Source organism: Notamacropus eugenii, chromosome 3 (assembly GCF_028372415.1).
Source record: "Notamacropus eugenii isolate mMacEug1 chromosome 3, mMacEug1.pri_v2, whole genome shotgun sequence".
Taxonomy (NCBI): Eukaryota; Metazoa; Chordata; class Mammalia; order Diprotodontia; family Macropodidae; genus Notamacropus; species Notamacropus eugenii.
In genome coordinates, this window is record NC_092874.1 from 143,764,157 (window position 1) to 143,908,335 (window position 144,179).

A 144,179-nucleotide genomic window follows, 5' to 3' on the forward strand; every position below is an offset into this window, starting at 1 on the left:
ATTTCAGATTTATTTTTTCTAAAATTATAATTTTGTTGTTAAACTGGCATGCATTATTTCTCACTTGCGTAAGGATCTATTTCAAACAAATGCTTTATGATTCTCTTATTTATGAGCTAACTCTTTGCCAGAGCCATTCCTGGAGGGGGGAGGCATTATTGTACATCAAATACTAGCTACTGTAACTTCAAATTTCACAGATTGTCCAGTCTGCTGTTGATCAGGGCTCCATGAAGCCAGATCACTATTAGGTAATGATATTTAGAGAGGGGAGATGGTACTGCCAAGGTGCCATGTTCACTGGGTTTCCAAGGGGGCACATTAAGAGGCTAATGTTCTTGTTGGAGGAATATACAGGGCAATAAACAGTTTTGTGGGTGATTAAACTGTGAAGTATGCTGAGGCTTCCAATTACTGGCAAACAGCCTTTATTGCCAAGATGTTTCAGTGCCATGATCGTTTCTGTTTGTGTATTAGTTTTTATGATATATAATTTTCAAGCTTTATTGTTATTATTATTAGCTTTATAATGACCAATAAGCAAATGACTACCCAGGACCTTTAAAAGACATCATCCCAAGTTGAATTTGAAATGTGATATACGAAATTACAGTCAATATCATCTGAACCCCAAAATAACTTTTCCATTTCTTCAAGCCAGTTCCTTACTCCTAGAAAACTAGGTGAAACAGAATAGTGCCATTTAATTCACGATAAATATACCTTTGGGTAGACATAGCTGCTGAGGATAGCTGACAGTTTTCCACAGAGTTCATGTCATAGAGAGAAGAGCTGTACTCTCTACATTTACCAGTTATTCAATGCAGGCTTTCAATACAAAGATGGCCCAGTCAACCCCAGTGACTTCTGAAATAAGGTACTTTACAATCTTCCAGTAACATCAAAATTAGTTGATCATATCGTACGGAATACTATTGCACAAGAAAAGGAACTGCGAAAATAAAACCTTTTTACCCCTTCTCTGGCTGTGTGCTATGAGTGTTCTATGCTTGTCCAAAATATTACCCCAATTTGAGAAATATTTCTTCAAAGAGAGGGGAAAAATCATTTGATGGTAATTTTTATAATTAGAGAGAAGATTAGAATTAGATATATTTGCAACAATAAGATTCTTTTCATAACCGTGCTCCTCATGAAGAAAATGTAGTGGTGTTTTTTTCTTAAGTACTGTGTTCAGTTTTTAGGGAGGAACCCATAACTAGGGAAGAGGTCATAGGAGATGACCCATAATAGTGAGAAGACTTGTTCACCTCTGCTTATCCTTCCAACTTCTCTAATCCTTTGCAATAACTGTAAGAAGAGTGCAAGATATCAGACTCTCCTTTGTTTCTCTTCTGGGATAGGGGTATATAAGTAAAGAATTGAAGAATTTTAGCATTCCACTACTCCAACATCTCACGGTTAAGGAGTTACTCTTTAATAATGAGATGTGCCAAATATTTTCCTCCTTAGTTTCTGCATTCCCACAGCATTCCAAGAAGTGGGTCTGGGAGAGTGGTTATTGGAAGGGACCACCTAAAATCAATTTCTTACCTCTTTGGTTATGTTTGAGATGCCATTTTGGATATTTGTCTTTAGAAACCAAAAATCAATATGCCACTACAGTGGCATACATCCAAGTCCCCATTTAGCTTTATTCTTTAAATTGTATCAATGCCTTTTAAAAAATAATACTATTAGTTCTTCATATATGGCCCAGTTTAATTTGTAACATTGAAAATAAAACCAGTGGACAATGTTCCTTAATATGAAAGCATTTGTAAATAATTTGTTTTTATATCCTCCTTTTCTTAAGAGGTGGGAAGGATATCACCTCACCTGTTACCCAGGATCATATTAAATAAGTAATATGCTTGTCTTTTCATTTTTTACACCCTTGTAGCATAGAGAAGAGAGGTTGTAGGTGTAGTGGAGAGAGAAAGTGTGGAAGACCTGGGTTCAAGTCTTGTCTCTGACAACGCTGATAGTTTTTTAGCACTGGGAAAGTCCATGAAACTGTCAGTACTCCAAGAAAACTAAGAGTATGAGTTGTAGAAAATCAATTGACAAACATTTATTAAGTACTGAGTATGTACGAGGACTATGATAATGACTGCAAATACAATGAAAGACAAAAGCACGGTCTTTGTCTTCAACGAGTTTATGTTATCAGAAGGGAGACAAGTTGCTAAGTCTGCATCATTATAGGGAATTGCCTGAAGAAATTGTAGGTTTACATACACACACGTGTATGTATCTTTGTATACAAACATATACATATATGTGTGTATATGTGTATGTATGTGTGTATATATATATATATATATGTCTGAACTTCCATTTATGTCACACACCTATCATATGCCAGATCCAGTACTGTTACTTTTCATCTTTATAAACTATTCATAGCAATCTTCTCTAATCTTGTATCAAATACATGATTGAGTTGTGATATTTTTCCATATCTCAACTTGACTGTGGTAATTAGCGACTGCCACTTGATGTCATTAATATCCTTGACCTGAAGCATTTTGGACAGAGGCAGTATAGAAATTATCTTCCTTATTGTATCTCCACAAAAGTGGTATTCTTTTGATTCTGAAAATTTATGTTGTACACTATACTAGATATCTGTTTCTGCTTTAACGTCATTAGTTTGGAATCATTACTAAAAAAATATGCTTCCATTTGCATTCAGACTCCATTAGTTCTCTCCCTGGAAATAGATAGTATTTTCTTCATGGCTACTTTGGTAATCTCTTAGATGATTTTCTTGATTAGTCACTCAGCAAACATTTATTAAACACTTTAACAAAAATCTGGGCACTATGCTAATAACTGAAGATACAAAATAAAAATAAAAACAACAATCCTTTCAATAAAGGAGTTTACATTCTAATGAAGGAGTCAATGGTGTATTACAAGGAGTTAAGATTAATCAGAAAAGACTAATATTCCTAGCCAGGGGAACTACAAGAAGGTTTCTACAGTAGTAGGATTGGATTTGAGTCTTGAAGGAGGTCAGAAAAATTAAGAAGCTGAGGTAAGGATCCAGAGCGATCCAGAAAAGGGACACAAACACATGAGATACCAGATACAGTGATTTACCAACTGAGCAAATTAAATGAATTACAAATAGCATATACAGAAATTTTGGATTCCAAGATCACAGCTTTATTATTATATTGGCTGGTATTATTGAATGAATGTACCATAATAATCATTATTCTTATTAACATGTGTGAAATTTGCCATCTTATATTTTCATTTTATTTCAATTTAACTCCTTGAACATATTTCCACAGGTCTTTGTGAAGGCCCAGGCACCTTATACATATTTCATGTCTCTCATTTTGGTTACCGCTGTCACTGTGACCTGGCTCTTCAAATGCATGGCCTTGAAGGCCTACACCCTTCTCCACGTGGGTTGTTTGTTTAATTGATTTATGTAAACTCACCATTTATTATTGATAAGTAGCTAAGGGTGACTTTGAGAGGAAATCCCTTTTTGGAGCAAGGTACTAAAGACAAGATGTCTTTGTCCAGCTGGCACTTCTAATGATTCTTACTCTTCAAATAATACTCTATAATCAAATACTGCTGATTCCTCTACATAAAATAACAATCGAGGGTATTGCTATTAAAGATGACAGTACTGTGTGTTCTTAGTACTGATGCAGCCATCTGATTGTTAATTTTTCTCTGGGAAAGAAAAAGTAGGGAGATCATCCCTGGAATATTACTAGTTAGTCCTAATTCATTAAAGCTTCTGTGCACAGAACAAGAAGCAGATTAGAGAGTAGACAGGGAATACACAGGTTGGGATACCTGGGTTCAAATCCTGCCTTTGACAACCATGAGAGAATCATCAAACCTCTTGTTACCTTTCAACCATTTTCTAAGACAACCCGTTTGCAGAAGAGCTGTCAGGCTGCATTGGTAGTTTCTTCAGCAGGAAAATCACAGATCTGCATGTTTCACATGCAACTCTTACCTCTATCTCACTCAAAACCACACATACTCACACACACACATACACACACACACACACTTTCATTACTTATGGGGAAGCAAAGTCTTTGGGGAATTTACACTCTCCATGTATTTTATTAATTAAAAAAAAGAGAGAACCAGTTGTGCTATAATGGAAAGAACATTAATCTTTCAAATGATTTTCATTTATATTCCAGATCTGGGGACTAGCCCTGTGATACCACTACAGTGTAGCCTTGAAAAAAATCACTTAACTTGTCTGTACCTTAATTTTCTCATCTGTAAAATTAGGGTGCTTGACTAGATCTCTTAGGTTCTTGCTATGTCTGTCAGTCTACAAATCTGTATGTAGATGGCTCTGCATATATATATATATATATGTACACACGTATATACACACACATATATGTATGTATATATATATACATATATGTGTGTGTATTTATATATTTATATATCTGGCCTCAGAAACTTAGTAGCTGTGTGAGACCCTGGGCAAGTCAATTAACCCTATCTGCTTCAGTGTTCTTACCTTTAAAATGAGCTGGCAAAGGAAATGGCAAAACACTTCAAATGAAAACTTCAAATGAGATCACAAAGAATCAGACATAAGTGAAATCATCTAAACAACAACAAAAATGAGTATGCTTATAAAATGAGTATGCTTATATGCATTTATAGGGCTCTTTATGATCTGTAAAGTGCTTTATATACCTTATGTCATTGGAGCTTTACATTAACCCATTAAGTTGGAACTATAGTTATTATTATCCCATTTTAAAGATGAGGAAACTGAGGCAAAGAGAGATGTTAACTCATCCATGATCATATAGGTACTTAGTGTCATATTTGATATTTAAGGTAGTCTTCTCCTTAGTCTCATAATGTTTATACTGTGTCATGCTCTTATTACCCATTGCCATGCTGTTGAGTACTATGAACTTCATTATGCAGATGAAGAAATTAACACAGAAAGATGTTATTGTCACATAAGTGATTAAGTTCAGAGGTAAGATTGAAGCTCAGGTCTTTTTGAATTCCAGAGGTAGCATATTTTTCACTATACTTCATGTTATTAAAAGGACATGAGCAAAGAAATGTAATTTCAGTTCTATATTGAAATTCAGTGACCAATTTGCAATTTTCCATCTGTTGTTTAATGTTTATTGAATGTTAAACATATGGTATGTGCAAATAAGTTCCTTTTTCTATAGGTCTCCATAATGATACCTCCCATACATATTCCTATTTAAACAACAGCTAAAAACCCCTCCTTCTAGGATACCAGCACATTCCTCTTTTCCTGATATCTATTTCTTTGAGATACTTGAAATAACATTTCTTCAGTGAATTAAAACAATAATCCATGTTTGATAACATCTTCATGCCTAATGAGAAAGATATTAGGTATTAGTATTAAAATTAGATGAAATGGAGGAACTGTTTCTTGGAAATTAGGATGAAACTGACAATGATAAGTTGAATTGTGTAATCCTATTCTGTAGGAATTGCTGGAAGCCAGACAATTTGTGATGTTTCAAATAAGTTTGTAAAAGTTTTGCAAAAATATATCTTAGCTCACCTTTGAAGAATGGAAAAGCATCACCTAGAATATTTTTTCCTCTCTCACTTTTGTGTTACAATGAAGAAACCTACAAATTAGCTAAATTATATCATTGGTCATCCTTTGAGAGAAATAATGTTCCAGTACATGCATCTCTAATTTCATACATATTAGTAAGCACACAAAAATTAGTAAACTTCTAAGACACCATCTGTGGATTTGTATATTTATATCATTATAGATGATTATAAGAATTCTATCTTGTCTCTAATCAATCAGGCCTTGTATCAAGCAGATAATAGAGTTGTGCTGTTTTCTGTATTTAAACTTGACTGTAGTAATTAATGAATGCCATTTGATCTCATTAACAACCGTTACCTGAAGCATTTTGGACAGAAATCAATTTCCTTATTGCCTCTGCCCAAAAGTGGTGTTCTTAATTCTTAAAATGTATGTTTCATATTAAAATGAATATTTCTACTATAATCTGAGCAGTTTGGAATTATTAGGAGAATAAAGAGATCAGGATTGTTTATAGTATATCCCACTAAGCTAGATAATGTCCTATTTGACTGTGGAATAGTTGACACAAATACACGCAGTCTTTGACTATATAATGTTTATATTTAGGTGAGTCCTTGAAAACTTAATGACTATAGTTAGATTACAATTGTTTTACAAATGATCTAGGGATTTTAGAGAAAGTACAGCTCAATGTGGTTCAACAGGGTAACATGGCAGCAAAAAAAGCTAATACAACCTTGTGTTGCATGAAGAGGGGCCTAAGTTCCGGGAATATGGATGTAATAACACTATTGTAATTTGTCTTCATCATATCTCAACCCACAGGTGCCAAATGAAGCTTCAAAGATGAGTGAAAGTGTTTTTCACCTCTGTCACAAGGGAACCAGGTCCTGCCCTGACCCTGGCCCCAGGCAGCAGCAGCAGCAGCAGCAGCAGCAGCTGAAGACTGTGGTGGCTACAGTGGCCAGGCAGGCAGCAGTCAGCATCCATTGCTGGATAAAGCCCCTGGAGGAATTGTGCAGCTGAACTGAACTTCAACCTTGAGCCTGGCCAGGGAGTAAACTCCTCTCTCTTGATTGGAGGAACTGAGATCTTACAAGTCTCGAGAATATATCTTACTCTTTACAAAGGACCCAAAAGTCAAGTAAGTGGTTGGAAAAATGCCCCCCAAAAGGGAAGAAAATAAGACTATAGAAGGTTACTTTCTTGGTGAACAGGTATTCTCTCCCATCTCTTCAGATGAGGAAGAACAATGTTTAACATCAGGGGAAGACATAAAAGTCAAGGCTTCTGCATCCAAAACTTCCAAGATAAATATGCAATGGTCCCAGGCTATGGAAGAGCTCAAAAAGGATTTTGAAATTCAAGTAAGAGAGGTGGAGGAAAAATTGGGAAGAGAAATAAGAGTGATACAAGAAAATCATGAGAAGCAAGTCAACGGTTTGCTTAAGGAGACCCCAAAAATGCTGAAAAAAATAACATCTTAAAAAATAGGCTAACTCAATTGGCAAAAAAGGTCCAAAAAGCCAATGAGGAGAAGAATACTTTAAAAAGCAGAATTAACCAAATGGAAAAGGAGGTTCAAAAACTCACTGAAGAAAATAGTTCTTTAAAAATTAGAATGGAAAAGATGGAAGCTAATGATTTTATGAGAAACTAAGAAATTACAAAACAAAACCAAAAGAATGAAAAAATTGAAGATAATGTGAAATATCTTGGAATTGGAAAAACAACTGATCTAGAAAATAGATCCAGGAGAGACAATTTAAAAATTATAGGACTACCTGAAAACTATGATAAAAAAAAAAAAAGCCGAGACATCATCTTTCATGAAATTATCAAGGAAAACTGCCCTAATATTCTAGAACCAGAGGACAAAATAAATATTGAAAGAACCTATCGATCACCTCCTGAAAGAGATTCAAAAAGAGAAACTTCTAGAAAGATTGTAGCCAAATTCCAGAGTTTCCAGGTGAAGGAGAAAATATTGCAAGCAGCCAGAAAGAAACAATTCAAGTATTGTGGAAATACAATCAGGACAACACAAGATCTAACAGCTTCTACATTAGGGGGATGAAGAGCTTGGAATATGATATTCCAGAAGTCAAAGGAACTAAGACTAAAACCAAGAATCACCTACCCAGCAAAACTGAATAAAATACTTCAGGGGAAAAATGGTCATTAAATGAAATAGAGGACTTTCAAGCATTCTTGATGAAAAGACCAGAGATGAAAAGATAATTTGACTTTCAAATGCAAGAATCAAGAGAAACATTAAAAGGTAAACAGGAAAGAAATCACATGGAAAAATAATATTTGTAACTCTTGAAACTTTTCTCAATATCTGGGTAGTTGGAAGGATTATCCACATATACACACACAGAGACAGAGAGACAGAGACAGAGAGAGAGACAGAGACAGAGAGACAGTGAGCACAGGGTGAGTGGAATAGCAAGGGATCATATCTAAAAAAATAAAATTAAGGTATGAGAGAGGAATATAATGGGAGGAGAAAGGGAGAAATGGAATGGGGAAAATGATGTCTCATAGAAGAAGTAAGAAAATCACTTTTCCAATAGAGGGGAAAAGGGGGGAGGTGAGAGGGAAAACGTGAAGCTTACTCTCATCACATTTGGTTCAAGGAAGGAATAGCATGCACACTCAATTTGATGTGACAATCTATCTTCCAAGACAAAGGGATAAGAAAGGTGGGGGATATGGAGAAAGGGAGGGCAAATGGAAGGAGGAAGCAATTAGAAGTAAACACTCTTGGGGAGGAACAAGGTCAAAAGAGAGAATAGAAGAAATGAGAGACAGGATAGGATGGAAGAAAATATAGTTAGTCTTTCACAACATGACTATTATGAAAGTCATTTGAAAAACTACACATATATAGCCTTTTTTGAATTGTTTACCTTCTCAGTGGGAGTTGGTGGGAAGGAAGAAGGAAAAGGAGTTGGAACGCAAAGATTTAGGAACATATGCTGAGAGTTGTTTTTGGATATAACTTGGAAATAGGAAATACAGGTAATGGGATATAGGAAATTTATTTTGCCCTATAGGACAAGAAAGAAGATGGGGATAAGGGAAGGGATGGCACATTGGTGGAAGAGGTAATCAGAATGCATGGTGTTTTGTGGGGGAGGAGAGAGATGGTGAGAAAATTTGGAACTCAAAATTTTGTGGAAATGAATATTGAAAACTTAAAATTAATTAATTAATGAAAAACAAAACAAAAAAAGGATTAGTAGAAGAAACTTAAGAATTATAGCTGGAAAATTAAAAAAAAAAAACTTAAGAAATCCTGATTTTTTTTCCAAATATTTGAAGATCTGTGATGTGAAGCAGTGATTAGATTTCTTCTGTGTGGCCTCAGAGGGCAGACAGGAACAGTGACTGAAATTGCTAATATTCCTTCTAAGTTCTCTTTGAACTCTCAAATTCTAGTTTTCTGTGAAAAATGAAAACAAAAGAGCTCAATGGAGAGATGAAGTAGCCTGTAACTCTGTTACTTCCCAAATAATTTAGTTTTTCATTTTAGAAAGTGAAGAAGTGAATTAAAACACATATTTAGAGGGAAAGGCTTAATTAGCTAAATCTCACATCAGCAGAAAACATGATGGAGTAAATACAAAGCTGGACTTAGAGTCTAGAGAAAAGAGCTTTGTCATAGCTTTAATAGAATAAAAGATATAAATGAGATGATAAACATAGCCCCTTCTAACTTTAAATCAATGACCTTTGATCCTACGATATTTTCTTCCCCTGTCAAAATACTGATATTCCACTGATCCCTATGTTCCAATTCCTGCTTGATTTATTTTTAGACAAAATATGTCCATCTTATTATTATATAAAGTCAATTCATATGCAACATATAAAACATTTGATAGTAGGAGCATACTGAATAATATGTATTGATTTAGATGCTTAAAATAGTACAATTATATTTGTCATTATACAATGGACAATATTATCTATAAGAACAAATATTGGCCTGGAAGGCATTTTTCTTAGGTGTTAGTGTAGAGTCTGTGTTAAATGTATTCATTTCCCAAAAACATAACTGAGTTAAAAAAGAAGTCTTCTCTCACTAAACAAAATCAGCTGCACCATATGTACTTCTCTAACCTCGTTTATGTCACTTTAACTTTTGGCACTCAGAGAAGTTCATCTTCCTGATGCAGAATCATAAATTCTCCACTCTGTGAAACATCAATGCCAAGTTTTATTTTATAAATAAGGATAGTATAGTTAACTATTTTTATTTTAACCAAAAATCAATAGAATCAAATGCACTTAAATTAATGTCTAGTTTGACAAATTTATGCCCTTCTCATAGTAGGTACTTAATAAACATTTGTTGACTTGAGTTGGATTGTATTTAATATAATGTGATCTTCCTCCACTGAAATTTGTTAAAAGAAACAAGTTTTTATAAAAGAATATAATGAAATCTTCAATTAAATATTTTAAAAATATATGAGAAGACATTAATTTGTCTAATGTCATAGTGATTGTGTAGATTCCCATGCCATGCCCTTGAGCAGCTTAATATTGAGTTATTCTTTAAAAAAATATCTAATTTAAATTCCTCAGGGATGAAAAATTTGAGAACATATGATAAAAGTGCTTTTTTTTCCTAGAACAAACAAGCATAGATTGATCTGAATGTCTTAGGTTTTATGCTTTGTGCTTGTTTTATTTATTTGTATATGGTTGGTAATTAAGCGTCATAGACTTAGTTATTTAGTTATTAGTTATTAGTGTAATAACTAAATAGTAATTGGTTCTCTTTTATCCAGTCTTCCCCTCCTAGTTTGATTTTTTTTTTTAAAGGGGCCATCCCTTGAGTCATTTAAAAAATCCTATTCATTGAATGGATGTATCTCACTCAAAGTGAGAATGTGATAAGACCTTAGGCTAAAAGGACAAGAGTCTCACATTGCATCCTGGGCCATCTCCAGTTATCCTGATGAATATCAGGCCACTGAACCCAGATGGCTCAGGAGAAAAAAAGTAAAGTTGGTGACTTTGTACAGCCTTCCCTCACTCAAATCAAAGTCAACTGTAAGTCACGTCATCATCTTGATGCCATGGTCCTCTTTGAGAATGAAGGACAAAAACAACAATGACAACAACACAAGCTTCGTAGAAAAACCAAATCTATTATAAATTTGCTGCTTTATTCATTTGGAGATCTTTTTGTTTTATGAGCAAGTTTGGCCCATTGACATTAAATTTGATAAATGGTAAGTTTTTTCCCCTTCATTAGTTCTAGCATACATCTATTTAAAAACACATCACTAGGCACAAGTAATTTATTTTGATTAAAACAGCCTAACTAAAGTTTCCTCCTTCACATACAGCTGCCCTTGTGTAGACTAAAAAAAAAATTTCCAGATATTTTCTTTAAAAAAAAAAAGATCAACCACCTAGAACTCTGCTGTTTATTTTGCTTGACATTTCCACCCTAACTGCAAAAGTACAAATCCTTTATATCTTGTCTAGGCCACCCAAGTACCCATGGGACAACTTTTATTAATATAATCATTGTAATTTTTCCTTGTCCAGTACAAATTGGAGGGAAATTGAAGTGGCTCACTTAGTAGTGCTCTAGTTTCCACTTTTGAATTTGAATGACCTTTATGTTACCTTGATTTTAAGAACTATTACTTCATTTCATCCCTTTCTTTCTCTAAGACATTCATGTCAGATCATCATATAATAAGGCTATAGACATTTATTTCCTTCAGTAATTCAATGACATGAAGATAAAGTTGGGTTTTTTTTGGTTTCTTTAGTATTTTATTTTTCCCAAACTACACAAAGAAACAATTCTTTTGTATTCACTTTTAAAACTTTGAGTTCCAAATTCTCTCCCTTCACCCCTCCTAACCTTCTCACATTGATAAGGCAAGCAATTCAACATAGGTTATATATGTATAGCCACTCAAAACATTTCCACAATGTTGTAAAATAAAACTGACATAAAACCCCTCCAAAAATAAAATTAAAATGAAGAAGTATGATTCATTCTGTTTTCATACAATTCTTTCTCTGGAGATGGATAGCATTTTTCAAAATACGTGCATCACATTTGTCTTGGATCGTTGTCTTGCAGAGAATAGCTAAGTCATTCACATCTAATCATTGCATAATATTTTTTTACTTTGTTCACAGTGTGTTTCACTTTGCATCAGCTCATCAGGTTTTTCTGAGAGAAATCTGCTGATCAGTTCTTATAGAACAATAACATTACATCATAATCACATACCACAGTTTGTTCAGCCATTCCCCAATTGATGGGCATCACCTCAATTTCCAATTCCTTGCAATCAGACAAGAGCTGCTATAAACATGTGTATGTGTATGTATATATGTGTGTATATGTATATATATATATATATATATATATATATATATATATATATACACACACACACATATATATGCATATCCTTTTCCTTTTTATATCTCTTGGGATAGAGACCTAGTACTATTGCAAGATCAGAGTATCAGAGTATGAATGGTTTTATAGCCCTTTGGGCATAGTTCCAAACTGCTCTATACAATGGTTGAACCAGTTCACAATTCCTTCAATAGTGCATTAATGTCTCATTTTCTCCATGACCCCCTAACATTTGTCATTTTCCTTTTCTGTCCCATAGTCAATCTGTTAGGTAAGATGTAGTAACTCAGAATTTTTTAAATTTGCATTTCTCTAATGGATAGTGAGTAACAGTGTGTTTTCTTACATATATAGTTTTGATTACTTCATCTGAACAACTCTTCATATGTTTTGATCATTTGTCCATTGGGGATGGTTATTATTTTTATAAATTTGACTCAGTTCTCTATATGTTTAAGAAATGAGGCTGAGTGGAAGGAAATGAGCATTATTTGATGGGTACTCTCATCTGGTGGGATTCAAGGAGGATACAACAAACTCAGTTAAGTATAGAAATAAAATTAGGTCTATAGGCAGTAGGATGGAAAAGGATAAAGAAAAGGGAAAGGAGGCTAAAAGAGAGGTAAGAAATAATTAGGGAAAAGGGGATTAAAAGGGAGAGGGGCTAAAAGAAGGAAGGGAAGACTGAGGGAGGCTGTGGTAAAAAATTAAACTCTATTGTGGAGGAGAAGGGAGAAGGGAGGACTAAAAACATAAACAAGGGGAAAGGGAATGGAGGGAAAGACACAGACAGACATCATAATTGTGAATATGAATGGGATGAACTCTCCCATAAAATGGAGACAGATAGCAGAATGGATTAAAAACCATAATCCAATCATATGTTGTTTCAAAGAAATACATTTGAAACAGGGGCATACACACTGGATAAAGGTAAAATGTTGGAGCAGAATATTTTGTGCTTCAACTGATGTAAAAAAAAAAAAATAGCAGGGATATCAATCCTAATCTCAGACGAAGCAAAAACAGAAATAGATCTAATCAAAAGAGATAAGGACGGAAACTGTATCCTTCTACAAGACTCCATAGACAGCGAAGAAATATCATTATTAAACATTTATGCTCCAAGTCATATAGCATCCAAATTCTTAGTGAAGAAGTTAAGGGAGTTACAGAGAGAAATAGACAGCAAAATGATACTAGTGGGGGACCTCAAACTCCCCCTCTCTGAACTTGATAAATCTAACCTCAAAATAAAAAAGAAAGAAGTTTAGGAGGTGAATAGAACCCCCAATGAGGTAGATATAATAAATCTCTGGAGAAAATTGAATGAAAATGGAAAGGAATATACCTTTTTCTCAGTGGTACATGGTATATATACAAAAATTGATCATGTGCTAGGCCATAAAAACCTCACAATCCAGTGCAGAAAGGCCAGAGATAGCCAAAGCATCCATCTTAGATCATAATGCAATAAAACTTCAATGAAATCAAAGGCCATGAAAACATAAACCAAAAACTAATTGGAAACTGAATAATCTAATCCTAAAGAATCAGTGGGTTAAACAACAGATTATAGAAACAATCAACAACTTGATTCAAGAGAATGATAATAATGAGATAACCTACTAAATTTTATGGGACGCTGCAAAAGCAGGTCGTAGGGGAAGTTTTATATCATTGAATGCCTACATGAATAACATAGAGAAAGAGGAGATCAGTGAAATGGGAATGTAGCTACAAAAGCTCAACAAAAAGAAAACTGAAAATCCCCAAGCAAATGCCAAATTAGAAATACTGCAAACCAAAGGAGAGATTAATAAAATTGAAATTAAGAAAACTATTGAACTAATAAATAAAAAAGGAGTTGGTTTTATGAAAAACCAATAAAACTGATAAAATGTTGGTCAATTTGATTAACAAAAGGAAAGAAGAAAAATAAGATCAAAAATGAAAAGGGTAAACTCACCTCCAATGAGGAGGAAATTAATACAATAATAAGAAATTACTTTGCCCAACTGTAAGTCTATAAATTTGACAATCTAAATGTGATGGATGAATATTTTAAAAGGTGCAAATTGCCCAGACTAACGGAAGAGGAAGTTGAATACTTAAATAACCCCACCTTAGAAAAAGAAATTGAACAAGTCATCAGTGAACTCCCTAGGAAAAAATCTCCAGGGCCAGATGGATTCGCAAGTGAATTCTATCAAACATTTAAATAACAGTTAATTCCAATACTATACAGACGATTGGGGAAAATTGAGGAAGAAGGAGTCCTCCAAAATTCTTTTTATGATGCAAATATGGTTTTGATACCTAAACCAGGTAGAGTCAAAATAGAAAAAGGAAATTATAGACCAATTTCTGTAATGAATATAGATGCGAAAATATTAAATAATATTTTAGCAAAAGGAATATGGCAACTTATCATGATAACATCTTATGATCAGGTAGCATTTATACCAAAAATGCAGGGCTGGTTCAATATTAGTAAAAGTATTAACAATATTGATCATGTAAACAACAAAACTAACAGAAACCAAATGATTATCTGAATAGATGCAGAAAAAGCTTTTTTTTTAAATTATTTTTTAATGTTTAACAATCACTGCCATACAACTGAGATTTTATCCCCCCCACACCTACCCCCCACTACCCCCTTCCCTCCCCACGACTGCATACAATTCTGTATAGGTTCTACATATACTTTCCTATTGAGTACATTTTCACTATAGTCATGCTATGTAGTCGGACTAAAATAAATGGAAGAAATCATATAACAAATCAAAACATGATACACAAAAACATACACATACACAAACATGATTTGCTACATTCTGCGAATGACTTCGATATTTCTTTCTCTGAGTGTGGAAGGCATTTTGCCTCAGAGAACCACCATTGGGATTTTTTTTTTTTAAGAAGTTCTTGCATTATTACAAAATTCCAAATCTACCAGAAAAAACTCTCGCATACTGTGGTCGTTGCTGTGCACAAAGTTCTCCTGGTTCTGCTCCTTTCACTCAGCATCAGGTCATATAAGTCCTTCCAGGCCTCTCTGAAGTCTTCTTGTTCATCATTTCTTATGGCACAATAGTACTCCATTACATTCATATACCATAATTTATTCAGCCATTCCCCAATTGATGGACATCCCCTTGACTTCCAGTTTTTGCAACTACAAAGAGTGCTGCTATAAATATTTTTGTACATGTGGGACCCTTTCCCATTTTTATGATCTCTTGGGGATACAGTCCTAGTAGCAATATTGCTGGGTCAAAGGGTATGCACATTTATGTAGCCCTTTGGGCATAGTTCCAAATTGCTCCCCAGAATGGTTGGATGTGCTCACAGCTCCGCCAACAATGAATTAGTGTTCCAACTCTCCCACATCCTCTCCAGCATTTATCATTCAGAAAAAGCTTTTGACAAAATACAACACCCATTCTTATTCAAAACACTGGAGAACATAGGAATACATGGAACTTTCTATAAAATAATAAGCAGCATCTACCTAAAACCTTCAGCAAGCATTATATGCAATAGGAATAAGCTAGATGCATTTCCAGTAATATTAGAGGTGAAACAAGGATGTCCATTATCACCACGATTATTCAATATGCTACTAGAAATGTTAGTTTTGGCAATAAGAGAAGAAAAAGAAACTGAAGGAATTAGAATAGGCAAAAAGGAAACTAAGTCATCACTCTTTGCAGATGATATGATGATATACTTAAGCGAATTCCAGAGAATCAGGTAAAAAACTACTTCAAATAATAAAGAGCTTTGGCAAAGTTGCAGATTACAAAATAAACCCACACAAATTTTATGCATTTCAATATATTACTAACAAAACCCAACAGCAAGAGATGGAAAGAGAAATCCCATTTAAAGGTAGGGTAGACATTATAAAATATTTTGGAGTCTACCCAGCAAAACAAACCCAGGGACTATATGACCACAATTAGAAAACACTTTTTGCACAAAATAAAGCCAGTTCTCAGTAAGTGGAAAAACATCAGTTGCTCATGTGTGAGTTGAGCCAATATAATAAAAATGGCAATTATACCTAAATTAATTTACTTATTCAGTGCCATACCAATCAAACTATCAGATAAGTATTTTGTAGAGCTAGAAAAAATAATATCAAAATTCATCTGGAAGAACAATAGGTCCAGAATATCAAGGGAACTAATGAAAAGAAATGCTAGGGAAGGTGGCTTAGCTCTACCAGATCTCAAATTGTATCATAAAGCAGCAATTATCAAAACCACTTGATACTGGCTAAGAAACAGAAGGAATAGGTTAGTTATCTAACACACAGCAGTCAATGAATATAGCAATCTGCTGTTTGATAAACCCAAGGACCCCAGCTTCTGGGATAAGAATTTACTGTTCGACAAAAATTGCTGGAAAACTGGAAAATTGGTGGAAACTAGGCATAGACCAATACCTGACATCCTGCACAAGAATAGAGTCCAAATGGGTACACGATCTAGGTATAAAGATTGATACTATAAACAAATTAGTGGAGCAAGGATTAGTATATTTATCAGATTTATGGAGAAGGGAAGAATTTTTGACCAAAGAAGAGACAGAAAGCATTATGAAGTATAAAATGGGTTATTTTGACTACATTAAATTGAAAAGCTTTTGCACAAACAAACCCAATGCAACCAAGATTTTGAGGGAAGCAGAAAACTGGGAAGAATTTTTGCAACTATTGTCTGTGATAAATGCCTCATTTCTAAAATGTATAGAGAACTGAGTCAAATGTACAACAGTACAAGTCATTTCCAATTGATAAATGGTCAAAGCATATGAACAGACAGTTTTCAGAGAAAGAAATTAAAGTTGTCTATAGTCATATGAAAAAATGTTCTAAATCACTATTGATTAGGGAGATGCAAAACAAAGCCATTCTGAAATACCACATCACACCAATCAGATTAGCTAACATGATAAAACAGGACCATGATAAATGTTGGAGAATATGTGGGATATTTGGAACACTAATTAATTTTTAGTGGAGCTGTGAGGTGATCCAATTATTTTGCAGAGTAATTTGCAACTATGCTCAAAGGGCTACAAAAATGTATATATCCTTCATCTCAGCAATACCCCTTTGGTTTACCCCAAAGGGTCCCACATGTACAAAATATTTATAGAAGCACTCTTTGTGGTGGCCAAAACCTAGAAATCAGGGGGATGCCCATCAATTGGGAAATGTCTGAATAAACTGTGGTATATGAATGTAATGGAATATTATAGTGCTATAAGAAATGATGAACAGGAAGACTTCAGAGAGGCCTGGAAAGACATATATGAAGTGATGCTGAGTGAAAGGAGCAGAACCAGGAGAACTTTGTACACATCAACAACCACAGCTTGTGAGGAGTTTTTCTGGTAAACTTAGAACTTCGCTGCAATGCAAGGATTTAAACAATTCCTAATGGTCTCTTAAGGTAAAATGCCTTCCACAACCCTAGAAAGTCTATGGAATTCAATCACAGAATGTAGTAGATCATTTTGGTTTGTTATATGATTTCTTTTATTTTTTTGGAGGCTTTTGATGTAGGAACTTTGACTTTGTTGCCTTTTGAATGTGCTTTGATTTTCTTTATCATCATGATAGTTTTCTATGTTCAGAATATTTTTTCTGTTGTTTGCTCATTTTCCCAATTTATTACTTGACTTTTAACTGTTTGTTAAAGTAGGGCTCTGCTTTCAGGGTGGAGGGCACACTATCTCAAATTTCACGCATTTTGTGTAGCTGTTTATGGAAATATTTTTAGGGACCTGTAAGTTTTCAGTTCTTCCAAGGTAGTATGAGGTGTTTACTACTCTCCAGCCTATGTAGTGGTCTCTGAGTGATCACAAGCCCTCTTTTCTGTGCTTAAACTGTGAGGAGCATCCTTGATCCACTGTTGCTGCAAGTTCTGGTGTACTAGGTCTCTTTATCCTGGGACTACTACCCAGGACTGTGAATTGGATCCAATTATGGGCAAAGCAACAGAGTCCTGACTGAGTGCTAGCAAAGAGACCCCTGTAATCTCCTTGTGATTAGTTGTTCAACTCCTTTACCATCTGGGGGCCAACAGCTCTGGAAGCAGTTGCTGCTACTGTTTCAGTGTCTCCCAAGGCTTACTGATTTGCTGAGACCAGAGCTCTTCTAACTCAACCTGCACTGGGCCTGTGCTCCACTCTCACCCAGACGTGACAGACCCTTCCTGCTGAACTTTTAAGTTGTCTTTGGGGTATATTGGATGGAAAGTCTGGGAACCAATACTGCTGCCACAGATTCAGTTGCCCAGGGACCTGCTCTGGTTTTATTGGGGACTGGTGCAGCCTGCCCTGGACTGAGCTCCTCTCTCACCCTCATGCAACAGATCTTTTCTGCCAACCTTTTAGGTCACCTTGGCCCTGAAAACTGTTTCACTCAATCTTTTTGTGGGTTCTACTGCCCTAAAATTTGTTACTATTTAAAGACTCATTTAGATGTATTTGGAGGAGTTAGCAGGAGAGCTCAGAAAAGATCATGCCTTTACTCTGCTATTTTGGCTCTGTATCCTGAAATGGAATTTTTAATGAAAGAAATGATTTTTTTAGGGCTTATAAACATTGAATCATGAACTTATTGTCTAAATATTTTTGGATGTTTACTTTGGTTAATTTTGCTATTATTGCATTTTAAGGTTCTGCTTATTTCTATTTTTGTGATATGACAATTAAATATCTGGGCTCCTAATGAAGATTCATCTTTTTGGATATAAGTTTAGATTGGTAGGATCTGTAATTCTTGTATGCAAGTTGTTTCCTCATGCATTTAGAATATAATATTCAGGTATTTTTTGTTTATCTCTTGCTTTTCATAAATAATGCTATATAGATTACATTGACATTCCTTCATATTTGAACTGGCTGACAACCTTCTGACTGCTTGCAAGATTCTTTCTATGACACTTATATTTCAGCAAACATGTGAAACTTGGAATACATTTCTTGATGAGTTACAAGTTTGAGTGTTCTACAGATTTTTATCAATTTGTTCTTTGCCTGCTTTTTTTGTGGTATTCCCAAGAACATTTTTTCATATGATTTCATGAAATATGGTATTCAAGCTAATTTTCTTAATTTTTTTAAAATTGTTTTTGAAGATCAGGGACTCTCATGGTACATATGCTAGTCTTTCTTCACCATCATTTGTTTTGGTTTAAGTAGACTTTTGGTGTTCTTCCAATTTTCCTATATTTTGATTATTCTTAGATATTTTTCTTCTAATTTTAATTAATTCATTCTCTACTATTATAATTTTTCAGTGTCCAATGATTTATTAAAATCATCTTCTCCTCTAAACTACTCCTGCCCATTTCTTCTTTTAGCCCTATTTTTTTCTCTTATAGAAGCTCTGTCTTCTATTGAGTTTCTCGACCAGTCTTGAGTTTTTATTGTATTACTAGGGTATTTTTATTGTTCTTGTTGACATGTTGTTGCTTTTTCTGGGGTTCTACTGAGTCAGTTAAAAAAAAAAACAACAAACATTTATTAATCACTTAGTATATTCCAGGAACTATACTAAGTACTGGGGAAACTAAACAAAAATATAAAGGTACTCCCTCCAATCAAAGTGCTCACAATTTAATAAGAAAAATAAAATGCCTACAGCTATGTACAAACTCTCTTTACACAGGATGAATAGGAAAAAAATAGCAGAAAGAGGACAGTAAAATTATAGAGGATGGAGAAAAAAAACTTCTTGTAGAAGAAGAATTTTATTGAAGGAAATCAGGGAAGCCAGTAGGCAGCAATGAGGAAAGGGGAGATTTCCACTGGAGAACTGCCTGTGAACATGTGTAAAGTGAGGAGACTAAGTGTTTTGTTCAAGGAATGAGAAGATCAGTGTTGTTTGATTTCATTATATATGATTGGGTAATGTAAAATCTAAAAATAGAGTGGCATGGAGGGGGTCTAGTTTAGGAAGGGCTTTCAATGCCAAATAGAATATTTGAATAGAGGGCGTGATATAGTTAGACCTGTATTTTAGGAAGATCATTTTGACAGCTGAGCAGATGATGGATTGGAGAGGGGAAGGAACTGTGGTAAGGAATCCTACCAGCAGACTATTTAATCTTCCACAGTTAAAGTGATGAGGGCATGCACTAGAGTGGTGGCAATATCACAGCAGAGAAGTGTCTTATGCAAGAGATAGTATCAAAACAAAATTGCAAAGTCTTGGCAAAAGATTTTATATGAAGGTGAGAGAATTATTGGTATCATAATAGTTTTTTTCTAAAAATTTCTCCTCTCTTTCCCTAATAATTTTTATTCATTATATCAAGATCTTTATTTGCTTACTTATTTCTTCAACTTATATACTTGATTTTCTTTGAAGTTTTCCTTGTGAGGATGTTTTCTCTGTCTTCCCCTCACGTTTTATTTCTTATCTATCACTGTGATTTATTTTTACTCTTTACAAATAATGAGGGGGATCTAAGACTAGGTATAACCACTCACCCTGTCATTTTTGGGGCAAGTTCACCAATAAATCATTCAGAACAGGTATACCATAACAAATGATAAATATTTTTTTTTTAAATAGACTAAACATTGGAAATCATCTTGGTTGTTGTTCTTCATTCTCAAAGAGCATCAAAATGACATCACCATGATAAAGTCAAGTTTCAATGTGTCTTACTGTGGCTGATCAGACCAATATGAACTTGGAATGCTCTACCACAGATTGGGCACAGATAGTCAGTGTGAACATTTTGGATGGACACTCCAAATTTGCTCATCCTACATTTCCTTTGTGCTGTTTCAGTTCTGTTTTGCTCAGCACCCTTTCTTATGTGGGCATGCCATGCTGAGTGGTCCTGTGCCAGAGTCTCTCGTGTCGCGCAATCAAATCCAAAGTTCTTGAGACAGAACTTGAGTGTGTCCTTGTATCACTTCTTCTCCCTACCATATGATTGCCTGCCCCATGTGAGTTTTGAATAAAATAGTCTTTTTGGCCAGCCCATTGGAGTTGCACTCTCTGAAGCATTGTTTGAATGCTTGGCAGTTTAGTTCAAGCAAGGATCTCAGCGTCTGGTACATCATCCTGCCAGGTGATCTTCAGAATCTTCCTAAGTCAGTTCAAATGGAAGTGATTCAGTTTTCTGGCGTGGTGCAGGTAGATTGTCCATGTTTTAGATTTCTCCTCTCTTTCTTCCCCTAATAATTTTTATTCATTATACCAAGAACTTGCTTTGTTTTCTCTGTCTTCCTCTCATCTTTTATTTTTTATCTATCAGGAAATCATCTAGAAGATAATAAATGCTAGAACTGGAATGCACATTATGCTCACCCAGACCAACTACTCTTATAAATGAGGAAAGTGAAAACTTGAAAGAATAAGCTACTTACAAGAGGAAATATGATATAGTAAAAAGATTGCTGAACCTGGATCACAGACTCCAGGATTCAGATTTTTTTTTTTCTGATACTACTCAAGCAAGATTAGTGCCTGGGGTTGTTGATTTCTAGGCTATTGATCTTTGAATTATCCTTACATTTGTTTGACAAACATGTATCAGATTATGAGGTAGTTTAATTATTTCCACTTTGCATTTTTTCAAATGTACTAAAAAAAAGCAAATCAAGTTGATTGTGTCTGTACTATTTATTTCCCTCTTTTATACAACAGTTGGTTATTAAGCAAAGGAATAGATTAAAATATTGTATATATTTGGCACAAATGTGTAATGTTTTTTATTAAAAATTGTGACTCTCCTAGTTTTCTTGGAAGTGTCATCTCAAATGATAATATATATAGCAGAGCTATTTAAGCCTAATTCTTACTACTCCATCTTGAATCCAGTAGAGTAAATAAATGAAAAGAAAAAAAATTTCAACTCATAGTCATAAATTATGCATTGTTTAAATAGCCCAAACTTGACAAGACTCATGCATTTACTTCTCTGATTAACAGTCATTTATGGTACATTTTTGTGTTCCTTTATATTATTGTCTTTATTTTTTGCTTTTAAATTGCTAGTTTTCTTTTTCAGTGCTTGAGTGAATAAAGAGATAGTTGTAAGATTTTATGTATTTTTCATGTCTTTATACTTTAAAAATTAGCAAACTATGAAATTGAATATTATAAATATTAATTTCTGACCCTGAATCAAAAGTTGTCAAAGTTATCTGCTTTGAGATTATCTTTATGTGAGAACTCTCCCAGTAAGATCTCCCACAGTAAGCTCTGGATACAAGGAGATTATTTGGAAGTTAGGGTACATGTGGTTGATATGTTGAAGCTTTACTCAACTCATTTGTAAATTTCATTATGCCATGCCCATTATTATGAACTATGTAAAAATACACTTGGAAAACATTTAATTTGGAAGCAATCTTAGAAATCATCGAGTTGCTCCTTTTTTCTACTCCCTGACCCTGGCTTCTCTTTTTTCCCTTAGAGGTTAAGAAAATTTCATAAAGTTGGAAAGCAAGTTATCAGCTATGTCAAAATTAGAAATGGAGTCACCAGATTGATGATCAATAGGCTAATGTATTTGCATTCAAATTCCTGAAGTTTTTTTTTTTCTTTTTGAAATGTACCATACTTAGCATTTCACATAAAGTGACTTATATGTAAAAGAAAATTGTATTTGAAAGACTATGTGTAATTGGCTGCTATACTAAACCTTGTTAGTGGCTCCCTTCGGCATATATTTAAATTGCTCTTTCAATTGCTCTTTCACCCTAGATACCCATTAAAGAATGAACCCATATGGCACTATATTGTGTTAACATTTAATTGCATATGCATTGTGCATGTGCTTCAACATGGAAAACTTTTGCCTTGCAGATGAAAAAACAACTCTTTGGTCTAACTGTATAATGTTCAATATATTTTAAGGCACACATAAAATATGCCTTTTAGAGTACAGTTGACTGAGTGCTTGCTACTTCATAAAAGGTATTTTGCTCTTCTTTGAGTTGCCAATAAACTTGCTACTGGTAATTGCCTCTAGGTGAATGCCTGTGCAATGTAGCATCCTGAATATTTGACTCCAATATAAAATTTAGGTTTCTAGCATAAAATTTTGTTTATTTCCTCTGTGTTTATAGATGCATATAAATATAGGTATTTATAGCTGTATCTGTAACACTCAAAATATCACCTCACAAACTTAAAATCAGGAAACCAATTTATAATGTTTAAATTAAAAAATAGGAAATGTTTTAATGATCTTTCAAAATAGTAGTTCACTATATTATTTTGGCATTGGAGAATATAAATTTCCCCCAAGAAGAATATGCACCTAAAAGAAACAAAAACAATATATTTAAATTTTGAGTCTATTGGGAAATTAAAAAAAAATATTATTGGGAAGCATTCTCTCTCTTTCTCTTTTCTCCCTTCCTTTCTTCCTTCTTTCCTTACATCCTTCCTTTTTCCTTCTTTCCTTCTTTCTGGCTTTATTTTTTCTTTTCTTTCTTTCTTTTTCTCTTTCTCTGTGTATGTGGAAAAGGAAAGAAAAATGAAAAAAATACGTTCTTTTTAACTGTTTTTCAGTACCTATTTGGGTTTGATGATAGCTCTATCTAAACAGATACTAGTGGCTCTAATCCTCATATACAAATGCCTTTAGAGCAACTCTGATGAAATATACCCTGGCACTCATAAGTGTCAGTTTCTGAGCCAAAATTTTCAAAACACCACAACTAGATATAACAAATATGTTGTTTAGATAAGTTCTACCGCATTTTATCTGAATACCCCATGGAGGTTCTGTACCTCACTACTCTTCTCCCTCAGGCTCAAGCCTGTCATCTGGTATAACAGTATAGTGTAATGAATCATACTTGAGAAAGATTCTTATCTTACTCAAGGTCACCAAGACTTTAAAATACCACAAGCCAACCTTGAGAAGCTTTTTACCAGTATTATTATTAAACTTTAACTTTAAACTCTTTGTATCCCCAGAGTTTAGGACATTTCCTGGCACAAAATAAAAACTTGCTTAGGGTTTGCTGACTGATTGATTAAAAGGAAAAAGGAAGCCAGAAAATATGTGTGGCAGGAACTAATATATGATAGATGATATACAACAACTTTGTTGTGTTCCTATACTACAGCTTCATTGATGTGTGGAGATTTCTCTTGATTTTCTATGGCTCTGTTGGCAGAGTACAAATTCTGGAAGGGCTTACTAAGAGGAAAAAGATTTTAAAGACCACTAGCCTCACAAAACTCCCACTCATCTGATATTTTTCAGGGAGATGATTTTTTTCAAATTATATGATTCAAAAACCTATAAACTTAGGGAATCATTAGCATTATACTGTAAACGTCTCTCAAGTTGTGATTAAATCATTTTTTATAGTTGCATTCCTAGTGCCTAAAACAGTGCTTGGCATGTAAGAGACTGTAAGAAATACTTAAAAATACACTTGCTGGATTAACTGATAATATCATAATGGGTGGCATCCATACACCAATGAAGTCACATATGTTTGGAATATTATTTAAACTTTTTCTATTGACAATAAAGAAAAGCTTGAGAATAGGAATTGTTTCTCGTTTATATTTATCAGTGCCCAGCACATTGACAATCAATCAATCAACCATCAATAAGTGCCAAGCCCTGAGGGATGCAAAAAGAGGCAAAAGATAGTCTGCTATCATGAAGCTAACAGTCTAATTGGGAAGGGAACATGCAAACAAATATATGCAAAACTAACTATATACAGAATACAGAGGACAAAATTGAAAGAAAAGCTTCCAGTTGAGGAAGGAATTTTAATTGGGATTTATGGGGGGGGCGGGTAGAGAGGTCAGTAGGTACAGCAGCAGAGAGGGAACATTCCAACCATGAACAACAGTCATAGAAAATAGCTGGAGCCAAAAGATACACTTAGTAGTTGATTAATAAATTCTTGATGGTTATATTTTAATAGCTTCTTGAGGAGTATATTTACAAGGAGATACTTTTTAAATTTCTGAAATATATAGCCATGTTCCACTTTTAATTTCTTCACTATCATAAAGGATGGAGAGGGAATTCTCATGATCAACCTAGAAATTTAATTGCCAACAGTGATTTCTTTGTTGTTTCTTTACCTTCTTTGCAAGTTCAGTAATTGGCAAATTTTCAGAATTGTTTTTACTTTGCCTTCTAGATTATTTGGGATTTAGATTAGTATTTTAGCTGGTTTAGATAGTATGGATTTTAATTTTTATATATGCATCTATATATTTTGACGACCTATATACTGGGGAATAGTATTAACAATGTTTATCAGCTCATTATGAATTTCAGAGGTCAGATTTCTGAGAGATATTTTGTTCAAAAAATTCTAGAGTATATATGTATTTAATTGGTATTTTATTTGTATTTTTATTTGTGTAAAAGAGTTTTTATTTATTACAGACTGAACTGTATTCTTTGTGAAGTCATACTAGTCAAATTCATTTCTCTAATGAATTTTTCTTTATTTTGTACAATTTCAAATAGTTTTGATAATTACTGTTTTATAGTATAATTTCAAGTCTTGAAATTTCTTCTATAATTGTATTTCCTTTTCATATTTTCACTTTAATTTTTTATCTTTTGTTCCTTTATATGATATGTGTTAATATTTTATCTAATTCTTTAAAATATATTACTAATGGGATTGGTAGAACACCAAATTGATGGTAAATTTGAATAGCACTATCATTTCTTCTGACTATAGAGAAACAGCAGGAAAAAAACACTGAATATGTCACCAAGTATGTTGTTCTTCCTTTATTTTTTTGTGAAAAATGTTTTCAAGTTGTATTTATGTAAATCATATGAGTACATTGATAAGTTAACTACATTATTGAAATGATTTATATCTTTTAAAAAATAATCTCATTTTTATTAATAATATATTGTCATCATATAAAGAAATATAAAGTTGTATTGTGTGGTCAAAAATCACAAGACTGAGAATTTCAAGATGTGATCAAATCTTAAAATGATTTATTCTAGGAATGTGTCCCTGAACAATCTCCTTAAACTCCCTAAGTTTCAATTACTTCATTTGTCATATGAGGATAATAATAAAACTAGCCTGACAAGATTGTTGTGATGATAGAATGAAGTCATAGATGTAAAAACCTTAGTAAGCCTAAAGTGTGATATAAGTCCCAACTACAGTATTTGATGATTAAAAAATATTTTTATCCTACTGTTTCTCTGAAGCAATTATACAAATTTATTGTCTTTTTTCCATGATTTTTCTAGGATAATCTAAGTAAACTATTACATTCTTCATTTTCTTTGTCAATATTTAATTTCATTTCCTTTAATCATATATGATTTCTAGGTCTATGAAAAATAATAATGATGACAGAGAGCATCTTTGCTTCATTCCTGAAATTATTGAGAAAATCAGAATTTCTACATAAAATACTATTTCTTGGTTTTCAATAAAAGATTTTGATCATATTAATGGTCAATTCCTTCATTTCTATACATCTTACCATTTAAATTTAAGCGAGCTGAGGCATTGTCTCCTTTATTGTGTGCATTGTACTTGATTATAAATATTGTAGATATATTCATATATTCTTTTTACCAGTATGTGATAACTTTTTACACTAATATTTATTAGTTATATAGCTCTAAGATGATCCTTTTCTTCTTCACATTTATCAATTTTCCTAGTCCTCCAATTCCTTGATTGAGAAATTAGTGCCTTGTTTTTCTTAGAGTTTCATAGAATAGAAGGCTTATACCTCCGTTCTTTAAATCAAGCCTTCTATTCTATGAAACTCTAAGAGTTTTATTTTTCACTTAACATTTTCCCCAATTACATGTAAAGATAGTTTTTAGCATTCACTTTTATGATTTTGAGTTCCAAATTTTTTCTCCATCATTCCCATCCCTCACCCTTCCCCCAAATGGAAAGTAATCTGATATAGGTTAGACTTGTGCAATCATATTAAACATATTTCCACATTAGTCATGTTGTGAAAGAAGAATCAGAACAAAAGGGGAAAGCCATAAGAAATAAAAAAGAGAGAGAGAAAGAAAATAGGATGCTTTGATCTGCATTTGGACTCCATAGTTCTTTCTCTGGTTGTGGATAGCATTTCCCAACATGAGTCTTGGAATTATCTGAGATCATCATATTGCTGAGAATAGTTCTTGATAAAAGTTGGTCATCACGCAATATTTTTGGTGGTGTATACAATGTTCTCCCTGTTCTGCTTATTTTAATTAATAGCAGTTCAAGTAAATCTTTCTGGGTTTTTCTGAAACCCACCTACTCATCATTTCTTATAACACCATAGTGTTCTATTACATTCAAATACCATAATTTGTTCAGTCATTCACCAGTTAGTGGGTATCTCCTCAATTTCCAATTCTTGACCATCACACAAAGAGCTGTTATAAATATTTTTGCACATGTGGGTCATTTTCCCTTTTGTATGGACTCTTTGGGATATAGACTGAGTAGTAATATTTTCTGGGTCAAAAGGTATGCACATTTTTATAGTCCTTTGGACATAGTTCCAAACTTCTCTCCAGAATGGATGAATTAGTTTACAACTCCAGCAACAAAGCATTAATATTCCAAATTTCCAACATCTTCTTCAACACTTATTCTTTTCTTTTTCTGTCATATTAGCCAATGTGATAGGTATGATGTAATTTGCATTTCACAAATCAATGGTGATTCAAAGCATTTTATAGGACTACAGCTTGCTTTCATTTCTTCACCTGAAGACTGCCTATTCATATCCTTTGACCATTTATCATTTGGGGAAAGATTTGTCTTATAAGTTTTTTTTGAAATAAGGCCTTTATCAGAGATACTGCCTATAACAATTACATCCCAACTTTCTGATTTCTTTTTAATCTTGGTTGTATTGTCTTTATTTGTGAAAACATCTCTTAATTTAATGTAATCAAAATTATTCATTTTGAATTTTGTAATGTTCACTATCTTTTGTTTAATCATAAATTCTTCCGTTCTCCATAGATCTGACAGATAAACTATTCCTTGCTCTCTTAATTTGCTTATGGTGTCATGCTTTATGTCCAAATATTAAAATCATTTTGACCTTACCTTGGTATATATTATTAGATGTTGGTCTTTGCCTAGTTTATGTCATATTATTTTCCAGTTTTCCCAGCAATTTTTGTCAAATAGTGAATTCTTGGGGGGCAGAACCAAGTTGGTAGAGTAGAAGGACTGATCTGCTCTAGCTCTCAACCCAGAGCCCATAAAACACTTGCAAAAATAACTCTAAATGAATTTTAGAGCAGTAGAAGACACAAAATTACATAGTGAAACAGATTTTCAGTCCAAGACAGCCTAGAAGACTGACAGGTAACATCTATTGCACCAGCCTCAGAGCAGAGTGGAGCCCAGCCTGGGCCTTGGCACAGGCAGGACTAGAGAAGGCTTCAGGGTAAGGAATCACAGGTAGCACCTATGGTTCCCAGATTTCTCAACACACAAATGCCAAAGATGGCTTCAAAGGTCAGGAAGAAAGATCATTCACCTGGGTGAGAAGGGAGCTTAGTCATGCCCCAGTCCTGGCTACAGAGTGGCAACAGTCACTGCAGCAGTAATTAGCCCTTGGCCTAAAGACCCTAGGGGATCATGCAGCTGAAATGAGTATCAATTCTGAGTGGTGGTCCTGGGGTGAAGAGGAGCCCTGGTGTGGTGGAGGTGGTGTTGGCTGTGGAGAGGGAACCCTACCTGCAGTTCCAAGGCAGAAAAGAGTACTCATGGTTGCTCACAGATCAGAACACAGGCCATGAGAGGAGTAAAATCCTCTCCCTTGATTGTGGTACCTTGGAGGAAATGAGAACTCACAGGTCCCTAGAGATATCTCAGAGAATAGCTGCACAAAATCTCTGAAGCCTAGGATAGTATACTGTCCACTTGTTGAAGTACTGAAGTCAAGAAATGGGCTAGGAAAATGCCCTAAAAAGGGAGAAGAAAAAGACTACAGAAGGTTACTTTCTTGGTGAAAAGGTATTTTCTTCCATCTTTTCGAATGAGGAAGAACAAAGCATGCCATTGGAGGAAGACATAAAAGTCAAGGTTTCTACATTCAAAATCTCCAAAAAAATATGCAATGATCTCAGGCCATAGGAGAACTCAAAAAGGATTTTGCAAATCAAGAAAGAGAGGTGAAGGAAAAATTGAGAAGTGAAATGACAGTGATGCAAGAAAATCATGAAAAGCAAGTCAGTAGCTTGCCAAAGGAGCCCCAAAGAAATGCTGAGGAAAATAATATCTTTAAAAATAGACTAACCCAAATGGCAAAAGAGGTTCAAAAAACCAATGAGGAGAAGAATGCTTTAAAAAGCAGAATGGGCCAAATTGAAAAAGGAAATTCAAAAGGTAACTGAAGAAAATAGTTCTTTAAAGAGTAGAATGGAGCAGATAGAAGCTAATGACTTTATGAGAAACGAAGAAATTACAAAATAAAACCAAAAGAATGAAAAAATAGAAGACAATGTGAAATATCTCATTGGAAAAACAACTGATCTGGAAAATAGATCCAGGAGGGATAATATAAAAATTATTGGTCTACCTGAAAACCCATGATCAAAAAAAGAGCCTAGACTTCATCTTCCCAAAAAGAAAACTCCTAGGAATATTGTAGCCAAATTCCAGAGGTCTCTAGTCAAAGAGAAAATATTACAAGCAGCCAGAAAGAAATAATTCAAGTATTGTCTATATACAATCAGGATAATACAGGATTGCTATACTAAGTGATCGAAGGACTTGGAATGTGATATTCCCAAGGTCAAAGGAGATCGAATTAAAACCAAGAATCACATACCCAGGAAAACTGAGTAAAATACTTGAGGGGAAAAATTAAATTTCAATGAAATAGAAGACTTCCAAGCATTCTTGTTGAAAAGGCCAGAACTGAATTGAAAATCTGACTTTCAAATACAAGAATCAAGAGAAACATGTAACTCCCTTAACTTCTCCTGTAAGAATTTAGATGCTATACCACTTGGAGCATATATGTTTAGTAATGAAATTGCCTCGTTGTCTATGGTGCCTTTTAGCAGGATATAATTTTCTTCCTTATCTCTTTTGATTAGATCTATTTCCGCTTTTTCTTTATCTGAGATTAGGATTGCTACCCCTGCTTTTTTTGTATCGGATGAAGCACAGTGTATTCTGCTCCAACATTTTACCTTCACTCTGTGTGTATGCCCCTGTTTCAAAGGTATTTCTAGTAAACAACACATTGTTGGATTATGGTTTTTAATCCATTCTGCTATCCTTTTATGTTTTGTGACAGAGTTCATCTCATTCACATTCACAGTTATGATTACTATCTGTGTCTTTCCCTCCATCCCCTTTCTCCTCATTTGTGCTTTTAGTTCTCCCTTCTCCTCCACATTAGAGTTTTAATTTTTGACCACAGCCTCCCTCAGTCTTATTTCTCTTCTTTCAGGCCCCTTTTTCATCCTCTTTTCCCTTACTACTTCTTCCCTCCGTTTTAGCCTCTCCTCCTTTTTCTTTCCCCCTTCCGCTCCCACTGACTATACAGGTAGTTATATTTCTATACTTAACTCAGTTTGTAGTTCCCTCCTTGAACCCAATCAGAAGAGAGTAACTCTCAAACAATGCTCATCTCCCTCCCCTCTTTCCCTCTACTGTAATATATTTTTGTGCCTCTTTCTGTGATGTAATTTAACTTTTTTTACTCCTTTTCACATCTCCTATTGCAATCCCTTCACATTCTTAAATCACATTGCTATCATGATGTCATGTACTTTATACTGCTCCTTCCATTTATGTATATCCTTTTTATATATCAGAATAAACACACAATTCTCAAGATTAACAAGTATCATCTGCCCTCATAGGGATATAAACAGTTTGCCCATATTGAATAACAAGTTTTTCCCCCTGTTTACCTTTTTATGCCTTTCTGGAGACGTGCATTTGAAGACTGAATTTTCTATTGAGCTCTGACCTCTTAATCAAGAAGGTCTGGAAATTCCTTATTTTGCTGAATGCCCATCTCCTAGTCTGAAATACTGTGCTCAACTTTGCTGAGTAGTTGATCTTGGTTGTTGTCCCAGCTCCTTTGCCTTATAGAATATCAATTGAGTTATACATGGTTAATTTTTGTGTAAATTCTATGACACATGAAAAATGCATGCATTCTCTAATATTCTCAATTAGAACACTTCCCAGGCTTAGCAAATACAAGTTTCCAAAGGTTTTTGTAAGTCCATGGTTTTCTTTTTTCTTTATCTTTTTGGTGGAATTATAAGTACTGTCAGAGGAACATCAAAGTTGCCTATTATAGATGTGTACAATTAACATAAGGAACAATCCATCAAAATAAGCTACCAGAAGAATTTGTTAGATGGAATATGAAGTTGGCAATGATAGTTTTGATGCACTGAACTATATTAAGCTATTTAGCATTTGTAAATATTTCTGATAAATGTTTCCTGATATTTTATTAATTCCTTTCATGGTATGATAATTTTGACTGATCCCAAATAGTGATGATAAAATCAGGGAACTATTTGAAATCACATTTGAGGAAGTAGATATTACTTTAGATCCTCACTTTAATCCACTTTCATGAAAAGATTCATGATAAAAATTCAAGCAAGAATGTCTTCAAAGCTGTAGGTGTTACTGTGTGATTTTTATTATGGTTTTTATTAAGACATATGGTCAGACATATGGACTGTATCTTTTCTTCCATCAGTCACAGTTAAAAGTAATATAACTACTATTCAGAGAAGAGTCATTTAGACAATAATAACTCACATGTGACTTTACAATTGAACTAAGTACTGTTTTCAAAATAACCTTGTGAGGTAGATAGCCCTATTTACAGATAAGGAAACTGTGACTCCTAGAAACAGAGGCCCATTTACACATTAATAGTGAATCTGGGCCATGGACATTGATCTTCTGAGTTAGAATTCAGTGTAATTTCTACTGTATGTAACTACTCCCCAATATTTTACAGGGCATAAAAAGCATTAAAAGAAAGACTTTCAGGAAATGGATTATTTCTGATTTACTATAAGCACAATACACACACACACACACACATATCCATTGAAAAATCAAACAGAACAAGATAAAAAACAATTTGAAAGTGTTGAATATCAGAAAATATTTGGACTGCATATAAATTATCACTCAATTGAGGGCTTTATTATCTTATTGCAGAAATACTCAATTGCTAACTTCACTGGCAGATTAATAGACCTTTACACATCTTTCCATTAAGGAAATATGTATTTACATAGCACCTCCTATATGCCAGACTCTGTGATAAATATCTTTACAAATATTATCTCATTTGGCCTTCACAATAACCCTACACAGAAGATCCTTTGACCTATCAGCTTTTCATATATCAAATAGTAGATTGTTGCAATGATATCTTGTAGACATTTTTTTTCTTTCCTCACGCCACTGATGAATTGTAAATGACTATCCCTACATTAAAGCCTAGCAAATACACATTTCATCTTTCTTTTGTTCAATATACCAAGACTTCCAGGACAAGAATATAACTAGTGTATCTTAATAAGATTTCAGTTGTGTTTATTCTTCATATACCCAGAAAGTGAGGAATTACTTAGTAGGAGCTTAATAAATACTCATTTTTTTGATTGATGGTCCTGAGAGATCATCTAGTCTCGTTCAATTACTTTCTGATGAAAAAGCTGAGGCCCAGCTAGCTAGTAATAGACTTGGGTTCCATAATTATCAGTTTAATTATCTTTTCACTCTGTACAACTTACTGACTACAAAAGTCCCTATAGAGAAAAATTCAGAAGGAAATGAGAATTGGGCGATTCTTTTAAAATGTTGAACCTATTTTCTCTGTGAGCCTTTTGCTTTTGACATTTTCCATGAGAAGCTGAAATCTTTGAAAGTGAGTTTTAAATAGGGTGGTAAGTAAAGTTGGCAGGTTTCCATAGGTATGAGGATTTTCTTTCACAAATAATTATTCTATGTGTTTGCCAAGATTATCCAATTTACTTTCGTGAATTGTCTTTGATGAAAATGGCAGGTCTACAGCAATAATGTCTATCGTCTTGTATTTCTTTTCCTAATTGCTACAGCAGCCTTGAAGAAGAGATGCTTTCAACACAAATGCCTTGTAAGAGTAATTAACAGACTGGATACAGAGGACTGTACTGTTCACACAGTGGATAGTTAATAAATGTTGTTGACTGACTTTCTAGTTCAAGAAAAGCTCATGATACCTCATCACTCTACCAACAGGATGAAACATTCATTCCACCTTAATTCATCAAAGTATCTCTTTCATTGACTTTCATTGTTTGTGTATCAGTTGTTAGTTTAGATTCCACAGTAAATAACAATTTCAGGAGCTACTGATTCTTCCTTGAGTTTTACAACAATGTGCACTTCACTGAAATGTCTGTAAGAACAAAGAAAATGAACTCATACTGTTGCCCCTGCTTTCCAGTACTTCTTCTCAGATAATTTCCCAGACATCATGAGACTTCCAGGGTTTCAGTCAGTTCATACTGGGTCACCTAAAATTGTGATGTCAGACCCCAAACACTAAAATAAAATAGCTTGAATTTTGCAGCTGTCAGAAGCAAGTTCATATTGAATAGGTTTATGGGAATAAGCCAAAAATATATCATTTTCAATTGTATTTATAGGATATTTTGGCTAGAAGTGCAGAAATGTCATATATATTGGCTGGTGATTTACAATATATCTATGTAAAAGAGTGCTATGATTCATATCCATTCAGATCCATATGATGGAGAATGTGGCAAATCCAGGCTGTTACAATATGGACAAAATTGACAGTTCTTTACTTTTTTGGATTTTTCTTTCCACAATTATAAACTAAGATCATTCGTCTACCCAAATGACATTCCATTTTATTTTGCCATCTCTCTTGCTAAAATGGAATGTGGGGTCACATACTTAGGGAAACACAAAATTTACTTTTCTTCTGTATAAAATAGTATATAAAAAACGAGTACCATAATTTGAAAATTATAGAGCTGAGGCAAGCCACACAAAACACATGATCAAATAGACTTTTTATAATAAATTGCATTATTAATACTTTTAAGTAGAAACTTTAAGAAACAAAACCCATGGGTGGAGACCATCAGACAATGCACAATCACTGCTGTAGACATTAAGGAATATGACCTAGCCAGGGAAGAGTGCACTTGTGAAAGGAAAATCCTCCTTTTTGGGGTAGCTTCGTATTTTATTTTTGTTAAGTATGTGCTAAGCTTGGTATTTCTACTTGCTTAAGGAGTATAAGTCTGTCAGGACAACTCTCATAAACTGTAAGTGATAGAATAAATCTGGCTTCTATTTTGGAGGGAGTTCCCAAATAGACATTTGATGTGTCTGGCATAAATTTGTTAGTTTGATTCTAGTAGAATTATAATTAGGAGTTTTTCTGGTCAAAGAACTTATAAATCTAACTGTATCCCAGGTAAAGTTTATGATCATGTCCCAGTTATATCTACAACATAATATAAACTTCCTACCATCTTTGTTGATGCCTCTTCTTACTTGAAAACTTCAGGATGAATTTTGAGACAGATTTTGCATCTTTTAGCCATGTGTGCCACTTTGAGGCACCCGGGACTTTCATTTCTAAAAAAAGAAAAAAAAATTACTGTCATTTGTTTTTTCTTATCTGTTCAATGTCATTGTTGATTTATTTTGCATAGTCAGTAGCTATCACAGCATTAGTCACGTCTTCTTTTCTCTCAGAAGGAAACCAATTAAAATCAGTAAAAATAAGTATTTTGCTTTTAAAGTACCTGAATACACTGTCTGCTTTCACAGCTCTCACCAACCATGACACATTCCTTATGTTATACAGAGGAAACACACTCTGAGAATACTTAACTGTCCTGGAAAAAAAGAAAACCCATTTATTAGCTCTCTTAAGCCTTATGTATTCTTCATTGTGAGACATTTTGTAACTGCTTATCAAGTTGACAGTATTATTTAGCTAATGTGTAATACTCCCTCAGGAACTGACCAGGGAAGTTCATATCAAATAGTTGGATTTACCCTCTTAGTAATCAATGAAGGTAACATAGTATAAATTGAAAATATGGGATTATTTTTCATGCCTAGGATAGTGTTTTAAACATTTTTCTTCTGTCTCCCCTAAACTTTCTGTTAACATTCATTAGTGACATTTATCAGTCTTTTCCCTCTATCTATTGAAATTGGATGAGATGTGTGATGAGGTATTGCATCCCATTCTTGATAATCTTGATAAAAAATAACAAAGAAACAAAAGGAAAATTCATAGCTCATTTTAACCTTATTTTTATCCAAAAAATCTCTTATTATTTCATCAAGAAAATCTCTTATCAAAACTATTAATGTGTCAGAAAGGACAGGTATCATTTCATCTTCTATTTCTCCAAAGTGGTTTCTTATGGAAGTAATAATACTGTGAAACTCAGATATGAGAAAAAAACATAAAACAAAAAACCTTACAGACCTTTTATCAGGACATCGCAATTGCCCAGCTGGGCTTTATCGTATTGGTGATTCATGCTGATCTGCCTATACTATCAAAAAAAGTGCCTCCTAGCCACTAGCATCACATGATCATTAGAGAGTTTGCTATATGTGACTATGAGAAATAATGGTGAGTAGTGAAGAGGGAAAAGGCCTAAAATAATTAAGTATGTGAGGAAGAGAAGCAAAGAGCTAATCTTTGGTATCTCAACAAAGAGCTGGAGAGTTAAGCTGATTCTATTCAATAAATTACAATGTTGTTGTCTAGACCAGCATTTAAGAAATGCTACTAGGGGAAGAGGGGTTTCAGGGGCTCTTTCCTTTTCTTATTTGTACCCAGGTATATGGTTGGAAAAGGATAAATTTTGAAGGAGCCTACCTTTAATAAGAGGGTGCTTTTTTTTCTCACATACTTGTTGGCTAATGGCAAACCCAGTCCTTCAGGGATATTTTTACTTTTAGCTTTTGTCTACAGACTCTGCAAAGAAGGGGAACTAAAAGATACTTATTCTGCATTATGAAATAGGTATTACAAATACCTTTTGATTAACCATAAAATGAAGGCATAACATAAATGAACCACAAGCCTGCATTAACAAAAGAACTAAAGACAAGATTTAATAGCACAACTTATAATTATTATGACAATGTAGTGGAAGGCTAAATCTTAAACCTCATTAGAGCATAAATCAATTTGTGTGACTTCTAATTATTAATTTTAATTTTATTAAGGCAAATTAATTTGTAGGTTTTTTTAATCAATGAAAATCTGCCTTCTCTCCCTCCACTCACATTGAGAATGAAAGGAAAACAAAGCCAACATTAAAAGTATGTATAGTGAAGCAAAACAAATTTCCCAATTCCCAAGTCCAAAAACAAATGTCTCTACTTGTAGTCTAACTTCGTACCTCTCACTCTGGAGGTGAGTGGCATCATGAGTACTCTGGAATTATTGGCCATTGTGTTAATTAGAGTTCCAATTAGATTAGAGTTCTAAAGACTTTCAAAGTTGCGTATCCTTGTTATTGCATAAACCATTCTCTTGATTCTTCTCATTTCACACTAAATTAGTTTATACAAGTTTTCCCAGTTCTCTTTGAAACTATTCCATTAATCATCTCTTTCAGTACAATAATTTCTACCACTTTCATATAATTTAATGTGTATTATGTGTGTACATACATATATACATAGATATATGTATGTACACACATATATATGTATGTAGTATATGTATGTATATTGTATATGTATGTATATGTACTTATATATGGATACATGTATATATATATATATATATATATATATGTATGTAAATGTGTTTGGTACAGAGATTATCCAAAGAAAAATAAGAGAAAAAAGAGAGAAAGTAAAAGGAAGAGTAAAAGGAAGTACAGGTTAGGAAAGATATTAGCTCTAAGAAAATCCAGTTGTAAAGATATTCATATTTATAGCAGCATTTTTTAGGGTACTCGAGATTTGAAAAATGATGGAGTGACCATAAATTGGGGAATGATTGAACAAGTTAAAGTTTTTATTCCCTTAATTTATGTAGCCTCTTTCATGAATTTGGACTTTGCGTTAGGACTAAAGACTGCACAATTTGAGGGGAAATGTCTGAGCTGAGAATGTATCCAGGTGAATCTATCACTTTCTTGGAATTTTGAACTTTGCATTTTTTTTATTTAATATTTTATTTTCCCCAGTTACATGTAAAAACACTTTATAACACTCATTTCTAAAACTGAGTTCCAAATGTTCTCACTTTCATCCCAAACACCTCATTAAGAAGGCAATCAAGCCAACATAGGTTGTACATGTATAGTCATGCAAAACATATGAATAATAGGCATGTGGTGAAAGAAAACAGACAAATGGAACTCAAGAAAAATAAAGTAAAAAGTCTGCTTCAATAATACACCATCAGTTCTTTCTCTGGGAATGGATGTCATTTCGCTCCTACGTCCCTCAGAGTTGTCTTAAATTGTTTCATTGCTGAGAATGACTAAGGCATTCACAGGTGATCATCTTGCAATACTGTTATTAGTTTGTACACAGTACATTTCCTGTAAGGTAAGATAGATTTCTATAGCCAACTGGGATGAAAGTAAGGTTCTCTCACTTCTGCTGTCATGCCTTCTTTTTGCCTCTACTGTAAAAGCTGTTTTTTTTGTCCCTTTTTTGTGAAATAATTCACCTCGTTGGCCTATGCTCTGGTCTCTGAGTGACTACAAGCACTCTTTTCTGTCCTAGAGGTAGTTCTACCTCTCCCTTTTTCTTTCTCCCTGTACATTCTTCTCTCACCTCTTAAATTAATTTTTTTAGATATCATCCCTTCATATTCAACTCACATCTGTGACCTCTATCTATGTGTATTCCTTCCAAATACCCTAATAAAGAGAAAGTTCTTATGAGTTACAAATATCATCTGCCCATATAGAAATGGAAACAGTTTAATCATATTAAGTCCCTTATGATTTCCTTTTCCTATTTACTTTTCTATACTGTTTTTGAGTCTTACATTTGGAAGCCAAATTTTCTATTCAAGAATATTTGAACGTCTTCTATCTCATTGAAGATGCATTTTTTCCCCTGAAGGATTATACACAGTTTTGCTGGGTTCTTGATTGTAATCCTAGCTCTTTTGCCCTCTTGAATATCATATTTCAAGCCCTATTATTCTTTCATATAGAAACTGCTAAATCTTGTTTTATCCTGACTGTGGCTCCATGATATTTGAATTGTTTCATTTTGGATGCTTGCAGTATTTTCTCTTTGACCTGGGAACTCTACAACTTGACTATAATATTCCTGGGAGTTTTCATTTCAGAACCTCATTCAGGATTTGATTAGAGGATTTTTTAAATTTCTGTTTTACCCTCTGGCTCCTCAATATCAGTGGAGTTTTCTTGTATAATTTCCTTAAAGAAAAAGTCTAAGTACATTTTCTGATCATGGCTTGCAGGTAGTCCAATAATTTTTAAGTCATCTCTCCCGTATATATTTTCCAGGTCAGTTGTTTTTTCAATGACATTTCACATTTTCTTCTCCTTTTTCTCTTTTGTTTTTCTTTCTATTGTTTCTTGGTTTCTCATAAAATCATTTAGCTTCTATTTGCTCAATTCTATTTTTAAGTCAACATAATTAATTTATTTTCATTTTTCTACATTCACTTTCACAAGATTTTGAATTCTAAATTTTCACCCCATTTCTCCCCTCCCCCACTACCCAGAATAGGGTACACCCCAATCACCCCTTTCTCCAATCTGTCCTCCTTTCTATCACCTCCCTACTCCCATCTTGCCCCCACTATAGGATAGAATTCTATACCCTATTGCCAGTATGACATTTCCCAGTTGCATGCAAAAACAAATTTTAACTTTCATTTTCAAAATGGGTTGAAAATACTGTAAACAATTACAGTTGCTAGTGATTCAGTGCCCTGAAACTTTCTTTAGTCCTGTCTGTGCTAATGTGGTTCATGTTGGACTGTGCTCCACTCTGATCCTTCTTGTCACCCTTCCAGATTGTCTTGGGTTGAAAATCTGTTTCATTCTGTCATTTTGTGACTTCTTCTGCTCTAGAATTTGTTTAGAGTCATTTTTTAGTTATTTTGAGGGGTTTGGAGCAAGAGTTCAAGCACGTTCATGCTTCTACTCCACCATCTTGGTTCTACCCCACCTAAATTCTAATTTTTAAGGAATTGTTTTAAGTAAACTTTTGTACCTCCTTTTCCACATTGCCAGTTCTGCTTTTTAAGGCATTTCTCCTCATTGGCTTTTTGGATCTCTTTTACCATTTGTCCTAGTCTGTTTTGTTAAGATGTCATTTTCTTCACTATTTTTGTCTTCTTCCTTTATAAAGATGCTGATTATTTTTAATGAATTTCTTGCGCCACTCCCATTTATGTTCCCAATTTTTCCTCCATTACTCTTACTTGATTTTCAAAATCATTTCATGAGCTTTTCCCTGGCCTGAGATCAATTCATATTTTTTTTTCTTAGAAATCTTTGATATAGGAACTTTGACTTTGTTTTCTTCTGAGCGTATGTTTGATCTTCCTTGTCACTATAGTAACTTTGTATGGTCAGAATTTTTTTTCCATGGTTTGCTTATTTCCCTACCTATTACTTGAATTTTAATTCTTTGTTAAAGTTGGACTCTTTTTCCAGGGTGGAAGACACACTATCCCAAACTTTAGAGGTTGTAGGTGTTCCAGAGATACTTCTAGGGATGTATAAGTTTTCAATTCTTCCAAGGTGTTACCATCTAAGGAGAGGTGTTTACTACATTGGTCTGTGCTCTGGTCTCTGAGTGACCACAAGCACTCTTTTCTGTCCTAAATCTGGGAGGAGGGCCCCTCCTTCCCTGCTACCCACCAGCTCTGGTATTTTAGTGCTCCTCCTCACCCTGGAACTGCCTCCTAGCACTCTTACCTGGATCTCAGCATGGGCAAAGCAACAGAGTCTTGCTTCAGTGCTAGCAAAGAGACACCTGTAATCTCATTCTGACCAGTTGTCTTGACCCCTTTACTTTCTGTGCACTGAGAGTTCTAGAAGTAGCCATTCCCACTGCTGGTACTACCACTAATTCAGTCACCTCCAAAGCTTGCTCCCTGTTTGTTATGTCCCAGTTTGTGCTTGTGCAGGCTGTGCTGGACTGTGCTCCACTCTCACCCTGGTGCAGACCTTTCCTTCTGACCTTCCAAGCTGTCTTGGGCCAGAAATTTGCTTCACTCCATCTTGTTGTGGATTCTGCTGCTCTGGAATTGATTTAGAGTAATTATTTGATGGTGTTTAGAGGGATTTGGAGGAGACTTCAGGTGAGTCTTTGAATTTACTTCCCCATCTTGGCTGTGCCAGTTTTGTTATTTCAGTTTCCAAGGGACAGATCAGGCTGGGGACCTGTAAGATTTCAGTCCTTCCAAAGTTGTCATATCTAGGGCAAAGCATTATCACTGCTGTACTGGTCTAAGCTCTGCAAGATTTTGAAATGAGTTTACATCTGAGAAACACAGTTGTGGGTTTACCCCTGATTAGAGTTCAAGTAGCCTGTTGTTGAACTATGTAATTCTTAATTACCTGTGAAACTCTCTTTGTTCAGAGTGACAAAACTATAGAATCCTTTCTGTTCAGGGATTCCAGATTAGTTAATTACATTTTTATTGAGCTTCAGATGGAGCATATGGAACTGAAACACTGTTCTGTTCTTAAGGTCAGAGACACACAGATTTGGAACTTGATCTTTACTCAGTACTTAGCTTATGTTCAGTCCCCACTCCAGACCCTCTAATGTCATCCCTAAGTACAGGGTCTTCTCCTCAGCTACACTGAAACTGTGACCCAGAATTGGATAAAGAGCAGCATTGCTGCCAGTGGACAGATATTCCTTTGTCCTGTACCTGCTCAGATTTCTCTTTGGTCTAAGATTACTGCTTACCTTAGTGTAGATCCCCTCCATCCTGCATTAGAAGGCTCTATTTGGCCATCCCTTGTTAGATCCTGTCCCTGGTATCCACAAACAGCTATGTCTGTAACCCTTTGCTGAAATGGACGAGATCAAGTCCTGACTGGGAAATGTAAGAAAAATCACAGTGAGTCAAGAAAGCAGAAACCTGAACCTGATTATGTTTCTTCTTGCTTGATAAGTCAGCTAATTGAGTATTTCATATTTCTCCTTAACTCTATACTCTCTGAACAACTATATCCACATATATACATGCAAAATGGACAAGGTTGGGCCATATCTTCTTCTTTTCAATTGGTGTTCTTCCCAAGAGAGTTGGATTTCTTTGTATGGAAATCTACCCTTACCATCAAAAAAGTTCTTACTTCCAATGGGACTTTCTAAGCTCAAAACTGAAGGAAGTTTTTTCACTTATTCATATTCCTAAAATCAAGAAATAACAAAGAGAGAAGAGGTCTAGGAAGAAGCTTGCCTAGTTAAATTCTCTACACAGTTACCATGTGGGCAATGCCTTCATCTTGTCAAAATAGAGAAACCTGTTCTTTTCAACTTTTACTAGAATCACATCATTTCACTTGGAAAGGTGAAGGAGAAAACAAGAAGGAAGTTGTCCTTTATTTTAATAGATGCAGCACTTCAATTCTTCCTCTACTTCTCCAAACTCTACTGCTTTGGTGATAGGGGAGGTGGAAGAACCAAATGATTACTCCAGGTTTAACACATCATTCTGAAGCGCAAAATCCTTTCTGCACTGGACCCCCACATGGCTGTAAAAAAATGAGGTTTGCAATCTCCCAAACATCTAAGTAATGAGGTTCCATGTACTTGGAGTTCCTGGACTTCTACAAGGACATTAAGGGTACATGCTGTCTTGCCTAGCCTATATAGGCTTATTTAACTTTCACTTTACTAGGTTAATGTTTTTGGTTTGGCCCTAAGCACTATCCTCTGTGGAAAGTCAGAATAAAAAGGTATATAGCTGGAAATGTCGTAAAGATTTCAAGAAATTGAAGGATTTGGTCAAAATAGTTTTCCACCCTATCCACTTTCTGCCTCTGATATCAGTGTAAAGATTACAGCAGTACATAGTGATTGTCCTTTGTGATAACTGACTTTAAAATATACTAGAGAAACATAATAATTGATAAAGAGAATTCTCATATTAATTAAAACAGGAGAAATGGAACAAATGACTGTGAATAGTCTACTCACACACTGAGTTGCAAAATCGTACAGCTTAAGAGGTGCAAAATTATTCTGAAAAAAAAAAACAAAATTTTAAGAAGCAATAAAATTCTCAAGGGAAAGTATACATACTAAAGTGACTTAGTATTGATCTTTCTTATTTAGGAATCTGAAAATTGATGTTAACACATCTCATTGTAGTTTAACAAATGTAGAATTATTTTGTTTTCTTTTCCCTTCTTTTCTTTTCCTTTCTTTTCTTTTTTCCTTTTCTTTTCTTCTCTTCTCTTTTCTTTTCTTTCCTCATTTTTTTACTGATCATATTATTTTATCCATATGCAGAGCTGCCAGCAAGCAATGTTTTCTACTAATGCAAATCAACACCTTCTCTACTATTTAAGGTCTAAATGATTTTCCTGAGTGTACTGAGATATAAAGTGATTTGGTCAAATTCACAATGATTCAAATCAGTGTTTTCTGACTATAAATACCATAGCTTTTATTTTTTTCTCTAGAGTACATGGCAATAAAATATTTTTTAATTTTAAGACAAAATGCTTTTGCACATTGATATGTTTGACTCTAAACAAGTTATACGATGGGGACCCTAGAAGAAGTAGTGGAAGAATTAGCTTCCCAGATAAATCAAGGTAAGGGAAGTGGTAAAGGAAGGATATAAAAATTTGATGAATTCTCAAATTCACTGCACTTTTAAATATAGTATATGATAGAAATCAAAAATCACTTACATTTCTCCCAACTTAAGATGATTTTATTTTCCATTTAAATATAAAGAGATTTGACTTTTAAAAGATTTTCAGTTCCAAATTTTTCTCCTTCCCCACCATCTAATATAGGTTATACATGTAAAATCGTATTAAACAATTTTCCAATTTAGTCATGCTTTGAAAGAAGAATCAGAACTAAAGAGAAAAAAATATAAGAAAGAAAGAAATGAAAGTGAAAATAGTATGCTTTGATCTGCATTCAGACTTCATCAGTTCTTTCTCTAAAGGTGGATAGCATTTCTCCATCCTGAATTTTTGGAATTATCTGAGATCATTGTATTGCTGAGAAGAGCTAAGTCTATAAGAGTGGATCATTACACAGTGTTGCTGATATTGTGTGCTATGTTCTCCTGGTTCTGTTCACTTCACTCAGCATCAGTTCATCAAGTCTTTCTAATTTTTTTTTCTGAAATCTGGCCGTTCATCATTTCTTAAAGCACAATAATATTTCTTTACATCCAAATACCACAGCTACTCCCCAATTGATGGACAACTCTCAATTTACTATTCTTGGCCACCACACAAAGAGCTTCTGTAATTATTTTTGTACATGTGGGTCATTTTCCCTTTTCTAAGATCTCTTTGGCATACAGACCTGATATTGATATTTGCTGGATCAAAGGGTATGCATAGTTTTTTAAAATCCTTTTTGCATAGTTCCAAATTCAACCAGGATGGTTGAATTATTTCATAACTCTACCAACAGTACATTATTGTTTCAATTTTCTCATATCTCCAACATTTATCATTTTGTTTTTTTGTCACATTAGCCAATCTGATAGGTGCAATGTGGTACTTCAGAGTTGGTTTGAATTGCATTTCTCTAATCAATAGTGATTAATAACATTTTTTTAAAAGATTGCTTTAATTTCTTCATCAGAAAACTATCTGTTCACATCCTATGACCACTCATCAATTGGGGAGTGACTTGTCTCCATAAAAATTTGAATTAGTGCTATCTATAATTCTTTCAGTTTCTTAAAAATTATTTTATTTATTTTCAGTGTTCTACAATCACTTCCATCTCTGTCTTAGATTTTTCCCTTCCCTCCCCTTCTCCCCTCTCTCTCGCCACTCCCTCCCTGAGATGGTGTACAACTTTATATAGGCTCTACACTTACTACATGCCCTATGTACACTTATTAAATACATTTTCACCTTAGTCATGTTGCGTAGAAGAATTAAAATGAAGGGAAGAAACCATAAAACAAAAGAAAACATAATACAAAAGGAAATGGTCACCTTCATTCTGTGATCCAATTCCATAGTTCTTTCTCTGGATGGGGAAGGCATCTTGCTTCAAGAGTCCATTGGGAATTTTTTAAGTCCTTGCATTGCACTGAAATATTAAGTCTACCAGAAAAATTCCTGACACATTGTGGTTATTACTGGGCACAAATTTCTCCTGGTTCTGCTCCTTTCACTCAGCATCAGTACATATAAGTCTTTCCAGGCCTCCCTGAAGTCTTCTGATTCATCATTTCTTATAGCACAAAAGTATTCCATTGCATTCATATACCACAACTTGTTCAGCCATTCCCAAATTGATGGGCATCCCCTTAACTTCCAGTTTTGGCCATAACAAAGAGAGTTGCTATAAATATTTTTGTACATGTGGGACCCTTTCCCATTTCTATTTTCAGTCTGGGATAGAGTTCCAGAAGAGATATGGCTGAGTCAAAGGGTATGCACATTTTTGTGATCCTTTGGGCATAAATCCAAATTGCACTCCAGAATTGTTGGACCAGCTCACAGTTCCACCACCAATGAATTAATATTCCAACTCTCCCACATCTTCTCCAGCATTTATCATCTTCCTGTTTTGTCATGTTAGCCCATCTGATAGGTGTGATGTGGTATCTCAGAGTTGTTTTGATTTGCATCTTCTAATCACTAGTGATTTAGAGCATTTTTTCATGACTATAGGTAGCTTTCATTTCTTCCACTGAAAACTCCCTGTTCATATCTTTGACCATTTATCAATTGGGGAATGTCTTGTATTCTTCCAAATTTGATTTCAGTTATCTAAATATATTAGAAATGAAGACTTTTTCACAGGCACTAGTTGCAAAAATTCCTTCCCAGTTTTCTGCTTTCCTCCTAATCTTGGTTCTATTGAGTTTCTCTGTGCAAAAACTTTTCAGTTTAATGTAATCAAAATTATCCATTTTGCACTTCATAATGTTCTCTATCTCTTCTTTGGCCATAAATATCGCCATTTTCCATAAATCTGACAAATACATTATGCCTTGCTCCCCTAATTTTTTTATAGTATCAATTTTTATACCTAGATCATGCATCCATTTGGAATTTATTCTTGTGTATGGTGTTAGGCATTGGCCTATGCCAAGTTTCCCCCACACTGGTATCCAGTTTTCCCAGAAATTTTTGTCAGACAGTGAGTTTTTCTCCCAGAACCTGGGGTCCTTGGGTTGATCAAATAGTAGATTGCTATATACATTGATTACTGTGTCTTGAGTACCTATCCTATTACACTGGTCTACCCCTCTGTTTCTTAGCCAGTACCAAGTGATTTTGATGATTGCTGCTTTATAATACAATTTGAAATCTCGTAGGGTTAGGCTACCTTTCCTGTCATTTCTTTTCATTAGTTCCTTTGATATTCTGGACATTTTGTTCTTCCAGATGAATTTTGATATTATTTTTTTTCCAGTTCTAGTGAATAATTGTTTGATAGTTTGATTGGTGTGGCACTAAATCAGTAAATTAATTTAGGTAGAATTGTCATTTTTATTATATTAGCTCAGCCTAGTCATGAGCAATTGATGTTTTTCCTAGTTCTCTATACATTTTAGAAATGAGACCTTTATCAAAGACAGTGGCTGTAAAAACTATTTCCTAGCTTTCTGATTTCCTTCTAATGTTGATTCCTTTAGCTTTGTTTGTGCAAAAACATGTTACCTGTTTACCTTTTTTATATTTTCTTGATTCTTGTATTTGAGAATCAAATTTTCTATTCACTCCTGGTCTTTAAACAAGAATGCTTGGAAATCTTCTATTTCACTGAAATTCCATTTTTTCCCCTGAAGTATTATACTCAGTTTTGCTGGGGAGGTGATTCTTGGTTATAATCCTATCTGCTTTGACCTCTGGAATATGATATTCCAACCTCTTTGATCCCTTAATGTAGAAGCTGCTAAATCCTGTGTTGTCCTGATTGTATTTCCATAGTATTTAAATAGTTGCTTTCTAGCTGCTTGTAATATTTTCTCCTTGACCTGGGCATGCTGAAATTTGGTTAAAGTATTCTTAGCAGTTTTCCTTTTGGGATCTAGTTCAGAAGGTAATCAGTGAATTCTTTGCATTTCTATTTTGCCTTCTGGTTCTGGAATATCAGGGCAGTTTTCCTTGGTTATTTCTTTGAAGATGAAGTCTAGGCTCTTTTTTTGATCATGGCTTTAGGGTAGACCAATAATTTTTAAGGTATCTCTCCTGGCTCTATTTTCTAGGTCAGTTGTTTTTCCAATGAGATATTTCACATTGTCTTCTATTTGTTTTTATTCTTTTGGATTTGTTTTATAATTTCTTGGTTTCTCATAAAGTCATTACCATCTGCTCCATTCTAATTTTTAAAGAACTTTTTTCTTCAGTGAGATTTTGAACCTCCTTTTCCATTTCTCTAATTTTTCTTTTTGAACCATTCTTCTCCTCATTTGTTTTTTGGACTTCTTTTGTCATTTGGTTTGTATATTTTTAAATGTGTTATTTTTTTCTGCATTTTTTGGGGTCTCCTTTAGCAAGCTGTTATAATGTTATTCATGATTTTCTTGCATCACTCTCATTTCTCTTTCCTATTTTTCCTGCACTTCTCTTACTTGATTTTCAAAATACTTTTTGAGCTCTTCCATTTTCAGAGACCATTTCATGGTTTTCTTTGGAGGTTTTGAATGTAGAAGTCTTGATTTTTATGTCTTCCTCTGATGGCATGCTTTGTTCTTCCTCATCCAAAGGATGGAAAAAAATACCTTTCCAACAAGAAAGTAACTTTCTATAGTCTTATTTTTCCCCCTTTATGGGAATTTTCCCAGACAGTGACTTGAATTTTGAGTCCTTTGTCAAGTAGAGGTAATACCCCAGAGACCTGTAAGTTCTCAGTTCCTCCAAAGTAGCACAATCAAGGGAGAAGTGTTTATTGCTCTCCTGGCCTGTGCTCTGGTCTATGCACTCTTTTCTGCCCAAGATGAGCAAGTAGGATTCCCTCTCCAGGTCCTCCACCAGCTCCACTATGTCAGTGTTCTTCCTCACCCCAGGAGCAGCACTCAGGCCTGGGACCCATATTGGCTGCTTGATCCCCTCAGGATCTTTAGGCCAAGGGCTCCAAAAGTGAACGTTGCTGCTGCAGTAGCTGCTGCCACCCTGGGGCCAGGGCTAGGGCAGGACTGTACTCTCCTCTAACCCAGGTGAAAGAGTTTTCTCACTGACCTTTAAAGCTGTCTTTGGTGTTTGTAGATTGAGAAATCTAGGAACAGGAGCTGCTTCTGGTGATTCCAGACCCTGAAGCCTGCTGTAGTCTTGTCTGTGTTGCGTGGCCTAGGCTGCTCTTTGCTCTGCTCTGAGTCCAGTGTGATAAACCTTTTCTTGGGCTGTATATCTCTTTCATTCTGTCTTTTTCTGGCTTCTTCTGCTCTAGAATTTGTTTAAAGTCATTTTTTACAGGTATTTTATGTGCTATGAGGGGACAGCTAGAGTAGATCCAACTTTCTACTTTGCCATCTTGGTTCTGCTTCGCTGATTGGTGGATTCTTTTGATGACTATTTTGCCCTCTGGATCTAGGACCTCAGGGCAGTTTTCTTGGATGATTTCTTGGAGCATACTGTCTAGCCCCCTGTCCCCCATTTTTTCTTCATGACATTTTCTGGTAAAGCAATAGTTCTTTGATTTTCTCTCCTGGATCTATTTTCTATATCTTGTTTTTCCAATGTGGTATTTTACATTGTCTTCTATTTTTTTTTCATTCTTTAGGTTTTTATTTGACTGACTCCTGATGCCTCATAGAGTCATTAGATTCTACTTGCCCAATTCTCATTTTAAATGAATTGTTGTCTTCAGTTAATTTTTTGTACCTACCTTTTAAAAGAGTTATTTTCTCCACTTAGGTTTTCTATCTCCTTATCCACTGGGCCAGATTTTCAGTTTAAGGAGTTGATTATATTTATAAAATAATTGGTCAGTTTTTCTCCTACCTCCTTACTCTGGCTTTTGAAACCCTTTTAGAGCTCTTCCAAGAATGCTCTTTGGGCTTGAGATCAGTTCATATTCCGTTTTGAGATTACAGATGTGGGGTACAGTGTCAACATTGTCCTCTTCTGAATTCATATTTTGTTCTTCCCTGTCCCCGTATTAAGATTCTATGGTCTTTGGTTTTCCAGTTTACTTCTTGCTCATGGTATTTGCCTTTTTCCTGACTTTTAAGGTGGATTTTTATTTCTAGGGCCCAGGTGACTCTGTCTCATGTTTCTTATTCTGAGAGTTGTGATGACAATCAAATTAAGATCTTTTGCATTTTTTGTTTAGTAAAAGTGTCTCTGATTGAATAATGTGATTAAAAAAGATCTTTCCCACTCATTGAGGGCCGTGTCCATCCTGAGAAGTTTGATTAGGGGAATTGTTTTGTAAGAGGGTCTGAAATATCCTTTGCTTTTTTCTATTGAGCCACTGGGCCAGAGGGTTATTCCCTCTGGCTCTAGAAAGTGTATAAATACTTTGAGGGTGAGGTTTTATTTTAGGGCTTAGTTTTGTAAGAATGTTTGGCCAGAAGAGGACTCTGGGGAACTGCTAAAAGAGCCCCCCAACCACTGACTTTGAGAACCCACATATTGTGCTTTCCTCTCTGGTAACTATGATCAGACAGTTGGGTTCCAAATGTCTGTTGAATTCATGCAGAGGAAGTCATGTCTCTTGATCTTTAATTTCTTTGTATTTTCTTTGAAGTTCAGGGTGCTGACTCCCCTGAAATAAGTGAATGATATATGTACTTGGTTAAAGGATTGATACATGTGCTTGAATAAAGTGATTGTTAAACCCTCAAAAGTTTCCTTTCATTTTATGAATGCAGATGTAAGAATCTGTGAATAGCAAGCCCCTTTGTGTATATCCGGGTTACTTATGCTTACTGATACAGGAACTAGGGTCCTGGTTACTGGCTTTGTGTTCTGTGTCTTCTGGTTCTTTCAACTAGAAGCTATATAATACTTCAGCTTATCTGGTGTTGAGATGGATGGGGTCTGTCAAGGTGAAGGCCAGGTGAAGTTGGAGTTTCCCTGGTATGAGGTGTGGGGGAGGCGTAGTCTGGCCACTGGAGATCTCCTCCCTCTCTAGGGCTGCACTAACACTATCTGTGCTTGTGTCTGCCCAATTTTCCTGGCTGTGCTAAGGCATTCTTGAGGTCCTTTTGTTGGTGGTTACCAGCTCCACTCCCCCTTAGGCTCAGGATCTTCTGCTGGTCTACTCAGGTGGGGCTTGCTGGCACACTCCTGTCCTGCACTGGTCCCCTTCAACCACAACAAGCAGGATCCTTCCTGGTGGTCTCCCTGGATCCTGGAGCTAAAAGACTGTTTACAACTTCTGATGACTTCCTTATTCCAGGATTTTTCCTGGGGCAATATTCTTTGGACTTTTCAAGGTTAAACAAGGAGGGTGAGAGCACTTACAGTGCCATCTTCACTCTCAGAAGTTGAAGTAGGTAATTTTCAAACATTTAGTCTGTGGGCTGATAGCCCCAGGAGTAGCTGCTGCAGCTGCCTGAACTTCTCTCTCACCCAGTTTTGCTGTACTCTTGTCCTGTCCTGAGCGGTTTGGAAATCTGAACTGCTGCTGGTGATTCAGCCTACCCAGATGGGCTCCAGCTCTGCTATGGCCACACCAATTCTATTTTTTAAGGAATTGTTTTATTTAGTCAATTTTTGTCCTTCCTTTTGAAAGTTGTTGACTCTCTCTTGCAACCTCATTTCTTTTTCCCAGTCTTTCTTTTAACTTTCCTATTCAATTTTTCCAGTCTTGGAATTTCCAATCCAAACTCCAATTCTGAGTTCTTCCAAGATTTTTTGCCTTGAGAACAATTTATATTCACCTTTGAGGATTCACATGTAGACATTCTGTCAAGGTTGTCCTCTTTTGAGTTTGTGTTTTGAGCTTTCCTGTCACCATAGTATCTTCCTATTGTCAAGGTTATTTTTGGCTCCTAGCTCATTTTCTTTTCCTATTCCATGGCTTATTAAGTTTAGCTCTATTCCTGGGACTCAACCGTGTTAAGTTCCTTGTGCTGGGGGCCTGATCCCTGGCTTTGTTCACTGGGGCTTTAGGAGCTTGTGGCTTGCTCACTAAGCTGGGGTCATCCAGTCTAGCATTGCCTGTTGTTTAATTTTCAGGGCTGGCAATTTGACTTCTGTGCTAGGGTGGTAAGTCTTGCAGCTGACCTGCAGTGCCACTGTAGATGCTGATCTGTGCTGTGGCTAAGAGCCTCCTGCTGGCTTGCCTGGATACCATCTGTGCTGGGCTGCCCTCCACTTTTGCCCAAATAAGACATACTTTTCCTGAAACCCTTTGAAGTTATCTTAAGCTAGAAAATTGTATCACTCCATTTTTCCATAGGTTATGTTTTTCCAGAATCTATTTAGAGATTTGATTTAACCTTGTTTCCATGGGAAGCTAGGGAGAACTCAGGCAACTATTGGTCTTCTCTCTGCCATTTTGGCTCCACTCCCCATAAGATCACTTGCACATTACTTTCTGACTACTCAGTTCTCCTCATATTCTTTTATTCAGTAGTTCTTCATTTTCTTTTTATTAACAAATAATTATATCAGCAAAAGCTGTTATAAATGTAAGTAAATGATTTGGATAACACAACCCAAACAACAGTCTTATTTGGTTCCTAGAATACTTAGGTCATGAGATGATATCATAATTGTTACACTCTAGAATTTTCTCGGGCTGCAAAAATTATAGCCAGAAATTCAAAAGTTAATTTCTATGACCAGGATCAAAAGATTTTAAGCCATAAAGCATCTAAAACATTATATAGCCCCATCATAAGAAAAAAGTATGATATGCATTAAAAATGTAAACAACCTCAATTTTTTTCACCATGATATTTCCAGAGCCTGGATCATAAAAGAAGTCATTATAAACTGTGTAAAATTGTATCTTAGTAACACAGTTAAAATTGAGCTTCATTCCTGACTAAAGATTTCATGTTTATTCTAACTTCCAATATGATTTAAAAAGAAAAAAAAATTTATAATCATTTAAAATAGTTGCTTCTATATAGCAAATGGTCTATAAACTAAAATGTGGGCAGAAAATGTACACCAATTAATTGTATGCTGCTTAAAATGTATACACAAAATACAGCATTCCTACATGACATGTTGAACTAAAAATTTAAATAAACATTAATCTTTTCATTATATATTAATAAAACCTTAGAAATAAGAGGTATTTGTAGTAATGGAGGCTGATTGTCTAGGTCCTTTTAAAAGGAGTATGAGGAAGTTCAAGAAGACTGTTATTTTTTTAATCAAAATAATTCCCAATACCAATGATAACTTTTTGAAATTATTTATTTTAGAGGTATACTTAAAAGACTGCAGTAGCTACTGAATAAATATGTGCTAATGATAATAAAAGAGGTTATAGGATGATAAAAATGTTGTTATAGTGCATAGAGGGAGCTATTATACAGCGTATTGAGTTCAATACTTGCTCCCCACAATTTACTGTCCACGTTGAGGTTTAGGCAGTTCTCTAAGACTAGCAGGTTTGGAAAAGAATGCTCCCAAAAAGAGATGGTAGATGCCTCAACTACTATAGTGATGATGATGAAGATGATATGATCCAAGTGATTGCGTTCATCCTTCATTGCAGAAGAAGACCATGCTATCAGAGAAATGATGACATGACTTGCACTTGACTTTGTTTTGAGTGAGGGAGGGCTGTGCAGGTCACCAGCCTCACTTCTCCTCCAGAGTCATCTGAATCCAGTGACCTGATATTCCTCAGGATGACTGGAGATGATCCAGGATGCACTGGGTCCTTTAGGCCAAGGCCTTTGCAGGTATTCACTTAGGGTGAGGCAATGCCCATTCATTGAATAGGCCTGTTTAAGAAGTAGCCAGGGGATGGCCCCTTTAATGAGGTCAAGAAAAAGAAAGACATCAGACTAGGTGGGAAACAGCTACAGTTACTATTGATAATCACTCTAAAGCTAGGAGGGTCCAGAGGAGCCCTTGGGAAGGGGTCCATTGGCCATACCACCCTGAACATGCCCAAATCTCCTCTTATCTGGGAAACTTAGCAGGGTCAGGGAGCCTGGTTAGATCCAAGTGATAATATTTATCCAAATGCAGATTTTTTTTTCCTTCACATCCTCTACTATATTATCATTTTGCTTGAAAGACAAATGGTGTCCCCTACTATCAGATTTAAAAAGGGAGAAGAGGAAGAATGCAATTCTTTGTTAAGATATAATAAATTATTAAAAGATGTGTGCTCTAATAGAACATAAATCCTACTGGAGAGGAAGAGGTGGATTAAGAAAGTGACTGTGCAGCACTAGTAAGGAAGTACATATTGGCTGAATACAATTAATCTCTTTGGGATACAGACCTAGTCGTGGTATTGCTTAGTTAAAGGGTATGCATGATTTTATAGCTTTTTGGGCATACTTCCCAGTACCTATTCAGAAAGATTGAATAAGTATACAACTTCACCAACAGCACATTAGTATTTTCATTTTCCCACATCCCCTCCAACATTTATCATTTTCCTTTTCTGTCATATTAGCCAATATGAGAGGGGTGAGGTGGTAGCTCAGAGTTGTTTTAATTTACATTTCTCTCATCCATACCGATTTTGAGCACTTTTTTTTTCATTTGACTATAGATAGCTTTGATTACTGTGAAAGCTGATTGTTCATATTATTTGGCTATTTATCAACTGATGAATGGCTCTTATTTCTATAAATCTGAATACTTTTTCTACATGTTCGAGAAGTTGTCTTTATCAGAGAAACTTATTTTAATTTTTTTCACAGTAATGATTACCAACAATATTTCCCTTCATCCTATTTTTCCTCTTTTTCCTACTCTCTTTCCTTTTACCCTGTCCATTATCAAGTGTTTTGCTTCTGACTTTTACCTTCCCCAAACTGACTCCACTTCTATAAGGTCTCTCCACACACACACACACACACACACACACACACACACACACACACACACACACGTTTTCTTTTCCCCTTCCCCTCCTACTTTCCTGCATAGTAAAATAGGTTCTACAACTGAGTGTGCATATTATTCCTATTTTGAATCAATTCTGATGAGTAAGATTCATGTGTTCTCCTTCCCATTTCACCATTTCCCCCTGCCACTGTAAAATCTCTTTCAGGCCTATTTCATGTCATATAATTTATCCCATTCTACCTCTCCCTTTTTCCTTCTGCCAGTGCATTTTTTTCTCATCCCTCAAAATTTCTTAAAGATAATGATATCATCTCATTCAATTAACCTGTTCTTTCTGTTGGTTTATACCCCTTGTAACTGTCTTAAGCATGACAAAGTTTGTGGGAGTTACAAATATAATTTTCCCATGTAGGAATATATAGAAGTTAACCTTTGAATCTCTTATGATTTATCTTTCCTGTTTACCTTTTTATGTTTCTTTTGCATCTATATTTGAAAGTCAAATTGTCTATTCAACTCTGGTCTTTTCATCAGGAATGCTTGAAAATTCTCTATTTCATTGAATATCCATTTCTCCCTCTAAATGATTATACTCACTTTTGCAGGGCACTTGATTCTGGATTGTACTCCTAGCTCTTTTGCCCTATGGAATATCGTGTTCCAAGTCTCCTGATCCTTTCATGTAAAAGCTACTAAATCTTGTGTTGTCTTGGTTGTGGCTCTATAAACCTTGAATTGTTTCTTTCTGGTTGCATGAAACATTTGCTTCCTCACTTGGGAGCTGTGCAACTTGGCTATAAACCAAGGAGTTTTCATTTTTGAATCTCTTTCAAGAAGCTGTTGGTGGATTCTCTCAATTTCTATTTTACTCTGCTTCTAGAATATCAGGTTAATTTTCCTTTATAATTTTTTTTTATTTTTGTTCTTTTTTTTTTTTTTAATTTTTTTATTTTTTTAATGTTTAACAATCACTGCCATACAATTGCGATTTTATCCCTCCCCACCCACCCCCCACTACCTCCCTCCCTCCCCACGACTGCATACAATTCTGTATAGATTCTACATATACTTTCCTATTGAGTATATTTTCACTATAGTCATGCTATGTAGACAGACTAAGATAAATGAAAGAATCCGTATAACAAATCAGAACATGATACACAAACAGATACACATACACAAACATGATCTGCTACATTATGTGAGTGACTTCCATATTTCTCTCTCTGAGTGTGGAAGGCATTTTGCCTTGAGGTCCACCATTGGGATTTTTTTTTTTTCAGAAGTTCTTGTGTTATTACAAAAATCTAAGTCTACCAGAAAAAGCTCTCACACACTGTGGTTGTTGCTGTGCATAAAGTTCTCCTGGTTCTGCTCCTTTCACTCAGCATCAGGTCATATAAGTCCTTCCAGGCCTCTCTGAAGTCTTCTTGTTCATCATTTCTTATGGCACAATAGTACTCCATTACATTCATATACCATAATTTATTCAGCCATTCCCCAATTGATGGACATCCCCTTGACTTCCAGTTTTTGGCAACTACATAGAGTGCTGCTATAAATATTTTTGTACATGTGGGACCCTTTCCCATTTTTATGATCTCTTGGGGATATAGTCCTAGTAGCGATATTGCTGGGTCAAAGGGTATGCACATTTTTGTAGCCCTTTGGGCATAGTTCCAAATTGCTCTCCAGAATGGTTGGATACGCTCACAGCTCCACCAACAATGAATGAGTGTTCCAACTCTCCCACATCCTCTCCAGCATTTATCATTTTCTTGTTCTGTCATGTTTGCCAATCTTATAGGTGTGATGTGGTACCTCAGAGTTGTTTTGATTTGCATCTCTCTAACCAATAGTGATTTAGAGCATTTTTTCATATGATTATAGATATCTTTAATTTCTTCCTCTGAAAATTGCCTGTTCATATCCTTTGACCATTTATCAATTGGGGAATGACTTGTATGATTATACATTTGGGTCAGTTCTCTATATATTCTAGAAATGAGGCCTTTATCCCCGAGCTTAGCTGTAAAAATTTTTTCCCAATTTACTACATCCCTCCGGATTTTGGTTGCATTGGGTTTGGTTGTGCAAAAACTTCTCAGTTTAATGTACTCAAAGTTATCCATTTTGCATTTCATAATGCATTCTATCTCTTCTTTAGTAAAGAATTCTTCCCTTCTCCATAGATCTGATAAATACACTATTCCTTGCTTCTCCAGTTTATTCATGGTATCAATCTTTATACCTAAATCATGTACCCATTTGGACTTTATTCTTGTGTACGGTGTCAGGTATGGGTCTATGCCTAATTTCCGCCACACTGTTATCCAGTTTTCCCAGCAATTTTTGTCAAACAATGAGTTCTTATCCCAGAAGCTGGGGTCCTTGGGTTTATCAAACAGAAGGTTGCTATATTCCTTGCCTACTGCATCTTGAGTGCCAAGTCTATTCCACTTGTCTACCTCTCTGTTTCTTAGCCAATACCAAGTGGTTTTGATAATTGCTGCTTTATAGTAAAGTTTAAGGTCTGGTAGCGCTAGGCCACCTTCCCAAGCATTTCTTTTCATTAGTCCCTTTGATATTCTGGACCTTTTGTTTTTCCAAATGAATTTTGATATTATTTTATCCAGCTCTAGAAAGTAATTGTCTGATAGTTTAATTGGTATGGCACTAAATAAGTATATTAATTTGGGTAGAATTGTCATTTTTATTATATTAGCACGGCCTACCCATGAGCAACTAATGTTTTTCCACTTACTTAAATCTGACTTTATTTGTGCAAAAAGTGTCTTGTAATTGTGTTCATATAGTCCCTGGGTTTGTTTTGGCAGGTAGACTCCTAAGTATTTTATACTGTCTGCCCTAACTTTAAATGGGATTTCTCTTTCTATCTCTTGCTGTTGAACTTTGTTGCTAATATATAGGAATGCAGAGGATTTGTGTGGGTTTATTTTGTACCCTGCAACTTTGCCAAAGTTGTTTATTAATTCAAGTAATTTTTTACTTGAATCTCTGGGATTCTCTAGGTAAATCATCATATCATCTGCAAAGAGTGATAACTTAGTTTCTTCTTTGGCTATTCTAATTCCTTGAATATCTTTATCTTGTCTAATTGCTACAGCTAACATTTCTAGTACCATATTGAATAATAGTGGTGATAATGGACAACCTTGTTTCACCCCTGATCTTATTGGGAATGCATCTAGCTTATCCCCATTGCATATAATGCTTGCTGAAGGTTTTAGATAGATACTGCTTATTATTTTATGGAAAGTTCCCTTTATTCCTACGTTCTCCAATGTTTTTAGTAGGAATGGATGTTGTATTTTGTCAAAAGCTTTTTCTGCATCTATTGAGATAATCATGTGGTTTTTGTTAGCTTTGTTGTTGATGTGATCGATAATGCTAATAGTTTTCCTAATATTGAACCAGCCCTGTAGTCCTGGTATGAATCCTACCTGATCATAATGCATTAATCTCATGATAAGATGCTGTATTCGTTTTGCTAAAATCTTATTTAAAATTTTTGCATCTATATTCATTAGGGAAATTGGTCTATAATTTTCTTTCTCTGTTTTGTCTCTTCCTGGTTTGGGTATCAAAACCATATTTGTATCATAGAAAGAATTTGGGAGGACTCCTTCTTCCCCAATTTTCAAGAATAGTGTATGTAGTATTGGAATTAACTGTTCTTTAAATGTTTGATAGAATTCACTTGTGAATCCATCTGGCCCTGGAGATTTTTCCCTAGGGAGTTCATTGATGGCTTGTTCAATTTCTTTTTCTGAGATGGGGTTGTTTAAGTATTCAACTTCCTCTTCTGTTAATCTGGGCAATTTGTATTTTTTAAAATATTCGTCCATCTCGTTTAGATTGTCGAATTTGTGGGCATAAAGTTGGGCAAAGTAGTTTCTAATTATTGTTTTAATTTCCTCCTCATTGGAGGTGAGTTCACCCCTTTCATTTTTAATGTTAGTAATTTGGTTTTCTTCTTTCTTTTTTTTGATCAGATTAACCAAAGGTTTATCAATTTTATTAATTTTTTCATAAAACCAACTATTGTTTTTATTTATTAATTCAATAGTTTTCTTTATTTCAATTTTATTAATCTCTCCTTTTGTTTTCAGTATTTCTAATTTGGTATTTACTTGGGGATTTTCAATTTGTTCTTTTTCTAGCTTTTTCAACTGCAAGCCTAAGTCATTGATCTCCTCTTTCTCTATTTTATTTATGTAAGCATTCAGAGATATAAAACTTCCCCTAATAACTGCTTTTGCAGTGTCCCATAAGTTTTGGTACGTTGTCTCACTATTGTCATTCTCTTGAATGAAGTTGTTGATTGCTTCTATGATTTCTTCTTTAACTCAATCCTTCTTTAGAATTAGATTATTTAGTTTCCAATTGATTTTTGGTTTCTCTTTCCATGGCCTTTTATTACATGTAATTTTTAATGCATTATGATCTGAAAAGGATGCATTGATTATCTCTACCTTTCTGCACTGGATTGTGAGATTTTTATGTCCTAGTACATGGTCAATTTTTGTAAATGTTCCATGTACCGCTGAGAAAAAGGTATATTCCTTTCTATTCCCATTTAATTTTCTCCAAAGATCTATCATATCTACCTTATCCAGAGTTTTATTTACCTCCTTAACCTCTTTCTTGTTTATTTTAAGGTTGGATTTATCGAGTTCAGAGAGGGGGAGGTTGAGGTCCCCCACTAGTATAGTTTTGCTATCAATTTCTTCCTTCAACTCCCCCAACCTCTCCTCTAAGAATCTGGATGCTATACCACTTGGAGCATACATGTTTAGTAATGATATTGCTTCATTGTCTATGGTGCCTTTTAGTAGGATATAGTTTCCATCCTTATCCCTTTTGATTAGATCTATTTCTGCTTTCGCTTTTTCTGAGATTAGGATCGCTACTCCTGCCTTTCTTACATGAGCTGAAGCACAATATATTCTGCTCCATCCTTTGACCTTTATCCTATGTGTATCCCCCCGTTTCAAATGTGTTTCTTGTAAGCAGCATATTGTTGGATTATGGCTTTTAATCCATTCTGCTATCCGTCTCTGTTTTATGGGAGAGTTCATCCCATTCACATTCACAGTTATGATTACAATCTGTGTATTTCCCTCCACCCTCTTTCCCACCATTTGTGCTTTTAACTCTCCCGTCTCCCTTCCCCTCCTCAATAGTATTCACTTTTCTCCCCCTCCTCCTGCAGCCTTCCCCTCCTTCTTTTAGCCCCCCTCCCTTTTACTCCCCTTTACTCTTATTGCTTCTTTCCTCCCTTTTAGCCACCCTCCCCTTTCTTCCCCCTTCCCCTCCTACTACCTATAGAGCTAGTTAGGCTTATCTACTTAAGATTATTGTTCCCTCCTTTGAACAAATCAGATGAGAGTACCTCTCAAACAATGCTCATCTCCCTCCCCTCCTTCCCTCTACTATAGTTTTGTACTTCTTCCTGTGATATAATTTGCCATTTTCTGCTTCCCCCTTTTCACACCTCCTATTACAATCCGTTCTCATACTTAAATCATATTTTTGACATCACATCATTTACTTTATGCCCGTTCCCTCTACATATATCCCTTTTATCAAAATAGCTGCACAGTTCTCAAGATTAACAGGTATCATCTTCCCTTACAGGGAGGTAAACAGATTGCCCTAATTGAGTTGCAAGTTTTTGTTTTTGTTTTTTCCACTCTGTTTACCTTTTTATGATTCTCTGGAGACCTGAATTTGAAGATCAAATTGTCTATTGAGTTCTGGTGTTTTGTTCAGGAAGCTCTGGAAATCCCTTATTTCGTTGAATGACTTTCTCCTTGCCTGAAATGTTCTGCTGAACTTTGCTGGGTAGTTGATCCTCGGTTGGAGTCCCAACTCCTTTGCCTTACAGAATATTGGGTTCCAATTCTTTCGATCTTTTAATGTAGAAGCTGCAAGGTCCTGTGTGATCCTGACTGTGTGACCTTGATATTTAAATTGTTTCTTTCTGGCTGCTTGTAGTATTTTCTCCTTCACTTGATAGCTCTGGAATTTGGCAACTATATTTCTTGGGGTTTTGAGTTTGGGATCCCTTTCCGGTGGGGAACGGTGGAGTCTTTCGATGACTATTTTGCCCTCTGAGTCTAGTACTTCTGGGCAGTTTTCCTTGATGATTTCCTGGAAGATATTGTCCAGACTCTTTTCTTCATCATTGGTTTCTGGCAGGCCAATAATTCTTAGATTTTCTCTCCTGGATCTATTTTCCAGGTCAGTTGTTTTTCCAATTAAATATTTTAGATTTTCTTCTATCTTTTCATTCTTTAGATTTTGTTTGACTGATTCTTGTTGCCTCATTGAGTCATTAGTTTCTACTTGCCCAATTCTAATCTTGATCGTATTGTTTTCTTCAGTTAGCTTTCGCATCTCCTTTTCCATCTGGCCAATTTTTCCCTTTAAGGAGCTATTTTCTCCATTTAATTTTTGTACTTCTTTTTCCATTCGACCAATTTTCCCAGTTAGGTTTTGGGTTTCCTTTTCCATCTGATCAATTTTCCCTATTAGGTTTTGAGTTTCCTTTTCCGTTTGATTAACTCTTCCTTTTAGGGAATTATTCTCTCCAGTTAATTTTTGAACTTCCTTTTCCATTTCTTCAATTTTCTTTTTCAGATTGATGTTCTCATCAGTGAATTCTTTTTTTATGGTTTTAAAATCATTGGCCAGTTTTTCTTTTATATCCTTCTTCAGACGTTCCATGTAATCTAGTTGTGCTTGCGAGAAATTCATAGTCCCATCTGAGGTTTCAGATGGAAGTACAGTCTCAGCTCTGACCTCTTTGGTGTTTGTGTTTTGGTCCTTATCCCCATAGAAAGATTCTATGGTTTTTTCACTTTTCGTCTGCTTTTTCCGATTCATGATGTTGGCTGAGTGTTGTAGCTTTTGGTTCTTTCAGTCAGAAGATACAGATCTTTTAAGTTGAGTTGATGTTTGTCTAGGCTAAAAGCAGGCTTTTTTTTGTTGTTGTTGTTTCCCAGATCAACCCTGGGTTTAGCTTGATAGGTGTGTGGGAGGTGTGGTCTGGTCTCAGGATATCTCCTCAGCTGGCCTGAGGCAAAGGCAAGGTCCGGGGGATGGTGATCCCAGCTTCCCTATTGTCTTCCCTTTTCCCCTGGAGGGCTGGGGCACGCCTAGAGGCTAATGCGTGTTCCCGCCCCTCCTGGGGCTCGTCTCCCGGGCTGCGGCTTGCTTGGGTCTCAGTGCGAATTTTTCTCTGCCCTGGGTCATCTGTCCCTCCAGATAGCCTCCACCACGGTAGGAAGAATCCCCCTTTGCCACCTCTCCAGCCTCTGGTGTTATGAGACCACCCGCCCCCTTCTGCTGCTCCCACTGATCCAGGATCAATCTGGGGAAGAATTTTATGGTTCCCTCACGGTCATCGGGGGGGAGGGGAGAGCACTTACTGATCACTCCGGCATCCCAGCTCCTGGATGTTCAAGTAGTGACCCACTGAAGTCCCGTCTTTAGGCTGAAGATTTCAAAGGCTGTTGCGCTGATATCGTTGGCTCGGCCTGGCTTATCTCCTGCTCCGCTTGTCTCGCCCGCCACTCTCGGGCCCCTTGGGTCGCCTCCGCCCTGCCGTGCCGACCGCGCTGCGCTGTGCGCCGGGGTCTTACCCCCGCGGAACAGATCCCTCCCGTGGACCTTCCAGTCCAGCCTGGGCTCCGAATCTGTCAAAGTCCGTCTCCCACTGGATTCTACACCTCCAAAGCCTGGTCAGACTCTCCCCCCAGATATATCCAGAGGAGTTTCTCCAGGAGCTTAGGTGAATCGTAGCTTTCACTCCGCCATCTTGGCTCCGCCCCCCAGTAGTCTCTTGATTCCAAGTTCAGTGCGTTTTCCACTGTGCCATACTTCTTCCCTTAAAAGTGTGACACAAAGAATCACAAAACTTTGTAACTGTAAACGCTCCTAAAGATCAACAGATGGCTGAATTGTAGTTTTTTTCCTTAAAGATATGGATACAGAGTTTCAGAGATATTCAGTAATTGGACTGAAGTTAAAAGATTAATTAGAACAGAGCCATTACCTTTTCCTGATCTCCACTCCAGGACTATCCTATGTAGTACTTTTAGGATTTTATTTACATTCTAGATGCTAATTAATTTCAGTTCAACAAATATATTTAAGCATATATTATATGCAATGCACTATGTTAGCTACTGGGAATATAAAAGATTAAGGATATACTCCTTGTCTTCTAATAGTATATGATATGTAGAGGGCATAAGTAAAATGTATATTGGTATAAGAATAAATGAATAGCATGATAGCTCTAAAGTTGTAACTAACTTCCAACATCATCTAGTTCAACTCCATCTCTTTGTAGATGAAAAAAAAATTGAGACCCAAGAAGACTGTGACTTGAACGAGGAAAAACAGGCAATAAATGTCAGAGGTAGGATTTGAACCATAGAGTCAGTGCTCTTCGAATTACACCATGAGAATGTACTACTATTCTAATTGTATGAAAGTTCAAGCAAATTCAGAGAATTCACTTAGACCTAGCGAGAACAGTGAAAGTTTTATGGAGGAAATAGTGTCATGATAAGCCTTAGAGGAGATAAGGAATTTTTACTTAGGATTTTTTAGAAAGTTTCATCGTATGTAAGGGTAGGGGAAAACAACTCTTGATATAAGGGATGGTACTTATTTAGATGCTCAAGTAGGAGGAGACAAGAGTACATTCAGGAACAGCAACGAATAGACTAGTTTTATAGAATGTAAAGTATATGAACACTATTGTTTGAAATAAGGTTAAAAAGGATACAACAAATATGTGAAGGGCTCTGGATGCTAGACTTAGAAGTTTCATTTTATCTAATAAAAAATCATTCAGTAGTAACATACTTGGAGCAGGAAATTGTCTGACCAAAACTCCATATTGAGAAGATATTCTGGCAATAGTTTTTCAGATAGATTGAAGGAGCTGAATAAAGATGAGCCAATGGAATCAGGTCAGGAAAGCAATAGTGAGGAAGAAAGGAAACAAGCATTTCTTATCTATTATATACAAGGCTTTGTATTAAGGATTTTATAAATACTGGCAAAGTAGATGCCAGCATCCAGCTGAACATTCCCAACTTTTCCCTCCAAACAACTTTAAAATGAATCCTCAAATCAAATTATGGAGTGGCAAAATGTCAAAGGAATAGTTATTTTCTTCAATAAAGCAAATTGAGAGATCCACAGGAGACATTTGTAAAACCAGGGTGGGCACAGAACTAGAGTATGGCAAGAGTACATATGGTGGACCTTGGAGGTAGCAATGACAGTAGTAGATTTGGGAGATTTCAGCCCAGAGATGGCAAGGGGAGGTGAGTGTTAGACATCTGATCAGGAAGAGATTACAGGAGACTCTTTGCTGGCAGATTGTTCAATTGGTGCTGACTGGCAGTTCTATTGTCCATCATCAGATCTAGGTCAAAGTTTAGGATATAGAGGAGCACTTGTGATTGGTCACAAGGGAGCAGGAACCCTGGTCCCCCAAGGCAAAGAACTCTAGTACTTGAAGATGCAAGAGAATTGGGGATCTGATCATAGTTCCAGGACAAAGAGGAGCACTAATACTTGAGACTACAGAAAAGCAGAGACTCTTCTGGGGTAAAGAACAAAGTATAGAGGAGGAGAGCAGCAACCACACCTCTTCCATTATCACAATACTTTGGAAGAAACAAAAATTTACAGACCTCCAGAGCAAGCTACAAAACAGTAGCCCTAGAAAGTCTGATGTTTGACACAGAGCCTCCTCACACTTAGGTGAGGTTTTGTAGCATAAAGTTCAAAGCAAGGAAATGGGCTGGTGAAATGAACAAATGACAACAAGAAAAGAACTTTGAATTAAAAAACTGCTACAGTGGCAGGGATGATCAAGACAGAAACTGAGAAAAAGATAACAATGTAAAACAGTTAAAAGTAGAACCTCAAAGAAAAATGTGAATCAGTCCAAAGGCAAGCAAGAATTCCTAGAAGAGTTATAGAAAGTTAAAGAGTTAAATGAGGAATAGAGGAAAAATTGAGAAAAGAAATTAGAATGAATCAAGAAAACTATGAAAAGAGAATTAATATCTTGGTAAAAGAAGCCCAATAAACACTGAAGAAAATACCTTAAATTCACTGGAGAAAAGAACTCCTTTAACAGTAGAATAAGAAGATTCTGGTAATATGCTAAAGTAGGTCAGAAAATTCCAAACTCTCAAGATTCCCCCCACAAAAAAGTGAAAATAGCACCTTAGGGCAAACAAAGTGGGGGTAGAGAAAAATAAGAATAAAAGCACAACCTGGGTCTTTCTGGAACAATTTGAGATGATCAGAAGAAAAATCCCAGGACAAATTCAGTCCTTGTGAAGAGTAAACACCTCCAGGTTAGGGTCCATTTTAACAACAAGCTACAAGCCTTGGGGTTAGTTAGTTTGAGAGGCTGCCTCAGCCTCAGGAATAAGAACTTTCACCCCTGAGACAGTGAGGGGAGTTGGGTGTTTGAGCCCTGGAAGATTGAGGGAATCTCTGCTGATAAGGAACATCAGACCCAGCTGTTCTGTGAAGACCAGTGGGAGCAAGAAGGATCCACCACATGCAGGTGAATGCAGAAGCACTGGAGCTGAATGCCCCTGGTTGTGGGTACTCACAGGAGGTTGGATATTTGGCTTTGGTTCCAGGCTGGAGGGGGAACTGAAGATCTGGGACAAGAGGCACAATTTCCCATACCCCTAGGCTACAGTGATTACAAAAATTAAGTTGCTACCACAAAACAAAAACAAAAACAAAAACACAGGCAAAGGAAATGCACAGACAAAGGAGAAAGAAGAATACAATATCAAAAGCCTCATGAATAAGACAATTTAAATACTATGGTGTCACAGTTAGACTCATAGAAAACCTAGCAGCAGAGACATTAAAGAAGTGAAGGTCTTGGAAAATGATATATGGAAAAGCAGAAGAACTGGGGTTCTGGTCAAAAATATCATACCATGAAAGATTGAATATTATCCTGAATAAATGGACATTCAATAAACACTCAGAATTTCAAGACTTTGTTTAAAAAAAATCCTGACCTTATAGAAGATTTGACATACAAGAACCAAGAGAAATATAAGGTACATTCTAAAGACTGATTATAAGGGGTACATATACATATATAGATAGACAGACAGACAGACAGACAGATAGATAGATATACACACACACACATATATATATACATATATATGTATACACACATACATATATAAAGTGCAACGTATGTCTAAGGTTCTTATTAAGAATTGGGTAGCTCCTAAGTAAGACTGGAGAAAACCTGAGTAGAATAGGAATTTAAAAACTGAAACCATTTAAGAACAGCTATAACGAGTAATTATTTTATATAAATGAAGTACAAGAGAAAGAATTGATATAGAAGATTTAGATGGGGGAGGAGGGCTCGTAGTTCTGGTAACCTACTTTCATTGGGAATGAGTTTAAGAGAGAAAATACATATATATTTAGAAGAGTATAAAAGTCTTCTAAATTCAGAAGAAATAAAATGATAGAGGCATAGGGAGGGGGGAGAGGACAAGGGAGGGATCTTTAGAGGGAAGGGTGAGGGAGTGGGTAAAACAGTTATAGAAGAGTTTTCAGATTTATGGGAATAGGAGGTTAAAGGAAGGATCCTTGGATGGGGGTAGGCAAGTAGTATTAGGGCAAGGTAATGGGGAGAAGTAAAGTAGAGAGGGTTTGAGGGATAAGAAATAAGTGATATGGACAAACATGAAAACAAAGATCAGGATTAGAATATTTTTGGGAAAGTGTATCTATATATGTATCTATATCTATTAATATCTATATCTATATCTATGTATCTATCTATAGTTTTAGAGAAACATATAAACGTTATTGTAGCCTTCTGGAAAAATGGAGGGAGGAAAGAAAGATCAATGAAAAAAGTGCACAATAGAGAACAAAAGAAAATTCACAAGAAAGTAAAGAATAGATGGACAATTCTCAACAAAATGTGTATTATTCTTCATACAGGTTTTCTTGAAATGAAAATTTCTTGTTACATTTTTTAAAACCTCTCATATTCTGCTGTGTATATGACGTTTTTTTCTTTCTTACTTTGTATTTAAGTTCCAATATTAAGTTTATGATGTGTTTTTGTTTCTTTTCTATATTCTGTATTTGTGTTTTCATCCTTGACTCTAAAATAAAAAAAAATAAAAAGCAGAAAAAGCCAAATGGAAAAGTAGTTACAAAAATTCAATGAAGGAACAAAAAAACACCTTAAAGCAGAATTGTCCAAACAGAAAAAGAGAAACAAAACTTCACTGAAGGAGATAATTCTTTAAAGATTAAAATCAGGCAACTGGAAGCTAATGACTTCATGAAACTTTAAGAACCAATAATAAAAAGTGAAAAGAATGAAAAATAGAAGAAAATAGTAAAGAGCTCAATAAAAAGACTGACTTGGAAAATAGATTGAGGGAGAATTTAATAATCACTGGAGTACCTAAAAGCCATGAGAAAAGAAACTGTCTATACGTCCAAGAAATTATCAAGGAAAATTGCCTTAATATCATAGATGCAGAGAGTAAAAAGAAATTGAAATAATCCACACATCTCTCTTATAAAGAGATCCCAATATGAAAAGGCCAAGGAATATTATGGCCAAATTCCAGATCTTCCAGATCATGAAGAAAATATTGGAAGCAGTCAAAAAGATATAATATAAGCATCATGCATCCATAGTCAGGATCACATAGAATGTAGCAGTATTCACCTTAAAGGATCAGAGAACTTGGAATATGACATTCTAGAAGACAAAGAGCTAGAATTTTAACTAAAAAATAATCTACCTGGCAAAACTGAGGGTAATCCTTTGCAGGGGAAATGGATATTTTATGAAATGATGTCTCCCAGGTATTCCTGAGGAAAAACATTTAGAACTGAAGAAAATATGACTTTCAAATTCAAGACTCAAGAGAAGCATAGAAAGGTAAACAGGAAAGAGAAATCTTAAGAGACTCAATAAAATTAAGTTGCTTACATTCCTATATGGAAAAAAGATACTTGTGGGTCCTAAGAACTTTATTATTATTAAGATAGTTTGAAGGAGTATACATAGATAGAGAGTACATGTGAGACTTGACAATGATGGGATAATTTAAGAAAAATAAATTATGATAAAAAGAATGTATTGGGACAAGGAGGATGGAAGAGGTAGAATGGGTTAGATTTTCTCACATGAAGAAAACATGCATGGAAAAATTTTTATGCTGAAGAGGATAATGGAGAGGGGCGATGCATGAACTTCACTTTCATTGGAAGTGGCTCAAAGAGGTATACACACATACATTCAATTGGATATAGAAATTTATCTTACTCAATAGGGAAATAGGAGAAGAAAGGGATATGAGATGTTGGTGTTGGCGGTAAAGGGGGATGATAACAAATAGGGTAGGTTGTGGAAAGTAGTGGTTAGCAGCAATGCAGACTTTTGAGGAGTGACAGGATAAGAAGAGAGAGAAGAATAAATAGAAGAGAATGTGATAGAAACAAATGTCCTGTTAGTAAACATAGCTGTGAATATGAATTGGAGGAGAAAACATAAAATAGAAGTGGATATCAGAATGAATTGGAAACCAGAGTCTAACCATACATTGTATGTTACAAAAGAGACATTTGGGACAGAATGACACACAAATCAGTGAAATAAAGAACTTGGATACCATTTCCTATTCTTCAGCTGAAATGAAGAGCGCAAGGGTGTCGATCATGATCTGAGACAAGACAAAAGCAAAGATAGACCCAATTGAAAGAGATAATCATGGAAATTGCATTTTCCTAAAAGATACCATAGATGACAAAGCAATAAAAAAATTGACAAGTTTCCTTGATAAAGACCTCATTTCTCAAATATATAGGGATCTGAGTTAAATTTATAAAAATAAGAGGCATCCTCTGACTGATAAATGTTCACAAGATATGAACAGGCAGTTTTCAGAAGAAATAGAAATCCCAATAATCTATAGTTCTATGAAAAAATGCTCTAAATTACTATTATTAAAGAAAGTCAAATGAAAATAACTCTGAGGTACCACCTCATACCTATCAGAAATGACACATACTGGAGGGGATGAAAGAAAATTGGTACATTAATGAATTCTTATAGGATTACTGAACTGCTCATACCATTCTGGAGAACAATCTTGAACTATGTCCAAAGGTCTATAAAACTTAATACCATTTAATACAACAATACAACAATAGGTCTGTACCTCAAAGCGATCAAAGGAAACAAAAGCACCCATATGTGTAAAATTATTTATAGCAGCTTTTTTGTGATGGTAAAGAATTAGAAACTGAGAGGATGCTCATCAATTAGAGATTGGTTGAACAAGTTGTTGCATATATGGTTGTGATGAAGAAGTATTAAGTTATGAGAAATTATAAGGGGGAGTGGTTTCATAAAAATCATGGTTAGACTTCTATGAACTGGTGTACAAGGAAGTGAGAAGAACCAAGACATCATTGTGGCAGTAATAAAAATATTGTTCTGATTAACTGTGAAAGATTTGGATATTCTGATCAATACAGTGATCAAAGACAATTCCTACAGTTGCATAATGAAAAAAATGCTTTTCACCCCCAGAGAAAGAATTGATGAAATCTGAGTACAAATTGAAGTTTTTTTTAAATATAACAAAATATGCTTTACACTTTTTCACGTGTATGATTAATATCATGCTTTTGCTTTTACAGTGGGTGGAAGATGGGTAGATGAGAGGCATAGAATCAGCAACTCAAAATTTAAAAGGAAAATAATGTTAAAACTATTTAAAAGAACATTATTTTATTTGATCCTCACAGCAACCTTGCAAGGCACGTGCTGTTAGTACTCCCAATTTATAGTTGAGGGAATTGAGGCACATAAAAATTAAGTGACTTGCTGTAGAGAACAGTGCTAGTAACTGCTTCAGGCTCAATTTGAATTCAGGTCTTCCTGACTTAAGGCCCAGTATTCTTCTAGGTTATGTATAAGGCCATTTACAGTGCACATGGAAAAGAGGTGATGGGAGATGAATGGAATTTAAAGTGTGAGAGATAATGCAAAAGTTGAATTTGTAGAATGTGGCTACTCATTGTATATAGGAATGTTTAACAAAAGGCAAGAAGCATAGTTGATTTTGAAGTTTGGAGCTTCATGACTGAAGGATGGTTGGAAGAGATCCTAGTTGTTAACTGGCACAAACTTCTATCCATTTCAAAAAGTTTTTCTACATCATCCACTGTAAACTGGCTTCCAGTCTCATGAAAACTTGTGCTGCTGGAGAGATTACTTTTTGTAGGGCAGCTTCATTCTATAGGCAGATAAGTCTAATATATTAGATGGTCATCTGCTTTGTTGAGCTAAAATCATTGCCCTGTAATGCTCCTAGCTTTGTCTAATGGAGTGAGTCAAGAATAAATTACAGGAAAGTGAGGCATGATGAGAAGCAGTGTTATAGGTTGGCTAAAGGTTTAGACTTGAATTCAGGGAGACCTGGGTTCAACTTTTACCTAAAATACTTAATTCACACTATGAAAATTGGAAAGCAATTTAATTTCTGTTTTTCAGTTTCTTCATTTGAAATACCGAGATAATACTTGTAGAACTTCTCTCGTAAGTTGGTAAGACTCAGACAAAATAATCCTTTAAAATTCCTTTGCAAACTCTAAAGTACTATATAATCACCTTTCTTATTAAATCCCAAATTCAGATGACTATCCTGGAAATATTTAAAAACTGTCTTTTCTTACCCAGTCTAATAATTTTTCATTTTTTCCACTCTTCCTCTTATTTCCATATCCTTTCCAATTTCTGGCCCTTCATCTTGAGTCACATTTTTATTCATTTGCTTATATCCCTTTTTAAATTGTGGGATTCATGGCAAGAAGCCATGCTATAGATATGGCCTGACCTTCTCGTAGTATAGTAAAACTGACTTTCCTTGATCTGGATATACTTTTATGGATAAATCTTAGATTTAGGATTAGACTATTTTTTTCAGCTGTATCACATTGTTGGCACATTTATTCTTGAGGATTTTCTAAAGTATCTAGTTTTACTGGGGAAAAAAAAAACAAACAAAAAACTGGTACCAAGCCAACTTTCCCTACATTGTACTTGTGCAATTGATTTTGTGAAGTTAAATGCAGACTGTATATTTGTCTCTGTTCTATTTAATTTTGTTGATTTCTGCCTAGTCATCTAATCTATTGAGATTGTTTTCCAGACCTGAAAAACTGGGTAATATTGTATTGCTTATCTCAAAGAGTCTTATGGGGACAAAATGTTCTGGTTTTAAAATGATATGTCTATGTAAAAATGTGAATAGCAATCCTGTGAATAAAGAGGACTGCATCCTTTTAGGTGCTCCTTTAACAGAGAGAGAGACAAAGACAGAGACAGAGACAGAGAAACACACACACACAGAGAGAGAGAGAGAGAGAGAGAGAGAGAGAGAGAGAGAGAGAGAGAGAGAGAGAGAGAGAGGGAGAGAGGGAGTGAGTTTCAAGATACATAACTGCTGACCATTCATGTAGGAGTATCCTCTTGGAACATTTTGTGAGAATATGTATGCAAGTTTCCTGTGTCTCAACATGTGCTATGTTCCTATATGTTTGCCTCTGAATAGTCTCTAAAAACCACCACAGAAAATGTCTATTATAGTCCTTCTTCATATTACTTGGGGGAACATTTGTATCATAACTATTTAATCCTGCCTTTCCCAAACTGCTCAATTAGAAGTACATGGGTAGTTTAAAGCAGAGTGTTCCCAATACAATTTAAATACGTCATTTCAGCAATGGGATGTTGAGGTTTGCTTAAGGAAATTTTCCTGGGGTGGGAGAGTGAGGTTTTGCTTCTCCCACCCATATCTCTCACCAAAAGAAATTTTTAAATTGAAAAAGTTGGAAGATTTGGAATTCCCATTAACATTTTTAACAGTGCCCACAGAATATCAGTGGCTATTGTCAACAGATCTATTTGGATCTGAGTGACACACTAAGGATAAAATTAATATATCAAACAATGACAGCTTCTGAACTTCAGACAGACACTTACTGGACCCTCATAACTCAGCAGAGATTTAACCCTAAGAGGAATTTTCTTTGGATCCCATGAAGTGAGCAAAGGACTTCCATTAACATATATAAGTTATATGTTACTATGTGTTCCTTTTGCTACTCAGAAACGGGGACTAGGGAAAGGTAGCATTTCTATAGAATCTATAATGTGCAGGCAATTTGCTGAGTGCTTCACAAATATTATCTGATTTGTTCTTTACAACATCCCTGTAGAGTAGGTACTATAATTATGCCTACTTTGCAGGTAAAGAAATGGAATCAAACAGATATTTGAGTGACTTGTCCAAGTTTACACAACTAGTAATCGTCTGAGGTTAAATTTGAACTGAATTGCTCCTGATTCCGGGCCCAGCTCTCCATGTATCATACCACCTGGGTGCCTATGAATGCTACATTACTATAATAACTTAAATTTGACTTGACTATTCCAATGGAATCATATATATTTCTAGAAGAGTTGGCCCAAAATTTGGGGGAAGGGAAGAATAATGTTTTTGTACCAAATTTGTAGTAATGATATACTACATCAGTAAATACATTTTTCTAAAAGCTAGTGCAAGTTGCTAGCTGATAATCAATTGGGAAAATACCAGATTGGTGGTGGGGGTGAGTTTCATGAACATCAGAAGTGGAATACTCCTGCTTCCTCAGCGTCATCCTTCAAACCCTGAGGGGCTAAGTAGTCAATGTCCTCTGAAAACACAAACCTAATAATCTTGTCTGGTATGCTTTAGGAGAATGATCTGTGAGGGAGTGGTATGTTAGTAATTTCTAAGCCATTTTTAGTTCAGATCATTTAAATGAATATTCCAACTCATAACCTAATCAGACAACAAGTGATTTGTTCATCTGTTCCAGTTGTTTTTGCATGTGTTCGTATAGATTTTAAGTAACACCTACAGATGGGTAAAGTTGTATTTTGTTTGTTGTTAGCCATACTTTACCCTTTCTTTTACCTAAAATAGAAAGTGAAATGGAAGAACAAACATTTATTTAATTTTAATTTTATTTTTCGCAATTACATGTAAAGAAATATTTTAAATATATATTTTTTTAATTTTGAGTTCCCAATTCTCTTCCTTCCTTAATTGAAAAGGAAAGAAAGTTGGTATAGATTGCACATGTACAATCAAGCAAAGCATTTACACATTGTTGTTTTTGTCCTTCGTTCTGAAAGAGCACCATGATCTCAAGAGGATGATAGGACTTGCAGTTGACTTTGATTTGAGTGAGGGAGGGTTGTGCATGGTTGCTAATCTCACTCTATTTTCCTCAACCATCTGGATCTAGTGGCCTGATTTTCATCAGGAGGACTGGAGATGGCCCAGGATGTAATAATGTGAGACCCTGGTCCTTTCAAGCTAAGGTTTTACAGCATTCTCACTTGGAGTGAGATACACCCATTCATCAGTTATGCTGCAAAGAAGACACAGAACAAAATATAATACTAATAAAGTTTTCAAAACAAATGTTTTGATCTATATTCAGATACCATCAATTCTTTCTCTGGAGGTATACAGCATTTTTCATCATAAAGCCTGTAAAATTGTTTTAGATCATTGCATTGCTAAAAATAGTTAGATCATTCACAGTTGATTATCATATAATCTTTTTTTTGAAAACAAATAAAATAATTAAATTTAAAAAAAAAAGACTTGAACTCAGGTCCTCTTGACTCAGAAGCCATCTTTCTAGCCACTTCCTAACAATTAAAGATGTACATAAATGGAATGTGCTGCTATGGTTGGTAGTGGTTTCCTTCTCACTGGAGATCTTCAAGGAGAGATTAGATTGACCTCTTTTCAGGTGTGTTCTAGAAGAAATTCTGTTGAGGATGTGGCTAGTTGGCCATTGACGTTCTTGTGATTCAGCACAGGTACCTTTGTGCTGGGTACTGAGTATAAAGTTCTTGCCCTAAGAGAGCTTGTATTCTAATAAGAAGAAACAATTTGTTCCCATATAAGTAAGTCTCAAAAATATGCAAAGTAACTTGAAAGTTGAGTAATTTACAACTAAGGGCATTAGGAATGGTCTCATTCAGTAGGTGAAATTCATACTGAACCTTAAAGAAAGTTAGGGATTCTGAGACACAGAGGTGAGAAGAGATGGGTAGAGCCAATGAGAAGATGAAGAGGTGTGAGATTTAATGTCTCATGGAAATGGTTAAGTGAGCTGGGTTTTAGCTGAAATGATTAGGACAAAGGAGAATACCATGAAAATAATCTTAATGTACAGGTAGGAGCCAGACTATAAAGGACTTTATATGCTGAATTGAGGAGTCTGTATTTTATCCTAGGAGCAAATGGGGACTGTTGGAATTTTCCTTTTTTTTTCTACTTTTTTTTTTAATATTTGCATTTTATTTGTTTTCACAAAGCAGATACATACCAATGAACAAACACACCAAGTCTTCTCCCCTCAAAAGAGTTAAAAAAAGTAACTGAAAGAATGGTTTTGGCTAATAAAGTACATCTTTTTTTTTTTTTCAAGAGAAAATTGTCTGCTTCATTCTGCATTCTGATTCCTTAGTTCTTTCTCTGGATTTGGATGGCAGTTTGTATCATGAGTTCTTTGGAAATATTTTAGGTCCTTGCATTGCTGTGAAGGGCTAAGTCTATCAGAAACAGTCCTCATACACTGTGGCTGTTAATGTGTATAATATTCTCCTGGTTTTGCTCACTTCACTCAGCATCAGTTCAGATAAGTCCTTCTAGGCCTCTCTGAAGTCTTCCTGTCCATCATTTCTTTTTTTCACTCTCAATAATACATTTATTCACTCCAAATTACCTAGCATCCAAATTTGTGAAGGAAATCAAAGCTACAAGAAGACATAGATAATAACACAATAGTGATGGGAGCTCTCTATCAGTTTTAGATAAGTCTAACAGAAAGATAATCATAAGGGAAAATATGGAACTGAAAAAATTGCTAAAGAAATTTAGAGGTTAAAGAGTTTTGACGTCTTCTAAACGATAATGTAAAAGAATATACATAATCCCTAGTATTACAAAAAGCTTTTACAAAAATTGATTCTGTGCAAGGGCATAGAGGTACTAAAAGCCAATACAAAAAGGCAGAAAGAACTGATCTATCCTTTATAGGCTATAACATAATAAAAAGAGTCATTGGTTTAGGAGCTACAAACAAAAAATAAAAACCAAAATAAAGACTTGAAAATGAAAGCCTAAATAATTAGTGAATCAAAGAACAAATCCTAAAAGCAATCAATAGCAATGTAAAATGAAAATATCATGATGAAAAAACATATCCAAATTTCTAAGATGCAGCTAAAGCAGTCCTTGGGAGAAAAATATCTTTACAAATATGTGTTAAACAAAATAGAAAAATACAAAATAAACTAACTGGATATATATATATATATATATTCAAAAAAATAGAAACCCAACAAATAAACAAATATGATTAATAAAAAGAAGAGATATTAAAATTTAGAGGTAAAATAGACAAGTTAGAAATAAAAATTCCATAGAAATGATAAGTAAAACTAAAAGCTAGGTTTTTGAAAATACTAATAAAATTAATAAACCATTATATAATCTAAATTTTTAAAAAGAGATCAGAAAAATGAATCAATGAAATAGAAAATGAACAAGTAAAATCCACAGCAACACACAGAAAAAATAAAGAATAATAATCAGGACATTATATACAGTTTAATGTTGACAAAAGAAAAACCACAAAAAAAGAGGAATACCTTCAAAAACATATAATATCCAAACTATCAGAAAACCAATTGAAGATCTTAAATAACCCAATAGCAAACTAGGAAATAAATTTAGTTGTAAAAGAACTACCAGAGAAAAAAGAATGACTGGTCCTGCTGGATTCACAGGAAAATTCTATCAGACTTCAAAAAAACCCCAACAAAATAGTATCTATACTCACAAATTATTTTCAAAAATTGAGAAATGTCCCAAATGAATCCTTTTATGATATATATCCTTAGTCCTTTTCATGCTTCTCTTGATTCTTGGCTTGGAAAGTCAAATTTTCTATACAGATCTGAACTTTTCCTCAATATGAATGATTCAAAGTCCTCTAGATCATTGAATGACCATTTATTCCCATGAAGTATTACACTCAGATTTGCTGGGTAGGTGATTCTTGGTTTCAACTACAATTCCTTTGATCTCTGGAATATCCCATTACAAGCCCTTCGATCCCTTAATGTTGAAGCTGCCAAATCCTGTGTTATCCTGATTGTATTTGCACAATACTCAAATTGTTTCATTCTAGTTGCTTGCAGTATTTTCTCCTTGATCTGGGAACTCTGAAATTTGGCTACAATATTCCTAGGACTTTCTCTGTTCAGGTCTCTTTCAGGAGGTGATCTGTGGATTCTAGAATATCAGGACAGTTTTCCTTGATAATTTCATGGAAGATAATGTCCAGGCTCTTCTTTTGATAATGGCTTTCAGGTAGTCCCACAATTTTTAAATTGCTTCTCCTGGATCTGTTTTCCAGGTCAGTTGTTTTTCCAATGAGGTGTTTCACATTATCTTCTGTTTTTTTCAAAATTTTGCTTTTTTTTCAACTGCTTGGTTCATCTCATCATCGTTCATTTCCATGAACTCAATTATCTCTTTCAACAAATTATTTTGTTCAGTGAGCTTTTGAACCTTCTCCATTTGGCTAGTTTTGCTTTTTAAAGCCTCCTTCTCCTCATTGGCTTTTTGGACCTCTTTTTTCCAATTGAGTTAACCTCTTTTTAAAGTTGTTTTCCTCAGCAATTTTTTTTTTGTTCTTTAGTAAGCTGCTTACTCATTTTTCAAGCTCTTCTATTGTCTGAGTCTAGTTTAAGTTCCCTTTGGAGGCCCTGGAGGCAGGGGCCTTGACTTCCTCTGACAGTATGCCTTGTTCTTCCTTATATGAAAGGATGGGAGGAGACACCTATTCTTCAAGAAAGTAACCTTCTATGGTCTCTTTTTCCCTTTCTTTTTGGGCATTTTCCCAGTCAGTTACTTGACTTCTGAGTTTCCTCTCCACAACCACCTTGCCTCCAGTTCTGCCAAGCCAGCACTGAGGACTGAGATTCAGATGAGCTGCTCCAAACCCTCAGGGACTTTAGGCGAGGGCAGGTGGGCTATTCAGTGTGAGATTAATATCAGCTGCTCAGGTGGGGACAGAGCTGCCACACAGCGCTCAGATCCCTCAAGGGATTTATGCTGAGACCTTCAACAATGGATGCAGGCTGCTGCTGGCCTTGGAAGCCCCCTTCTGTTGCCTCCATTGTTGCCACCTGAGGAGGCTGGAGTTATGGGGATATCCTGCTCCCTTCTCAGCCAGTTGAAAAAACCCTCTCACTGACCTTTAGTGCCTGTTGGTTGAGGGATCTATGCTGCCACTGGAGATTCTGTTTCTGAAGCCTACAAGTTTCTGCTCCTCCCAGTGTGGTGTGGCCAAGACTGAACTGGCCTCTGCTCCATGTCCAGAGCTAAAAACCTTTCCTGTCAGTCTTTCAGGTCACTCTAGGCTAGAAATTTCCTCCACTCCTTTGTTCTATGGCTTCTGCTGCTCTAGAGATAGAGTTCATCTTTACAGGTATTTTAAGGGTTGTGGGGTAAGAACTAGTATATGTGAGTCTTTTACTCCTCCATCGTGGCTCCACCCCCTGGTTATCATATAATCTTGCTGTTATTGTATTCAATGTTGTCTTGGTTTTGTTCATTTCACTTTGCATCAATTTTTGTAAATCTTTCCAGGTTTTTCTGAAAACATTCTGCTCATAATTTCTTATACACAATAGTATGCCATCACAATCATATATCACAATTTGAAGGATGAATCTTTAATGAACCATAAGGATCTGTGTCTATTTTCTTTAATGATTTGATCTACTGCCAGCAATTTAATTTACCTGAGTTTAAATTTTTATTTTTTTCCAAATTTATTAATTTATTTGATTTCTGTTTTCACCAATCAATTCCATAAGTTCCAAATTTTATGACCCTCTCTCCCCCCAAAACAGCATGCAAGTTGGATGGGCTCTACATACAGAACTATTAAACATATTTTCACATTAGTCATGTTGCAGAGAAGAATTAAAATGAATGGGGGAAAAAAGAGAAAAACCGAACATAACAAAAGAGAAATAATCTGCTTCATTCTGCATTCTGACTCCATGGTTCTTTCTCTGAATGTGGATGGCATTTTCCATCATGAGTCCTTTGGATATGTTTTAGGTCCTCTCATTGCTGTGAATGGCTAAGTGTATCAAAAATAGTTCTTATACAATGTGGTTGGTATTTTGTACAATGTTCTCCTGGTTCTGCTCATTTCACTCAGCTTTAGTTCTTTCCAAGTTTTTCTGGAGCCCACAGAACAGTGTAAATTATCTTCAGATTTGAAATGTAAGACATATTGTGTAAATAATTTTTTGTTATTGTTTACAACAGGCTTTTTTATAGCCAATTATTAGGTTATATTGCAAATTTATAAATTGCTATGCCTTAAACTAAAGGATAAATTTCAGATATTTTCTTTTTTTTCTTCCTTCTTTTTTTTTTTAAATTTATTTATTTAACTTTTGACATTCATTTTCACAAAATTTTGAATTCCAAATTTTCTCCCCATTTGTCCCCTCCCCCCACCCCAAAACACCGAGCATTCTAATTGCCCCTATCACCAATCTGCCCTCTCTTCTTTTATCCCTCCCTTCCCTTGTCCCCATCTTCTCCGTTGTCCTGTAGGGCCAGATAATTTCTATACCCCATTATCTGTATTTCTTATTTCCTAGTAGCAAGAACAGTACTCGACAGTTGTTCCCAAAACTTTGAGTTCCAACTTCTCTTCATCCTTCCCTTTGGGAAGCAAGCAATTCAATATAGGCCATACCTGTGTAGTATTGCAAATGACTTCCATAATAGTTGTGTTGTGTAAGACTAACTGTATTTCCCTCCATCTTATCCTGCCCCCCATTGCTTCTATTCCCTCTTTTGATCCTGTCCCTCCCCAAGAGTGCTGACTTCAAATTGCTCCCTCCTTCCATTGCCCTCCCTTCCATCATCCCCCTGACCCTGCTTATCCCCTTCTCCCCTACTTTCCTGTATTGTGAGATAGGTTTTCATACCAAAATGAGTGCCCATTTTATTCCTTCTCTTAGTCGAATGTGATGAGAGAAAATTTCATGTTTTTTTCTCTCCTCCCCTCTTTTTCTCTCCACTAAAAAGTCTTTTGCTTGCCTCTTTTATAAGAGATAATTTGCCCCATTCCATTTCTCCATTTCTCCTCCCAATACAATTCTCTCACCACTTAATTTCATTTTTTAAGATATGATCCCATCCTATTCAATTCACTCTGTGCTCTCTGTCTCTGTGTGTGTGTATGTGTGTAATCCCACCAACTACCCGGATACTGAAAAGTTTCAAGAGTTACAAATATTGTCTTTCCTTTCAGGAATGTAAACAGTTCAACTTTAGTAAGTCCCTTATGACTTCTCTTTGCTGTTTACCTTTTCATGTTTCTCTTCATTCCTGTGTTTGAAAGCCAAATTTTCTTTTCAGCTCTGGTCTTTTCATCAAGAATGCTTGAAAGTCCTCTATTTCATTGAAAGACCATTTTTTCCCCTGAAGTTTTATACTCAGTTTTGCTGGGTAGGTGATTCTTGGTTTTAGTCCTAGTTCCTTTGACTTCTGGAATATCCTGTTCCATGCCCTTTGATCCCTTAATGTAGAAGCTGCTAGGTCTTGTGTTATCCTGATTGCATTTCCACAATACTTGAATTGTTTCTTTCTAGCTGCTAGCAATATTTTCTCCTTGACCAGGAAACTCTGGAATTTGGCCACAATGTTCCTAGGAGTTTCTCTTTTTGGATCTCTTTCAGGAGGTGATTGGTGGATTCCTTGAATACTTCTTTTGCCCTCTGGTTCTAGAATGTCAGGGCAGTTTTCCTTGATAATTTCATGAAAGATGATGTCTAAGCTCCTTCTTTTTGATCATGGCTTTCAGGTAGTCCCATAATTTTTAAATTGTGTCTCCTGGATCTATTTTCCAGGTCAGTTGTTTCTCCAATGAGATATTTCACATTATCTTTCATTTTTTCATTCCTTTGGTTTTGTTTTGTGATTTCTTGGTTTCTCATAAAGTCATTAGCCTCCATCTGTTCCATTCTAATTTTGAAAGAACTATTTTCTTCAGTGAGCTTTTGAACCTCCTTTTCCATTTGGGTAATACTGCTTTTGAAAGCATTCTTCTCCTCCTTGGCTTTTTTAACCTCTTTTGCCAATTGAGTTAGCCTATTTTTCAAGATGTTATTTTCTTCAGCATTTTTTGGGTCTCCTTTAGCAAGGTATTGACCTGCTTTTCATGTTTTTCTTTCATCTCTCCTATTTCTCTTCACAGTTTTTCCTCCAGCTCTCTTACTTGATTTTCAAAATCCTTTTTGAGCTCTTCCATGGCCTGCGTCCATTGAATATTTATTTTGGGTGTTTGGAATACAGAAGCCTTGACTTCTGTGTCTTACCCTGATGGTAAACATTGTTCTTCCTCATCTGAAAGGATGCGAGAAGGCATCTGTTCACCAAGAAAGTGACCTTTTATAATCTTATTTTCCCCTCTTTTGGGGGCATTTTCCCAGCCAGTTACTTGACTTCTGAGTTTCCTGTCCACACCTACCTCACCTCCAGTTCCGCCCCTCAGATGTTTTCTTTAGGTAGCTGGATAAGGTTTGGTTTCCTCATGGCCTTTAACCTGTTTTACATTTTGATTAAAATTTTGCTTGTGAATGGGTGTACCTGAACAAAATTAAATGGAAACTTCAGTGGTTACATGGTAAATTTGATTGATGTGATAGCTTTCTGGGATGATTTAACTCCTAAACTCTCCTTTCATTCCACTCAGTAGCAAGTTGTATATGTGAATTATGGACTTGGTTTTCTTTGTCATTTTTCCATAGACATAGCTGTGTGTTCAAAGAATTGATGGGCAGTTTACTTAAACATAGGAAGCAATGGATTATAATTATTTTCATAATATATCTAAAATTTTCAATGAAATTTTCAGTTGCTCAGTTTTAAGTTTCTTAGAGGAGTATAAATAAATGATATTTGAATTTATATGGTATTACATTATTAAATTATACTTTTATTTGGGTAATATTTGGGGTGACTTGGGTAAGAAACAGGAAAAACACAACCAGATTTTTAAGGAAAATAATGCTAGATAATTTTATGAACTTAGAAGGAAAAACATGAAAACATTTGATTATTTTTGTATTTTAATACAAATGACTTCACATAGCAAGAGGTCTCTTAGTGATGTTACCTTAATCCAAAGGAGATCATTTTTACTGAACATGTTTCTGAATATAGGAGCGATTATTCAAATTTCAAACCCAGAATGAAAATGGTGCAGTGTTTCTTTCTATTAAATTCGGATTTTTAAAGAAGTACCTTTATTGAAATAAGATTTTCTTCGCTTTGCCTTGCACTGGCAAATCCCAGGAGCAAAACCCAATAATATCACTTTATAAATAACTATCTAATTTGACACAAGTATGTGTAAAAAAGAGGCTCAAAGTATGATTAATACTATAAGCATTGTAATTTATTGCTTCATAAATTAATTTTGTGTTTTTTCTGTGTTTTTTCTGATAATCTAATTTTTATTCCTTTGTCAAAATTGCCACTCATACATTATGGTGAGTTTGGAGATGAATATTTTTCAAAAAAGAGCCAATTGACATATTTATTCAATATTTTTTTGCTCTTTATTGTATAATCTATGTTGATAAAATATTAATAATGAAGGAAAGGATATGTGGTTAAATGTTTATGAATACTTATACTTAAAATAAATGTATTTCCACTTTTAAAAATAGTATTTTATTTACCCACAATTACATATCAAGAAAAAGTTTAGCATTTATTTTTATGAGTTATAGTTTCACATCTTTTTCCCTCCCTCTTTCCCTTCTTCTGAAAATGATAGGCAGTTTGACATAAATTGTACATATATTATCATGTAAAATATTTCCATATTTATCACAGTTAGGGAAGAACAGACTAAAAGCAGAAAAAAAACCTAGGAAGAATAAAAAAATTTAAAAAATATGCTTCAATTTGCATTCAGAATCCATCAGTTACTTATTTGGATATGGATAGCATTTTCCTTTGTGAGTCTTTTGTACTTCTCTTAGATCATTGTGTTGTTAAGAAAAACTATCACTCATATTTGATCATCAGAAGATGTTACTGATATTGTATGCAGGATTTTCCTGGTTCTGCTGATTTCACTTTACATCAGTTTTTACAAGACTTTCCAGTTTTTATTTTTTTCTGAAATGTGCCTGTTCATTGTTTCTAATTGCATAATAGTACTCCATTCATTTACCACAGCTTGTTTAGTCATTCCCTAGTTGGTGGGCATTCCCTCAATTTCCAATATTCTGCCACCATGAAAAAGGTTGCTGCAATTATTTTTGGACATGTCACTTCTTTTCTCTTTTTTGTGATCTCTTTGGGATATAGACCCATTAATGGCATTGATGGATCAAAGGATATGCACTATTGTGTTTCCCTCTGGGCATAGTTCCAAATTGCTCTCCACAATCATTGGATTAGTTCTCAACTCCACCAACAGTGCATTAGTGTCCCAATTTTCCCACATCTTTTTCATCATTTATTATTTTCCTTCTTTCTCATATTAGCAAATCTGATTAGTGTGAGGTGGTATTTCAGAGTTGTTTTACTTTGCAGTTTTTCTAGTCAAAAGTGATTTAGAGCACTTCTTCATATGGCTATAGACATCTTTGATTTCTCCATCTGAAAATTGTCTATTCATATCCTTTGATCATATATGATATATCATATTGTATTCTCATAAATTTGACTCAGGTCTCTATATATTTAAGAAATGAGGCATTTATCGGAGAAACTTGCTGTAAAAAATTGTTTCCCAGCTTTCTACTTTCCTTCTAATCTTGGTTGCATTTATTTTTGTTTCTACAAAAGCTTTTCAATTTAACATGATCAAAATTATCTATTTTAGATATTATAATGCTTTCTATGTCTTGTTTGGTCATGAAATTTTTCCCCTCCACATATATCTGTCAGGTAGACTATCCTTTTTTTTTAATTTGAATGTATCATTGTCTACAGGAATTTTAGCTAGATATACTTTCCTTCCTTATCTCTTTTAAATAGGTCTATTTTGGCTTTTATTTTTGTCCAAGATCAGGATTGCTACCCCAGATATTATTTTTTTTTTTACTTCAGCTGAAGCAAGATAGATTCTGATCTGGTTCCTTACCATTACTGTGTTTTCATTTCTCTGCTTCAAGTGCATTTTTTGTATGCGACATATTGCAGGAATCTGGCTTTTTCATGTTCTCTGCTATCTGCGTCTGTTTTATGGAAGAATTCATGCTTTGCATATTGACAGTTATGATTATTACCTGTGTATTTCCCTCCATCCTATTCTTTTACCTGTTTCTCTTCTCTGTTTTCACCCATTCTCACCTCACCAGTGTTTTCATAGGTCTACCACCTCCCCGATCTGCCCTTCCTTCTGCCATTCCCCACTCCTCTTTACTTAATCTCCTCCTTTCCATTTTTCCCAGATGGGTAAAATAGATTTCTGTATTCAACTGATTGCATTTGTTATTACATCTTTGAATTAATACTGATGAGAGTAAAATTTAAACTTTCTCTATTTTATTCCCCTTTCCATTTTTCCCTCCCTTGTAATGAGTCCTTCAGACCTGTTCATATGAAATAATTTACCAAGTTTACCTCTCCCTTCCTTCTCCAGCCATTGTACTCCTCTTTCTCATCCCTTACTTTCATGTTATTCCCTCAAATTCACCTTATACTCATACCCTCTATCTATGTATTCCTTCTGTTTATACTGCTAATGATGTAATTTTTAAGAGTTGCAAGTATCATCTTTCCTGTATAGGGATTTTGTAACTCTACTGAACCTCTTATATTTTTTTTTTCCTTTTTTGCCTGTTTATGCTTCTCTCAGGTCTTGATATTGGAGGTCAATTTTTTTTTTGCTTAGTTTTGGCTTCCTTATGAAGTCTTGAAGTCCTTCTATTTCACTGAATGATCATTTTTTTTTCCCTTGATGTAGTATCCTTAATTTTGCCAAGTAAGTGATTCTTGGTTGTAGTCCTAGCCCCACAGTCCTCCAGAACATCATATTCAATGACCTCTGATCTTTAATGTTGCAACTGCCAAGTCTTATACTATCTTGGTTGTGACTTCCCAGTATTTGAATTGTTTATTTCTAGCCACTTGCAGTATTTGTTCCTTGTCCTAATAGTTCTGAAATTTGTTTATAATATTTCTTAAGAATTTGTTTGGGGAGGGAGCTGAGGCAAGATGGTGGAACAGAAAGATGTACATATGGTAGCTTTTCCCCGACAGCCCATAAAATAACTGTAAAGAAAGACTCTCAACAAATTGTAGAGAATCAGAAGCCACAGAACAACAGACTGAAGATTTCCAGCCCAGGGTGACCTGAAAGGCCAACGGGAAATGTCTGTTGCACTAGACACAGAGCAGAGCCCAACCCAGCCTTGGCTGCAGGGCACAACTCTGGGAAGAGGACAAGAGCAGGCCTCAGGGTCAGGACTCCCAGTCACAGTAGCAACAGTTCACAGATCCCTCAACCCACAGGCACCAAAGATTCATGACAGGGTGTTTTCACCTGGCCAAGAAGGGAGAAGGGGCTTGCCATAGCTCCAACCTCAGGCAGTAATGACATCAGGTAGACAACAGCAGCTCCCACAGCAGCCCCTACAGCAGCCTGCATTCATTATTGGATTGTAAAACCCCTGGGGGCACTGAGCAGCTGACTCTTACCTCAGCCTTGTGTAGACACCCCCCCCCCTCATCAAATACTCCTGACGAATTTGAAGAGCTGATCTTTATCTCACATTGAATGATGACCCTGTCCCAGCAGCTAATCTGAAGCTCAGGTCCAGTGCTGGCTTGGCAGAACTGGAGGTGAGGTAGTTGTGAGGAGGAAATTCTATTACTCAGATTCTGGGCACAAAAATTTCTGCTTCCTCCCAGATTAGGGGAAACACTTGATTGTACCACCTTGGAGGAACTGAGATCTTACAGACTCCCAGAGTATACCCTACTCTTGACAAAGGACACAAAATTCAAGTAACTGGTTGGGAAAATGCCCAAAAAAGGGGGGGGGGGGATAAGACTATAGAAGGTTACTTTCTTGGTGAATAGATGTCTTCTCCCATCCTTTCAGATGAGGAAGAACAATGCTTACCATCAGGGAAAGACATAATAGGCAAGGCTTCTATGTCCCAAAAAATCCAAAATAAATAGTGAATGGGCTCAGGCCATGGAAGAGCTCAAAAAGGATTTTGAAAATCAAGTAAGAGAGATGGAGGAAAAATTGGGAAGAGAAATGAGAGAGATGCAAGAAAATCATAAAAAGAGGGTCAACAACTTGCTAAAGGAGACCCAAAAAAAAAAGCTGAAGAAAATAACACCTTTAATAATAAGCTAACTCAACTGGCAAAAGAGGTTCAAAAAGCCAAAGAGGAGAAGAATGGTTTAAAAAGCAGAATTAGCCAAATGAGAACAGAGGTTCAAAATCTCACTGAAGAAAATAGTTCTTTAAAAATTAGAATGGAACAATTGGAGCCTAATGACTTTATGAGAAATCAAGAAATTACAAAAGAAAACCAAAGGAATGAAAAAATGGAAGATAATGTGAAATATCTCACTGGAAAAACAGCTGACCTGGAAAATAGATACAGGAAAGACAATTTAAAAATTATGGAACTACCTGAAAACCATGATCTAAGAAAGAGCCTAGACATCATCTTTCATAAAATTATCAAGGAAAACTGCCTTGATATTCTAGAACTAGGGGGCAAAATAAACATTGAATAAAATCATCAATCACCTCCTGAAAGAGATCCAAAAAGAGATCCTAGGAACATTGTGGCCAAATTCCAGAGTTCCCAGGTCAAAGAGAAAATATTGCAAGCAGCTAGAAAAAAACACTTTGGGTACTGTGGAAATACAGTGAGGATTACACAAGATCTAGCAGCTTCTACATTAAGGGATCGAGGGGCATGGAATATGATATCCCAGAAGTCAAAGGAACTAGGACTAAAACCAAGAATCACCTACCCAGCAAAACTGCGTATAATACTTCAGGGGAAAAAAAGGTTATTCAATGAAATAGAGGACTTTCAAGCATTCTTGATGAAAAGATCAGAGCTGAAAAGAAAATTTGACTTTCTTTTCAAAAGAATCAAGAGAAGCATGAAAATATAAACAAGAAAGAGAAATAATAAGGGACTTACTAAAGTTGAACTGTTGACATTTCTACATGGAAAGATAATATTTGTAACTCTTGAAACATTTTTTTTCAGTATCCGGTTAGTAGGTGGGATTACACACACAGAAAGACAGAGAGCACAGGGTGAGTTGAATAGGATGGGATCATATCTTAAAAAATGAAATTAAGGGGTGAGAGAGGAATATATTGGGAGCAGAAAGGAAGAAGTGGAATGGGGCAAATTATCTCTCATAAAAGAAGCAAGTAAAAGCCTTTCCAGTGGAGGAAAAAAGTGGGGACGTGAGAGAGAAAACATGAAGCTTACTCTCATCACATTAGATTCAAGGAAGGAATAAAATGCACACTCATTTTGGTATGAAAACCTATCTTACAATACAGGAAAGTTGGGGAGAAGCAGGGTGGTAGGGATGATGTAAGAGAGGCAATGGGAGGAGGGAGCAATTAGAAGTCAACACTCTTGGGGAGGGACACAGTCAAAAGAGAAAATAGAAGAAATGGGCGACAGGATAGGATAGAGGGAAATATAGTTAGTCTTACACAACACAACTATTATGGAAGTCATTTGGAAAACTACACAGATATTGCCTATATTGAATTTCTTGGCTTCCCAATGGGGATGGATGGGGAGGGAGGGAGGAAGAGAAGTTGGAACTCACAGTTTTAGGAACAAACGTTGAGTATTGTTCTTACATATAGCTAGGAAATAAGAAATACAGGTGGGAAGAGTGAAAGCAATGACTCAACTAAGCTCCTGGACAAATTCCTCTGGATACCTCTGAAAGGAGAATCTGACCAAACTTTGGAGGTGCGGAATCCAGTGGGTGACAGACTTTGACGGATTCGGAGCCCAGGTTAGACTGGAAGGTCCACAGGAAGGATCTGTTCTGCGGGGGTAAGCCCCCAGTACACAGTGCACTGCGGTCAGCGCAACAGGGCAGAAGGGACCTGAGAAGCCTGAGAGCAGCAGGCAGAACCAGCAGAGCAGGAGGCCAGCCAAACTGAGCCTGTGAGAGCCGCTGAGCACCAGATATTAGAGCAGCAGCCCTTGAAACCTTCAGCCTGAAGACTAAACTTCGGTAAGTCACCTACTGGAACTTCCGGGAGCCAAGATGGTGGAGTGATCAGTAAATGCTCTCTCCTCCCCCCTGATGACTGTGAAAGAACCATAAAATATTTCCCCAGAAAAATCCTGGATCAGCAGGAACAGCAGAAGGGGGCAAATAGTCTCATAACTCCAGAGGCTAGGAAAATAGCAAAGAGGGATTCTTCCTACTGTGGTGGAGGTGATCTGGAAGGACAGAGGACCCAGGACAGAGAAAATTCACACTGAGACCCAGGCAAGCCTCACCTCGGGGAGATGAGACCCAGGAGGGGTGGGAATACGCATTAGCATCTAGGCGTGCCTCAGCTCTCCAGGGGAAAAGGGAAGACAATAGGGAAGCTGGGATCACCATCCCCAGAGCCTGCCTTTGCCTCAGTACAGCTGAGGAGATCTCCTGTGACCAGACCACCCCTCCCACACACTTAACAAGCTAACCCCAGGGTTGATCTGGGAAACAAAAAACAAAAACCTGCTTTTAGCTTTTTTCACACATCAGCTCAACACAAAGTTCTATACCTTCTGACTGAAAGAACCAGAAGCTACAACACTCAGCCAACATCATGAATAGGAAAAAGCAGAAGGGAGAAAAAGACATAGAATCCTTTTATGGGGAAAAAGACCAAAACACAAACACCAAAGAGGTCAGAGCTGAGACTGTACTTCCATCTGAAACCTCAGAAGGGACTATGAATTTCTCGCAAGCACAACTAGCTTTCCTGAAACAGTTGAAGAAGTAAATAGAAGAAAACCTGGCCAATGATTTTAAAATTATAAAAAAAGAATTCACTGATGAGAACATCATTTTGAAAAGGAAAATTGAACAAATTGAAAAGGAAGTTCAAAAGTTAACTGGAGAAAATAATTCCCTAAAAGGAAGAGTTAATCAAACAGAAAAGGAAACCCAAAACCTAATTGGGAAAATTGATCAAATCTAAAAGGAAAGACAAAACCTAACTGGGAAAATTGGTGGAATGGAAAAGGAAGTATAAAAATTAAATGGAGAAAATAGCTCCTTAAAGGGAAAAATTTGTCAGATGGAAAAGGAGATGCAAAAGTTAACTGAAGAAAACAATACAATGAAGACTAGAATTGGGAAAGTAGAAACTATTGACTCAATGAGGCAGCAAGAATCAGTCAAACAAAATCTAAAGTATGAAAAGATAGAAGAAAATGTAAAATATTTTATTGGAAAAACAACTGACCTGGAAAATAGATCCAGGAAAGAAAACTTAAGATTTGTTGGCCTGCCAGAAACCCATGATGAAGAAAAGAGTCTGGACAATATCTGCCAGGAAATCATCAAGGAAAACTGCCCAGAAGTACTAGACTCAGAGGGCAAAACAGTCATCGAAAGAATGCAGTGTTCCCCTCACGAAAGGGATTCGAAACTCAAAACCCCAAGAAATATCGTGGCCAAATTCCAGAGCTATCAAGTGAAGGAGAAAAGACTACAAGCAGCCAGAAAGAAACAATTTAAATATCAAGGACATACAGTCAGGATCACACAGGACCTTGCAGGTTCTACATTGAAAGATCGAAAGAATTGGAACCCAATATTCCGTAAGGCAAAGGAATTGGGACTTCAACCAAGGATCAACTACCCAGCAAAGTTCAGCATAACATTTCAGGCAAGGAGAAAGTCATTCAACGAAATAAGGGATTTCCAGAGCTTCCTGACCAAAATGCCAGAACTCAATAGACAATTTGATCTTCAAATGCAGGTCTCAAGAGAATCCTAAAAAGGTAAACAGGGGGGAAAAAACAAAAACAAAAACTTGTTACTCAATTAGGGCAAACTGTTTACCTCCCTGTAAGGGAAGATGATACCTGTTAATCTTGAGAACTGTGCAGCTATTATGATAAAAGGGATATATGTAGAGGGAACGGGCATAAAGTAAATGATGTCATGTCAAAAATATGATTTAAGTATGAGAAGGGAATGTAATAGGAGGTGTGGAAAGGGGGAAGCAGAAAATGGCAAATTATATCACAGGAAGAAGTACAAAACTATAGTAGAGGGAAGGAGGGGAGGGAGATGAGCATTGTTTCAGAGGTACTCTCATCTGATTTGTTTAAAGGAGGGAACAATAATCTTAAGTAGATAATCCTAACTAGCTCTATAGGTAGTAGGAGGGGAAGGGGGAAGAAAGGGGAGGGAGGCTAAAAGGGAGGGAAGAAGCAGTAAGGGTAAAGGGGAGTAAAAGGGAGGGGGGCTAAAAGAAGGAGGGGAAGGCTGCAGGAGGAGGGGGTGAAAAGTGAATACTATTGAGGAGGGGAAGGGAGACGGGAGAGCTAAAAGCACAAATGGGGGGAAAGAGGATGGAGGGAAATACAGAGATTGTAATCATAACTGTGAATGTGAATGGAATGAATTCTCCCATAAAACAGAGATGGATAGCAGAATGGATTAAAAGCCATAATCAAACAATATGCTGCTTACAAGAAACACATTTGAAACAGGGGGATATACATAGAATAAAGGTCAAAGGATGGAGCAGAATATATTGTGCTTCAGCTCATGTAAGAAAGGCAGGAGTAGCAATCCTAATCTCAGACAAAGCAAAAGCAGAAATAGATCTAATCAGAAGGGATAAGGATGGAAACTATATCCTGCTAAAAGGCACCATAGACAATGAAGCAATATCATTACTAAACATGTATGCTCCAAGTGGGATAGCATACAGATTCTTAGAGGAGAGGTTGGGGGAGTTGAAGAAAGAAATTGACAGTAAAACTATACTAGTCAGGGACCTCAATCTCCCCCTCTCTGAACTTGATAAATCTAACCTCAAAATAAACAAGAAAGAGGTTAAGGAGGTAAATAAAACTCTGGATAAGGTAGATATGATAGCTCTTTGGAGAAAATTGAATGGGAATAGAAAGGAATATACCTTTTTCTCAGCGGTACATGGAACATTTACAAAAATTGACCATGTACTAGGACATAAAAATCTCACAGTCCAGTGCAGAAAGGTAGAGATAATCAATGCATCCTTCTCAGATCATAATGCATTAAAAATTACCTGTAATTAAAGGCCATGGAAAGATAAACCAAAAATCAATTGGAAACTAAATAATCTAATCCTAAAGAAGGGTTGGGTTAAAGAAGAAATCATAGAAACAATCAACAATTTCATTCAAGAGAATGACAGTAGTGAGACAACATACCAAAACTTATGGGATACTGCAAAAGCAGTTATTAGGGGAAGTTTTATATCTTTGAATGCTTACATAAATAAAATAGAGAAAGAGTAGATCAATGACTTAGGCTTGCAGTTGAAAAAGCCAGGAAAAGAACAAATTGAAAATCCCCTAGTAAATACCAAATTAGAAATACTGAAAACCAAAGGAGAGATTAATAAAATTGAGATTAAGAAAACTATTGAATTAATAAATAAAACCAATAGTTGGTTTTATGAAAAAACTAATAAAATTGATAAACCTTTGGTCAATCTGATTAAAAAAAAGAAAGAAGAAAACCAAATTACTAATATTAAAAATGAAAGGGGTGAACTCACCTCTAGTGAGGAGGAAATTAAAACAATAATTAGAAACTACTTTGCCCAACTTTATGCCCACAAATTCGATAATCTAAACGAGATGGATGAATATTTTAAAAAATACAAATTGCCCAGATTAACAGAAGAGGAAGTTGAATACCTAAACAACCCCATCTCAGAAAAAGAAATTGAACAAGCCATCAATGAACTCCCTAGGAAAAAATCTCCAGGGCCTGATGGATTCACAAGTGAATTCTATCAAACTTTTAAAGAACAGTTAATTCCAATACTATATAGACTATTTTTGAAAATTGGGGAAGAAGAAGTCCTCCCAAATTCTTTCTATGATACAAATATGATTTTGATACCCAAACCAGGAAGAGACAAAACAGAGAAAGAAAATTATAGACCAATTTCCCTAATGAATATAGATGCAAAAATTTTAAATAAGATTCTAGAAAACGAATACAGCATCTTATCACGAGATTAATACATTATGATCAAGTAGCATTCATACTAGGATTACAGGGCGGGTTCAATATTAGGAAAACTATTAGCATTATCAATCACATCAACAACAAAGCTAACAAAAACCACATGATTATCTCAATAGATGCAGAAAAAGCTTTTGACAAAATACAACACCCATTCCTACTAAAAACACTGGAGAACATAGGAATAAAGGGAACTTTCCATAAAATAATAAGCAGTATCTATCTAAAACCTTCAGCGAGCATTATATGCAATGGCGATAAGCTAGATACATTCCCAATAAGATCAGGGGTGTAACAAGGATGTCCATTATCACCACTATTATTCAATATGGTACTAGAAATATTAGCTGTATCAATTAAACAAGATAAAGATATTGAAGGAATAAGTATAGCCAAAGAAGAAACGAAGTTATCACTCTTTGCAGATGATATGATGATTTACTTAGAGAATCCCAGAAATTCAAGTAAAAAATTACTTGAAATAATAAACAACTTTGGCAAAGTTGCAGGTTACAAAATAAACCCACACAAATCTTCTGCATTCCTATATATTAGCAACAAATTCCAACAGCAAGAGATAGAAAGAGAAATCCCATTTAAAGTTAGGGTAGGCACTATAAAATACTTAGGAGTTTACCTGCCAAAACAAAACCAGGGATTATATGAACACAATTACAAGACACTTTTTGCACAAATAAAGTCAAATTTAAGTAAGTGGAAAAACATTAGTTGCTCATGGGTAGGCCGTGCTAATATAATAAAACTGACAATTCTACCTAAATTAATTTACTTATTTAGTGCCTTACCAATTAAAATATCAGACAATTATTTTCTAGAGCTGGATAAAATAATATCAAAATTCATTTGGAAAAACAAAAGGTCCAGAATATCAAAGGGACTAATGAAAAGAAATGCTTGGGAAGGTGGCCTAGTGCTACCAGACCTGAAATTGTACTATAAAGCAGCAGTTATCAAAACCACTTGGTATGGGCTAAAAAACAGAGAGGTAGACAAGTGGAATATACTTGGCACTCAAGACGCAGCAGGCAAGGAATATAGCAACCTTCTGTTTGATAAACCCAAGGACCCCAGCTTCTGGGATAAGAACTCACTGTCTGACAAAAATTGCTGGGAAAACTGGATAACAGTGTGGCAGAAATTAGGCATAGACCCATGCCTGACACCGCACACAAGAATAAAGTCCAAATGGGTACATGATTTAGGTATAAAGATTGATACCATGAATAAACTGGAGAAGCAAGGAATAGTGTATTTATCAGATTTATGGAGAAGGGAAGAATTTCTTACTAAAGAGGAGATAGATAGCATTATGAAATGCAAAATGGATAATTTTGATTACATTAAACTGAGAAGTTTTTGCACAACCAAACCCAATGCAACCGAAATCTGGAGGGATGTAGTAAATTGGGAAAGAATTTTTACACCTAAGCTCGGGGATAAAGGCCTCATGTCTACAATATATAGAGAACTGACTCAAATGTATAATCATACAAGTCATTCCCCAATTGATAAATGGTCAAAGGATATGAACAGGCAATTTTCAGAAGAAGAAATTAAAGATATCTATAATCATATGAAAAAATGATCTAAATCACTGTTGATTAGAGAGATGCAAATCAAAACAGCTCTGAGGTACCACATCACACCTATAAGATTGGCAAACATGACAGAAGAAGAAAATGATAAATGCTGGAGAGGTTGTGGGAGAGTTGGAACACTAATTCATTGTTGGTGGAGCTGCGAGCGCATCCAACCATTCTGGAGAACAATTTGGAACTATGCCCAAAGGGCTACAAAAATGTGCATACCCTTTGACCCAGCAATATCGCTACTAGGACTGTATCCCCAAGAGATCATAAAAATGGGAAAGGGTCCCACATGTACAAAAATATTTATAGCAGCACTCTTTGTAGTTGCTAAAAACTGGAAGTCAAGGGGATATCCATCAATTGGGGAGTGGCTGAATAAATTATGATATATGAATGTAATGGAGTACTACTGTGCCATAAGAAATCATGAACAAGAAGACTTCAGAGAGGCCTGGAAGGACTTATATGACCTGATGCTGAGTGAAAGGAGCAGAACCAGGAGAACTTTGTGCACAGCAACGACCACAGTGTCCGAGAGTTTTTTCTGGTAGACTTGGAATTTTGTAATAACGGAAGAACTTCTTAAAAAAAAATAGTAAAATCCCAATGGTGGTTCTCTGAGGCAAAATGCCTTCCACACTCAGAGAAAGAAATATGGAAGTCAGTCACAGAATGTAGCAGATCATGTTTGTGTATGTGTATGTTTTTGTGTATCATGTTTTGATTTGTTATATGATTTCTTCCATTTACTTTAGTCTGACTACATAGCATGACTATAGTGAAAATGTACTCAATAGGAAAGTATATGTAGAACCTATATAGAACTGTATGCAGTCGTGGGGAGGGAGAGGGGTAGTGAGGGGTAGGTGTGGGGGGGATAAAATCTCAATTGTATGGCAGTGATTGTTAAACATTAAATAATAATTTTAAAAAAAATAATAAAAAAATAAAAAAATTATATTAAAAAAAAATACAGGTAATGGGGTATAGAAATTTATCTTGCCCTACAGGACAAAAATGAAGATGGGGATAAGGGAAGGGAGGGATATTAGAAGGGAGGGCTTATTGGTGATAGGGGTAATTGGAATGCTTGGCATTTTGGACTCGGGGAGGGGAGGAATTGGGAGAAAATTTGGATCTCAAAATTTTGTGGATATGAATGTTGAAAATTTAAATGAATAAATTAATAAAAGAAAAAGAATTTGTTTGGGAATCTCTTTCCTGAGGTGAGCAGTGAATTCTTTCAATGCCTATTTTGCCCTGTAATTCCAGAAAACAGGGTAGTTTTCCTTGATAATTTCTCAAACGATTTTGTCCAGGTCTTCCTTTTGATTATGGCTTTTAGAGAGTCCAATGATTCTAACATTGTTTCTCCTGGATCTTTTTTTCAGGGCAGTTTTTTTTTCTTTTTTTTTTTTTTTGTACCATGAAGTACTTTACATTTTCTTCCATTTTTTTCCTTCTTTTCATTCTTTAATTTTGATATCTCATAGAGTCATTATCTTCCACTTACCCAATTTCAACTAATTTCCTTAATTATCTTCTGGGTAACTTTCCATTTGGCCAACTCTTTAAGAAATTATTTTCTTCAGTGTATTTTTGTATCTCCTTTTCCGTTTGACCAATTCTTTTAAAGCAGTTTTTCAAACTGTCTACTCTTTTTTCTTTTTTTTTGTCATAATTCTCTTGTATCATTCTCATTTATTTTCCAAATTTTTCTTCATTCTCTCTCATGTGATTTTTAAGCTTCCTTTTCAGCTTTTCCATGAGTTCTTTCTTGTCTGGAGCAAACTTTCTATTTTTGTTTGGGGTTTGCCCATAGTTTTCTTGACAGTGTTGTCCTCTTCTGAGTTTGTGTCTTGGTCTCCCCTGCCACTAACTTTTTATGGTCAGATTCTTTTTGTTTTTGTTGTTGTTTGCTCATCTATTATTTTTTCTGACCTTTTTCCTCTTCTTTTAAATTTGATCTCTACTCCCAGTGTGGCAAAGCAGGCTTCTTGTGCCAGGGGCTGCAGGCTCTGCCTGTTTACCTGGTGCTAAGTTGATGTTTATCTGAAGCCCACAAGCGATTATCATATCTTGTGCTGTGTTCAAAGGGTAAGTTAAGGAGTGGCTGGTACTGCTGGTGGTTGTAAGGTGGTTGTAAATGTCTGGAAGGTTACCTGTTGCTAAGCCGGGATCATAGTGGTAGTGTGTGGCATGTTCTGAGGAGAGGTGGGGCTTTTTTGCATTTCCCTGGGTCTACTCTGAAGCACATGGAGGTGAGACCATTGAAGGACACCTGCCTCCCAGGGACTGCCCCGAATTCCATGGAAGTTCTTGTGGCTGCAATCTACTGGTTCCCTTGACTATGCTAAAGTACATGGTGGGTCCTAAGGTACAAGATACAGGCTATTGGCATTTGTCTGCTGCACTATATAGGGGTTCAAGCTTTCCCTTTGGTTTGCTGAGGTGGGACTTGTTGCTGAATTGCTGAGATCCTTCCTGTCCCAGAATGTTCTCCCCTCTTACTTGATTGAGATGTGCCTTTCTTGCTTATCCTTCTAGTCTCCCTGGCTAACAGACTGATCCACCCAGTTTTTATACTACTCCACTGTTCTAAGATTTGTTCTGGGGCACTCTTTTAAGGCTGTTTGGATGTAAATATGAGATAGCTATAGTAATTTATCACTAACTGCCATCTTGGCTCTCAAAAGTCAAATTTATTTATTTTTGTCCTTATTTTCATTTAAATTTTTAGTTACAAATCCTCTCTCTCCCCTCAACTACCCATTGAGAAGGCAAACAAAATTATGTAAATTATACATGTGAAACACATTTCCATATTAACCACATCTCTCTCTTTCTCTCCCTCTTTCTCTCTCTCTCCTTGTGTCTCTTTCTGTCTGTCTCTGTTTCTGTCTCTGTCTCTGTCTCTGTCTCTCTCCTCTCTCTCTCTCTCTCTCTCTCTCTCTCTCTCTCTCTCTCTCTCTCTCTCTCTCTCTCTCTCTCTCTCTCACACACACACACACACACACACACACACACACACACACACACACCACAAATAGAGAAAGCAAAGAAGTTCATATTTCAGTTTGCACTCAGTTTATCAGTTTTCTCTGGAAGTGAATTGTAATTTTTTCATCGAATCCTTTGAAATTGTCTTGGATCATCATATTTTTCATAGTAACTAATTTTTCACAACTGAGGATCATTACACCGTTGCTTTTACTGTGCATAATTATATCCTGCTTCTCACTTCACTTTATATGAGTTCATATAGTTCTTGCCATATATTTTTTTTCTGAAATCACACCCTTGTAATTTCTTATACCACTATAGTACTCCATCACAATCATATATCACAATTTGTTCGACTATTCCCCAATTACTGAGCATACTATCCAATTTGGAACTATGCCCAAAGGACTATATTAATGTACATACACTTTGACCCAGTGATATCTCTTCTAAGGCTGTATCCCAAAGACATCATAAAAATGGAAAAAAGGACACATGTACAAAAATATTTTTAGCAACTCTTTTTTGTGGTAAGTAACAACTGGAAATAGAGGGGATGCCCATCAATTAAGGAATGACTGAATAAGTTGTGGTATATGAATGTAATGGAATACTATTGTGCTATAAGAAATGATGAGCAGGTAGAATTCAGGAAAACTTGGAAAGACTTACATGAACTGATGTTGAGTGAAGTGAGCCATACCAGGAGAATATTGAATATAGTAACAGGCACAGTGCGTGAGGATGACTTTGATAGGCTTTGCCTTTCTCTGCAATACAAGAACCTAAAACTATTCCAAAGGATTCATGATGGAAAATGCTATCCACATATAGAGAAAGAACTAGGGAGTTGGACTGCAGAGTGAAGCAGCCTCTATTCTCTTTTCTTTTGTTTTGCTTTCTTTTTCATGGTTCCTCCCATTCATTATAATTCTTCTCCCATTCATTATAATTCATATGAATATGTGAAAATGTGTTTAATAGAAATGCATGTGTAGAGCATATCAGATCACATGTTGTCTTGGGGAGACAGTGGGGAGGAAGGGGGAAAAAAACTTGTGCAAGTGAATGTGGAAAATTGAAAATAAATAAATTAAATATTAAAAAAAATTAGCATGCTCTCATTTTACATTTCTTTACCACTTTTTCCTTTTTCTTTGATTTCTATGGGAAACAGACCTAGTAATGGTATGTCTGGGTTACAGTGTATGCTTAGTTTTATATGCCTGAAGTGTTATTCCTGAATTTATATTCCTGAATTGTGCTCTACAGTGATTGTACTAGTTCAAAACTCCAGCAATATTTTATTAACATATATTAATATACCTATTTTCCCTCAACTGCTTTAACATTCATTGTTTCTGATAGGTATGAGGTGGTACCTCTTATTTGTTTTAATTTGCATTTCTCTAATCAATAGAGATTTAGAGCATTAAAAGCTCTTCCTTTTATATTCCTTTTAGGTGATAAAAATTACTCTTTTCTTTCTCTAATTTCTCCTTTCTCCCGGTGTACCCTTCTTTCTCTGTGTTTCATTTTTTTGAGATCATCCCAACATAACCACCTCAGATTTATGTTGTCTGTCGATGTAAGCTCCATCTAACTCTTGTATTAATAATAAAGTTCTTAGGAATTACAAGTATCATCTTACCGTATAGGAATAAAAGCAATTTAAATATTAAATCTCTTGTGATTTCTCTTTCATGTTTACTTTTTATTTACTCTTGAATTGTGGTTTTAAATGTTAAAATTTTTATTTAGCTGTGGTCTTTTCATCAGAAATTCTTGAAAGTCCTTTATTTCATTAAATATCTTTTTTTTTTTACTTCAAAGGATTATATTCAGTTTCTTTTACTTTCCAGAAGATTATATTCCAAATCCTCAGTACCTTTAACATGGAAGCTACTAAATATTGTGTGATCCTGACTGTGGCTCCAACATATTTGAATTGTTTCTTTCTGGCTGCTTGCAATATTTTCCTATTGACTTGGGAGCTCTGGAAATGGACTGTAATATTACTGGGAAATTGCTTTTCCAGAAGTCTTTCTAGAGGTGACCTGTGGATTCTATCAATTTATATTTCACACTCTTGATCTAATATCAGTGTAGTTTTCCTTGATAATTTCTTGAAAATTGATACGGAGCCTCTTTATTTTTTATAGTATCTTCATTTTATTTATTTTTAATTCTCTACAGTCACTACCATAAAACTTAGACTTTTTTCCACCTACCTATCCCCCCCATCCCCTCCCTCCCCAAGATAGCATATAATTCTATATAGGATCTACACATATGTTCCTATTTAATGCATTTTCATCATAGTCATACTGTGTGGAAGAACTTAAATAAATGGGAGAAATCATATAACAAACCAAAACATAATACACACATGTATACATACACAGACACATGTGCAAACACACACACACACACACACAAATGACCTGTTACATTCTGCAATTGAATTCCATAGATCTTTCTCTGAATGTGGAAGGAATTTTGCCTTAGAAGACCATTGGAAATTTTTTTTTTAATGTCCTTGCATTGCTATGAAGATCCAAGTCTACCAGAAAAAACTCTCACGCACTGTGGTCGTGGCTGTGCACAAAGTTCTCCTGGTTCTGCTCCTTTCACTCAGTATCAGATCATATAAGTCTTTCCAGGCTTCTCTGAAGTCTTCTTGTTCATCATTTCTTATGGCACAATAGTATTCCATTTCATTCATATACCATAATTTATTCAGCCATTCCCCAATTGATGGGCATCCCTTTGATTTCCAGTTTTTGGCCACTACAAAGAGTGCTGCTATAAATATTTTTGTACAAATGGGACCCTTTCCCATTTTTATGATCTCTTGGGAATACAGTTCTAGAAGCGATATTGTTGGGTCAAAGGGTATGCACATTTTTGTTACCCTTTGGGCATATTTCCAAACTGCTCTCCAGAATGGTTGGATGAGCTCATAGCTCCACCAACAATTAATTAGTGTTCCAACTCTCCCACATCCTCTCCAACATTTATCGTTTTTCTGTTCTGTCATGTTTGCCAATCTAATAGGTGTGATGTAGTACCTCAGAGCTGTTTTGATTTGCATCTCTCTAATCAAAAGTGATTTAGAGCATTTTTATATGATTATAGATATCATTAATTTCTTCCTCTGAAAATTGCCTGTTCATACCCTTTGACCATTTATGAATTGGGACATGACTTGTACTGTTGTACATTTGACTCAGTTCTCTATATATTCTAGAAATGAAGCCTTTATCCCCAAGATTAGATAGAAAATTTTTTTCCCAATATACTATATCTCTCCAAGTTTTGGTTGCATTGGGTTTGTTTGTGCAAAAACTTTTCAGTTTCATATAATCAAAATTGTCCATCTTGCACTTCATAGTGCTTTCTATCTCTTCTTTAGTCAAAAATTCTTCCATTCTTCATAAATCTGATAAATGCACTATCCCTTGCTCCTCCAGTTTTTCCATGATTTCACTCTTTATACCTATATTGTGTACCCATTTGGACTTTATTCTTGTGTGTGGTGTCAGGCATAGGTCTATGCCTAGTTTTCCCCACACTGTTATCCAGTTTTCCCAGCAATTTCTGTCAAACAGTGAGTTCTTATCCCAGAAGCTGGGGTCCTTGAGTTTATCAAACAGGAGACTGCTGTATTCATTGCTTACTGTGTCTTGAGTACCTAGCATATTCCACTTGTCTACCCTTCAGTTCCTTAGCCAGTACCAAGTGGTTTTGATAATTGCTGCTTTATAATACAATTTGAGATCTGGTAGTGCTAGGCCACCTTCCCTAGCATTTCTTTTCATTGGGCCCTTTGATATTCTGGGCCTTTTGTTCTTCCAGATGAATTTTCATATTATTTTATACAGCTCTAGAAAATAATTGTTTGATAGTTTAATTGGTATGGCACTTAATAAGTAAATTAATTTAAGTAGAATTGTCATTTTTATTATATTGGCTCGGCCTACCCATGAGCAACTGATGTTTTTTCACTCACTTAGATCTGACTTTATTTGTGCAAAATGTGTCTTGTAATTGTGTTCATATAGTCCCTGGGTTTGTCTGGGCAGGTAAACTCCCAAATATTTTACAATGTCTACCCTAACATTAAATGATATTTCTCTTTCTATCTCATGCTGTTGGACTTTGTTATTAATATATAGGAATGCAGAAGACTTGTGTGGGTTTATTTTGTAACCTGTAACTTTGCCAAAGTTGTTTATGATTTCAAGTAGTTTTTTACTTGAATTTCTGGGATTCTCTAAGTATATCATCATATCATCTGCAAAGAGTGATAACTTAATTTCTTCTTTGCCTATTCTTATTTCTTCAGTTTCTTTATCTTGTCTAACTGCTACAGCTAACTTTTCTAGTACCATATTGAATAATAGTGGTGATGGTGGACATCTTTATTTTACCCCTGATCTTATTGGAAATGCATCTAGCTTATCTTCACTGCATATAATGCTTGCTGATGGTTTTAGGTAGATATTGCTTATTATTTTATGGAAAGTTCCCTTTATTCCTATGTTCTCCAGTGTTTTTAATAGGGATGGGTGTTGTATTTTGTCAAGAACTTTTTGTGCATTTATTGACATAATCATGTGGCTTTTGTTACTTTTGTTGTTGATATGATCAATAATTCAAATAGTTTTCCTACTATTGAAGCAGCCCTGCATTCCTGGTATGAATCCTACCTGATCACATTGTATTATTCTAGTGATGAGATGCTGTATTCGTTTTGATAAAATCTTATTTAAAATTTTTGCATCTATATTCATTAGAGAAATTGGTCTATAATTTTCTTTCTCTGTTTCATCTCTTCCTGGTTTAAGTATCAAAACCATATTTGTATCATAAAAAGAATTTGGGAGGACTCCTCCAATTTTCAAAAATAGTCTATATAGTATTGGAATTAATTGCTCTTTAAATGTTTGATAGAATTCACTTGTAAATCCATATGGCCCTGCAAATTTTTCCTAGGGAGTTCATTGATGGCTTGTTCAAATTTTTTTTTTTCTGAGATGGGGTTGTTTAAGTATTCAACTTCCTATGGGGTTACTTTCTTGATGAACAGATATCTTCTCCCATCCTTTCAGATGAGGAAGAACAATGCTTACCATCAGGGAAAGACATTAAAAGTCAAGCCTTCTGTATCTCAAACATACAAAATAAATATTCAATGGTCTCAGGCCATTGAAGAGCTCAAAAAAGATTTTGAAGATCAAGTAACAGAGTTGGAGAAAAAATTGGGAAGAGAAATGAGAGAGATGCAAGAAAAGCATGAAAAGCAGGTCAACCCCTTGTTAAAGGAGACCCCAAAAATGCTGAAGAAAATAACACCTTGAAAAATAGGCTAACTCAATTGACAAAAGAGGTTCAAAAAGCCAATGAGGAGAAGAATGCTTCTAAAAGCAGAATTAGCCAAATGGAAAAGGAGGTTCAAAAGGTCACTGAAGAAAATAGTTTTTTAAAGATTAGAATGAAACAGATGTAGACTAATGACTTCACGAGAAACAAAGAAATCACAAAACAAAACCAAAAGAATGAAACAATGGAAGATAATGTGAAATATCTCATTGAAAAAACAACTGACCTGGAAAATAGATACAGAAGAGACAATTTAAAAATTATGGGACTACCTGAAAGCCATGATCCAAAAAAGAGCTTAGATATCATCTTTCATGAAATTATCAAGGAAAACTGCTCTGATATTCTAGAACCAAAGGGCAAAACAAATATTGAAAGAATCCACAGATCACCTCCTGAAAGAGATCCAAAAAGAAAAACTCTTAGAAACCTTGTGGCCAAATTCCAGAGTTCCCAGGTCAATGAGAGAATATTGCAAGTAGCTAGAAAAAAGCAATTAAAGTATTGTGGAAATACAATTAGGATAAATCAAGATCTAGCAGCTTCTACATTAAGGCATCGAAGGGCGTGGAATATGATATTCCAGAAGTCAAAGGAATTAGAACTAAAACCAAGAATCACCTACCCAGCAAAACTGAGTATAACACTTCAGGGGAAAAAATGGTCATTAAATGAAATATAGGTCTTTCAAGCATTCTTAATGAAAAGACTAGAGCTGAAATGAAAATTTGACTTTCAAACGCAAGAATCAAAAGAAGCATGAAAAGGTAAACAGTAAAGAGAAACCATAAGGGACTTACTAAAGTTAAACTGCTTACATTCCTGAAAAAAAAGACAATATTTGTAACTCCTGAAATATTTTTCAGTACCTGGGCAGTTGGTGGGATTACACACACACACACACACACACACACATACACACACACACATACACACACACACAGAGCACAAGGTGAATTGAATAGGATGGGATCATATCTTAAAAAATGAAATTAAGGGGTGAGAGAGGAATATGTTGGAAGCAGAAAGGAAGAAGTGGAATGGGGCAAATTATCTCTCATAAAAGAGGCAAATAAAAGACTTTTCAGTGGAGGGAAAGCAGGGGGAGGCGAGACAGAAGACATGAAGCTTACTCTCATCACATTAGATTCAAGGAAGGGATAAAATGCACACTCATTTTGGTATGAAAACCTATCTTACAATACAGGAAAGTTGGGGAGAAGGGGATAAGCAGGGTGGTGGGGATGATGTAAGAGAGGACAATGGGAGGAGGGAGCAATTAGAAGTCAACACTCTTGGGGAGGGACAAGGTCAGAAGAGAGAATAGAAGCAATGCAGGGCAGAATAGGATGGAGGGAAATATAGTTAGTCTTGCATAACATGACTATTATGGAAATAATTTGCAAAACTATACAGATATGGCCTATATTGAATTTCTTGCCTTCCCAATGGGGATGGATGGGGAGGGAGGGAGGAAGAGAAGTTGGAACTCAAAGTTTTAAGAACAATTGTTGAGTGCTGTTGTTGCATACAACTAGGAAATAAGAAATACAGGTAATGGGGTATAGAAATTTATCTTGCCCTACAGGACAAAAGAGAAGATGGGAATAAGGGAAGGGAGGGATATTAGAAGGGAGGGCTTATTGGTGATAGGGGTAATTGGAATGCTTGGTGTTTTGGGGTGTGGTAGGAAAGAAATGGGAAGAAAAGTTGGATCTCAAAATTTTGTGGAAATGAATGTTGAAAACTTAAATAAATAAATTAAAAAAAAAAACAAAACAAAACGAACTCAAAATCCTACTAGGATTCCAAGGGCATATGCATTCTAGTATAACTTTACTTTTTTCATTTTTACTTTACTTTACTTTCTTCCTTGTGCTATAGCCTAATTGAACTTCTTTCTACACCCCAAAGATGTGCTTTGTACTCTCACATCTGAAATGTAATAATGTATATAAATTTCTTTATAAACCTAAAACTGTTAGGTTAAATACAGTAAATATCCTTATCCTACTTGCCCCTATTGTTACTGCTGTAGATTTTTTTTTTATTGTTTATGCTCCTTTATTGTCTACATTTAGAATGACCTCTTACTACTTTTAGTATTTTGATTTCAGACTTATTCTTTAAATCCTGTAACTGTAATCACCCCAGCATTCACAGAAGAACCTGCTACCACATGTTCTTAGATCTGCATCCACAAAAGGAAAGCAACTTTCAAGGGGTTAACAGTCACTTTAATCAAGCACAGGTATAAGAGAAAATCAAAATCAAAATTTCAGAAAAAGTACAGAGAAATCAAAAGTCAACAGATATGGTTCCAAAATGTATGACTATTACATACATACAGTTACCAGAGAGGGAAGCATCAACTTCTGAGTTAGCTGGGGGAGGTGAAGTGGGGGATCCTTGGCAACTTCCTAGAGTTTCTCTGGCCAAAGAAACACTTCCAGTCAGTAAGCCTCCAAAGTAAAACCTCACTCTCAGGGTATTTATACGGTTTTTAGAGCCAGAGGGCATAACCATCTGACCCAGTGCCTCAATTGAAAAAAAAGGTACTTGGAACCCTGCTATAAAACAACTCCCCTAATGAAGCTTCTCACAATGGGCAGGCTTATCATGTAATTCAATCAGAGGCACTTTTAGTAAAACAAAAACAGCAAAAGATCCTAATTTGGTTGCCATTACAAACCCCAACTCAGAAGAAACCTTCTCAAAAAGCCTCATGTACTCCCCTTATAAGCTACAACCTCTCCTGCCCCCTATCTCCCTGGCAAAAAAAAAAAAAATTAAATAGCACATTCCTTTGTAACTCTGTACTGTGTTTAATCGACAACACTGAGCATTATATTAGTGTATAAAATGTATACTCATGGCAGACACTTAGTTTGTCTCATCTAAACTATCTGCAGAAATCATTCAATAAGCATTTATTAAATAGCTATCATTTTCCATTAATAGTATTAGTATCTGCATTACTATCTGAAAAACCACAGAGAAAAAAAAAGGTATATTTCCTGCCTTTGAGTTATTTACTGAAAAGAAAAGAAAAGAAAAAACAGCTAACTAGCACTCTTGCCTTATACATAAACATTACTTAGTGTTTGCTGAGTTGTGTTTGTATTATACTATAATAGAGCAAACAAGAACTTATGGTTAAGGAAATGTAATTCTATTTATTTCATATCACAAGAATTCTATGGTGTTAAGATGACCATCATTTTCCCCCGCTTTTTTTTTTGTTCCTATGAAATGTATTTATTTTTCAGTTCTCAACATTCACTTCCACAAGAATTTGAATTCAAAATTTTCTCCCCATTTCTCCCCCACCCCAGGACAGTATGCATCATATCTCCCTCTTCCTGTAGTCTCTCCTTCCTTCTATTACACCCCCTTGTTCCATGCCACTCCCCTCTATTTCCCTGTAGGGCAAAATAGATTTCTACATCTCATTGCTTGTACACCTTCCTTTCCAGTTGCATGCTAACACAATTTTTAACATTCATAACTAAGGCTTTGAGTTCCATATTCTCTCCCACCCTCCACACCCATCCTCATTGAGAAAGCAAGCAATTCAGTATAGGTCATAAACTTGTAGCCATGCAAAACACTTCCTTAATAGTTATCTTGAGAAAGACTAGCCACATTTCTCTCTGTCCTATCTTGCCCTCCATTTATTCCATTCTCTTCCTTGACCTGTCCTTCCACAAGTGTTTGCTTCTGATTATCCCCTTTCTCAATTTCCTGTTCCTTCTAATATCTTTCCTCTCCTATCCCATTTCCCCTGCCTTCCTTCAGGGTAAAATAAATTTCCATATCCAATTGAGTGTGTGCTATGCCCTCCTTAAGCCAAATCCCATGAGAGTAAGGCTCACATATTTCCTTTCATCTCCCCCCTCCATTATAAAAACTCTATTTTGACTCTTTTATATGAGATCATTTGCTCCTTTTGACCTCTCCCATTCTCTTATTCCTAATACATTCCACTCAACAGTAAATTTTATTTTTTAGGTATTCTCCCTTCATCTTCAGTTCACCTTGTGCTCTTTGTCTATATAAATAAATATATGTATACACACACACATATACACACATATATACATATATAGACCTGTGTATATACATACATACACACATGTACACATATACATATATACCCTCATACATATAAATACTTACACATATGTAATATATATGTACGTAACCATATATATACCTATATCTGTACATAAAAATATACATATATATTTTACACATGCATATATGTATATGTGTGTGTGTGTGTGTGTGTGTGGGTGGGTGCAGGTGTGTATCAATTCTTTGCTGGCTATGCTAATTTTTGCCTAATTATTAACACCAAGAAAACACAAGTGTTCCATCAGTCACCACCACACCATCTATACATGGAACCATTGGCTACAACAAATGGAGAAGATTTGAATGATGTGAACAAGTTCACTTATCTTGGTAGTGTACTTACCAGGGATGTACACATTGACAAGGAGGTAGACAGATGCATTGCCAGAGTTAGCAGGATAAGGTATCAGACACTGAAGTCCTTGCTCAAGCTGAATTGCCAAGCATTGAAACTATGCTTCAGAGGGTGCAACTCTGATGAGCTCGCCACATTGTTCTAATGCAAAATATATGTTTGCCAAAATGCTGTTTTTACGGAGAACTCACTTGCGGAAGGCAATCACATGGTGGTCAGAAGAAGTGATGCAAGCTATACAACTTTGTATTTTACTGTGTGACATGGGAGACACTGGCACAGGACCGCTCAGCATGGCATGCCCACATCAGAAAAGGTTCTGTGTTCTATCAGCAAAGCAGAACTGAGGCAGCACAAATGAAATGCAGGATGCACAAATTTGGAGTAACCATCCTAAATGTTAATACAAACTATCTGTGCCTGATCTGTGGTAAAGCATTCTGAATTTGTATCGGTCTGATCAGCCACAGTTGGATACTTCACTTTATCATGGTGATGTCATTTTGGTTCTCTTCGAGAATAAGGAGCAACAACCAACAAGCCATATATATGAGTTACAAATATTATCTTTCTATGTAGGAATGTAAGTAGTTCAGCTTTAATGATTTCCATAAGTTTTCTCTTTACTGCTTACCTTTTTATGTTTCTGTTGATTCTTGAATTTGAAAGTCAAATTTTCTTTTCAATAAGAATGCTTGGAAGTTCTCTATTTCATTGAAATTCCATTTTTTCCCCATGAAGTATTATACTCAGTTTTTCTGGGTTGGTGATTCTTGGTTTTAATCCTATTTCCTTTGACCTCTGGAATGTCATATTCCAAATCCTTCAATATCTTAGTGTAGAAGCTACTAATTCTTTTTTATCCTAATGGTATTTCCACAATACTTGAATTGTTTCTTTCTGGCTGCTTGTAATATTTTCTCCTTTACCTGGGAACACTAAAATTTGGTTACAATAATCCTAGGAGTTTTCCTTTTAGGGTCTTTTTCAGCAGGTCCTTTCCATTTCAATTTTACCCTCTGGTTCTAGAATATCAAGGCAATTTTCCTTGATAATTTCTTGGAAGATGATGTCTAGGATCATTTTTTTTATTATGGCTTTCAGGTGGACTAATAATTTCTAAATTATCTGACCTGTATGTATTTTTAAGATCAGCTGTTTTTCCAATGAGATATTTCACATTGTCTTCTATTTTTTTCATTCTTCCGGTTTTGTTTTATAATTTCTTGATTTCTCAATCAAGTCATTAGCTTCCTATCTGCTCCATTCAAATTTAACAAAAAAACAAAACAAAAACTATTTTCTTCAGTGAGCTGTTGGCCCTCCTTTTCCATTTGGCCAATTCTGCTTTGTAAGGCATTCTTCTCTTCATTGACTTTTTGGACTTCTTTCGCTATTTGGGTTAGTTTATTTTTAAAGGTGTAATTTTCATCAGCATTTTTTGAGGTCTCCTTTCACAAGTTGTGGACACTTTTTTCATAATTTTTTTGCATCACTCTCATTTCTCTTCCCAATTTTTCCTCCACCTCTCTTACTTCATTGTCAAAATTCTTTTTGAGCTCTTCTGTGGTCTGAGACCACTGCATATTTTTTTTGGAGGTTTTGAATGTAGAAACCTTGATGTCTTCCTCTGATGGTATGCTTCATTCTTCCTCATTTTAAAGGATGGAAGAAAATATCTTTTTACCAAGAAAGTTACCTACTGTCTTATTTTTTTTTTCCTTTTGGGGGCATTTTCCTAGCCAGTTACTTGACTTTTGGGTTCTTTGTCACATGGAGTATATACTTCCCTAGGTTTTTGAAATTTTATGCAGTTATTTTCAGACATATCTCTACAGACCTGAAAGTTTTCAGTTCTTCCAAAGTGGCATACTCAAGGGACAGGTATTTACTCCTTTCCTGGCCTATGCTCTGGTCTGTGAGCAAACAAAAGCACTCTTTTCTTTTTTTTTTTTTTGGAAAAAGGCAAATATGCTTCTGATTTTTATTTTTATTTTTTTATTTTATTTTTATTTTTTTTTTATTTTTTTAAATTAATTTTTAACATTTTCACACAATTTTGGGTTACAAATTTTCTCCCCTTTTATCCCCTCCCCGCCCCCAAACCCGAGCTTTCTAATTGCCCCTGTGACCTACCTGCTCTCTCCTCTATCCTCCCTCCCTGCCCTTGTCTCTGTCTTCTCTTTTGTCCTGTAGGACCAGATAGCTTTCTTGACCCCTTAACCTGTATTTCTTGTTACCCAGTGGTAAGAACATTACATTTGGTCCTAACACTTTGAGTTCTAACCTCCTTAGCTCCCTCCCTCTCCACTCCTTCCCCTTGAAAGACAGGCAATTCAATATAGGTCATATCTGTTTAGTTTTGCAAATGATTTCCATACTAGTTGTGTTGTATAGGACTAATTATATTTCCCTCCATCCTATCCTGTCCCCCTTTACTTCTATTTTCTTATGGTCCTTTCCCTCCCCATGAGTTTCGACCTCGTATTGCATTCTCCTCCCCATGCCCTCCCCTCCATCATCCCCCCCACCCTGCTTGTGCCCCTGTCCCCCACTCTCCTGCATTATGAGATAGGTTTTCCTATCAAAATGAGTGTGCATTATATTCTTTCCTTTAGTGGAATGTGATGAGAGTAGACCTCATGTTTTTCTCTTGCCTCCCCTCTTTATCCCACCACTAATAAGTCTTTTGCTTGCCTCTTTTATGAGAGATAATTTGCCCCATATAACTTCTCCCTTTCTCCTCCCAATATTTCTCTCACTGCTTGATTTCATTTATTTTTAATATATGATCCCATCCTCTTCAATTCACTCTGTGCACTCTGTCTCTATGTATGTGTGTGTGTGTGCATGTGTGTGTGTGTGTACTCCCACCCAATGCCCAGATACTGAAATGTTTCAAGAGTTATAAATATTGTCTTTCCATGTAGGAATGTAAACAGTTCAACTTTAGTAAGTCCCTTATGATTTCTCTTTGCTGTTCGCCTTTTCATGGTTCTCTTCATTCTTGTGTTAGAAAGTCAAACTTTCTTTCCAGCTCTGGTCTTTTCATCAGGAAAATTTGAAAGTCTTCTATTTCATTGAAAGACCATTTTTTCTCCTGAAGTATTATGCTCAGTTTTGCTGGGTAGGTGATTCTTGGCTTCAGTCCTAGTTCCTTTGACTTCTGGAATATCCTATTCCATTCCCTTCTATCCCTCAATGTAGAGGGTGCCAGATCTTGTGCTATCCTGATTGTATTTCCACAGCACTTGAATTGTTTCTTTCTAGCTGCTTGCAATATTTTCTCTTTCACCTGGGAATTCTGGAATTTGGCCACAATGCTCCTAGGAGTTTCTCTTTTTGGATCTCTTTCAGGCAGTGTTCTGTGGATTCCTTGAATATTTATTTTGCCCTCTGGGTCTAGAATCTCAGGGCAGTTTTCCTTGATAATTTCATGGAAGATGATGTCTAGGCTCTTCTTTTGATCATGGTTTTCAGGTAGTCCCAGAATTTTTACATTGTCTCTCCTGATTCTATTTTCCAGGTCAGTTGTTTTGCCAATAAGATATTTCACATTATCTTCCATTTTTCGAATCTGCGTGGTATGTTCTGAGATATCTGTCTTTCTCGAAAAGTCCTTAGTGTCCCTCTGTACCATTCCAGTTTTGAAAGATCTATTTTCTTCAGTGAGCTTTTGAATCTCCTTTTCCATTTGGTTAATTCTGCTTTTGAAAGCATTCTTCTCCTCATTGGCCCCTTGCACCTCCCTTGCCAGCTGAGTTAGGCTAGTTCTCAAGGTGCCAATTTCTTCAAGATTTTTTTGGTTCTCCTTTAGCAGGGAGCTGATCTGCTTTTCATGCTTCTCCCTCATCCCTCTCATTTCCCTTCCCAGTTTTTCCTCCACCTCTCTAACTTGATTTTCAAAATTCCTCTTGAGCTCTTCCATGGCCCGAGCCCATTGGGTGGGCTGGGACACAGAATCCTCGATTTCTGTGTCTTTGCCTGATGGCAAGCATTGTTCCTCCCCATCAGAAAGGAAGGCAGGAAGTGTCTTTTCTCCGGTAAAGTACCCTTCAATAGTTTTATTTCTTTTCCCTTTTCTTGGCATTTTCTCCAACCAGTGGCCTGACCTCTGAATGTTCTCCTCACACCCACCTCGCCCCCTTGTCCTCCCAGCCAGCCTTTGGGGACTGAGATTTAAATGCTGCTTCCCGCCTTAGGATTTTTGGTGGGGGCAGGGCTGCTATTCAGTGTGAGAATTAAGTTCAGGTGGTCAGGGGCAGGGCCCCCTCTCAGGCATAGTTCCCTCTGGGGGTTTATGCACAGACCTTCCACAATGGATCCAGGCTCCTGCCCGTTTGGGGAGCCCCCTTCCGCAGCCGCCTCTCAGCCCCCACCTCCCAGGGGGGCCCGAGCCTTGGGGGCGCCCCGCTCCCCTCTCAACCCGCCAAAGAGACTCTCTCATCCACCCCCGTCAATCACCTGTTGGTCGGGGGGCCCATGCTGCCGCTGAAGATCCCGCCTCCGGAGCCCTCTCAGATCTGTGCCTATCAGAGCTGTGGCCGCCGCTGCCGCCACAGGTCCGGGCTGGGCTCCGCGTCTGCAGGGCGACGGACCTTTTGGGAGAGGTTTGCAGGTCCCTCTGTGGGTGGGGGGACCCACGTGGCCACTGGAGATCCCGTCCCCTTAGCCCTCTCGGATCTCCTCCCCTCAGTGTCGCGGCCACAGCAGGGCCGCACTCCGCTCTCCGTCCCGGCGCCCAGTCCCCGGCGCGAAGGACCCCCCGCGAGAGGTCCGCAGGTCTCTCCAGAGCAGGAATCTCCCTCGCTCCAATACTCCGTGGTCTCTGGGTGCAGAATTCACCCTGGCTTGGTCCCCTCTAGCCCTTCTGTGGTTTGTGTGTTCGGAGCTATGTGTATGTGCGTCTTTCTACTTCGCCATCTTGGCTCCGCCCCCAAAAGCACTCTTTTCTGCCCTGGAACTATGAGTATGATTCCCTCTCTACAGCCACCACCAGGGTCACCACACTAGTGATCCTCCTCATCCCAGGACCTCCACTCAGGACTGAGACCCTGATCATCTTAATGATTCCCCCAGGGTTTGTAGGTAGAGAGCTCCTGAAGTGGCTGCTACTGCAGCAGTGTCTGCCACCAACCTGAGTCCAGTGTAGGGATGAACAAGTTCCCCTCTCACCCAGGTGAAAGAACTTTCTCACTGTCCTTTGAAGGTGTCTTTGGCATTTGTGGTGGAAGAAATCTGGAAACTGCAGCAGGTGCCTGTGATCCAGCACCCTGAAGTCCACTCTAGTACTGTCTGTGCTGTGCATCCCATGCTGAGTTGTCCTTCATTCTAAGCCCAGCATCAGAGAACTTTCCAATAGACCTTCTTGGGTTGACTTGAGCCAGAAATCTATTTCATTCATCATATTGTGGCTTCTGCTCTAGAATTTGTTTAGAGTCATTTTTTACAGTTATTTTAAGAGCTTTGGATGGAGAGCTAGAGCAGGTCTGTGTTTTTATTCTGCCATCTAGGTTCTGCCCCTTTCCCCCACTTTCTTACCAAACCTTTGTTACAAGGCCATTTTGGTCTTACAATAATTCTTTGCTTCTTCAATGTTGGATGCCTTTAAGAACTGTAACCATCTTTTGTTCCCTGTATCCTCAACCCCTCTATGATGAACATATCTGACCTTCATTGTAAGGTCTATCTATGTAGGAAAAATTTCTACCTGTCTATAAGGAAGGCAAAAATAGAAATAGTCATTAACTAGAGTAATATTTTTCTTGCCATTTTAATCCCACTAAGAAGTAATCTGCTCAATTATGCTCAGTTAGAAATAAAACATTGAACCAAATGTTTTATCTATATCAAATGACCAATTTGACGATTTCTCTTCCTATAGTATCTCCTTGAGAAAGGGGAATGTAGTAATTTTAATAAAGTACAACATATAAGTTCTAATCATTTCTCAATGCTATCTATATCACAGTTAAAGGAACAGAGATTTAGAGTTGGAAAGTATCTTAGAGGTCATCTTTAAAATGCTCTCAATTTGGAGATAAAAAAAACCCGAGACTAACAGCTAGAATGACTTTTGTGAATAGTTGGTAATATTTGAACACTGTACCCTATTTTAGTACTACATAGCACAGCTTTGTACATTTTGTGCTTTGAAGGATACACTGAAGAAGCTTTGCTCCTAGTCTACTCTTCAAATTAAGACATACAACCTTACTAAGTAAAATAGAAATACTCAATTTCCTCAGAGAGCAGAGATTTAGGGATGCATATTTTTAATATGCCCCTTCTTGTACCTTCTTGCATGTTACTCACAAGATGGGACCCATGTTACACCCCTTCATCAAAGTTTAAGCAAAACAAAACAAAAAAACTCCTGCATTATTATGAAATATTAGACTTTAAAACTCATGAACAAAAGCCAATATCTATATCTATATCTATAGCTATCTGTCTGTCTATCTATCTATATATGTTCTACTTCCTGACATCTCAAATAAAGTTTAACAAAAATGAGATTGTTTCTTCCTTATGTAATAGAATAGGTGATATTTTAGAACAATGAGACAATTAGTAGAGACTATCAAACAACCTGGTATAAAATTAGATTTTTCTTGGCCCATTTTATAAAGGAAGAATAATAGCAATATTATTGGTAATAGTTATAGTGAAAATAGTAGTACTAGAAGTAGCCCCCATTATAGAATACTATAAAGTTTACAAGGTATTTTATATGCATTAACTCATTTATACCAAAAGGGTAGAAAGTACCTTGTTAAGTAATCTTTCCATAATTTCCAATTATAATATATTATGGGGGTAAATTGTGGAGAGAGGGAAAGTTGAATATATTGATCATTGTTTCTACCACTACCATTACCACTACTTTGGATCTTTCTCAATTGAATGTGACTGGTCAGGTTCAGCAGCTCCTCAGGTTGGGCATTGGAGTAGTTTAAGTGGAAAGAATTGTTCCTTTTGATTTGAGAAAACCAGCTGATGACTTTGATTTCTAACCTTGAGATCTCTGTCTGTCACCATAAGAGATTGCTGTGGGATCTATGTACCTGTGAAAGGAGCTATGTTAGATTGGGTCCTATTCCCTTGTAGAGAACCTTGAGGGGTTTGAAAGAGGCCCTTATCAAGAGTTCCCCTCCTTCAAGGGAGAGTAGCTGACTTGAGAAGTTAAGTGATATATTGTTCTCAGGTGCACGTCCTTGAATTCGGGTGTTGAAGTTCCAGGAATCAGGGCCCCTGCTATACAGGATAACATTCTGATAAAGAGGTGTTGAGGCCTCCCTTTCTACTTATCACAATCTGTTCTGTTTTATGCCTCAATTGCTAGCCCTATGGTTTTTTACTATGTAAGCACCCCGACCCCCTAATTTATTGTCTCAGTATGTCTAGAATAAACTCAGCTTGCACAGACTGCTGTGTCCCATCTGTCGTTTCATCCTCGCTCTGTGAGCCCTGTAACCTCCCTGGACCTGCTGGACTTCACTGGCTGCAGCATTCCCCTACCTCCCTCCACTAAACTGTGTGAACTAGTTCTGCCTATTTTTAATTATAATAATAATACACATATATACATATATATATTATATATATATATATACACACACATATATATATATATACACATATATAAACATAGACACACATATATGTATATAGATTAACTTACCCAAGGTATAAATTCATACACATTATGTAAAGATCTAGAAAATATTTTGAGATAGCTAGCTGGTAAATTGGATAAAGCACTGTATTTGGAGTGAGGAAGCCTGAGATAAATCCTGGCTCAAATAACTATGTGACCATGGATAAGAAAATCAACTTTTCCATACCTTAGTATCCTCATATATAAACCAAGGGATTGGACTCTATGACCTCCAAGATCCCTTCCAGGTCAAAATGTATGATCTTATGGTTATTTCTATGAGTCTGAAAGTAGTGAGACTGCTTTATTGCTTTTCTCTTCCTTCTTACAGAGGACAATATTATAAGGAGCTGAAGCCACTCTCCATGACTGACTCAAAATATAGTTGGAATAAAAAAAAATGACAATTTTAACATAATTTGACCCATGTACTTTTTCTAACTTCATTTCTCTTGCAAAAATATTATGTGAAAAATCAGCTGCTAAAGAGAAGACAAGTAAACAATATGATATTAATCATTAATGTCATTCATCTACTCTGGATTACTGTGGATGATGTTGGTTGCTAACTATCTAAATTATAGTCAAGTGTTTCATCACCTGCTTAATCAAGGTGCAAAATAAGGAGTTAGACCACTTCAACTTCACTGATTTGATTATGTGGTAAAGAGACTGGTGCATAAACATTAATCCAGGGAAATTAATTCATGGAAATTAGCTGAAGATATCCCTGGAGGACTGTTTCATATCTATTTTTTTGCATAAAATGTTGAACTACTTAGTAAAGGTTTCTTGGGTTGGGGATAGTGGAGATAGAATGATTATATATAATCCCATAGTTATCTAGGGGATACTGTGAAGAGGCCATGAAGTGACCTGAATATGTATTCTGATTAAAGCTATATCTCAAACAGGAAAATTACTTTGAAATCATTAAAATTAAAATGGTTGGTAATGAAGGAAAACACTTGTACTCAGATGAGAGCTTTGAAGTAGATAGTCCTATTTTGAGCTACTTTTTAAGTTCATGGCTTGATCTTCTTATTAAAAAAAAATATTGGAATGGTATTAGTTCCTCCCGATGTCTAATGGGAAGACTTGCCATTGTTTCTCCTGTACCTCCTACATTTTAACATTCACCAAAGATCAAGGAGATAAGGAGAACAGCATAGAGGAAAAATCCACTGGATTGTTTAACTTTCCATTCTGCAGCTTTGCTTTGTTTCTACTCCACAGAACAAAATTCTCCTGTGCTGGCTACCTCTTGTTGTCCCCAACTCAGCTTCTTTTTGTATATTATCTTCCCCCAATTAGATTACAAATTTCTTGAGGTTAGGAACTATCTTTCTTTCTCTTATTTGTATTCTCAGTGTTTAGCACAGTTCCTGGCACTCAGTAGGCACTTACTAAATGACAATTGAATTGAACTGAATATATCATGGTATGGAGAAAAATGTATCTTTGGAATAGTGAAGCATCTCAGCGTCAAGAAATAGTAGTAATGCACACAAGATTAGCAATACCAGTTATTACAGAGTAGCATCCAAAAGGAGGAAACTCAGGAAGTTTCATGTTTTTCTTTGTTTATGAATTTAATGCTACTAATGGTCAATATGTACAAGTAACTTGAAGTTCTTAGAAATGGCAATGAATGTATGTTTTTTTGTCAATAGTTTCATTCCTGATTCTGACTAGAAACGAATAGAAACTTACCTGCAGGTTGCTTCACTGGCATTAGGTGTCCAGTAAGTGCCCAGTGAAAAATCACATGCCTTTGGCCTTATTGAAATAACAATGAATGGATTGAATCCATCCTTTGGACTTCTTAACGTTATTGTTAGTAATAAGAAATGCACATCAAAGCAACCCTGAGGTTTCACTCCATATCTTGCAAATTGGCAAAAATGATAATAAATGGTGATTGCAGAAGTATGTGGTGGGGATATTATTGGTGGAACTGCAAAATGGTACAACTCTTTTGGAAAGCAATTTGGAATTATGCAAATAAAGTGACTAAGATGTTCATATTTTTGACCCAGAAACTCCATTTTATTTGACTTACACACTAAAGAAGCTATCAATAAGAAAGAAAGTTCTCATATACGCTAAAATATTTATAAACAACACTTTTCTGTAATAGTTAAAAATAAAAACCTAAGTAGATGCTAATTAGGGAAATACTAAAAAAAATCACACGTGATTGTAATGGGATATTACTCTGCTGTAAGATATGATGTGCAATCTCTACCAAGAAACTTGGAAAGATCTATATGAACTGATTCAGAGTGAAGTAAACAGCCATGAAAACAATAAAACAATATACATAGTGACTACAACAATGTAACTGGGCAGAGGGGGTGGGGAATACGTACCAAAAAATCAAAAGTAAATCTAATAAAGTTATAAAGATCTATAAAAATTTGAGTGAAAAGTGATGACAATGCTTTGCCAACATATGCCTTCATGAAGGCGTTTCACATTGCACATGCTTTTGAACTTTTTCAACGTATTGATCAATAGCACTGTGTTTTTTGTTTCCTCTAAATATTACTCATTATCATATGCCATGGTTCTATTGGAGGAAGAGGGGAAATAACTACAAAGATGTAAGAAATAGAAAATATCAATCAAAAGACTTTTTTAAAAAACCAGTTAGATACATCCACTTCTAAACAATGAGTTTTCAGCAAAAAAAAAAAAAAAAAAAAAAAAAGATTAAATAGAATGCTTTTATGGGGACAATATTCATAGGCATGTATAAACTTTCTAAGCTTATTTTGAGTAGGTATCATTTTAATTTGCTTTGTTTTAATAATACTTCAAGAATTTCACACAGTTCCTGATACATAATAGTTGGTTAACAAGTAATTCTTGATCAGTCGATTCAAATTAGACTGTGAGAGAAAAGGGGTTTGTCCTAGATGATAAATAAATGAACATAATTCTTTCATTCTCATATTTCAGTTATTTTAGAATTATTTTGAGACAGCATATCAAATTACTAAGTTAAGAGTTAGATCAGTACTCCAAGGATGTGAAATTTTCTTAGTTACTCTTGCCACTGAAATAGGTCACAAACTATTTGTAATTTAATAGTAAATTTTCAAAAATCTGTGAGGCTGAAAACAATAACAACCTCATGTTTTGACCAGCTTGGCAATTAGACTTTCTAAATTTATCTAACCTGTTCCTTGTCATATAGGCATGTGATTTTTTTAACTGAGCTCTTACTGAAAGTGTTTTCTCCTTGGTAGAACCTCCCAAGTCTTGTCTTAGACAATCAAGAACTAGAAATCTTCAAAAACACAAGAAGGATGGTCATCACACCATAAGACATAATATGCCGTCAGCTGAAATTTGAAGCAGTTGTTTTCAACAAATCCATTGCATTTTATTACCAATATATCCAGTGACTTCTAGAGAGTTAGAGGTTTGTTTCTTTTTTCCTGATAATATTCATTTCAAGATTTTAATAATAATTTTCAGTAGTTTTTTTCAGAGCATGTGATTTCTTTCAATTCAACCAGTATAGTTATTCTTTACTCACTATTTAAAGAAATAAATGCTTACTATAAAATGCGTGAATGCAAAAAGGATTTGTCACTTTCTCAGTATTAGGGGACTCCTTCTGTGAGAGCTCCCTCCATCAGTATAATTGCATCTCAATTTCTTTATGAATTAGTCTGCATAACCAAGGAAGTGCTTGAGACCAAATAGAGGGTAAGTGATTTTCCCAGCTGGTGAAAGGTCAAAGGCACTTAAAGGCAGGTCTTCCCAACTCCACACTCAACATTTTAGCCATTACTCCATATCACCCATCTTTAAAAGTGCCATAATAATTATTCATATTTCTATTACTCTTTACAGTTTAAAAAAATGTTTTCCTCATATTATCCCTGTGAGTTAAGTAGTAAAAATATTTCTTTTCAAGAAAGAAACTGAGGCTAGGACAGATTAAGTGCTAAAGATTTGGTGTCAGTCAAGAACTTAACTCGGGTCTTTTGAAGGTAAAACAATAAAAATACTCTTTTTACTATGCCCTGAAGTCTCTGTGTAACAGTATGTTATGTTGTGTATATGTCAAATGTAGGGGGTGGGTGGAGCTGAGGAGGACAATATGCAAGAAAGTTTATCTTCCCTTTCTCTTTTCTTCCTTTCAGTATTCTACTGCTTTTCTCTATATAGTCCCTTCAAAACCTTCAAAACCATTGCATCAATTTTGAAGCATTGTAAAGCAGTGACCCTAAATTAAAATCAGATGATTTGGTTTGAAATTGGAACTTTGCCAGTTAATAGTTGTACAGCTTTGGTTAAGTGACAAACATCTCTAAAATAAACGTGTTAGTATACATGGCCCATGAAACCTTCCAGGTGTATATCTCTTGTGAACATCTCACAGAATTTGTTCTAAGAAAGGGAAACATGATTAGGTTGCGTGTCTATGTTTAATTTCTTTCAAGCTGGCTTGACGGTCCAGAACCAGCTCCCACACTCCAAAGGGGGCCAGTCCAGAACTGGCTCAATTTGGGGCTTGGGCATAGAGTTATACACCTTTTGAAGAGTAGGTGTTCCCAAGGGATGCCAATCAACTCTGATTGATCAACACACTAGGAGGTAGGCTATATTAAAAGGAGGGTCATGAGTAGATGACTTAGGTCACAATCTTGGTCAAAGAGACATAAATTTCCACATCATCTGTCTGGGCAACTCAGTGAGCAGGAATAGAACCATTTAGATCAGATCTTAATGTCCTCCTGAAGAAGAAACTAAACTTACTAAGAATGGGGGATGGGAGTAGCTGAGTCTCTAAGTTGATTACTGAGGAAAATCATTTTTCACACTATGATCCTATAGAGATAGGTCACTAAAGCCCATCTGGCACGAGCTCTACATAAGAGAAGCAGTATAATGTTTTAGAAAGAATATTAGTCTCAGAGCTATAACTCAAAGCCTGGTTTCTTCCAGTCTTCAGGCTATTGTGTGTGCATGTGTCCTTGGGGAAGTTTTGTTTTGTTTTGTTTTTAAGCACTCTAAACTACAGCTTCCCAATATGTATGACGAGTCATAACTATGATTACTACCTACCTAGGGGCAGCCAAGTGTCACATTGCATAGTGTGTTGGCACTCAAGTCAGGAAGACCTGAGTTCAAATAATGGCTTCAGACACTTACTAACTGGGTGACCCTGGTAAGTCACTTGACCTCAGTTTGATTCAGTTTCTTCAACAATACAAAGGGTGTCCTAATAGTACTCAGGGTTTTTCTGAGAATCAAATAAAATACGTTTGTAAAGCAATAGATCCTAAATATTGTAGGTACTTAATAAATGCTTATTCACTTCCTTACCTCCTGGGGCTTGAGGCCAATTAATCTGACAGTCGTATATAGGGTGAAGTGGAGGAGAAAACAAATTAAGACCTTGCCTCAGTAGCCTCAGTGACAATGAACTTTCTGGACCCTATCTTATCGAATATTGTCGCAAAACCCATGAGGAGGTTTTAATATTAAGTGGTTTTTGTAAAAGTTTCAAGAGGTCTGTTTAAAGTTTTTTTTTTAATTGCAATAACCCTATATGCTTTAACTGAGGTTTATTTTAAAATATAATAAAAAAGGTTTTCTTTTCATAAGAAAGGGAGGTTAATGTAGGCCGGAGTGACTGTGACTTAGTAAGTTTGGGGGTGAAGAAGAGTGTATTTGTGTATTTGTGATTCTTTGTGATGAATTGAAAATTAGTAACTTCCACTCCATATTATGTTGAAACAACCTCTCAATTAAACCTATACAGACAAAAAATATGAGAAAAGAAAAATACAACAGATTAAATGAAAGTTTATCATTCATTTTTGGGCACTACCTAGACCAAGCAATCAGTTAACCAACACTTTTTTAAAATTTCATAACTGGTTATTATGTTTTAAGCAAATATTCTGGTCATAAATTCAGCTGACAGAAAAGGGAAGATCCTTATCAGAAATCTAATGAATCAATAAAGATGTCTTACATTGCTGAAAATGTTAGATATATTACAATTTCACATTTCATTAAAGGAGTTCATATATTTCTCTAAGTTTGCATCTCAATCTCCACCCGCTTTGTCCTTTGCAAGTCAATAGTAGTTGTAATATAAAATGAAGATACATGATGGGAGAGCTAGAACTGAAGTGGGCTCTCCAATGAAATATTAATATTATTATGAGAATTTTAGCTTTTTTGTATTTCCTAACTATGCTTTTAATGAAATATTTATTTTTCCCATCTAATAGAGACTTGTACGTTACTTGCTCTTAACTAGGGAATTATTTGCTTTTGGAAAGTGAGAGAAAGTATGGGAAGATAGTGTTTGGCATAAATGAATAGCAAAATATTTTTATAGAAAAATATGTGTTAAACTTTTATCAGTCTTTCCATACTGTTTCTAATTCTGGACTCCACAACTGAAGGAAAATAGAATTTGACAAGAATTCAGAGAACCATAAAGCTTAAAAAGTTAAACAAATTGAGAGGAAAAATAAATGTGAAGAACAACTTTATAGCAACAAATATGTTGTACAGATTTATCTAATAAGTAAACTTTATTCATCATTTTTTACTGAGCTCCTATACTGTTAAATGTGTTTTAAAATGTTCATGATGACCAGTTTCATCAAGTACAAACAACAAAAAAAGTATATTTAAAAGCAGCCAACTTGAGTCAGTTGGGTGGTACAGTGGATAGAGCACTGAGTTTGGAATCAAGAAGTTTCATCTTCATGAGCTCAAATCTGGTCTCAGACACTTATCATCTTGCGACCTTGGGCAAGTCACTTAACCTTATTTGCCTGAGTTGTGTCATCTGTAAAACGAGCTGGAGAAGGATCCAAGAAAACCCCTCTAGCATCTTTGCTAAGAAAATCCAAAATAGAGTCACAAAGAGTTGGACGTGCTAAAAAATAACTAAACAAATAAGGGACTAAAACAAATCCAAAATACGATTTTCTCACAATTAGTGTTACTAAATATTGCCAACAATTCAGTTTAGCAACTATGGAGCATTTTAATTGTACTTTAAAATATGGACAGCAATTCAGTAGACAAAGAGAGAAAGAAAGGACATTCTTGATGTATGAAACACATCAGTATGTGTATGTTTCATCATGTTTCATCAGTATGTTCATCAGTATGAAACAAACATACAGTAAAGGTAGCAAAGTGGGAAAGTGTGATGGTGTGTGTTCAAGTGATAAATACAAGTCTATCTTGACTACAATTTAGAGTGTATGGAGGAGGGTATTGTGATATGTCTCTAAAGGCAGGGTGCAGTTTGCATAAGACAAAAGTCATTCTATCAGCAACTGTATAAAAATATCCTAAATCTCCAAGAATTACAAAAAATTGAAATGAAAGAAATTCTGAGGTTCAACTTCATGCCCAGCAGATTGTTAAAAATGATAAAAAACTGAAAATGACACATTAGAGAGACAACAAGAAAAATGCATATTAATGTACTGTTGAGGGATTTGTGAAGTGGCCGTTTAGGAAGGCAATTTGAAAGTGCTCAACAAGTGATTAATCTGGGTATATCGAGCAATATCACAACAGACCTGTATCACTAAAGACATCAAAGAAGGAGGGGAAAGACTTATATGTACAAATGTATTTATAGCAGGGTTGGGTTTTTTGTTTTGTTTGAAAAAAATTGCAAACTCGAGAATTGCCCCTCAGTTGGGGAATGATTAAACAGATTATGTTATATGAACACATCTGAATATTATTTTTTGCCATAAGAAATGACAAAAAAAAGAGTTTTCAGAGAAACCTGAGAAGACATCTTTGAACTGATGAACAATTAAGCAAGCAGAATCAAGAAAATGATTTATAAATGAACGATATTAGTGTAAAGAAAACAACTTTAAAAGACCTATGATCAAATAAGTGGCCAACTATGATTCTGGAATAACAGTAATGAAGGACCTTACCTACAGGGAGGTGATGAACTTAGGATGCATTGTGAGACACATATATTTGAGCATAGTCATTATAGGAATTTATTTTGTTTAACTATGCCTAAATTTTGCAAAGTGGCTTTTTCGAGGTGAGGAAGGTTGGTTTGTATTTTTCCCTAGTTTGCAGGGTATAAGGAAAAAGGACCCTGAGAATAAGGCCACTACCCCTTCTTCCCTGAGTCCCCAAGAAAAAAAAAATAGCGTAGAAAAGGTACCAGAAGGAATCACAAAAGCAGAATAGCTTTGAAAGTTACATGGTGAGTTTGTTATATATTTAATAATAGAGATTTCATACATACATATGTATATATAACGTATATATATATATTCTATTTCTATGTATCTATTAGAGTAAGAGAACAATCTACTATTCTATGGCATGTATGGAAATACTATTTTTATGTGTTATTTGTTAAGTTCTGAATTTTTTTTTTAATTAAAAAATAGAGTCATGTGTGATTATACAGAGTTTGAGTGGTAGAAAAAAGAGTTTTTGGCTTTGAGAGCCAGTAGGCATATTGCTAGGGTTTATTAGAGAGGTAATTTCACATCACACAATTTTATCGTAATGATATATTTTCTGATTCTTTAATTATATGCTTAATATTCATGGTATATATCATATAAATCATATCATAGCTGCTTATGTATATATGTATAATGTGTTTGTGTGTGTATGCATTTATGCATGTTTTTACTTTTCACAATTGCTTGGATGTTTTACATGAAGCATCTTAGCTTTGTTTTAAATGAAACAGTAGTACCTCACTGAGTTTTATTTGTATTCACATTTTCAGAAGACTCTTGTTACTTGACCAGACCTCACTACCAAATCCCTTGCTCAGCTGAAAAGTGTTATATTCCCCTCAATGTCAGCCCAATACCTTGTTGAGTATGCCAGTCATTTTGATTATGGGTTTTATGAGTAGGAAGGAAATTTTGGGGGTAAAGAACAGCATCATTAACAGATCATTGTTTTAAAAAATATTAAAGTATACCTTATAAATCTATATTTTATATAGATATTATGTATGTATATGATATGTAAATATGCTATATTTGGCAACTTTGACCTCTCCCCCAGGGGAAAAAAATAACCTTTAGGAAAATGTTCCATACAATTATATAATACCGCCTTTTTGTCTTCCCTTTCAAATAGTTGTCCCTGTGTCTTTTCTCACTAGATGTCTCCTCAAGGCATGAAGAGTTTTTTATGAATTCCTCAGAAGAATACAAATTAGCTTGTTTCTGGGAGAAAATTATTTGCTGCTATTAATCCATGGAATATCAGGCCCACCACCAAATTGAGTCTCATCCAAATAATTGAAAATTCTGATGAAATGATATCTTAATTTCTATCTTTGTATTTCTCAATGATGCAGGTTTCCGTCGGACATCTCCATGCCCATGTTACCCATATTCTCTGGCCTCCAGAATGCTGGCAAAGGTTGGGATCCATTCTCCCTCCAGAGTGGGGACCAGTACCTAGCAAGGAGATGCAATCTGATTGGATCTACATGGCCTACTTGAATTACAAGGACAACAATATTTTAAAATGGAGGGAGAGGAGAAAGAGAGGAAGGGAAAGGGTAAGGGGAAATATGAGGGACCCAAAAAGCCACATGAGGCCACCAAGCATTCACACTCCAATACATGATTTCACACTATCCAAAAAAAAATAGCTAAAAAAGTATCAAATACTCCCTTGTTCAAACCAAAAATCAAAACAAAATGAACATAAAAACAATACAGACCACTATGTATATTTTGATAGCATAGCGTTATAACAGGAATGACTTGTTTCCTTATACATCTCAGTGTCATGATTTGGGGTGTTTGATTTGTGCTTTGCTTGCTGGAAAGATACTGAACTAATATACAGCTTGATGAAGGCATATTACTTACATGGTAGTTTCTTTAAAATTTGGCTGTAATATAAAGAAACATTGACATTGATATACACACATTAATACAACATTGTGATTGCATTGTTATTGTCAACATACATTGACTGAAAAGATCATGATGAATTGCAATAAAAAAAAGTAAAGCATGCTTCTTTCACTACTGGTGTTTACATCATTTCAAAATTTTCAGTGCTACCAGAGCTGTACATTTAACTATTAAACAGAAACAGGCTGTTTGTTTCAGAGACAAGTAATTACAGTAATGGAGAATCAATTTTCCCAATATTCCAATGTAACTCCACTCTTTATTAATTCTAAACTTCTTAGTGATCTCATCCTTGTAGTCCTTAATGAATTACCCATTAATTAGCATATACTCATGTTGTCAACTAATCTGTCAGAAGAAACCATAAATCCATAACAGTAAGGGACCTTGGAGACCATTTAGTCTAAAGTTCATGTTTGCTTCTGAGGAAACTGAGGATTAGAGGTAAAATGATTTGTTCAAAATCACATAAGTAGCAAATAACAGATATTTTTCACGATATTTTTCATGATATTTCTTCACGATACTTTTTTTGTGGGTTTATTTATTTATTTTTTTAAGACAAGGGATCCTACTCCAGTATGAAGATCATGTTTTGAAGGCTCTCTCTGACCAGAATGAATGCTAGTTTATCAGAAGAACATAATATTTTTTTCAAACCAATATGTCATCTAGCTATAGACAGTATTCCAGAAATCTGTAATATTAGTCAGTGTTTATGCCACTTCAAGAATGCAACACTGCCAAGAACTTAGTAGTTGTTTTCTGTCAATTTATGCAACTGAAAAGTTTATGCTGATTTTTTAAAGCCTACACATAGATAGTCCCCTTTGCATTAGAGAATGTGACCCTGAAACTTTGAGAGACAAAGACTGTTAGTAGAGGTTTGGATATCATTGTGATACAGGGGATAGTTCAGGCTATGAGATTTGATTAGATTGTCAGAATAATAGTGTAGAAGGCTGTAGACCATCCTTGTTAAGCACTGGAGGAAGAAAAGGAGTCTGCAAAGATTAACCATGAAAGCATATTTTCATAAAAGTCTAGGGAGTTTCAAGGGGAAAAAAGGATAGTGGACAATATAAAATCCATATCCAATTTATAAGACAATGACTGAAAAGAAGTCTTTGGATATGCTAATATATGTCTTTGTAATCTTTGAGAGAACAGTGTTAAGTAGTAGGCAAAGAATCTATATTACAAGAGATCACAAGGGGTTCAGAAATGGGTGAAAAATAGGTACATGTAGTATGCATTTTATAAATTACTGAAAATTTAGAAAAGCATTATTTAGGGATTCATAATGAAGGAAAATAACAAAAAACTGCAGAACTTTAAAAATATCTGGTCACACAATAAACATTTGTTAAATGCTTATTAAATATCATGCAATAGACTAAATGATGAGGATGCAAAGGACAGACAGAATTCTAAAATAAAAGTTATCAACCTTTTGTTCATGAACTTGTTTTAAAAATGTTTTGATAACTCCATTGCAATAGAATCGCTTTCCTTTGTAATCACGTTATTATGTGCATTTCAAAATAAGATTCTGAAAATAAATTTTACTGTACTTAGCAGACTGCCAAAGAGATTCATAACACACCTACAAGAAAGGTGAATTTGAATAAACTGCAATAGACTATATTTAAAAATTCTTCATATTAGATTCCAGAGCAGAGAAAAAACTCAGCCACCACTCCTAATTTTCCCCTGTAAACAACTTTAAAGTAACACTGTAAATTGAATTTTGGTGTGACAAAAGCAAAAAAGATAGAGAGAGACACATTCTTCTAGCTAGAAGAGTTCTGTGATAGAAGTAAAGGCTGGCACAAAGCCAACATGGATGTACTGCCCATGGTGGAACTTGGTGGTAGCAATAGAACAGCAGCAATTTCAAGCCAGAGATGGTAAGGGGAAATGGCAACTATTCAAAAAGAGATTACAGGGGACCCCTGTGCTAGCACTAGAATCACTGTGTTACACTATCTGATGACTCTACTGCTTATGTCCACTTCTGGTTCACAGGTCAAGGACATAGAGGAGAATTTTCAGTTACATCGATCCTGAGGAGCAGTATTACCTCTGGTAAGCAATCAGGGATTCTGGGTAGCAGTGTCTGTTGCAAACTCATGGGATCAAAGCCCATTACTGGGTAAGGACCAGAGTACAAACAAGGAGAGCAACAGCCACACCTCTCCCTATATCACACCACTTTAAAACACCAAAAACTTACAAAACCAGAGATTTCACTCTCAAAACAGAGGTCATAAAAAGTCTTAAATTTGGGACAGTGCCCCTTCACCTCCATTCTGGGAAGAGAGCCCAAGTGCAACAAATTCAAATTAAAGAAATAGACTAGAAAATGAGCAAATAACAACAAAATGAAACTGATCATATAAATGCTGTAGTGGCAAGAAAGTCCAAGATACAAACTCACAAGAAGACAATGAAGTCAAAAAAGCTTCAAGCAAAGCCTCAAAGGAAAAAAAATGTGAATTGAGCACAAGGTCAACAAAAATTCCTAGAAGATTTCAAAAATGATTTTGAAAATCAAACTAGAGTGGTAAAGGGAAAAACATTGAATAAACAAACAAGAGCAAGGGAAGAAAATTATGAAAAGACAATATTAACATCTTGTTAAAAGAGGCACAAGAAGGACTGAATAAAATGACACTTTGAAAAATAGAATTGATCAAATAGTAAAAACAGGTACAAAACTTTACTGAGGAAAATAACTCATTAAAATCAGAGATGATCAAATGAAAAAAAGGGTAGAAAATTTCACTGAAGAAAATAATTCATTAAATATTAGAACTGTATAAGCAAAAGCTACTGACTTTATAAGACAACAATAAAAAAAGTCAAAGAATGAAAAAATGTGAAATATTTCATTGCAAAAACAGCTTATGTGGAAAACATATCCAGGGGAGATTATTTAAGAATTATTGGAATACTTGTAAACCACATGCAAAGAAAGAGGCTAGACATCGTATTTCAAGAAATAATCATGAAAAACTGCCCTAATGTCCTAGAACAAAAGGTTCTAGAAATTTGAAGAATTGACTGATCATGTCTTGAAAGAGATCCCAAAATGAAAACTCCCAGGAGTATTATAGTAAAATTCCAGAGTCCTCAGACAAAGAGAAAACAATTGAATCAGTGACAAGAAACAATTCAAATACAATGCAACCACATGCAATATCAGACAAGATTTATCAGCTTCTATATTAAACTTAAAAGGGGGCTTAGAATATGAAAATCCACAAGGTAAAAGAAATAGGATTACAATCAAGAATCACCTATCTAGCAAAACTGTGTATAATCCTTCAAGGGAAAAAATGTTTTTTAATGAAATAGTGAATTTTCAAGCATTCCTGATTAAAAGACCAGCACTGAATAGACAATTTGACTTTCAAATACAAATCAAATGGTTATATCAATAGATGCAGAAAAAGCTTTTTACAAAAATAACACCAATTTCTATTTAAAATGGCATAGGGATAAATAGAGCTTTCTTTTTTTTTCCTTTAGGAAGTTATAATTTTTAGTAATTAATTTTTTCTTTTTTTAGTTTTCAACATTTACTTCCACAAGATTCTGAATTCCAAATTTTCTCTACAACTCTCTCCTCCCTCCTTAGGAAAAGCTAGTATTTTCTTGATTAAGAGTTTTTGGTACTGGCTTGTAAGCTTAACCAAAATCTCATGTTCAAGTATTTCCAGATTGTATTCTTAATTAAGTATTGTTACCTTATTAAAGATGTCTCCTCTATGTTAGCTTGTTATTTCCCTTCCAAACTCATTCCTAGTTGAATGGCATACCTTTTTAATCTAATTGAATATTACATCTTTAGACTACAAAAGTATATTCTCGACAATATTTTCAACAGTATTGCATTAATGATAAATAAACTAATGGCAGAAAGTTTTTTACCCTCTTAAAAAGTAAACGCTTTTGTTTGATTACTAGTCAAAATATCCTCCAATCAAATGTGTTGTAAATCATTGTGTAATACTCTTGATATTTCTTATACTTTTCTTTGACATTTAAAGATCTGAACTCTTCATGTACTGCCATCATTTGATTAACACACTTTTGATGAGTCAGTAATTAAAGAAATTTATTTCCCTTAGCTCTCATTCAGTCTTTCAGTTTAAGTAGCTAGTTCTTTCTAGGGTCAAGAGAATTTTGCATCTTTCTCCTTCTGCTGCCACATGTATTTTAAATCAAATTGGAAGCCTTTACTATTAAACCTAATTTTTCTTATTATGTTAGGTTAAATATAAAATGCTGCATTAATTTGAATTTATTTAATTTTCATCAGATTTATCTTATCATTATGTTTTCTTCACAGTATCAAATTTCTTACATTTTTCATGGATATTACCTATGTCTAATAGCTATTATTTTAGGTTTTTCAAATCTTTTCCCCTGAATTTTTCATCCGTTCTTGCTAAAAACATTCTCCTGTAGGAGACAAGAATTTTGTAAGTTACTTGTCTTTTATCTCCATGAAATCCACCCATGATCTAATCTGGCATGGACAAGAACTTGTCAACAACAGGTACTGATTGAGCAGCTACTATGTGCCAGGTATTGCTTGAGAGAATAAACATTGATTTTGTAACTTTACGTATTTTTACATATCTTTCTACATCTGTGATGCAGTGTCATGACAAACAAAACAGAATCTTTTGCTCTTTTTATTTTAGTATAATTAAGTGCCTCTGATTGAATAATGTGATTAAAGTAGTTCTTTTCCACCTACTAAAGGCCAAGATTTGTAGGAAGGTCTCCGCACCTTTTGTTAACGAGGCACTGGTTCTCAAGAGTTGTGATACCTTCTGGCTCTTAATTACTCTAAGGTGAGGACAGATTCAGAGCCCAGGTTGGACTGGAAGGTCCACGGGAAGGATCTGTTCCGGGGGGGTAAGCCCCCAGCGCACAGCGCAGGGCGGTCAGCGCAGCAGGGCAGAAGGGACCTGAGAAGCCCGAGAGTGGCGGGCAAAACCAGTGGAGCAGGAGACAAGCCAAACCGAGCCGGTGAGAGCCGCTGAGCACCAGATAACAGCGCAGCAGCCCTTGAAACCTTCAGCCTGAAGACTAAACTTCGGTAAGTCACCTACTTGAACTTCCGGGAGCCAGGATGGCGGAGTGATCAGTAAATGCTCTCTCCTCCCCCCTGATGACCGTGAAAGAACCATAGAATACTTCCCCAGATAAATCCTGGATCAGCGGGAACAGCAGAAGGGGGCAAATAGTCTCATAACACCAGAGGCTAGAAAAATAGCAAAGGGGGATTCTTCCTACTGTGGCGGAGGCGATCTGGAAGGACAGATGACCCAGGGCAGAGAAAATTCGCACTGAGACCCAGGCAAGCCTCATTGCCGGGAGACGAGCACCAGAAGGGGTGGAAACACGCATTAGCTTCTAGGCGTGCCCCAGCCCTCCAGGTGAAAAGGGAAGACAATAGGGAAGCTGGGATCACCATCCCCTGACCTAGCCTTTGCCTCAGGTCAGCAGAGGAGATCTCCTGAGACCAGACCACCCCTCCCACACACCTAACAAGCTAACCCCAGGGTTGATCTGGGAAACAAAAAGCAAAAGCCTGCTTTTAGCCTAGACACACATCAGCTCAACTTAAAGATCTGTAACTTCTGACTGAAAGAACCAGAAGCTACAACACTCAGCCAACATCATGAATAGGAAAAAGCAGACGAAAAGTGAAAAAAACATAGAATCTTTCTATGGGGATAAGGACCAAAACACAAACACCAAAGAGGTCAGAGATGAGACTGTACTTCCATCTGAAACCTCAGAAGGGACTATGAATTTCTCGCAAGCACAACTAGATTACCTGGAACAGCCGGAGAAGGAAATAAAAGAAAAACTGGCCAATGATTTTAAAATTATAAAAAAAGAATTCACTGATGAGAACATCACTCTGAAAAGGAAAATTGAACAAATGGAAAAGGAAGTTCAAAAATTAACTGGAGAGAATAATTCCCTAAAAGGAAGAGTTAATCAAACGGAAAAGGAAACCCAAAACCTAATTGGGAAAATTGATCAGATGGAAAAGGAAACACAAAACCTAACTGGGAAAATTGGTCGAATGGAAAAAGAAGTACAAAAATTAAATGGAGAAAATAGCTCCTTAAAGGGAAAAATTGGTCAGATGGAAAAGGGGATGCAAAAGCTAACTGAAGAAAACAATACGTTGAAGATTAGAATTGGGCAAGTAGAAACTAATGACTCAATGAGGCAACAAGAATCAGTCAAACAAAATCTAAAGAATGAAAAGATAGAAGAAAATGTAAAATATTTAATTGGAAAAACAACTGACCTGGAAAATAGATCCAGGAGAGATAATTTAAGAATTATTGGCCTGCCAGAAACCCATGATGAAGAAAAGAGTCTGGACAATATCTTCCAGGAAATCATCAAGGAAAACTGCCCAGAAGTACTAGACTCAGAGGGCAAAATTGTCATCGAAAGAATCCACCGTTCCCCTCCCGAAAGGGATCCCAAACTCAAAACCCCAAGAAATATTGTTGCGAAATTCCAGAGCTATCAAGTGAAGGAGAAAATACTACAAGCAGCCAGAAAGAAACAATTCAAATATCAAGGACACACAGTCAGGATCACACAGGACCTTGCAGCTTCTACACTAAAAGATTGAAAGAATTGGAACCCAATATTCCGTAAGGCAAAGGAGTTAGGACTTCAACCAAGGATCAACTACCCAGCAAAGTTCAGCATAACATTTCAGGCAAGGAGAAAGTCATTCAATGAAATAAGGGATTTCCAGAGCTTCCTGACCAAAACACCAGAACTCAATAGACAATTTGATCTTCAAATGCAGGTCTCCAGAGAATCGTAAAAAGGTAAACAGAGGGCAAAAAACAAAAACAAACACTTGCTACTCAATTAGGGCAAACTGTTTACCTCCCTATAAGGGAAGATGATACCTGTTAATCTTGAGAACTGTGCAGCTATTATGATAAAAGGGATATATGTAGAGCGAACGGGTATAAAGTAAATGATGTCATGTCAAAAATATGATTTAAGTATGAGAAGGGATTGTAATAGGAGGTGTGAAAAGGGGGAAGCAGAAAATGGCAAATTATATCACAGGAAGATGTAAAAAACTATAGTAGAGGGAAGGAGGGGAGGGAGATGAGCATTGTTTCAGAGGTACTCTCATCTGATTTGTTTAAAGGAGGGAACAATAATCTTAAGTAGATAATCCTAACTAGCTCTATAGGTAGTAGGAGGGGAAGGGGGAAGAAAGGGGAGGGTGGCTAAAAGGGAGGAAAGAAGCAATAAGAGTAAAGGGGAGTAAAAGGGAGGGGGGCTAAAAGAAGGAGGGGAAGGCTGCAGGAGGAGGGCGAGAAAAGTGAATACTATTGAGGAGGGGAAGGGAGACGGGAGAGCTAAAAGCAGAAATGGTGGGAAAGAGGTTGGAGGGAAATACACAGATTGTAATCATAACTGTGAATGTGAATGGAATGAACTCTCCCATAAAACGGAGATGGATAGCAGAATGGATTAAAAGCCAGAATCCAACAATATGCTGCTTACAAGAAACACATTTGAAACGGGGGGATACACATAGGATAAAGGTCAAAGGATGGAGCAGAATATATTGTGCTTCAGCTCATGTAAGAAAGGCAGGAGTAGCGATCCTAATCTCAGACAAAGCAAAAGCAGAAATAGGTCTAATCAAAAGGGATAAGGATGGAAACTATATCCTGCTAAAAGGCACCATAGACAATGAAGCAATATCATTACTAAACATGTATGCTCCAAGTGATATAGCACCCAAATTCTTAGAGGAGAGGTTGGGGGAGTTGAAGGAAGAAATTGATAGCAAAACTATACTAGTGGGGGACCTCAACCTCCCCCTCTCTGAACTCGATAAATCCCACCTCAAAATAAACAAGAAAGAGGTTAAGGAGGTAAATAAAACTCTGGATAAGGTAGATATGATAGATCTTTGGAGAAAATTGCATGGGAATAGAAAGGAATATACCTTTTTCTCAGTGGTACATGGAACATTTACAAAAATTGACCATGTACTAGGACATAAAAATCTCACAATCCAGTGCAGAAAGGTAGAGATAACAAATGCATCCTTCTCAGATCATAATGCATTAAAAATTACCTGTAATAAAAGGCCATGGAAAGAGAAACCAAAAATCAATTGGAAACTAAATAATCTAATTCTAAAGAAGGGTTGGGTTAAAGAAGAAATCATAGAAACAATGAACAATTTCATTCAAGAGAATGACAATAGTGAGACAACATACCAAAACTTCTGGGATACTGCAAAAGCAGTTATTAGGGGAAGTTTTATATCTTTGAATCCTTACATAAATAAAACAGAGAAAGAGGAGATCAATGACTTAGGCTTGCAGTTGAAAAAGCTAGAAAAAGAACAAATTGAAAATCCCCAAGTAAATACAAAATTAGAAATACTGAAAACCAAAGGAGAGATTAATAAAATTGAAATTAAGAAAACTATCGAATTAATAAATAAAACCAATAGTTGGTTTTATGAAAAAACTAATAAAATTGATAAACCTTTGGTCAATCTGATTAAAAAAAAGAAAGAAGAAAATAAAATTACTAATATTAAAAATGAAAGGGGTGAACTCACCTCCAATGAGGAGGAAATTAAAACAATAATTAGAAACTACTTTGCCCAACTTTATTCCCACAAATTTGATAATCTAAACGAGATGGATGAATATTTTAAAAAATACAAATTGCCCAGATTAACAGAAGAGGAAGTTGAATACTTACACAACCCCATCTCCGAAAAAGAAATTGAACAAGCCATCAATGAACTCCCTAGGAAAAAATCTCCAGGGCCAGATGGATTCACAAGTGAATTCTATCAAACATTTAAAGAACAGTTAATTCCAATACTACATAGACTATTTTTCAAAATTGGGGAAGAAGGAGTCCTCCCAAAATGTTTCTATGATACAAACATGGTTTTGATACCCAAACCAGGAAGAGACAAAACAGAGAAAGAAAATTATAGACCAATTTCCCTAATGAATATAGATGCAAAAATTTTAAATAAGATTCTAGCAAAATGAATACAGCATCTTATCACGAGATTAATACATTATGATCAGGTAGATTTCATACCAGGACTACAGGGCTGGTTCAATATTAGGAAAACTATTAGCATTATCGATCACATCAACAACAAAGCTAACAAAAACCACATGATTATCTCAATAGATGCAGAAAAAGCTTTTGACAAAATACAACACCCATTCTTACTAAAAACACTGGAGAACGTAGGAATAAAGGGAACTTTCCATAAAATAATAAGCAGTATCTATCTAAAACCTTCAGCAAGCATTATATGCAATGGGGATAAGCTAGATGCATTCCCAATAAGATCAGGGGTGAAACAAGGTTGTCCATTGTCACCACTATTATTCAATATGGTACTAGAAATGTTAGCTGTAGCAATTAGACAAGATAAAGATATTCAAGGAATAAGAATAGCCAAAGAAGAAACTAAGTTATCACTCTTTGCAGATGATATGATGATTTACCTAGAGAATCCCAGAGATTCAAGCAAAAAATTACTTGAATTAATAAACAACTTTGGCAAAGTTGCAGGTTACAAAATAAACCCACACAAATCTTCTGCATTGCTATATATTAGCAACAAAGTCCAACAGCAAGAGATAGAAAGAGAAATCCCATTTAAAGCTAGGGTAGACAGTATAAAACATTTAGGAGTCTACCTGCCAAAACAAACCCAGGGATTATATGAACACAATTACAAGACACTTTTTGCACAAATAAAGTCAGATTTAAGTAAGTGGAAAAACATTAGTTGCTCATGGGTAGGCCGTGCTAATATAATAAAAATGACAATTCTACCTAAATTAATATACTTATTTAGTGCCATACCAATTAAACTATCAGACAATTACTTTCTAGAGCTGGATAAAATAATATCAAAATTCATTTGGAAAAACAAAAGGTCCAGAGTATCAAAGGGACTAATGAAAAGAAGTGCTTGGGAAGGTGGCCTAGCGCTACCAGACCTCAAACTGTACTATAAAGCAGCAATTATCAAAACCACTTGGTATTGGCTAAGAAAGAGAGAGGTAGACAAGTGGAATAAACTTGGCACTCAAGATGCAGTAGGCAAGGAATATAGCAACCTTCTGTTTGATAAACCCAAGAACCCCAGCTTCTGGGATAAGAACTCATTGTTTGACAAAAATTGCTGGGAAAACTGGATAACAGTGTGGCGGAAATTAGGCATAGACCCATACCTGACACTGTACACAAGAATAAAGTCCAAATGGGTACATGATTTAGGTATAAAGATTGATACCATGATTAAACTGGAGAAGCAAGGAATAGTGTATTTATCAGATCTATGGAGAAAGAAAGAATTCTTTACTAAAGGAGAGATAGAAAGCATTATGAAATGCAAAATGGATAACTTTGATTACATTAAACTGAGAAGTTTTTGCACAACCAAACCCAATGCAACCGAAATCTGGAGGGATGTAGTAAATTGAGAAAGAATTTTTACACCTAAGCTCGGGGATAAAGGCCTCATTTCTAGAATATATAGAGAACTGATTCAAATGTATAATCATAGAAGTCATTCCCCAATTGATAAATGGTCAAAGGATATGAACAGGCAATTTTCAGAGGAAGAAATTAAAGATATCTATAATCATATGAAAAAATGCTCTAAATCACTATTGATTAGAGAGATGCAAATCAAAACAACTCTGAGGTACCACATCACACCTATAAGATTGGCAAACATGACAGAACAAGAAAATGATAAATGCTGGAGAGGATGTGGGAGAGTTGGAACACTAATTCATTGTTGGTGGAGCTGCGAGCGCATCCAACCATTCTGGAGAGCAATTTGGAACTATGCCCAAAGGGCTACAAAAATGTGCATATCCTTTGACCCAGCAATATCGCTACTAGGACTGTATCCCCAAGAGATCATAAAAATGGGAAAGGGTCCCACATGTACAAAAATATTTATAGCAGCATTCTATGTAGTTGCCAAAAACTGGAAGTCAAGGGGATGTCCATCAATTGGGGAATGGCTGAATAAATTATGGTGTATGAACGTAATGGAGTACTATTGTGCCATAAGAAATGATGAACAAGAAGACTTCAGAGAGGCCTGGAAGGACTTATATGACCTGATGCTGAGTGAAAGGAGCAGAACCAGGAGAACTTTGTGCACAGCAATGACCACAGTGTGCGAGAGTTTTTGCTGGTAGACTTGGTATTTTGTAATAACACAAAAACTTCTTATAAAAAAAAAAATCCCAAAGGTGGTTCTCAAGGCAAAATGCCTTCCACACTCAGAGAAAGAAATATGAAAGTCACTCACAAAATGTAGCAGATCATGTTTGTGTATACGTATGTGTTTGTGTATCATGTTCTGATTTGTTATACGATTTCTTTCATTTATTTTAGTCTGACTACATAGCATGACTATAGTGAAAATATACTCAATAGGAAAGTATATGTAGAATGTATACAGAATTGTATGCAGTCGTGGGGATGGAGGGGGCTAGTGAGGGGTAGGTGCCGGGGGGGGATAAAATCTCAATTGTAGGGCAGTGATTGTTAAACATTAAAAAAATAATAAAAAAAAAAAAAGAAAAAACATTACTCTAAGGTGAGGTTTTACATTGGGGCTTAATTTTTGGAAGAAGCTTTGTGTTCCAGATGAGACTCTGGGAAGCCACTAAGTTGCTCTCCAGCTTTGAAAACCCAGATGTTGGTGCTTTCTTCTCTGTTAACTATGTATGTATGGTCAGGCAGTTGCATCTGTCTGTTGATTTGTGACACATGTATTGCTTACTGTCAAACAGTGTGGAAGCACTTTCTGTTGATTTAGATGTCTCTGTATTTTCTCTGAAGTTCAAGGTGCTGACTTTTTCCCCTGAACTAAGTGAAGGATACATGTCCTTGATTAAAGTGATAGTTGACCATTTGAAAGTTGCTTTCCTTATATAAATGCAGATCTAAGAACCTGTGATAGCAGACCCCCTTGTATATGTCAGGGTGCTTACTGTTACACGAAGTTCAGTGACAGTGCCAAGAAGCAAATTTGATCATTTTGTCCACCATATATATGACCACATGAATGCTACTCTACAACTCCATGGCAGAGGAGTTACATATAAGAGCATGGCTTATTATGTAACTTAAACTATTTAACTTTAGTAAGGTATAAAAGTCTACAATCTATAGTTAAGTTGCACTGGTCCACTTGCAATTCTTGGAACACATCTTTCTTAGGATCACTATCTACAAGAGATCCTCTTGCTCCTGTATTGATTAGGTTACTCCATTGTCTGAAATAGCAAGGATGCTGTCCTGAAGTCTTAAGTGATACAAGACTCTAAGGTTCAGGCTGCCTAGTAGTTTATGCTTACATTAACATATCTTCTGATCACCTAAAGGCACTAAAAGTTTCATCTATTTGTAGTAGAGGCACTTCAGATTTATCTGATGTCTTCCATCAAGCTGACATTTAAATGTGTCAGGTCAGGAAGCAAGACAGGACATATCTGCTCAAGTTAAAGGTTACAGTATTCTTGATGAACAACCTTCCGTGTTGGATCTCCTTTTGTTAACTATTGAATGAATGTATGATTACCTTAGTTATTTACAACATGAAATCTGAATAAAGTCTATATAATATGATATCACTCTTTCTCTCAGCTCCTTGTCTTTGTAAAAGTTCTTCAACATTGCTGGAATGTTCTGCATTGTTTCTCCTCTGCCTCTTAGTTTTCTTAGCTTCCTTTAAGAATCAGGTCAAAGCCTGCCTTTTGCTAAAAGTTTTTCCCCATCCTTTAGATAGCACTTTCCATTTAATTTATTTTTCACCTTTTCTATGTGTATCTTATTTTTAAGTAGTTTTTAAAAAATGTTACTTCCCCATCACAATTTACTCTCCTTGAGGGTAGATAGTATTGTGTCTTTATTTTTATTTCTAGCACAATGTCTAGAACATAGTAAGCATTTAATAAATGCTTGTTGACTTATTTTAGGGCAGATAGCTCAGTACTTCATAAGATCTGTGTTCTTATTACCTGAACACTTCCACTAGTGGTATACAATACAACCCATTCAAGTTATCTCAGTCTGTGTAACTCTTATCTATCTCATAATAATAATAGACAACATTTTTGTGATACTTTAAGTTTTGCAAACACCTCATAAATACTCGGAAGGTAGGTACTATTATTTTTCCCATTTTATAGATTGGAGACTAAGGGAAACAGATTTATGTGACTTTTCTGGATTCATATTGTTAGAAAATATCAGAAGAAGCATTTGAATTTGGATTTTTCCTGACTCCAAGTTCAGAACCCTTTTCATTGCATCACTTGCCTGTCTGTCTCTTTCTATAAATCTTCCAAAGAGGTTTTATCCAATGTGCAAAGAGACTTCCCCTACATTTTTTAAACTGAACGTATATGAGTATAATAGAAAGTTTGTCCTTTAATTCCCCACCTTTGCTATATGATAAATCTGTACTTTTTTTCAGTCCTATATTTCAGTGATGATATATCTCTTATATATCTTATATCCCTACATCTCTTATGCTATTCATTGCTGATAATTCATTTCAATCTATTCTTATGTGTGTGGTGTATGTGTATATATATATATATATATGCACACATATATATTTTTGTATATATACATAGACATGTTTCTGTATATATAAACACATAGTATTATGTGTGTGTGTGTGTGTGTGTGTGTGTGTGTGCGTGTGATCATTAGAAGGATATATACATTAAAGAGATAGGCCAGTGATTCAGGAATAAAAGTAGGGTTATTTAAAACACTGAACAATTTCCCAAATACAATGCAGCTCTTTTTCTTCTTTAATTTGACACCCAATTCATTGTTCATATTCAGTGGACCAATCTATGTGCTGTCCATCTGCTTTAATTTATAGTCTAGCCACGAGGTATTGCTTATCCACTGAGCACAATCTCTTGAGTGATTATGGATCTCATTCAGGAGGTTCTGAAATATCTAAGGACTTGAAGCCATGAATAAAATGTCATCACTAAATATTAACATTTTAAAAACTTTGACATGTATAAAGAATTCTTCCTCTACTTGAATTCTGTGTTAGCATTTTTCATGATAGTGGAAAATTGTTTTGATGAGCATCAAGCTCCCTTTTTCATTCTACATTTAATATCAATCATCTGAGGACTGTCAAGTGAAGTTACCACCATTGTTGCATCTTTCAAAGAATTTGATAATTTTGACCTAATCCTGATGGACACCATGTTGGAAGAGAGCCTCTGTGAAGAAGCTTTGAAGAAGAAGGTTGAAGAAGGTTTGAAGAAGGTAGAATCAAATGCTTTATTTGTATAAATAATTTTCTTACAAATGACGTTAAATACCAATATAGCACTTAGATGGAGAAAGTAGGTGACAGAGAGGATTAAGTCCAGAGTCAGGAGTCAGGAAAAAAATGAGTTTAAATCTGGCTCAAATTCTTTGTAGCTTTGTGACATGTGGCAAGTTATTTAACCTATTTGCCTCAGTTTACTGATCTACACAATTATGATAATCATAGCACTTAGCTCCCAGGGTTGTTGTGAGGATCAAACAGGATGATAAAGTGTACAGTTCCCTGCGTATATCAAGTGCTATATAAATGTTAACTGAGTTATTATTAAAATTAAGTAAAGTTGGTTATTATTCGTATATATTTAAATTAATTAATTTCAATGCATAAAGTATCATCCCACTGTTTTAGCTCCCCCATCTTTCTTTACAATCCCATCAGGATGCTTTGTCCATTTATTTTCATTCACTTTTCTTCATGTGATCATAATTAATATATGTATTCCATTCCTTTTTTTCATGATATCATTCACAATTTCCTCTACTTCTTTCTATTACTCATTTGTTTTTGCATTTAATTGAATTGTACAATCTTATTGCAAATGCTTTTGTTGTATGTCTAACAAATAGTACACACAATGTGATCTGGAACGGATACAAAGATGTAGTGTACTGGGAAATATAATTTGTGAAAACTTCTCTCTTTCTTCTCTTATTTCATCAAGTTGACCTCAATATATATTACGCTTATAAAAGATTTTGTAGAGATGTCAACATAGACATATGGTTGGGAGTTATTGATCTTAGTTGCCTTTTAAAAATGTCTAAATTTCTACTAGTGTTTGTTATATCACTTTCAGATATATTAAGAATCAATTCCTCAATTCTGTCCCTACCCCTGCCCCCCAACAAGTGCCACCTCTGGCAAATGTATATATGGCTTTCAATGGAAATTGAATTGAAATGAAATTTGGTCAAATGAAGAAGTTTTCAAATCTGTTCATGTGTGAAAAGAGGCATTGCTACTGTGTGTTGAGAATAATTAGAACAGCAGATATTTACACAATATTTTTAGGTTTGCAAAGCATTTTCCATTCATTGCCTCATTAGATACTCACAACAATTCTATGAGGCAGGTTGCATGAGCATGATTTCCACTTTATAGATGAGGAAATTGAAGGCTTAGACAATTTAAGTGACTTGTTTATGTTCACACATAGAGTAAGTGTCAAAGGTATGATTCAAATCTGAATCTCCCTAATTGAAAGTCCAGTGCTCTTTCTATGAACAATCAACTGCCTCATAACATCCTCTCAAAAATGAAAGGAAGAACTAAGTTCTGGACATGGGTATCCTTACCTGCTTTTCCTAAGTCTCTCCAGTATCTTTACTAATGATGAAAAAACTTCTTGGGACCAAGAAGACCCAATAATCAAACTATTTACTCTCTTTCTCTCTCTATGGGGGAAGTAATTTTATTCTATCAGAGATTTCTAGTTCATTCCAGAAACTCAATTTAGCAGATATTGTGTACAATTCAATTACCATCCCTGGCACCGTTATTCTTCACTATGCTGGACCCATTACTGTTATGTTCTGTATCAGTGACAGGGTTATTGTCCACTGAGTCACTCTGTAATGCCATTACACACACAGGGAAAAACAAACAAACCTGAAACAAAATATTCATTGTGTACATTTTAGAACTAAATCTTTGCCAGTCAGCAGTGATGTGATTGTGGAGAAATGTTGAGTATCATTTTCACATTACTCTACAATGATTTTTTAAAAAGCCTAATTTCAGTCACCCTTGCCTCTGAAAGAAGTCACAATTGTGATAGCGAATAATAACAAAAATGGTGACTTCACAAGAATAGCCTCACTTTTTGCTAGAAACGTGTCCCTGCAAAGGGGAATAAGAAACTGACCTTGGCAAAAATGACATACTCAGCACCAGACAGAGTCATTAGCTAAAAAGAATTTTCCTCCTAATATACCATGGCTGAATCAATGCATTACAAAAATTGAACCTTAACAAAGTTCTAAGAATCAAAGTCTTTTTTTTTCTGAATGAAATAAAAAGCACAACACAGGATCATAGATTAAAAGTTAAAGGAAAGAAAGATAACTCAAACTCAAAAAGATCACAGATCTAAAATTAGAAGGGACCTCAAAAACCATCTGATTCAATCTCCTAATTTTACAAATGAGGGAACTGAAACCTAGAGGAGTTAAGAAGTTTGGCCAAGGTCACATAGGCAATAAAAGTCAGGCACAGATTTGAGCTTCTGTCCTCCAACTCCAGCGCTAGCACTTTTTCTAATATACTGGGCACACCAACACTTGACCTAGCTCTCAGTTCCATATTAGACAACTTCCTTTCATATAAATTGACTCCATGTTATTTGAAATACTTTGTTGATTATTTAATTGTGCCATCATAATCAGGGTGACATTTGTTTAGAGAATCGAAAGAAAGAACAAACTATTTTTAAAAAAAAATATTATCTTAGAAAATCTGTTCATTTTTTGTCCTATTTGTGGAAACCTGCTTAGGTCATGTCAAAGATGTTTGGCTATTTTTAATGCTCTTGGCTCTTTTTCGAAGTATGTTGATGTTTGAGCGTAATATAGTCATAAAATATACTTTTAAATTTGAATCATTTGAAATCATTTAATCATATATAAGTTATTAAGCACTGCTGATGGATGTAAAATATATTTTCCAGTTTTTCCCAGGAGGAAGTTAGACTCTCAAACATATAATTGACAGATGAACCAAGGATAACTCTCTCCTTACTTTCCTCTCACAGTAGCAGCAACCTCACAGCCAGTCTAATAGTCAAATTTCTCCCACCATAAGAATATTGGTAAAAATAATAATTCTTTAAGTTTGAAAAAAGCTTTTAGGCTTTGTTAGTGTTTTTAATGTTCACTATCTTGTTGGATCCTCACAATGAACCTTTAAAATGGAGCAGTGACTCCATATGTCTTGCTCCTAACCAATGACCCTCTTTCAGAGTACATTGCCATGGACATATGGGTACACTGATGCCATATGGAGTTGCCACAAGCACTAGGGCTAACAAGTTTATCTGATACATGTTCATATGTATTTATTAATGGAGGAAAAAAGGTATGAACATGTCTGACATACTATTTTAACTTCCCAGCTTCTCAGTAGTTAGATCTTATAAAGATATATAGCAAAATTATGGATCCATAAAAAAAAAAAATTACTGACCCCTATACTTTATTGAATGTTCTTCATGGTCATATATGTAACATGGAAGTTTTTCAATTCTATCCTACTTGTTTCTTTTCAATATGCATATATTGATTCCAGGTTTGAAAAGTACTTTGAATTTAGAATCTCACTTTGTCCTCACAATTCTGTGACATAGATACTACTGGGACCACTTCACAGAGGAGGAAGTCAAGACATAAAGGGGTTCAGTGATATCCTGAGGGTCAATCCACTAGTTACCTTCAGAGGTAGAATTTGACCCTGACCTCCAATAGCTTTAGTATTCTTTCCATTATACCATTTAGCCTCTCTGATAGACCATGAATTCAATCTGTCTAAATCATCTATGGGAAGGGGGATGGGGACCTAATCTATTTTAACTTAAGCTTAGTCCACTAAATAAATCAGGTGGCCCCTCCAAAATTCCATTTAGAAAATCAAGTTCAAAACAAACCATGACAGTCAGTGCTGTAGTGGCAGCAGTGGTTATAAATGATACCTCTACAAAATGTGACACTACAACCTTGAAATGGTGCCACTGGGGTATATTATGCATATGGCACCAATACTCACACAAAGATATGTAATTACCAAGCACATGTTACAGGATATAATTTCTTGTTATGGGAGAAATGAAAAATCTTGTGTCTCTTAGCTCAAGCAGAGATCACCACACTTTAATGTGTGACAGAGGTGCTGTATACTTGATTTTATACCTTAACTCTGAATGTCAAAGTCTGCCCTGAAAATGTCCAGCAGGATCCAGATACACAGCACAAACAGGACACATGGTTTAGGACAAATGCTTCTGGATTTCAAAACTGGGGGAAAGTCTAGTACATTTCCTGAGGGAAATGAACAAAACTACTTGCAAAACTAAAAATAAAAACACTCACAGAAACTAAATTGGGAGTAGGTGGCACTTAAGGATTTGTTATATGGTTAAAGACATGCTCTTTTTTATAAGATAATGATATTTCCTTATCCATGATAGTCAGAGGGCAAATGAAAAAGATAACCAGTGATCTTCATAATCTGGGGTCCTTGAACACATTTCTGAGGGGAATAATGTCCTGTTCTGATACCGATTGAGCATGTGACTGCAATTCCTCAGTGAATGCTGCATAAAGAACTATCAAAAAAATGGCCAAGTTAAGATTCTCAAATGCTTCCTTTACTTGTCTAGTAGTCAGAAGAATTGATCAATGTTCCTATTGTGGATGGACTAAATTCTATCTTCACAAAGATCATCATGCGCAAAAACCTGATACCCTCATCACTCTCTCTTTTGAATTATAGTGTATTAATAATAACTACAATGTAGGTTAGGAAATGTTTGTACATCTGTTCATATATTTATCCATCTATGGATCATGAGTTCATCCTAGGATTACTGGGGTTAAATACATAGCTCTAAAAAAAGTAGGGAGGATAGGACAGTTTTGAGAAAAGTTGTAAGCGAAATAATATTATCTTACCTCTGTAATGGATAATATAAGAAAATTTCTATGAAGAACTTTGCAAATGTTAAAGTAATATCTAAATGCTAGTTTATTTTGATACAATTTCAAAGCATATATACATATATGCTCAAAGCTAATTCCTATAAATAATAAGCTAAAATATTTTGGTCCCACTATTCTGGCACTAAAATTCTACAATTTAGTGATGTTAAACCTGTAATTAAAGTGTTCTCCATGCAGTTTGACTACTAATGCCATAGACGTTGTCCTCTTCACGGCAGACAGGATTTGGTTTGATTGGTTTGAACTTGTCACTGAGAATTTTGGCCTGAGGTCATTACCGAGTTTTTGTATAGATTTGATGTTTGATGCCATATGCTCTAGCACGTGGAGTAAGTGTCTGGTTTGGCATCTTATATTTTCACTTTGAAGATGAAAGGTCCTAGAGGAACGCTGAGTGTCGTTCTTTTATTTATGAAGTTTTCTAGATGTGTAACATGTGGAACATGGTTTCATACCTGATTTGCTTCATTTGTTCCTGGTGGATATCAGAGATAAAGAGCAAAGCAGCATGCTTCAGTCCTGGGAGGGACTTTAGAGACATTTAATCCCAAATGCTTGTTTTCACAGGTGACAATATTGAGGCACAAGAGGTCAAATAACTTTCCAAAGTCAAAGGCAATGATTGGCAAAGAAAGAATTAAAGTCCAACTCTTCCCTATGCGGTCTCTTTGTTACAGACATATTGCCCTTCCTACCCCTTTCTAGCATCCCAGTATGTGTTGTATTCTCCCAATAGAATAAAAGCTCCTTGAGGACAGGGCCTATGTTTTTTGTTTGTATTTGTGTTCCTATTTTCCCCCTTTCTCTGTTTTCCTCTGTTCATTTCTCTGTCTCTGTCTCTCAGAATACTCATTATATCCAAGAGTCCTCTTTTTTCTTTCTTTGCTTTTGAAGGCCTGGCTGAGTATGGAGTAGGATGTCTCATAGCCTTCAGTTTTGCATTATAAAACTACCAAACACCTTTTGGTGAAAGACTTTCTAGCCACCAAACACCTATGAATGGTAGCAGTGAGGAGCCGATGGCTCTCCAAAAACTAGATAGTAGTACCTCTAAAGATAATAGAAAGGCAATCTTGTTGTTATTGGTAGAGAATGCAATGTCCACATATCAATCACTCAATCAGTCAACAAATATGAATCAATTGCCTACCATATGTCAGGTACTTTGCTAGGTGATGGAACAATAACAAACATAAAAGTTGATGCAATTCTTGTCTTGAAGGAGCTTACATTTAATAAGAAGGAAAAATTTATACAAGTATATATACATATTTACAAACATATATGTATATGTACATATACTTGGGCATGTATGTATGTGTATATATAATATATACATATATTTGTGCATATAAATATATACACACATATATATGTATGAACACATACACATGTGTATGTATATGAATACACACATATATATGTTTTATTAATATGCTCTGTCTACATGGGATTCTAATGTGTGACCCTTCAAACATGTCCCCCAACTACATCTATGCCTTTTATATGTGTTTCCCTATATGTTTCCTAACTATTTATATTTATGTATCTATGGCCCATTCACGACATGTTAAGGAGTTGCAGAGCATACCCCCATGTATGAATGGGGGATCTTTTTTAATCTCTTTTTTTGTTATGATTTTTGACAATGTTATTTACTTTGAACTAAGGTATCATTTGACTTCCCAGAAAAAAGAAATATATTGAGAGGAAGTCCTAGGCTGTGATTTTAGGTGAATTTCGATCCATAAAGTACCTTTAATTTGAGGTAGCTTTTCTGGGAACACACAGATAAGGGTAACCCTCATTAGGTTTATCAGAATTGGAAGGGACAATAGAAGGAATGTGTAGTTTAAATCAGTCATGAACAGGAAGCCTTCTCTGCAAATGTCATGTAGTAAAAAGGATGCTGGATTTGAAGGAAGAGGACTAAGGTTTTAATAAGTGTGTGACCTTGGACAAATCATTTAACCGCTGTGAATCTCCAGTAATGAGCAGCCCACTAATTCCTGAAGTTATTATATTTATGGATATTTCAGTTGTTCTTTTATCTACCTGAAATCTGCCTCTCTACAACCTGCATGGTTTTCTAGTTCCAGCTGTCTTGTGTATAGCAGGCCTAGCCTATTCCTCTTTTACATGTCAGTCTTCAAATAGTTTAAAACATTTATCATGTGTCTCTTAAGACTCATATTTTTCCAAGAGAAACATTTTTCTATCCCTTCAACAGATCTTGCATTCTCATTTCCCATCCATAAATATGCTCTGTCTTGTCAATGTTATTTGTGGCATAGACAATAGATCAAAATATTCTCTAAGTGGTCTGATCAGGGCAAATTAAATATGGTGGAATCATCATCCCTCTTCTCTTCTCTACTACCTAGAGTTGAGGTAAGAAGACCAACTAGGGCTGGCAGAGGTGAAGACATCAGACAGGTTTTTTTTTGTTGTTGTTGTTCTCCTTTCTTTGTATTTTGATTTTCTAAAACTACATATACAAGTAAAATTAAATGTGGATTGAAAGGGAGAGCTCTGCTGGAGACTCTAGGGAAGAGAATCGGAAATCCTGAACATCTCTTAGAATGACTGGGGAGTTTTTCTGCAGCTTTTTTGTTGTTGTGATTCATTCATTTATGTCAAACTCTTTGTGAGCCCATGAAACACATTTCCTGACGTGTGTCCCAGCTTATGTCCCTTGCTTTCCTGACTCTCTATCCAGCTCATTTCCTGCTGTGTCATTTTATTTACACCTCTATTCTTTACCAACAATGATTTCTATTTTCTCATTGTGTAAACTGTTTGCAGCAACTTTATGGGATGAGTAGAGAAATTTGGGATAAAATCCCTATTTACAGTGAAAGAATAAAGATATTTTAATTCTTTGGCTTGACCTGAATATCTAATAGTATATAAAGAGCATGCACAAGCATTCATAATCCAGAGATTTCCTGCAGTCTTCAAATCTAGAGTGCAACATTTTTGAGGGAAGATTTTTTAAAGTTCATTTTGTATCTCTTTATGATTAACTCAGGTGCTTACAAATAATGACTTCATACATCTTTGTGGAATGTTTGAACAAAATAAGAGCCAAAGAGTTTATATATTTTGGCTCTTCCTTATTGTATTTCTTTGGGTATATGAGAAAATCCTGAGAAAGATATGGAGCTCATATA